Genomic DNA, 142,897 nt, shown 5'->3' on the forward strand with positions numbered 1-142,897 from the left:
AAAGGCAAATATTACATGAAAATTTTTCATATTGCACCTTTAAGATATTCCATTAAATGAATGTTACTCCATTAGTCAGTAAGAGGCCAGAGCAAGATTGTGAGCTAGTTAAATAATTATGTCAAATATAGTGTCTTTGTGTGAGTGTGTGTTGTCAAACTTGTTGAGGTCAGAACTCTCAGTTCAGTAGTTAACAAGTGTCAGCATGTTACGAGAAGGCACATGCTTCGCTCTAGTTTCTAAAGCATTGTTCAGAATCAGTTCTCATTAATCTGTTGACCATATTTTCAGACGTGTAAGAAGCAGGCGAAAGTGTGACAAAAATCAACAGCACTTAACATTACAACATCAAAATTCTGTCGATGTAGGACCTTCATGAGTTTTGAAACTGCACATTGACCAGTATCACAAGGTCCATTGCTCAATTCAGTGTTGTTTTGAGGATGCTAATGAAGGGATCCACTTTGCATTGTGGTCCTTATCATCCTGTCAAAGTTTATTTTGTGATTTGTACTTTATCCTGCTTATTACATGACTATGTACCAAAGAAATGATTTAAAATTACAATAAATATTTATTTGAGTAGAAATTATTTTATTATGTGCGAGGAAAGACAGGGTGGAGGGGTATGAGAAATGAAACTAGCACAGCTATTTAGCAAATCAGTTGCCCGGGATAATGGGTCAATTGTACAGTTTACATTTATTCATTTGGCAGATGCTTTTATCCAAAGCGACTTACAAAAGAGGAAGTTAAAAGCTAGCGTATGTTTAATTTTTTCCGCCTTTAATTTTTCAGCTATTCAAAGTATACTCTTTGGACCAAGCCTGTACAGATGAATTTGACGCACACGCACTACGATTGTTTTGTTAAACTCTTCTAGTACATGCGCATATGCAGCCGACGCAGACTGTCCATGTGTCTGAAAAAACTGGGGATCTGAGGGACTTTATGTCCGACTTCCAATTTGGAAACTCGTGCAGAAATCTTCAGCTCCGATTTCGATGAGATGCAGGTGTGTGGCGTCACGCAAACGTATCGGCACCCAGGGAGATTGACAGAGTCACTGATAAACATTCATTTTTTATTAAATAACATCCGTCAAAGATCATTACATGTTCATTAAAAGTTGTTTAGCAAACATTTGTAGAACAAACGCTCACATTGCAGCATCGTTTATCAGTTTGGTTGCCATGAGACTTCTCTTTTGACAATCAAGGTACTGCTGAAAATCACAACATAATCAATCTCAAAATTAAAAATAAGGCCCCTCTTTGACACTTGTGTATAGTTTTCTCTGGATTTTTAATGTAGTGAAAAGCCATATAACGCATGATCATTATCAATCATCATTTTCATGTTCGATCATTGCTGTCATTTCCGAGTACAGGAGTACTCATGTCCATCCCTAGTTTTCATGTCTATGCCAGGAACTCACAAGAAATGTCTGTGTGTTTTCGGCAACAGGCCTTATGGCCATAAAGAAGGAGGCCTGTCAGTGTGTGAGCCTCTCTATTTTGAATGATTTGTAACCTGATGCTTTTATTAGAGCTTGGCTGTCACAAGCCCTGTAACGTTTGCTGTCATGCGTAGGCTGTTTGTTTCATGACTCTGCATTAGTGTTGAATTTAGAAGGACAGCAGGAGGGTGGATGTCCCTGCCATCTGTCACAAAACCTGAGATTCTAGTCTGACTTTTACAAGCAAGATAGATGGGCCTGTTGTAGGACTGCCCAAATTAAAGTGTTAGTTCAGCAAAAAAATAAAATTTTTGTCATTTACTCACCCTCATGTTGTTCCAAACTCATATGACTTACTTTCTTCTATGGAACACAAAAGGAAATGTTTAGGCCTCAGTCACTATTCACTTCCATTGCATTTTGTTTTCCATACAATTTTTTTCTCTTCATTTTAATATCATATTAAACATCAAATATGTTCTGATTGGGTATGATTTTCACATCATTAAGCGTTTTAACTTTCGTTGTGGAATGTACAAGCAAATTTTTTTTTGTTGCTAGAAATTTGTCCCATCACGCCTGGTAGGAAAGGACATTGCATAAAGATGGAATAAATGTGATTAACTAACTCCACCTTGATCTGGTTTGTCGCAGTTTGGTACAAAACCCCGGCATGTGACTTTCTCTCCCTCATCGCCTTTATATACTGTATTTATTTTCCATTTGGGAATGTCGGAGCTGTGCTGTCACAGTTACCATAAACTTGATTCTTCTGACATTATTCCACACTGGACAGCCATTGTCTGTGTATATTAATGGATGGTATATGCTTTTGTTGAAGCCATCATTCTGCGTTATTTCAACTTCATTTAAAAAATAAAAAAAAAGAAAAGAAATAAACAAACCTGATTAATAGAGTGCAACAGTCTGGTTCCGGAAGTAAAAATCCCATTCATTTATTGCATAGACAAATTGATTTTCAATAACAACTTATAAATCTTTAGAGGCAGACCTACTGTGAGCTTTGAGATTGTTCATCCATGGTATATGCTTCTGTTGAAACCAAACATCTGTGTTATTTCAAATTCATTGTTTAAAAACCATGTTTTATAGCAGAATTCATGGTAAACAACTACATTACCCATGATCCAGCAGAGAAAGTTTCACCAATTAGAGAATCGCGGCCAATGAAGCCCGTAAAACCCACCTCAGAGCAACCGCCCACTCCCTTGAGGCACTGTGAATGACGTAATCGTGTCGGTGTCTCTTCACCCTTAAAATGCTTATCTATTTGTACACATCGGAATATTTAGCAATAAACGTAAAATATATTGTTTTTATACTTATAATCAACAACCTAAAATTATTAGTTTTCTATATTCACATCGTTTTTTTTATTCAAGTACATCATTTGCAGTGCTTCATGGGATTGTAGTCTGTGGCCTCACGATAGACGGTAAGTACACATCCTTGTCTCTTTGTCTTTTTGTCTGATTTTCAAAAACTTTTTTGCCTCAAAACAAAGTTTGTAATGTTGTGTTTCACCTTAAAGTTGGTTGGTTTGGTTCATTGCTCAGAACTCTTTTATGAAGGATTTTGAAGTCCATAAAAACATAAAAAATAAAAATGGGAAAAACACTTCTGGAATCAAGTTGGCTGAAAAAGTGTGCTGGCACTGTTGCGCTCTATTCCTTGAAGTTGTTTCACCCACATATATGTTGCAAGGCCATTGTCTTAGAAAGGTAATAGCACATGATTTGAGGTATACTATACATATCATTCATGTCTGTAACACAGACATTTAATACTTAGGATAAGGGGTTTGTTTTAAATCCCTAACCCTAAGTATGAGCAATAGTAGTACTGATCCATGCCTTAGCAAACACCACTATTTCATTAGATCTCTCCATTTCATCAAGCCAATTTTACATCATTGAAAGATTAAGTATTTGAAGTACACACCACTAGCTCAGAAGTTTACACTCTGTTTCCTAGAGAAGAACTTGGTGCATTTGTTACATTTTGTCATAGAGAGACAGCTTGAACCAGCTAAACTCTGTTTATTGTCAAGCCTTTTCATGGCTGATGTCACTGAAGGAGGAACATAGATGTGTTTGTGTTGGGCCAACGGCAGCAGGCCAGAGCACTGTGCGTGTTGTGTTAAAAAGAAGTCTTGGTGGTCTTTGGATCTTTTAATGTGGAGATCAGTTTTCAGTTACACTTACTAAAAAGCTTGTATACTATTACATAAGTCACACTTTACATACTATTGTCTCCACTGAGAAGTGTGTGTGTGGGTGTATGGAGGAAAGGCAGATTTGTTATTCAGCTGTGGCTCATGTTGTTTTTTTTCCTCACGTATTCTCTGATACATTGCCTGTCCTGAGCCAGTTTATCCTGTCTAAAACCGTTTTCTTTAGTTTCTGAAGAAGCAGCCTGATTGTTTGTTTTTGTGGCATGTGTCTTTTCAATCTTTAAATATGACAACTCTTCAGTTAATCACTTCCAACAATCTGTTCAGCTTCAAACTTCTCAATGACAACTAAGACCCTGTTTCCACCTGGTATTAAAATGCATTTTGGGTGATCTGATTACATGTGGTCAGTAGGGTTGCAGCGGTATACCGGTTTCACGGTATACCATGGTATGAAAATTGACGGTTATCATACCATGTACATTTGCTTATCTACGGTATTGAGAAAAAAATGCAACCGGACGGAGAATCTCACCTGCGGATGCGCATCTCCTTTCCTCCTCGTCTGCCTGTCAGACTCGTCAACTTGCCTCACACACACACATGCAGTGGAGAAAATGTCAGAGAGAAGCGAGGCGAGGGGGTCTGACATAAGTGAGTGTGTGAGTTAAAGCAGTGTTTCTCAACTGGTGGGTCGCAGGTCTATTCAGACTGGGTCGCGGACAGCAGGGAAAGAACAATGCCATGGTTCTCCCATTGAAGATATTTCGGTGGCCGCCCAAGTGATAGCCTATTTAGGACTGCCGAGGCAGATTTAATAATAATCTCGCGATCAGCTAAAGGTATATCATGATATACTCTGTCCTCTGGCGCGCGCGTACAACAACCGGGCTTCCCTCGATATTGCGGAGCGCAGACCTCAAAACTGATGTGACCAATTTCAATTCTAGTGAGAATTTTCTAGTTTAAAGCGTTACGGAGGAAGTCAAGTCAAACCTCTCAAACAGTAGGCAGCCCTGACATGCCAAACAGCACTGAGGAGGAAAAGAGCAACACTGTGTTATGTGCTATTTTTTTTTTTTTAATTGTACATCATCACCTTTACAAAATTGTTTCACTATTTTACATGAGTTATATTTTGACAAAATGTTAGTTTCATATGAAATAATCTAAAGGTAGAATCTATTAGACCTCATTTTATATCAACAGTGGCATTTTTCAAGATGTGTTTCAGCTAGTATTTATTTTTTCATAAATACTATAATTTGTTATTATTATTACTATTATTTAAGACTAGCTACACTGACCTAACCATGGTAATGAGGAGCCTTTCCTCCTGTGTAATATGTATGATCTGTTTGAATTATGTTTGAAATTAGGAAACAAACGGGATAATGAGTTCATATAAGTAAATATGCTCTTCAATTTTTAAAAGAGGGAGAGAAAACTTCCTGTCACTTTTGTTGTTGACGTCAACAACAAAAATAATGTCACTTGATGCATGTCCTTGTACTTGAAAACTACGAACAAAACTGTGCCACATAAAAGGAAATGCGACCCAGAATACCTTAAATACAGGTTACGTTTTTAATATGGTGGGTCGCCACTTGATTTCTAATGTAAAATCTGCGTCCTGAAGCAAAACCAGTTGAGAACCATTGAGTTAAAGGTACAGACAGGAGCAGTCCATATTAAAGTTTGCTGCCATTAGCAATAGGGATGCACCGATACCACTTTTTCTCTTCCAATCTCAGTATCGGCCGATACCGATCCTGATCCGATACCAGTGTTGGTTTTTTTGCATAATCAGTGTAGAATATCTTTACATTATTGTGTGGAACTAATTGGGATACTCTTTAATATGTAAAGAAACACAAACCTCTAACTGCACATTATTTCAATATAAACGTATTTCTTATTAAGGAAAACTTTATTGTTAACTAGTATACTGGATAATGTAGCAGCAAAATTAAGAATAATTCCAGTATAATTCATCGGTAGAAAAGAAGCCGTTTTTTTTTTTTTTTTTTTCTCAACTTGTATCTGGACTTTAAAGGATTCAGATCTCTTTTTTCTTCAGTTTAGTTGTAAGATATCAGCTCACTTTTTATTCAGTTATTTTTTGGAACCCATTCAACTTAAATATTATTATAATTTGTAAACAAATGATGATAATAATAATAATAATAATAATATTATAATAGTAATATCTCAGTCGTGCGCCTTTAACTTTTAAACCCTCATGCTTTTATTATGACATTCTGAACTCTCCAGGAAGTCCTGTATGTGTCTGTTTGTGGGCAAGTTCACAGTAGTTTAATTAGCTTCTTATTCAAATTCTGGTAAAAAAGCACCTCCAGTGCCATTTTAAATGCATATTATAAGTGAACCGAACTATTGAGCATCTATATCTGAGATGTTGTTCGTGAATATATTATGGTGCATTGCGTGAAGGCTAAAAATAGCCGCGAGTGTGTGTGTAAACGGAGCAGCGCCATACACTGACGCGCTGGAGCTGTGCATGCATTTTATATATTTACTTACAAAACACAGCCTTTTGTACTCACAGAGCTATTGCACGTCTTCAAGTGGCTTTGAATAAAATGCACAAGTCGTATGAACTACTTTAATGGTGTTTATATGGTTCTTTTATGTCATTTTTTGAGCTTGACAGTAACAAACATGACTAGCACACAGTATCGGATTTGGATTGGGCTCGTCTACTAATGCACTACTAATGCTTGATTTTCATGCAATGTGTCCAACAGTATCCATCCACAGAGCCACAGAGCAGTGTGTTTAGTGTATAAATGGCTGTGAACTCAAATGACCTTTTTCATCATTGCAGCTCCGAGATTTCAGCTTGCGAGTCCTTCATAAACAGGAAGATAAATAAAAGTCCCGCTGAAATAAGAGCTCTGTTCAACCGGATGCGTGAAATTGAGACATTACGACATTAATAATGTAATATTCAAAGTAGTCGCAATAATACTCATAGTAACAATAATATATTATTAAACGGTTATATTATTAGTATTATTATCTGTAAGCAAGTGTACTGAATATCAGCATGTTGTGATTCAGCCATGGCAGCCTTTTGCCTCAGGTAATCAGATTGTTTTCATTAATACTGTAAAGCTATGTTGTGCATCTTTTCTGTTTTTACCAGAAATAATATATATATATATATATATATATATATATATATATATATATATATATATATATATATATATATTGTTGAAATAATATTATTGGCTCTATATTGTTGAAAATGATTGTATTTTCATTTGATTAAAGCTGTACATTTATGTATTTGATTAAACACAATTTGATCATAACATTTAATTAAAACATTTTAACATGGAATCCAGAAAAATTAAAAAAGAAAAGGCATAATTTGTATCTATAAGACATTATGCAGTTCTTTTAGTCAAGTCATTTTCGATGTAATTTCATCAAAAAGCTTTTTTATTTTTTTTGCCTAAGTATCGAGTTAGTATTGATACCGAGGTACCAAGTCTGGTATCATACTGAAGCCAACATTTTTAGTATTGGAGCAACCCTGGAATATGGTCAAAAATGCATCTGAATACACCACATTTGAAGTGTAAACGCTAACCCGTCCTGTATGCGTCCTGGCAGCATCGAAACACCTCACCTGTCAGTCAACCGCTGCGTTAAAACAAGAGTTTAATCTTTGTCAGTTATGAGCAGTTTAAAAGGAAATATCCATCCGATCTGAAAATTTAAAAAAAGCGGATACAAACACAAACATGAGAATTTAACGGATCTTCTTCAGTGTGTCTGATATCAACATGTACGGACACTTATGAGAAGCACGAGCATCTACAGCTCAGTTTAACACAGGTAATCAACTAAAATAACATTTCTTCTCGAAATGTTGCTTTTGTGTTTAGATTAAATTTCAGCTGCATCAGGGAGAAATAGCGCTTTTTTTTTTTTTTTCGCACTTTCTCTTTCTGACTTTGTTACGGTTTATTATCTTGCAGTAACACACTGACATAGTGATTGATGTATTTCATCATGAAACAGAGTCCCTCCCCACCAAATCCGATCACAAGTGGTCACAGAAGACGCATTTAAAAGACCAGGTGTAAACAGTGATGTGTCTCACCTGACCACATGTGATTGGATCACCCGAGACCAGATGGAATTGGGGTCTAAATGATATGCCAGTTCTTAAGAAAGCCTTGGAGTTTTAAATGTTAAAGCAGGTAATTAGCTTTGAAGAAGCTAAAATATAAGAGTTTTGATTTGTTTAACATCTTTTGGTCACTACATAATTCCCATACTTCCATTGTTTCATAGTTCTATTGACTTTACTATTATTCTAAAATGTGGAAAATGGTAATAAAGGATAAGCAGGTGTATCCAAACTTATCCCTGGTAGTGTGCACTTGACAAGAAGTCATTTGGACCCTTCAGTAGCTTTGTTTCAATGCTATAATCTGTCTGTTGTCTGTTAGCAGGTGGAGCTTCAGGATGCTGCAGTGCTAAGGATGCTAGTTGTCGTAGCTCTGCTCACGATGGCTGGGATGGGTGAAGCTGAGGTCTGCACAGACCTGGAGAACTGCTCCAGCACCAATAATACCAAGGACTGGTGCTACACGGGCCGGATCCGCAGCACCGTGCTCCAGGGCCTGCCCTTCGGAGGAGTGCCCACCGTTCTCGCCCTCGACTTTATGTTCTTCTTGGTGCGCTGGGCGTAGCTTACAGTAGTTTAACTTTATGTTTGTTTGTCATACATGTTTCAAAATTTGTCATTTAAAGTCAACATGAAATCAAAATTGACCTTATTTACTTTCTTAAAGTCCATGTGAACTGCCTTGACAAGTGCAGTTTTCTTTGGTGTGTTTACGTAGTTCATAGTGAAACATGAAGTTGGGATGGGACATGTCGAACAGCTTGTCCCTTTTTTACAAATAGCCAATAGGCTTTAGTTTACCATCTGAAAAACTCAGCCACTTTCTTTGCATCCAGCTCACACGTTCCATTCTGAAGTGATCATCCCTATGCCCTGTTCCCTTCAAAAACAATTAGCCTCCACTGTGAGAGCTTATGAGTGCCATAAGGTGACAACAGTCATTCGGATATCACTTTTTAAGTGATTATTATTAGAAATTCTGTTGGGAACGACCCTAGAGCGTGGGTTGTTCTCCCTTCGAAGTGCTCTGCGAAGGTATCATCGGCACCAGTTAAAACACAGAAAGGCATGCTGCCAAGTGTAAGGGGTGGGTGCATTCTCGTTCTAGAAAGCTTTTGATTGGACAATTTCTCAGAAACGTTGTGATGTCATGAAATTTCCTTGGTCTTTTTAGCCGGAAGATAGAGACTGCAAAATTGTAATAAAAATTGTCAATGTTTTGAAGTACTGCATACTATCATATAGATGACCTTAACTTCGGGCAACCCCATGTCCTTCTGCAGGGACATTGTGTTTTGGCTTCACTATGCGCAACGGATAATTTAAATTCGTTTTCAACGAGTCGTGACAAAACATGCCGCCAATCACTGCAGAGTTTGTCTTTGGGAGAAACACAAACAAACACTATATCTGGTAAGAAACCTAATACATTTTTTACATTGAAACCTGTCTGAGTCAAAAGAGTCTCTAGTTTCATAATTTTAAAATCGAAGCGATTTACCGCGAAACGGCACGCTGTTAAACACAATGACCACTATAGTGGACAATAGCGCTAGTTTTTCATTAGAAATCCTATATTTACTATGCATTTTCACACTGAGAATAAAAAAAGTTGCTTTCAGAGGCTTTTTATGGAGTTAGGATGAAAATAAGATTTTCGAACTGTTGAACATTTTCGAACATTTCGAACTGTTCTAAGACCAGCGCAAACAGACAGCACACTGAAGGTTAAGTCATTCACTAAATGGGGAGCAAGGGAGCATCCTATAGATTTCCTATGCAGCTAAAGGCCAAAGTATTTTTTCGGGTGTCCGCGTTGCGGATCGCTCCACGCACAGCATGTGTGACACAAATTGCAACATCATCACAGCCGCGCGGCTTGACTGCATGCTGCCTAGATTTTCTTGACCCACGCACACAGCCCTCGCAGTCAGAAGAGTATACTCACAAAGGCAACGCAGACGACCAGGTGTGAGATGGTCCGGAACACACGAAAACAAAGTATACCTGTGCCTTAATTACATTCACTCCTAACGTCTGACTAAAAGTTTCAGGCTGCAGATGATGTTTGGATCACTCAACATGTTTGGCAGACATGGGACAATGATAATCAGTACATAGATTCACAATTTATAATGTCTAATTTTATTTTAACATGTATGGCGGTGATTGGATGATGCTGGCCATTACTTTGAATCAGAATTATTTATGCTAATTTCTGATTGGTAAAATGCTTCAGCACTGGCTATTACTTGTTTGTTTTGACAGCGCAAAGAGAGAACATTGAGATTTTGTTGCCAAAGTAGGAAACAAAAAACTTTGGAACATAAAAGTCAAATCAAGTCAAATAATTTTTATTTGTGCAGTTTTTCATTTGTGCTTTTCTCAATACACGTTGTTCAAAAGCAGCTTTCCAGAAAATCAGCTGGAATGTCTGTAACGTCTCAACGTGAATAACCAACACTCCTGGAAACATAAACAATTTGGTGAAACAAATCTGACTTTCTATAGCTTGGTATTATATACATTTTCACAACTTAGTCCTGCTGTCCACATATGAGGACATCAATTTGTAGGAAATCTAGATTATTATTATTATTTTTTTGCATTTTAGGTGCTACTAGTTACAAATCAAAAAGGGAAATGGAAAATGCAGATGGCACATGCTCGGGTTTCAGGAGGTTAATTTTTTCCCCATTAAAAAAGATTTACTCAAAGAAATTAATTGTAATTTTGAAACATATGTATAAAATCATGACTACTCACAAGATGAGGACTCTAGTCAGATCAGTAACCTTATAAAAGCTGACTTATTCTACATGGGGCAGGGGCGCCCTCATGGGGGCTGCCATTTTGGAATCACATGACCAACTGAATACTACTCCTCTTATTGAACACTTTCACTCTTGGATTAAATGAATCATGGCAGATTGTGAATAGTGAATTTCTACAATGGCAACTGTAACTGAAAACTATTGATTTTGAATGATGCTGCATCCACACCACTAGGTGCCACTGTAATAGATACTGACTAATAGTAACAAAACTTTAATTTTGATTTCATGGGGTCTTCAATACACATTCCTTGCCTTGTTGTACACAATTCATCAGTGCATTTTATTCCAAAGGAAAAATAATTGTCTTTCATCAAAACCTGAACAACTTTTCTTTTTGGCTGACGTCACCAAAGCTGTGTGGCCAGTCTGGCTCCATTTTGCTATGAAACACCAACTTTTAAACATTCAATCAATTCCAGATTGATAAAATCCAAGTCCTGCACGCTTTTTTATCTTCTCATTGAATATCTTGTTGTATTCGAAAATGTCATATTAGAGACGAAAAATGAGTTGCGAGTGCTGATTCCTGTTAACTTTATAAGCAAACACACAAGTGGCCTGGAATGTGTAGAACTTTGTGAGTGACAGGCATTCAAATTCTGTGGAAATATGCTGATGTTTGTGGAATTATGCTGGCTTGGCTATAGTATGCCACATACTTTTTTTTTTTCTGATAATATGGGGCCTAATAGGAAAAATTAGGTTGCACTCTTAAAATCTGTGATGGTTTGGGTTGCCCCCAAGATTCTTAATTTTGGCATGTTAGGAATGTGTTTAATAGTTTTGCTTGATTTTGATGTTTGGTATGTGTCACATATCGGGGAGAGTGTGTGTGTGTGTGTGTGTGTGTGTGTGTGTGTGTGTGTGTTTTGAAAGCATGTCTGAAATGAGATGAATTTAGTTGTGTAATGTGTATGTTCTGTGTGCTGTGCTCTTTAGGCGCTGCTGTGTATATTCTCAGTCTTGCGGAAAGTGGCGTGGGATTATGGCCGTCTCGCATTGGTATCGGATGCTGACAGGTAAAATTATTATTCCATGCAATAACTTTCATTAATACCTAATAATTTAAAAACAAAAAAGGTTTTTAAAACTTAACATTTGGCCCATATTCCTGTCTTTTGTTTTGAATTCTGCAAATTTATTTCAGCGCAGCCATAATAAAGAAGACTATGTTAAAGTAATATATATTATTTTTTTCCCTTTTTTTTTATTTATTTTTGCATTGTGGCATTTTTTTCAAGATAGTTAAGCACATTTCGTTCCCAAATTATTATTACTGTAATGCGCATATTTTTTAATTAAAATATTAAAATAAGCATAAATTAAATTCAGTACAAGAAATACTACTATGATGCATACTTGCAATTGTACTTTACAATTTAAATAGTTTTTACGATCATCATTATTTTAATAATAATCATTTTACAGTAAAAAACACAATTATAATTAGGTGGGCTTTTTTTGTGTGTGTGTTTTTGTTTGGTTTTACAGATATTATGACAGTTTGATAGGAAAATTTGCTTAATTGTTATGACAATTGTCTCACAATTCCTCAAACTCTTAAGGGTCCTAAAGACAGGCTTCATTTTCTTTATGCCAAATTTGATTTCTGTATTTATTTACTTATAATTATTTTGGGCTGAAATCTGACTCTGACATTTCTTTGTGAGTTTTTCATGAGATTCACTGAAATCAGTTGTTCCTTTACAAACAAGCAAGATTTTGCTAATGTTCTTAAATGCATCGTGTTGGAGTGTTTCAATAGCACCGTTACATCCCAGTTCCCAATATCTCATATCTCATACTGCAGCCTCAGCTGACCTTGATCTGACCCTAAACAATCACTCATCTTTGCTCTGGGTTTATCACAATCGTCAGACTAGATATATGGACACTCAATGCATCAGTCAGCTCTGATTTGGCCAGATAGAAGAGAAAATGGCTGATCCTACAGAAACATTTCTTGCATTGAATGCCGCAAGATTGCAGCATGCTCTGGTAAGAGCCTTGTAATGGATTCAGTGAATGGATTGGTTTTTCTGAAGCTTGTACTTTCCCCAAATGCTCAGCCTGTGAGTTTGATTCGATTAGTAATCTGACCTCACCCTCCAATCACACATCATGCGATTTGGAAACTGGTTTGAGCGGCATGTAAGTGCATGACAGAGTGTATATGTGTAGAGATTATACAGATGTACTGTCATGTCACATAGGTCATGTATCTAATACTTCTCAGCTGTCAGAGGCAGTTCTAATTTCAGGCCGTCACTACTGGTTTAACAAATTCGGCTTGACAACTCAGCTTACTCAGTGTACTTCTGACGGTGCCGTTGAGATGAATAGGAATGTTAATATATAGCTCTCCAGGTATCTGAAAATGTAAATAAAGACAAGTGTTTAATTTGACCATTTATATAGTCAATTTGTGACGAGGAGGAGGGCGGGGCCGGGCCGTGACTACCCACGCCCGGCCCCCAGTTGGGCTGATCAGCCAAGGAGAGGGATAAGTGCAGCTGCGTGTGGCTCTCTCTCTCCTGAACTGCTGCATTCCGCTGCACTTATCCCTCTCCTTGGCTGATTAGCCCAACTGGGGGCCGGGCATACGTAGTCATGTCCCAGCCCCGCCCTCCTCCTCGTCACACAGTTATATAACATTTTCACACAAAAAAATGAATTTACATATTTTGCTGGATAAGATTTCAGTAATCAACAAGCTATTTGTTAAGAATTCTAATCAGATGCCAAATTGCCTATAACAGACTAAAATGCTTTTTCAACTGCTTAAAGTTCACCCAGAAATTAAAATTATTTCATCATTTGCTCACCCTCATGTTGTTCCAAACCTGTATGACTTCGTTGTGATGACAGAACTTTTATTTTAGGGTTAACTTTCACTTAAACATAATGTGGTGGTATCCAAGGGCAAGAACTTCCTCTGAATAAATGACAGATATTTGACAAATTAATTATCGACGAAGGTAAGCTCATCAAACGCATCATGTTTTTCTTTAGTAGGCGGAATCAGCAGTATCAACGTCTGGACGAGCAGGAATAGTATGTGGTGTTTATACACTTCTGCTCTTTCCCTTCCAAGGACGTCTTGTTCCTTGTCTGCTTTTGAATTTACCCTCTGGCGTTTCCTCTGCTTTGTGCTCTCTCGGGTGGATTTGGGGTGGATTTGTTCACTGTGGATCTGTTTTCTAATTACAGATTTTACCCCTTTCTATTGTCTTTATCTGTCACATTTCTTTCCCAGAGAGTCTTTTTATATATTTTTTTTAAATACTCATTATGTCTCATAAATTTGTGTCTTTTAAAGGTGATGTGTCATTTCTCACAACTAGCGGACAAGAATAATTACAAAAATAATGATTTCCAAACAGATTTTTCAAACATTCCTACCACCCCTTGCCATTGTTTTAAGCATGACATGGTTGAGCCAGAAGTTGACATGTCGGGCTGCTCAAACAAACAGAGCAATGTTTCGTTATAGAGACAGTGTTTACACCTGGGCTGTACAGTGCAACTGTTTTACTTGCATTTGCAGTTAAAAGTTATTATATAGCTGCAAGCAGCAACTACGGGACCAAGCACAGAAATGACAAGCACTGCACCAAGCAATGGCAACTAAGCACAACAAAATAAACACCTAGACTGAATATGACATGCAGATCAAGCCCACACTAGGGCTGGGCGATATGTAAAAAAATATTTTATCAATAATCGCCTTAAAAAGATTGCAATATGCGATTATATCATTAACCCCCCTTCCGAGGGTCAGTGACATTTTTTTTTTCTTTATTATTTTGCTTTAGAAATGTAATTCATTTATTTAATCATGAAAAAAATAAACAAAATACATTTCTTAATTCAAATTGCACTTTAAACGAAACGAAAAAAGCAGTTAAAATAATGAAGTGATCAAAAAATCTTATATATAAACACCTCCCCAAATCCAAACCTTCACTGTCTCCAATGGCCGCATTTTACATCATTCAAGTATCCATCAATGACAACAGGTGGAAAATTACTAATATCCTACAGATTAAGAACTGAAGACAATTTTAATGTAAAGACAAATAATCTTAATAATAAAGCCTTATAAATTACCTCGTGTTCCCAAAATATTGCTGCTAAATGTGTGTTCTTATCGAATTTGTGTTTGTATTGTGATTTGGTAATGCAGTTAATGCTGCTTAAAGAAAAGACAATAGAACTCAATTTTAGGTTCAAGGTGAATGTGTCTTGTATTATTTAATGATTTAATAACTTTTGTCTTTGTTTCTTTAATACAAAGATATATATTACTGAACCTGCAGAGTTGCGTTCACAATGCATGTCAACTGCAAACTGGTCCGTGGAAATAAAGCGAACTAAATTCAGCACATCCTGAGATGATTGGAGATAATTTGCAGCATTCTTGGTGCGGGTGCTAGTTTCACACCCTGGGCTACTGTTTAAAATATTTGCTAACTTCCCAGATCCATGGTTTTGCCATTTCCCGATATTGTCGATCATCGTATGTCATTTGAGTGTTGCATTCGGCATCGGGTTCTTTGTAAGATGTCGTCGATATACGATTACATCGCCCTATTGCCCAGCCCTAGACCACACCTCTTCACAAGTCGATGCAGTGCAGGATAGAACCTGTACCTTTTTGCACTATAAACTGCACCACACTGCCACAAGGTTGACAGCTAAGCTGGGAGTCAGCACAGCCAAGCACAGATGTCACTATTTAACTTCGTATTGGCGTAACTTTTCAACAGCGATGAAATCATTTCAGTGTGGCTTGTTCTGAAGATCATCTGAGCCATTTTTTGTTGGAGTAGCAGCTAAAAAACAATGTCACAATCCAAAATCACAGCCACGTAATAGGTGAATCTTATATATATATATATCATCAAATATGATAATGTTCCAATGTATGGTCCGTAGTGCTGCCTTAAACTCCCATTGTAGAGAAAAAGGAAGAATAATGATAAGAATAGCTGAAAGAAGATATAATTAGGGACAAGCCCTGCAACTATTCAGTAAGCACAATACAAAAAAAGAAAATGCAACTGTAAGACTCGTCTAGGTGGGGATCAAACCCTCAACTTTTAGATCTGTAGTCCACAGCTTTACACTCAGTTGACAAATCTCAACAATGTCAAAAGTTTTGGTTAGTTATGTTTTGAATAAGGTGGCGCTGTCTCCAAATTGCTCAGGTACCCTCAGGACATGATGTTGATGATGCATACCCATTTCTTTTGAAATCCGACAAAGCATTCAAGAGATACATAACTATTAAATAAAATAAAAAAATGGCGGCAAGGCAATATGGCCAATCACGGAAAAAATGGTATTGTTGAAATCCTCATGACCTAAGGGATCCATAGACACCAACCTTATGATCAGGACATATGGTGCAAAAGTTACAGGCAAGAATCGCCATTTTTGACATTTTTTTTGACCCAAAGTAGGGGCTGTCATCAAACTTTGCATGTACCTTCAGATTATGGTCCTAAAGAAGCACACCAACTTTTGTTTCGAATAAACATAGCGTTGCCGAGAAATATCCTCACTCCCTGTTTCACGTTGACCTACTGTATAAGAAGTGGCTACTCATAGACTATGCACCTCTTCAACTGTTAGGTAAATGTATTTCAACAATAAACAAGGCACACTTCACCTTTAAATAATATCTATGTCTTCACTTCTTCAAGATTGCACATTCTGGCTAGTGTCTTAGCACCCTATAGGTCCCACAGAGAAGAGGCTTACAGGGAGAGGTAAAACATCCTGTGGTGGCATAGAAATGTGATCCGTCCAGTTGTTTCATAGTTTTAGTCATTGTTAAGTGAGCAGGATTGTTCTTAAACTAGAGTGCAAACCATTATCCATTATAAAGTGCCCCATTATCTAGTGTCCTAAGAACCAAGTTCCTATTGAATCAGTCCAAATGTTTGTGGCCAGTGTAGCTATGTACTGATTAAGCTCTTGCAGAGAATCACCCATACCATACAGCTGTTATGTAAAGGTAGTATTTTGTCTCTCGGCCTCTTTCCCAAGAATTCTCTCCTTAACTATGTCTTTCATTCTGCCTCTAATCAACTCTATAAACTTCTTGTCTTTGTGTATTCATCACCTTTTTAGGTCCACTGCAATCACCTTGTGTACAATCTGTGTGTAACTTGCCTCTAAGTCACTGATGCTAACTCTGTGTGTGTTTAAGTGTGTATGCGCAGTCACTTGCTGCATGCCCAACATCTCATTCAAGCTTGGAGGGCCTAGCAGTGGCCATAACTTTTTCATTTTAATTTGCAACAAATTTATCCTGAGAAGTTTTTCCATACAATGACAGTGAATGGGGACGGTTGCTGTCAAGCTCCAAAAAAGCACCATAAAAGTAGCCCAAACTATTCATGCACCATATTCCAAGTCTTCTGAAGTCCTCTGAACACTTGGAATATCATGCATGAGTCTTACTGACTACTTTATGATTCCATACTGCATATTACATGACCCCAGTTATCAACACCTACAAGCTACAATCCTGATTTTCAAATACTTGACGTGGCATGCAATTCAGTGACTGTACAATCATACATTAACTTGAGTGCCGTGCTGTGAGAGGTAGTTAATAATGTGTGTTTGTGTTCAGTGTGGCCTCCGCCATGCAGACGCCTGCTGACTCCCGATATGAGCGGCTCACCTCTGTGTCCAGCTCGGTCGACTTTGACCAAAGAGACAATGTAAGTAGCTTGCACATTCATTAGTGTGGAGGCTATGTTCGGAAAAGAATACTAGCTTACTGCAAGTATATACTGTATATTGCCAATGGCTACTGTTTAAAACTGGTATGTGAAACAGTGTGCACTATTTGAAACTGTAGCATGCTGAAGCATAAAAAAGGAGCATTTGGAGTCCAATTATAATCTTGGGAAATAAAAGCAATTTAAAACATTTTTAGTCCAGTTGTCATAATTTTCTCTGCGGTCCAATTAAATAATTATATGAAAAGGAGCAATTGAAATCCAGGAAATAAAAGCTAATTAAAACTTTTATGAAAATTGGATTATAAAATTTTCATGGCAGTCTGATTATATGAGTAAAAAATGAGCAATTAAAGGCACATCCTGTTATAATTGCAAAAATCATAAAACATTTTTTACCCAATTGGTCCAAAAGGAGCAATTGATGTCCAGTTGCAATCTTGGAAAGAAAATCTAATTAAAGTTTTTGTGAAAATTTGATGAAAAAAAAATAAAATGTCCTGGTGGTCTGATTAAATAATGAGTCACAAATGAGCAATTGTTGTCCAGTTATAATCTCTGAATTAAAAAATGTATTAATTTTTTTAATCCAATTTTGATATTCTCTCAGCGGTCCAATTTAATAATAATGAGTAAAATAGGAGCGATTGGAGTCCAGTTATATTCTTGGAAATAAAAATGTTTTAATCCAATTTTTAAAAAATTATCTTGGTGGTCCAATTAAATAATGACTCAAAAAGAAGCAATTGAAGTCCTGTTAAAATTTTGGAAATACAGCATAAACTAATACAAAAAATTATAAAAATTGAATTAAATCATTTTCATGGCAGTCTGATTAAATAATGAGTCAAACATTTGCAATTAAAGTCCAGTTATAATCTCCGAAATAATAAAAATTAATCCAAATTTTTTTTTATTCATTTTCTTGGTGGTCCAATTAAGGAATGAGTCAAACTAGATGCTAAAAAATGGAGATAATATTACCTTCGGTTCATTCATCACTGACGGTAAGGGCAAGTCGGCTGCATAACATTATGAAATAAAGTATTCCATGTGTACTCTGGTAAACTGTTCGTAAACTGCACATTTTGACGAATGAAAGAGGCCATCCATGTATTCCATGCATACAGAAAAATCTGCATACTGTGCACATAATGCATACTGCAAAAGTAGTGCAAGAAGTATGGCATTCCAAATATACTGTATGTCTTTTTCCCCGCACATATTTGTTCTCTATTGTTCTCCCTTTATCATGTTCACAGTTAGAAATGCACACACCCAGGCACTCTCACTTGTCGTCTGCCATAGCTCCATCTCACTTAAAACGTGCACACCTGTGGATTTCACAACGACACACACTAAGCCTTTTGACAGCCATTTGTTTGTGTCTGCCTGTCCTGCTGTAGAATATCTGCACTTAAGTTAACTTGCGTCACATGCACCCACACAGCCTCTAATGGCTCCTGAAACTACATTAGAGACTGTGATCCTCTCAATGTGGAGGTGATTGACAGGTGATAGTTAGAGTGCTGTGAATGTGATGATCTCTATCTCTGTTGCAGGGCTTCTGTTCCTGGCTAACGGCCATCTTCAGGATAAAGTGAGTCTTCCGTTTTTATACTTGACATTCGAAAGCCTGATTGAGTCATTGTTAATGGGACCTGAAGTGCATACTAATGTTACTTAAGTTATGTTGGATTGATTATATTATTGAGATGAAGGAAGATGAACGCCCTCATAATGTCTGCTCTCAAATCAATGTTGGAGCTCAAACGAACAAAACAATGTTACGAATGCTGTCCGCATATTAGGATGGGATAGGAAAAAGTATTTTAACCTTGAATCATCTTAAAGATGAGCTGTCGATCTATAACAAAATACTCTATTATAGTCTCTGACACAAACCAGAGCAGAGGTTGAATTCAGCAGTTTCTAGTGATTCTGCAGTCTCTTTCTTATAACATAATTTAAATGCAAATCAGTATTTCATGTCCATTTATTCAGTAAGTAGCTATTTATTAAGCAGGATATTCAGCCACTCTTTTTTGAAAAATAAACTGATACGGTGCAAACACTGAGCGCAGTTGATAAAACCCGCTGTGTTTTAGACCACGCAGTACATGTTGACGGTGTACTGATGCATCTCTCCCATCTCAGAGATGACGAGATCAGGGAGAAGTGTGGTGAAGACGCAGTACACTACCTCTCGTTCCAGCGGCACATCATTGGTCTGTTGGTGGTGGTGGGCGTGCTCTCCGTGGGCATCGTCCTGCCCGTCAACTTCTCAGGAGACCTATTAGGTGAGTCATGAAAGTTTGAGTGTGAGTCATCTATAATTACACCTCTGAATGCCAATTCACATGACTACAGGTGAGACTCACCTATGATGACCCACTTTTTCTTCCTGCAGAAAATAATGCCTACAGTTTTGGGCGAACTACAATAGCCAACTTGAAATCTGGGTAAGCTTGCGTCATGCCAAAGACTCTTGAGATGAACTCCTGAATGATTGTTGATTGATGAATGCATCATATCTAGATGTTTTGTTGTTTCCTTTCTTTCAGCAATAACCTGCTTTGGCTGCACACTACATTTGCCTTCTTATATCTGTTACTGACCGTGTACAGCATGAGGAGACACACTTCAAAGATGCACTACAAAGAAGACGACTTGGTGAGCGGAGACAACTTGCAGTTAAACTTCCTCAAAACAATTTAAAAGAACAGTTCACCCAAAAAATGTAAAATCTGTCATTAACCCTCATGTTGTTCCTAACCTGAATGACTTACTTTCTTCCATGGGACACAAATGGAGAAATTTTGACGAATGTTACAAAGAACACAAGCTATCAAGCTCTAAAAAGCAGAACCAAAAATTTGAGGACCATTTGATTTGTGCGCTTCATTCTTAGTCTTCTGAATTCATATGACAGCTTTGTGTGAGGAATGGACCAAACTTTAAATTGTTCTTAACTGATGATCTTGCCCTGGCTTTAGAAAACTACTTTCTGGTACTCATAAGACCCTGGTTATGTATGCTTTCATTGTATGGAAAAGAACAGCGTGAACATGCATCAAAACGTCTTGTTTTATGGATGAAAGTATGTCATGGGTTTGAAATGACATGAGTGTAAGTGATGACAGTGAACTGTTTCTTTTTCTTCAGATTTTATTTTTAAAAATCACTTAATAACAAAGGAATATTCCAGGTTCAATAGAAGCTCTAATAATACACAAAGTTTTAACAGAAAAATGAATGTAAGTATTTTGATAAAATTATAAGCTTCACATTTCTGTTTAAACCATCCAAAAATTGGCCCCATTCATATTATTTTATTTATTTTTTTAAGAAAAGGAAGGATAGGGGGCCTGGGTAGCTCAGTGAGTATTGACGCTGACTACCACCCCTGGAGTCGCCAGTTCGAATCCAGGGTGTGCTGAGTGACTCCAGCCAGGTCTCCTAAGCAACCAAATTGGCCCGGTTGCTAGGGAGGGTAGAGTCACATGGGGTAACCTCCTCGTGGTCGTTATAATGTGTGGTTCTTGCTCTCGGCGGGGTGCGTGGTGAGTTGTGCGTGGATGCCGCGGAGAATAGCGTTAACACGCTCAACAAGCCATGTGAAAAGATGTGTGGATTGACGGTCTCAGACACGGAGGCAACTGAGATTCGTCCTCCACCACCCAGATTGAGGCGAGTCACTACGCCACCACGAGGACCTAGAGCGCATTGGGAATTGGGAATTCCAAATTGCGGAGAAAAAAAGAAAAGGAAGGATAAGTTGAAAAAAATCATCAACATTATGCAGCAAATTCTGTCAATTTAGCTTAACTTCTATTGAACTTGGAATTTTCCTTAAATGTAAATGAAACGCGCACTCATATCTTCTCTTTTAATCTATTCACAGGTGAAACGCACTTTATTCATAAATGGGATTGCAAAATATGCAGAAGACAGTCAAATAAAGCAGCATTTTGTGTAAGTTGTTTTTGGTGAAACTCTATTTTGTGTCACAGACCAAAACTCTACTTAAAATCTCCCTTCTCATCATCCTTAAAGCTGAAGCATATAATGTCTGTGCTACCTGCATCACCCAACAGAATTGCAAATATAACGTATGTATCCAAACAGGTTTTGCAAATACTGCTAGCTCCCATTTCACCCTACCCCCAACTTCCATTGGTTGGAATAGTTATAGTTGTCTCTGTACATTAAACTGCATATTTTAACAAAAATAAATAAAAAATTACACACGCTACCTTTAAATGCCATCAAGCCTCAAAGTTTAAATTGAAACATGAGGACTTGCCCAAGCTTAGTATAAGTCCATGTCCAAGGAAGACAGTGGCAACCTTAACTGTTTTAATTGGTCTGAGGTGGTCACGTGGCGCAGTCATGTTTATCTAATTTCATTTAATGCTGAAAAATGTATGGGGACAGTGAACGTCTTTAGACTTATTCTCTGGCAAAGAATTCCAGTATGAGACCAACTGTGGTGCCCGAGTGACCATCAGACAGATTGAGAGAGAGAGGGCATGGTGTACTTTGATGAAGATGGGGAAGGTCCCATAGGCATCTCAGATCAAAAAGCAATCTCTCTTACTGCAGCCAATTGGGAAAAGACACATCAGCCCTGTAGACTCGAGATGGCATGCCCACAGATCATGTGGAAAAAATCAGTAAGACTTCTTGGTTGAAATATTTCAACTCGTGCGACTAGATCGTATGCGACCGCCTGACCGGAAGTTATGTGTTCATGCAAAACTATCAGCGCGAAGTGAGAAATATCAATGGATTTTTACCTAAACTTTATACTAAACGCCTGCTGATTAAACTCAGGATTCAATTACAGATAAAGCTACAGTATACTATTAAATATACTATTCTTTAAGTAACTGTTACGATCACAAGCCGGATGAGAAATCTTTAAAAAAAGATTCCTGTCTTGACTTCCTGTCAAAGTGAGCTACAGTGTACGCCAGACATTATGCCAATAGTGAAGTCTGGCTCCTGCAAGACTCTCAGCCTTGTGTTCTAAAGCCAGGTTAAATGAGAAAAAATGTTTTAACATGTCCTGTAGCAAACAATGCTTATACGTGATTTATGTATACATCTCTCACTGTTTTTCTCAATCTCTGTTTTCAATACAGGCAAGCTTATGAAAACTGCGTAGTGCTGGATGCTCGAATTTGTTACGATGTCGCCAGGCTGATGTCCCTGGAGTCGGAAAGGTAAAGTTTTGACAAATCAAGCAGGGCTGAGACAAAGGACTGTATATTAAATTACATTTATGGCTATTTTTTCCAATTAATCACGATCTTCATTTGAACAATCCCAATATTGATCTTTTACTCCATGTGAAGTTTGGCACCAAGATCTTTACACTGCGTGTTGAGAGTGAAAGTTTGGTTTGACTCGTCTCATGTAATGTGTGTCCAAAGACGAGAACCACGTAATCAATTTGTCTGTGAATAATGCCTTGTTTAATAACTCTTTTATAACCTTTTAATAAACTTTTTTTAGTTTTTTAAATTTTTTTTTATCAAAAACAACAAAAAAGAAGCATGAGTTCTAATCACACATAGCACGCATGCAGTAAGGAAACCTTGCACGTTCTCTCTCGTTAATATGCCCTCACTGGCTGATCTGCTGCAGGTAGTCTTAAAGAGACAGTACCGTTTTAGCTCTTGGATTGCAATTCCAAGACATCATATTTATTGATGGAATACATGTGAAAATTGTGGAAATGTGAAAATACATGAATTTTTTTTTTTTTTAAGTGTGACCGAAATTATAAAAAAACTAATTATAAAAGAAAATTTCTAAAGTTAATATTTCGTAACGTACCTAGTTAGAAGGTCCCCTGTATATTTAACAGCATTAGCTGAGAGACCATTTCTTTCCTATTTAAGCAAAATGGACATTATAACTACAATATACCTGAAATACAATTGATTAGTATCATTAATAATTATCAATATTAATAAAATTATTATTAAAGGAATAGTTCACCCAACAATGAAAATTCTCTCATTATTTACTCACCTTTATGCCATCCCAGATGTGTATGACTTTCTATCATCTGCTGAACTCAAATGAAGATTTTTAGAAGAATTTCTCAGCTCTGTAGGTCCATACAATGCAAGTGAATGGGTGCCAACATTTTGAAATAAGTCAGCATAAAAATAATCCATAAGACTTCAGTGGTTAAATCTATATTTTAAGATGCAATATGAGAGGTGTGGGTGAGAACAGATCACTTTCACATTCTTCTTCTTGTGTTATTGGTGATTCACATTCTATATGCATACCAACCCCTACTGGGCAGGGAGAAGTATTTCAAGCATAAAAGGACTTAAATATTGATCTGGTTCTCATCCACACCTATTATATCACTTCTAAAAAATATGGATTAAAACACTGGAGTCATATGGATTACTTTTACTTTTATTGATTCCATTTTTCCCAGGGAACACACAAACTGCTAAAAATGTCACTTTGAATAAAAGTGTCTGCCTAACTCGTGAGAGTAATCTTTTATCAAAGTGTTGATAAAATGTCCTACATTTTTGGTTTCTTGTTTATTTTCCTGTTTCACTTAGAGAAATGTCCGTTTACAGAACTAAAATGGGTTTCGAATGCTGTTTCATGTTGTCTTCGAAGGACTGTACACTTATAGTTTCATGAAGTGGACTTTCGACGTGAAGTTCAATGAAGTGTTCTGCTGGACTTTTTCTTACAGGAAAAAGGCAGAACGCAGCAAAAAGTTCTACACAGATCTGATGGCCAAAGAGCATGTACCCACTATGATAAACCCCAAACCCTGTGGACACCTGTGCTGCTGTATCATCAAGGGCTGTGAGCAGGTTAGAAACAAACAGATGCATAACAGGGTTGGGCAAAATTCAGAATTTAAGAATTGGCTGAATTGGGATGATCATTTGGAATTAAGAGGAATTTACTGAATTGCAATTCAAACAAACTCAACTAATTATTTAAAACAAATAATTACATTGTTTCTTTACTTTATTTAGACTATATCTATACGCTAAGTTGTTTTTTTTTTTTTTTTTTTTTTTTTTTTTTAACCGTAAGTTATCACGGTGAAAACAGTTAACACAACCATCAAAACATGTATGTGTATAAATACAGTTGAAGTCAGAAGTTTAGCTACACCTTAGCCAAATACATTTAAACATTTTCACAATTCCTGACATTTAATCGTAGAAAACATTCCCTGTCTTGGGTCAGTTAGGATCACTACTGTATTTCAAGAATGTGAAATGTCAGAATAAAAGTAGAGAGAATGATTTATTTCAGCTTTTATTTCTTTCATCACATTCACAGTGGGTCAGAAGTTTACATACACTTTGTTAGTATTTGGTAGCTTTGCCTTTAAAATGTTTAACTTGGGTCAAACGTTTTGGGTAGCCTTCCACATGCTTCTCACAATAAGTTGCTGGAATTTTGGCCCATTCCTCCGGACAAAACTGGTGTAACTGAGTCAGGTTTGTAGGCCTCCTTGCTCGCACATGCTTTTTCAGATCGGATTGAGGTCAGGGCTTTGTGATGGCCACCCCAGTAACTTGACTTTGTTGTCCTTAAGCCATTTTGCCACAACTTAAGAGGTATGCTTAGGGTCATTGTCCATTTGGAAGACCCATTTGCGACTGAGCTTTAACTTCATGGCTGATGTCTTGAGAAGTTGCTTCAATATATCCACATAATTTTCCTTCCTCATGATGCCATCTACTTTGTGAAGTGCACCAGTCCCTCCTGCAGCAAAGCACCCCCACAACATGATGCTGCCACCCCCATGCTTCACGGTTGGGATGGTGTTCTTCGGCTTGCAAGCCTCACCCTTTTTCCTCCAAACATAAGGATGGTCATTATGGCCAAAAAGTTACATTTTTGTTTCATTAGACCAGACGAAATTTCGCCAAAAAGTAAGATCTTTGTCGCCACGTGCACTTGCAAACTGTAGTCTGGCTTTTTTATGGTGGTTTTGGAGCAGTGGTTTCTTCCTTGCTGAGCAGCCTTTCAGGTTATGTCGATATAGGACTCATTTTACTGTTGATATAGATACTTGTCTACATGTTTCCTCCAACATCTTCACAAGGTCCTTTGCTGTTGTTCTGGTATTGATTTTCACTTTTCGCACCAAACTACGTTCATCTCTAGGAGACAGAATGCGTCTCCTTCCTGAGCGTTACAATGGCTGCGTGGTCCCATGGTGTTTATACTTGCGTACTATTGTTTGTACAGATGAACGTGGTACCTTCAGGCATTTGGAAATTGCTCCCAAAGATGAACCAGACTTGTGGAGGTCCACAATTTTTTTTCTGAGGTCTTGGCTGATTTCTTTTTATTTTCCTATGATGTCAAGCAAAGAGGCACTGAGTTTGAAGGTAGGCCTTAAAATACATCCACAGGTATACCTCCAATTCAGTACACCTCCTATCACAAGCTAATTGTCTAAAGGCTTTACATAATTTTCTGGAATTTTCCAAGCTGCTTAAAGACAGTTAACTTAGTGTATGTAAACTTCTGACCCACTGGAATTGTGATATAGTCAACTAAAAGTGAAAATCTGTCTGTAAACAATTGTTGGAAAATTTACTCGTGTCAACGACTTGACAAAACTATAGTTTGCTAATATTAAATCTGTGGAGTGGTTAAAAAACGAGTTTTAATGACATCAACCTAAGTGTATGTAAACTTCTGACTTCAAATATATATATATATATATATATATATATATATATATATATATATATATATATATATATATATATATATATATATATATATAAATTATAAATAATACATCGTGTGAAATGTCAAATGCATTATTAACTGGATAGTTCACCCAAAAATGTAAATTCTCATTCTCTCATCCTTATGCCATCCCAGATTTGTATTTTCTTTTGCAGAACAAAAATGAAGATTTTCAGAAGAATGTCTTACCACTGTGGGTCCTCACAATGCAAGTGAATTGTGACCAGAACTTTGAAGCTAAAAAACCCCCCACAAAGGCAGCATAAAAGTAATCAATACAGCGCTCTTTAATTCATGTCTTCAGAATTTATATGATAGGTGTGGATCAATATTGAAGTCCTTTTTTACTCCTACCTGGCCTGTAGGTGGCGATATGCACAAAGTATGCAAATCGCCAAAAACGAAAGAAAAAGAATGTGAAAGTGAAACTGGAGATTTGTATTAAAAATTTTGATCTGTTTCTCACTCACACCTATCATATCGCTTCTGAAGACATGGATTTAACCACTGGAGTCTTATGGATTACTTTTATGCTGCCTTTTATGTGCTTTTTTTTTTTTAGCTTCAAAGTTCTGGCCACCATTCTCTTGCATTGTACGGAGCTACAAAGCTGAGATATTCTTCTAAAATCGTTGTTTGTGTTCTGCAGAATAAAGAAAGTCATACACATCTGGGATGGCATGAGGGTGAGTAAATGATGAGAGAATTTTCGTTTTTGGGTGAACTATTCCTTTAAGTACACTTACAGTGATTTCTTTAAGTTTTATTCCATTTTCCTTAGTTCAAATGCGATTTTTATAATTCTTTATTATAGTCCTGCTTGTTACCTCTGTTCAAATTCAGGAATTGAATTGTAATGTAAAAGGCATTCTCAATTCAGTACTGAATGGCACACAACCCTGATGCATACACAAAAACTCATTAGTGTGTTGCCATGCATTTAAAATGTATATTCAAATGTAAATCATCATACAGTAAATGCAAAACCTTTCCTCATCCGACACTCCCTGCAGACACTGTCAGTTTGTCACATCGCATATCTGGCGTGCTGCCTGCAGATATGCTCTGTTAATTTTCTTGCTGTATTGTTCAGGGATGCTGTAAGACATGTTCAACAGTAGCAGCAGCTCCCAAGCCACCTCATTAAATAAACTCACTTCTCATTTGTCCCAAGAGTAGTTCTTCTATAACACACACTCCCCCTGCTGGAGAGTGACTGTAATACTGAAATCAGAAAAACAAGCTGCTAATGTGCATGTGTCCAAAGCATTAAAGGGATAGTTTACCCAAAAATGTCTTATTTTCTCACCTTCATTCCAAACCATGTGACTTTCTTCTGTGGAACACAAATGGAGATTTTAGGCAGAATGTTCATGCTGCTCTTTTCCATACAACACAATTTCTGACATTTCTGTAGCTTTTGCATAGGCATACTCTAATATTATGATGGATAAAATAGGCTTGACTTGAAAGTGTCTAATTAAAGCCCTTATAAAATGGTTTGACGAACTCTGTTTTCTTTCCTGGCATTCCTGCATTCACATATTTCCAGTTGTAATTGGCCGGGACACATTGTGAAAGGCTCATCATATTTTTAAACAGTAGCTTTTCATTTAAGTCACTGCATTTTGTTGGTCAAAAATGTGTGCATCAATTTGTATGCACATTGTCCCAGAATCAAAAGGCTGTATATTTTAAATGCATATACAGGTGCATCTCAATAAATTAGAATGTAGTGGAAAAGTTCATTTATTTCAGTAATTCAACTCAAATTGTGAAACTCGTGTATTAAATAAATTCAATGCACACAGACTGAAGTTGTTTAAGTCTTTGGTTCTTTTAATTGTGATGATTTTGGCTCACATTTAACAAAAACCCACCAATTCACTATCTCAAAAAATTAGAATATGGTGACATGCCAATCAGCTAATCAACTCAAAACACCTGCAAAGGTTTCCTGAGCCTTCAAAATGGTCTCTCAGTTTGGTTCACTAGGCTACACAATCATGGGGAAGACTGCTGATCTGACAGTTGTCCAGAAGACAATAATTGACACCCTTCACAAGGAGGGTAAGCCACAAACATTCATTGCCAAAGAAGCTGGCTGTTCACAGAGTGCTGTATCCAAGCATGTTAACAGAAAGTTGAGTGGAAGGAAAAAGTGTGGAAGAAAAAGATGCACAACCAACCGAGAGAACCGCAGCCTTATGATTGTCAAGCAAAATCGATTCAAGAATTTGGGTGAACTTCACAAGGAATGGACTGAGGCTGGGGTCAAGGCATCAAGAGCCACCACATACAGACGTGTAAAGGAATTTGGCTACAGTTGTCGTATTCCTCTTGTTAAGCCACTCCTGAACCACAGACAACGTCAGAGGCGTCTTACCTGGGCTAAGGAGAAGAAGAACTGGACTGTTGCCCAGTGGTCCAAAGTCCTCTTTTCAGATGAGAGCAAGTTTTGTATTTCATTTGGAAACCAAGGTCCTAGAGTCTGGAAGAAGGGTGGAGAAGCTCATAGCCCAAGTTGCTTGAAGTCCAGTGTTAAGTTTCCACAGTCTGTGATGATTTGGGATGCAATGTCATCTGCTGGTTTTGGTCCATTGTGTTTTTTGAAAACCAAAGTCACTGCACCCGTTTACCAAGACATTTTGGAGCACTTCATGCTTCCTTCTGCTGACCAGCTTTTTAAAGATGCTGATTTCATTTTCCAGCAGGATTTGGCACCTGCCCACACTGCCAAAAGCACCAAAAGTTGGTTAAATGACCATGGTGTTGGTGTGCTTGACTGGCCAGCAAACTCACCAGACCTGAACCCCATAGAGAATCTATGGGGTATTGTCAAGAGGAAAATGAGAAACAAGAGACCAAAAAATGCAGATGAGCTGAAGGCCACTGTCAAAGAAACCTGGGCTTCCATACCACCTCAGCAGTGCCACAAACTGATCACCTCCATGCCACGCCGAATTGAGGCAGTAATTAAAGCAAAAGGAGCCCCTACCAAGTATTGAGTACATATACAGTAAATGAACATACTTTCCAGAAGGCCAACAATTCACTAAAAATGTTTTTTTTATTGGTCTTATGATGTATTCTAATTTTTTGAGATAGTGAATTGGTGGGTTTTTGTTAAATGTGAGCCAAAATCATCACAATTAAAAGAACCAAAGACTTAAACTACTTCAGTCTGTGTGCATTGAATTTATTTAATACACGAGTTTCACAATTTGAGTTGAATTACTGAAATAAATGAACTTTTCCACGACATTCTAATTTATTGAGATGCACCTGTATATAGGTATCTGCTGTAATTTTGTCAAGTTGACATTTTGTACACTAGCACACAAAGACCTCAAACAAAGCAAACAGACATGGATGGACTAAAAGCTGCAAAACCTCTATTTTGATTTCATGGGGTCTTTAAAGCAAAATGCATGACTGTGACTGATTCTAATATTTTTATCCATCTCTGCAGGAAGAGGCGGTGAATTACTACACTAAACTTGAGGCCAACCTGAAGGAAGAATACAGAAAAGAAAGAGAGAAAGTCAACACAAAACCTCTTGGGATGGCGTTTGTGACGTTCCAGAATGAAGCAATGACAGCACTGTAAGTCTAAAAGACACGTGAGTGCGTGTGAGTGCGTGCGGAAAACCTGGAAATACCCAGTAATTTTAAAATTGTGTTTTCAAGTCCTGGAAATAAAGACAATCTTAAATGTCCAAGAAATTTCTATGGTTATTATTATACAGTTTTCTGGTTTTGCTCTGCTGTTATGGTGGATGAACCTTGCAAAAAAAATACATAAATGAAAAAATAAATACACATATTCTTCCCTAAATAAATATACAAATAATTAAATACATTATATATAAATAAATGCACCCATTAATGCAAAAAATAATACAATATAAAACAATTAAATGGTTGGGAAATGCAAAAATTGAAAGTAAATTTTTATATCTGTATTTCTTTAAACATTCATTTATTTCTGTATGTAGTTCCATATAAATTTTTTCCTTTGCACAACATGCTATTGAGAGGATGTCAACAACTGTTTAGGCATCACAGTCAAACTATCGAGTGATCCTTGTCAAATGTGGCTGCTAACTGCCCTAAATTGTCTATGCATGCATCCACACCGAAGAGTATATAATCAGCAGATAACTTAGTTCTATTTTCAACCGTGTCGGTGAGCCTCCGAGTTTGCAGGTCTCTGGCTATTGCTAGTGTGACTCTGTATCTTCTCTCTTTACATTTTAGGATCTTAATGCACAGGTGCACACAAACATAGTCAAGAGCACCACTTTTACAATGATCTGATTTACAATAATTGGTATTCTCGCATTAGCATATTGTGCATATTATATAGGAGTGGTGGTGGCGTAGTGGGCTAAAGCACATAACTGGAAGGTTGCTGGTTCAATCCCCACAGCCATCACCATTGTGTCCTTGAGCAAGGCACTTAACTCCAGGTTGCTCCAGGGGGATTGTCCCTGTAATAAGTACACTGTAAGTCACTTTGGATAAAAGTATTTCCTTTAATATTTTTGTATTTCTCCAACCATGTGTTTGTGTTATATTGTATAATTTTTGCATTGATGGGTGCATTTATTTATTTGTATATCTCCTCGTAAATGTTAATATTTATATATGTTTTTATGCATGAATATGTGGATTTTTTTATTTATGTATTTGTTTATTTATTAATTTTTGCAGGTTTAGTCCTTCATATGATGTGCTCTTGTGCAGAGTAAAACGAGCCATAGTGATGTCTGATTTGTGAATTAATTTTTTTTTTTTTTTAGTCAGTTCTTAATAATGAATCAATTAAAAAGATTTGTAAATTAAAAAGATTCATTTATTGCTCTTAAAGGGATAGTTCACCCAAAAATAAAGATTTTCTCATTTACTCACCCTCATGCCACCCCAGATGTGTATGACTTTCCTTCTTCTGAAGAACACAAAGAAAGATAAAACAACAATTCAGGTCTGTAGGTCCATATAATGCAAGTGAATGGTGACCAGAACTTTAAAGGTCCAAAAGGGACATAAAAGCAGTATAAAAGTAATCAATAAAACTCCAGTGGTTTAATCCATGTCTTCTGAAGCGATATGGTAGGTGTGGGTGAAAAACAGATCAATATTTAAGTCCTTTTTTACTGAAAATCTACACTTTCACTTTCCCATTCAGCCACCTACTGGTTGAGACTTGTCAAAGGTGGAGATTAATAGTGTAAAAATGACTTAAATATTTATCTGTTTCTCACCATCATCTATTATATCGCTTTTGAAAATAGGATTTAACCACTGGAGTCATTTGGATTACTTTTATGCTGCCTTTATGAGCTTTTTGGACCTTCCGAGTTCTGGTCACCATTCACTTGCTTTGTATGGACCTACAGAGCTGAGATATTCTTCTAAAAATCTTGATTTGTGTTCTGCAGAAGAAAGTCTTACACATCTGGGAAGGCATGAGGGTGAGAAAATGATGAGAGAATTTTCAATTTTGGGTGAACACATTTAATTTGAATGGTTTTTAAAAATCCTTTATCTAGTAGTCACCAACAACTGGAAAGGACTTGGATGTTCATTGGTCAAAAGTGTGGGAACCCTGGTTGTAACACTAACAAAAAAAGTCCCCAAAATTACTGTTAGAATCATGATTTTTGAATATGATACCATGGTAATAAGGTGTGTTTTCGTTGTTGTCTTGAAATACAATATTACCATGGTATGCTTCAAACTGCTTTCACTTAACCCAAAAGTACCATGGTACTACCTTCTTGGAATTACCTTGGAGCACACAATGTAAATACCATGGTATATGCATTTCAGTACCATGCTGTACACTGATCAGCCACAACATTAAAACCACTGACAGGTGAAGTGAATAACACTTATTATCTCATTTCAATGGCACCTGTCAAGGGGTGGGATATATTAGGCAGCAAGTGAACAGTCAGTTCTTGAATTTCATGTGTTGGAAGCAGGAAAAATGGGCAAGCGTAAGGATCTGAACAACTCTGACAAGGGCCAAATTGTGATGGCTAGACCACTGGGTCAGAGCATCTCCAAATCGGCAGGTCTTGTTGGGTGTTTCTGATATGCAGTGGTTAGTACCTACCAAAAGGGGTCCAAGGAAGGACAACCGGTGAACCGGCTACAGGGTCATGGCTCACTGATGCATGTAGGTGCGAAGGTTAGCCCATCTGGTCCAATCCCATAGAAGAGCTGCTGTAGCACATATTGCTGAAAACTTAATGCTGGCCATGATAGAAAGGTGTCAGAACACACAGTGCATCACAGCTTGCTGCGTATTGAGCTGCGTAGCCGCAGACTGGTCAGAGTGCCCATGCTGACCCCTGTCCACCACCGAAAGTGCCTACAATGGACACGTGAGCATCAGAACTGGACCATGGAGCTTTGGAAGAAGGTGGCATGGTGGCCACATTTTCTTTTAGATCATGTGGATGGCCGAGTGCGTGTGCGTCGTTTACCTGGGGAAGAGATGGCAGCAGGATGCACTATGGGAAGAAGGCAGGCTGGGAAACCTTGGGTCCTGGCATTCATGTGGATGTTACTTTGACACATACCACCTACCTAAAGATTGTTACAGACCACGTACACCCCTTCATGGCAACGGTATTCCCTGATGGCAGTGGCCTCTTTCAGAAGGATAATGTGCCCTGCCACACTGCAAAAAGAGTTCAGGAATGGTTTGAGGAACATGACAAAGAGTTCAAGGTGTTGACTTGGCCTCCAAATTCCCCAGATCTCAATCCATTTGAGTATCTATGGGATGTGCTGGCCCAACAAGTCCGATCCATAGAGGCCCCACCTCGCAACTTACAGGACTTAAAGGATCTGCTGCTAACGTCTTGGTGCCAGATACCTTGTGGAGTCCATGCCGAGGGGGACCTACACGATATTAGGCAGGTGGATTTAATGTTGTGGCTGATCAGTGTGTATCAAAGCACCATATAATTACCATCTGATATGTCACTGTACCATTGGTACTGCTGCAATACTTTTCAGTAATATCAGTGTTGGTTTCCCTTCCCAGCATTTTGAAGGACTTTAACGCGTGTCAGTGTCATGGCTGTCACTGTCGAAGAGAGCCCAAGTCCTCTCCATACAGCTGCATCCTCAACACTTATAACTGGACAGTCACGTACGCTCCAGACCCACAGAACGTCTACTGGTAACAGAACTTGTTTCTAAAATCTCATTAATTCTTTTCACACGTTTCATTGACTGAAAGTCTATGGCATAATGTTGATTTTTCACAGACAATGATTTAATTAAAACAAAGGAAAATCGCTATAATAAGGCACAATTACAGTACAATAGAAATCTATGAGGCAAGACAATCGCATGGATGAAACCTTAAAATGCACAGTTTCGAAAGTAGGGTCACAATACTTATGAACCAGTGATAAAATCGCATACTGACCTTTTCGTTTGTTGAAGGTTATATCCAATCTTTCTACTCATGTCATGACTGTGTAAAGCCAGGAAGTCCAGTAACTTTGGAAGTTTACATGCAAGAGAGACTGATTACATGGAGCAAACTCCACTCAAAGGAATTATGTCTGTAATGCATATATAAAGTCTGTTTAGAAAAGTAGTACAACCTCTAAAAAACTATTAGGACAAGTTTACAGCTTAAATAACACTTTTGTACAGAAAAATTTATGTGATCGCTTTAACAAAAATATGAGCTTCACATTTCGGCTTTCAAACCCTCCAGAATGTCTTGCCACACAAAATTACTTTGTCAGTTCATTACAGCAAACATCATTTTTGTTTGTTTTTACAAACTGCGGGATAACTGAGGGAAAACGGTTATTTATTTATTTAATAAATCTTTTACAATATTTTTCTGTGGTAATTGACAGCATGTCATAAATGCTGTCCATAGAGCTTAAAGAACTGTTTTGGATTCAATACAAGTTAAGGGTCAATTGACAGCATTTGTGGCATAATGTTGTTTACCACCCAAAATTATTTTGACTCGTCTCTTATTTTTTGTTTCGTTTAAAAAAAAAAAAAAAAAGGCTAAAATCATGTTACAGTAGACTCTTACAATGGACGTGAATGGCGCCAGTCCATAAACATTAAAAGACACGCTGTTTCAAAAGTATAGTCACAAGACGTAAACAATATACATGTTAACATAATTTTTGTGCAATTAAAATCAGGGATTTGTCAGCATTACTGTGTTTACCAGATTACATGGTTTACCTGCATTGTCATCATGACAACAAAGTTATTATATTGGGTATAACTTGACACAGAAATGGTTAGCCTCTTCAACTCTGCGGACTCTGGGGCGGGTCACAAAGGGGGCGCTATATCGCAATATATATATATAAGACGTATATATGTCAAGCATAATCTGAACTTTTCAAAGATTTAAATGACAAAATAAGGCCTTAAAACGTCTGTGTCGCAAATAAGCACCACCTAGTGGTCGTGGTAGAAGTATTAATATGAATATAAAAGTCTTCAAAATAGCACTTAAATAGTCAAATTATTTTGTTGCCCTAATACCACAGGTTAAAATATTTTTCAAAAGAATCAAAAAGTAAAAAATGAAATTTGTGAAACATCAAATACAAACGTCTCTTTTATGCGGCGATAACTGCTGCTGTAAGCCCCAAATAGCTAAAACTTTATATCTTTGGCAGTTACCTAAAAAATAGGTAATGAGTGTCTATGGACGAGCACATCTGCAAAGGCTAAAATGCATTATAGCGCCACCTACATTTCAGATCAGCATTTTGTGATGGAAGTTGATAGAGGAGTTGATAAGCAATTTAATCACACTAAAATCATGTTAACACATATAATGTTTACATTTTATGGCTGTACTTTAGAAAAGTGTGTGTTTTAACATTTACTGATTGGCCCCATTCACTACCATTTGTAAGTGCCTCACTGTAACCGCGATTTTTGCTTTATTTTAAATAAACAAGGGATGATTCAAAATTATTATCTGTCTTAGAAAAACATTATGCCACAAATGCTGTCAATTCAGCTTAACTTGTATTTTTCAGGTTCCTGACACTCTGGTCAAGTTTTTATAAAGTGTCTGGACCCTGTCACCTAATTTTCTGTTTTGGTTTTCCTGTCTAGCACATGGCTTTTGTTTATTTCTTGTCACCATGTTCTCTGTCTCGTTTCTGGACCCCGCCCCCTTGTTTTGTCTCATTATTGATGAATCTGTTTCACCTTTTCTCCTTGTTTGCCATTCTGATTTTCCTTCCTCTATATTTTTTTCTGTTCCCTATTGTGTTTGTCAGTTTTTTTTTTTCGTCAATACTCATGTGGATTTTCCCTTCGGTTTCTAGTGTTTGTTCTTGTACCTGCCATTACCTTTTCCTGTTTTGATTTTTTTTTCCCTGCCCTGCCTGCGTTTCCAGCGGCCAATATTTCGATTTTTTTATATTTTCTGATTATTGACCTGTTTGGACTTTTTGTATTTTTGGAGTAAACCTTATTTTGACCTGTTCCTGACTGCAATTGAATCCTATTACTCCCCCGAACCCTGACAGTATTGAACACGGAACATTCCTTTAAGTTGCATTAACTACAGAACAGTCCTTCAGTTGTCCTCTTGTTCTTCACAGGGAGCATTTGTCCATTGGTGGCCTCAACTGGTGGCTCCGCTGCTTTGTCATCAACTGCCTGCTCTTCCTCCTGCTCTTCTTCCTCACGACCCCCGCCATTATCATCTCCACCATGGACAAGTTCAACGTCACCAAACCCGTGGAGTACCTTAACGTAAGTGCTCAGAGGTAGCATACTTTTCTGAATAGCAGAAAAGCCATATAAACTGGCTTTAATTGAACAGTATTAAGGAACATCACATTTAAATGCATTGTGGCTATTTTGTCACGATCCTGTCACTCATCACCCCTCTGTCCTTTCCTCTGTGTCTGTTCCTCCAGAACCCCATCGTCACCCAGTTCTTCCCAACCCTGCTGTTGTGGTGCTTCTCAGCTCTTCTCCCTACTATCGTCTACTACTCTGCCTTTTTTGAGGCCCACTGGACACGGTATCTGACCAATCTCTGTTATTTTTTTTATTTTTTTTTTTACTGTTTTTGAATGTCAAATGACCAGTTCTTTATACAGTACATATAATAGCGTGATTGTTATTAAGCTCCAAGTTGTTTTCTTGTGGACGCATTGACTTAGTGCCCTTTAAAGATAGTAGTTCACCCAAAAATGAAAATTCTGTCATTATTTACTCACCCACATGTCGTCATTTTTATTTGTATAGTGCTTTTCACAACACATCGTTTCAAAGCAGCTTTACAGAAAATCATGCTTTAACAAACAATGAAACTGTAATATCTATAAAGTCTTAGTCATCATTGTGTAATTTGATTAAATATGATTGTAAATTGTGTATAAAAAGAAATCATTGAATGATAATTGTATTTAGAACCCCAGTGAGCAAGCCGAAGGCGACTGTGGCAAGGAACACAAAACTCCATAAGATGTTGGTTAATGGAGAAAAATAACCTTGGGAGAAACCAGGCTCACTGTGGGGGCCAGTTCCCCTCTGGCTAACATCATGAATATAATGCCAATATTAGTTATTTATGTGCAGTACAAGTCATGGTTTAAAATTAGTAAACTAAGTAAGTGTTAAGGGTCAGTGTTTAAACAAAGATTTTGTATAAACTGTAAGATTAATGACTAATGTCTTTGAAGTCCATCCTGGATTAACTGCAGAAGTTCACATAGATGCAATTGTCCTTTGTTAGTTGGCTGATGAAGGCTTTTGTTGGTAATTAATTGATAGACTATGTATCCCATTTCAAGAGTGTAGTTCATCATTAGGCCAAGGTGATGCAGGCAGAGATCAGTGACGTGCATCGCACTTCAACCGGCAGGTCATTTCGGTGAGGTCTATCGTAAGTCCAAGGTTCAGGCAGTGGCATATGAAGTATCCAATGTCTTACAGTTGGAGTTGGCATCAGTTCATCCTCTGAAGTCCATCGTAAAAGACCAAAGTGATGTCTGGTTAGCACCAGCTGTAGTTTGTCATCATCACTCAGCGACACAAAGCAATGGAGTCCGACACCAAGCAGGAACGGAGCTGGATCTGACAGGATATGAATCCCGAGGTTGAAACAGGGAAACAATTAGAATAATATTAGCGTAGATGCCATTCAATTTATTGCAGAGTTATAGATTATGATAAATGTTTCTGGTTACAGCAGACATAACTAAAGTAGGGATGTGCGAGACTAGTCGACACTGGAATTACTAGTCGGTTAATATTTCCCTCCATTAAACTGTTCATCATTTTTACACATTTACATTTGGCTTTATATTTTTTACTGAGGCTGCACTTAAATTACTGTCATATTAATGTTACATATTTTAAATAGAATTAATAATACAAAATACAATTATTAAAAAAAAAAAAAAAGAGGATATCTGGAGCAGATACAGAGTTTAATTTCACCTCAGGCTGCGCGTGCTTCTTCCCTCTCTCACTCGCGGTGCGTGCAGGAAAATGTCCTCTCGCTAGACAAGCAAACTCTGCAAAGTAGTTATGAAATCACTTTGGTGGTGCGGGAATGAGATTTCCAAACGTTTGGAAGTCCCTATGGATGTTTTCACATTTGAGACGTCTTTAAATCTGTGCATGCTGGGGGCCTGGGTAGCTCAGCGAGTAAAGACGCTGACTACCACCCCTGGAGTCACGAGTTCGAATCCAGGGCGTGCTGAGTGACTCCAGCCAGGTCTCCCAAGCAACCAAATTGGCCCGGTTGCTAGGGAGGATAGAGTCACATGGGGTAACCTCCTCGTGGTTGCGATTAGTGGTTCTCGCTCTCAATGTGGTGCGTGGTAAGTTGTGTGTGGATTTCGGAGAGTAGCATGAGCCTCCACATGCTGTGAGTGTCCGCAGTGTCATGCACAACGAGCCACGTGATAAGCGGATTGGTGGTCTCAGAAGCGGAGGCAGCTGAGACTTGTCCTCTGCCACCCGGATTGAGGTGAGTAACCACGCCACCATGAGGAGCTACTAAGTAGTGGGAATTGGGCATTCCAAATTGGGAAAGAAAGAAAATAAAAAATTGGTTTGTACATCACTTAAAAGGAATCTTCCGGGTTCAATACAAGTTATGCTCAATCTACAGCATTTGTGGCATAATGTTGATAACCACAAAAATGTATTTTGACTCGTCTGTCCTATTCTTTAAAGAAAGCAAAAATCGAGGTTACAGTGAGGCACTTACAATAGAAGTGAATGGGGCCAATTTTTAGAGGGTTTAAAGGCAGAAATATGAAGCTTAAAATTGTATAAAAGCAATTGCATTACTTATTCTGTTAAAACTCACGTATTATTTGAGCTGTAAAGTTGTTTAAAACATCATTTTTACAGTCATTTTAGAGTTTATTTACATGACATCGTCATGGCAACGAAGTTGTAAAATTGGCTATAACTTTACACAGAAGTGGTTAGTAATTAAACTTTTTCACACGCATGTTAACACGCATATTGTTTAGGTCTTGTGGCTATTATTTTTTTAAACCGTGAGTATTTTAATGTTTACGGATTGGACTCATTCACTTCCATTGTAAGTGCCTCACTGCAACCCAGATGTTTGCTTTTTTTAAAGGAGGGGCAAGTCAAAAAAGATTTTTGTGGTAATCAATATTATGCCACACATTCTGTCGATTGAGCTTAACCTGTACTGAACCCACAATTATTCCTTTAAAGCTATTGAATAGCTTCTGCAAACTTGGAAAATAGTGCTTTTGTAGTGCTTTTTTTTTTTTTTTGTCCTTTTGCTTTTGTGTTCCACTGAAGAAAGTCATAGAGGTTTTGAACAACATGAGGTTAAGTAAATGGCATAATTTTTTGTTTTGATTGAACTAAGCTCAGATTGTATGTGACCTTTGCCCTTCAGATCTGGAGAGAACAGAACCACCATGCACAAGTGCTACACATTCCTCATCTTTATGGTTTTGCTGCTGCCATCTCTTGGACTCAGCAGGTATGTTCTCTCACCTGGCTTAAGTTGAGAAGAAGAGGCACTTTGAATTTGAACTAAAGGGGTTCCGCTAGAAATAATATAGTTGACTCAGCTTCTTAATATTACCGATTTTTTTTCAGATGCCTGCACATGATCGAGATCAAATAGAACTGATTACAAACAGCCTATTTTTCTCAATTTAGACCTGTTTCTATTTGCGCTAATTGTTCCACATTGCTTTTTTTTTTTTTTTTCCTATATGCAGTTTGGATCTTTTCTTCCGCTGGCTCTTTGACAAGAAATTCCTTGACGAGGCAAAAGTACGGTTTGAGTAAGTCTACGAGAGATCTACCAGCACTGAGGTCCAATTATACAGTGAAAGAGACTATTGGTTAATAACGATCAAGTTGCTAATAGACACTTGTAGCTGCATTTTATATATGCATAATTCATTTTGTGTCCTTTAGGTGTGTGTTCCTGCCAGATAATGGAGCCTTCTTTGTGAATTATGTCATCGCATCTGCCTTCATCGGTAACGCCATGGACCTGTTACGCATACCGTATTTTCTCATGTATATGATCCGCCTATGTTTGGCGCGCTCCGCCGCAGAGAGGCGCAACGTGAAGAAGGTGTGTTTTATTTATAGTAGTCATTGCACACTCTATTTACAAATGCATTTGCTTCTTTTGGCCAAAGATTCTCATTGTAATGATTCTTGTAGTGAGTCTTATTCTGATGTGGTTGTTTTGCGTTACAGCATCAAGCATACGAGTTCCAGTTTGGAGCTGCTTACGCCTGGATGATGAATGTCTTCACTGTGGTCATGACATACAGCATCACCTGTCCTATTATTGTACCATTTGGTTAGCGACACATATTTCCCTCTTAAATGAATAGTTCACCCAAAAATGAAAATTCTCTCATCATTTACTCACCCTTATGCCATCCCAGATGTGTATGACTTTCTTTTTTCTGCAGAATACAAATGAAAATTTTTAGAAGACTTTCTCCGCTGTTTTGGTCCATACAATGCAAGTGAATGGGTGCCAAAATTTGAAGCTCCAAAAATCACATAAGTCAGCAGAATTTATTTTTTTTTTTTTAATTTTATTTATTTATCACACATTATACATTTGCACATATACAGTGAAATTCTTTTTTTTTTCCACATATCCCAGCTAAGCTGGGGTCAGAGTGCAGGGTCATAAAAGTTATCCATAAGACTCCAGTGGTTAAATCAATGTTTTCAGAAGCGATATGAGAGGGTGAAAAACACATTTTTAAGTCCTATTTTTACTATAAATTCTCCTACCTGCTTAGTCAATCTCCACTTTCACTTTCACATTCTTCTTCTTTCTTTTTTTTCGGTGATTCATATTCGTCATGCATATCGCCCCCTACTGGGCAGGGAGAAGTATTTCTAGCAAAAAAGGACCTAAACATTTATCTGTTTCTCACCCACACCTATCATATCACTTCGATAGCTTCAGAAGACCACTGGATTAAACCACTGGAGTCGTATGGATTACTTTTATGCTGCCTTTATGTGCCTTTTGGAGCGTCAACATTTTGGCACCCATTCACTTGATTTGTATAAACCTACAGAGAGGAAATATTCTTCTAAAAATCATAATTTGTGTTCTGCTGAAGACAGAAAGTCATAAACATCTGGGATGGCAAGAGGGTGAGTAAATGATGAGAGAATTTTCATTTTTGGGTGAACTATCCCTTTAAGAGTCGCTTTACTTTAGAAATTAAACAGGACTCCTAGATCAGAAAATTATAGTGTGTTTTTAAGAAGTAATGAATGAATTGTACATTGTGAATGTTATCTGCAGGTCTAATGTACATGCTGCTCAAGCACCTTGTGGACAGGTATAATATGTATTATGCCTACCTGCCCTCTAAGCTGGATAAAAAGATTCACTCTGGAGCTGTTAACCAGGTGGTGGCAGCACCGATCCTCTGCCTCTTCTGGCTGCTTTTTTTCTCCACTGTCCGCACAAGTAAGACACCAACAAACAGTGATTATGTTCTAAACCCTAGGGAGGTGCCTACCTAGATGGCGTTTTCAGGCACAAAAGACAGCACATTCCATAATCGGAGGCTGTTCCAGACAGCACACAGCAAAACGACACTGATTTATATAATGCCGTGTTTTGTCCAAATTCTTAAGCAGCAGCGCATGTATCCTTCACAGATAAGCCAATCCCGGAAAGGATTGTAATAAACTTGGTGAAAATTTGGTCGATGGAGGGAATTGGCAATTATGTAAATATAATTTTCCAATTTAAATAGTGTATTAAACTTGCACTACAGATAAATTCTCAATGTAATTTTCCTTTAGAAATGAACAATATGCCATTTATTGAGCCAGTACATAAAAATCCCAAGTCATAACGGTAAGCCTACGCTAAAAAAAAAAAAAAAAAAAAAAAGGATTTTTGCTGCTTGTTCAATTGACTTAATTAAAATAAACTAAAGCAACACAATTCTAGAACATTTTCTCACAAGTTGATTTCATTGCGTTCTATTCATTTAAATTTGTAAAATGGACGTTTACTTAATCCATTTTAGTTGGGACTGCATGAATACTTTTTGTGGTGTTAATGTAGCATTGATGAAACTGGGCTGGGGATTTCCTTTTCCCAGCATGCTTTGCATGGGACTGGATACAGAGAACAAGTGTTGAAAATAAGTGTTATTTTATGCATTTTTTTTTTTTTTGAGCAAACTGAGATTCGGTGTAGGAATAGTTCACCCAAAATTGAAAATTCTCATCATTTACTCGCCCTAACCATGTGTATGACTTTCTTCTGCAGAACACAAATGAAGATTTTAAGAATATCTCAGCTCTGTAGGTACTCACAATGCAAATGAATGGTGACTAGAACTTTGAAGCTCCAAAAAGCACATATAGGCAGCATAAAAGTAATCCATACGACTATAGTGGTTTAATCCATGTCTTCTGAAACAATCAAATCGGCTTTGGTTGAGAACAGACCAAAATATAACTCCCTTTTTCACTATAAATCTTAAAATCAGCAGTCTCTTTGGTGATCATGACTTCAAGCTCGATTACACTTCCTAGCACCATCTAGCGCTCTGCACATCCATCAAGAACTAGGAAATGTAATCGAGCTTGAAAACATGATTTTTCACTATAAATCTTGAAATCTGCAGCCTCTAGGCACGATCATGTTTTCAAGCTCGATTACATTTCCTAGTTCTTGATGCATGTGCAGAGCGCTAGATGGTGCTAGAAAGTGTAATCGAGCTTGAAGTCATGATCACCAAAGAGACTGCTGATGTTAAGATTTACAGTGAAAAAGGGGGTTATATATTGGTTTGTTCTCAACCAAAACCAATTCAATAGCTTAAGACCACTGGATTAAACCACTGTAGTTGTATGGATTAATTTTATGCTGCCTTTATGTGCTTTTTGGAGCTTCAGAGTTCTGGTCACCATTCACTAACATTGTATGGACCAACAGAGCTGGGATACTCTTCTAAAAATCTTAATTTGTGTTCAGCAGAAGAAAGAAAGTCATTCACTTCTGGGATGGCATGAGGGTGTGTAAATGATGAGAGAATTTTCATTTTATGTGAACTATTCCTTTAAACTGAAAGAAAGGCATTCAAATGTAAAGTCTTGTAAAATCTTTCTACAATTCAATTAAGTAGGGGTAATGACTTATTTTTGAGTGTACAATAGTGGTTTTACAGTCAGAGCTGTCAGGTTCAATTTGGCTGAAAATTTCAATCTTCCGTCTTTCATCCTTGTGTATTTGTCATATCCGAGGACAAAAAAAAAAAAGAGGAGGAGGAGGTCCGGTAGCAGATATGCTACATGTTTTTGGGATGTACAGTACTGTGCAGAAGTCTAAGTCACATTAGATGTTTCACAAAAACAATTGTCCGAAGATGGTTATTTTATATCTTCAGCTTTAGTGTGTCAATAGTAAATATCCATTTTAAATTTCCAAACATTACTTTTACAAATAGAATAGAACAGAAGTAGAACAATGAGTCCTGCAACATAGTATGGTCCCCACAGAGTCAGGCTGAGATTACATGACGAGACGGAAGCAATTGAGACAGCCAAAATACATAGAAGAAGTTTGACAAGTTCTCAGAGGATCTTGAAGCAACCTTGGTGCTGTTTTAAAGGCATGGGGTGCTCACACCGAATTATTTCAACTTTAGATGTGAAATAAGAAGAGAGAGCCCAGTATTCTGTAGCGGACCTTTAATTACTGAAAAATAATTAAATGCACAATTTTATCCAATATCACTCTGTGCTATGTATCTTTGTGCATTTTAGAGTATCAGGTCTTTAGCTTAGCAACATACAAATGTCAGACCAGCAACATGCTAGTTTCTTGTGTGCTATTTGTGTAGCACGTGTGAGTGATCATTAATGAAATAATTGTTGTATATTGAGAATGTGTCAAATCAAACACTTAAAAGTTATCATTTTGGTTAGGATGCTCCCTTAGAAGATAGCTGCCTATGTAAATAGTAGACAGCAGAGTTTGCAACAGAGCTTTTGTTACTCTTCAATATCGTTCTTTCCGGTTGTCATTTCTCTTATATGATTTTTCTCCCCTACTCTCTGTCTCCCTGCCAGGTTTTGTTGCTCCGACATCAATGTTTACCTTTGTGGTTCTGGTCATCACCATCATCATCTGCCTCTCCCATGTCGTCTTCGGTCATTTTAAATACCTCAGCGCACACAATTACAAGGTCAGAACTGGTCCTGTCTGCCTGAACATTGGCTTTTAACACAGTCCATCCCAGAATTATCGCTCTGAGAGATAATTAATTAAATAGATAAAGTATTTTATCTCTGACGTTCTGTACAGATCGACATGGATGGTGTGGACAACGGAAGACCACCAGACTCATCCCCACCTGTCAAGTCTATGGCAAGTTCTCACTTTAAAGGCATAGTTCAGTCAAAAATGAAAAAGTTGCCACCATGTACATTATTTATGTTATATTTTCTGTGGAACACAAAAAGAAACATTTCTAAGAATGTTCACACTGTGACCAGAGGCTGCAACTCCGAAACTCTTAAAAAGAACAAATAATACCATATAAGTGCCATGAAAGTATTCTATAAAACTCAAGCACTATATTCCATGTCTTCTGAAACAATACAATAGCTTTGTGAGACCAAAATTCAATGAAAGTGAAAGTGATATTGACTGAGAAATTTCATCACCGCCAGAGCTCTCAGATCTCATTCGCTTTTGCACTCAAATGGCACTGGTTCTCGCTAGAGATGCACCGATACTACTTTTCTCTCCCAATCCGATTTCGATACCTGAAATCTCAGTATCGCCCGATACTGATCCGATACCAGTGTTGTTGTTTTTTTCTCAGTCAGTTTAGAATGTCTTAACCTCACTGTGTGGAACTGATTGTGGGTACTCTTATATATGTATAAAAAAGTACAAAATAAAAAATAAAAACACAAACCTCTAACAACACATTTTTTCAATATAAATGTGTAACATATTAAAAAGAATTTACTTGTTAACTAGTCTACTACTGGATAATGCTTTAGAAAAATTAATAGTAATTCATGTGAAAGTCTTCAGGGGGAAAGAAACCAGTCAACTTAAGTATTGTTGTAATTTGTAAACAAATAACAATAATAATATTTATTAACTTTTTGAAATGTATTATACAGTAGTAATATATATTCAGTCGTGCCTTCTTTAAAGCCCTCTGGCTTTTATTTTGATGGTCGAAGCACTCCAAGAAGTCCTTTTGAGTGCGTGTATGTAGCCTAGTTCATAGTATTTTAATACGATTCATATTCAGATCGTGGTGAAATGCTCCTCCTGTGCCATTTTCGATACATGCTATAGGCAAACTGAACTATCGAGCATCTCCATCTGAGATGAAGTTTGTGTGGAGTGCTCGCGTATTGCAGAACACCAGCGCCTTATTAAACGCAGCCTTTTGCAATTCACAAAGCTACTTAAATGGTGCTTTTATGGTTCTTTTATGTCATTTTTGGAGCTGCACAGTAACAACCATTACTAACAAACAGTATCGGATTTGGATCGGGCTCTTCCGATCCAGGTATCAGATCGGTCTGTTCCTCACATAAAGCTATTGCATCAGTAATTGCTTGTGTGTTCTATGAGATAAACCTATTGTAACGCCCTCAGCTTGTGCTCTTTTGTTATTGGTTTGTTTTTCCCTTCCTCAGCAGACGTACGTCGCTCAAGTGCTGCAGGACCCGAACTCAGACGAGACGGGCTGCGGCGAGGACGAAGGTCAGGGGTCCTCGCAGGACGAGGAAGCGGTAAACGAGGGTGATTTTCAGTCAGGAGAAGACAGCCTTATTGAGAATGAGGTGCACCAGTGACCAAGACAGAGGTCACATTGTGTGCTGAACTATATGAAGCTAGCAGGACTCCAAGCCCACCGAACAAAGATCCACCACACCACACTGCACTGTTTGGGTGTGAGAATCCGTTGCAGTAGATACACTCCATTATCACTGGGTCTTAGAGGCCCGATAGACAACTTGCAAGAATCTGGTGTGGCTCTCGATTGATTGTGACAGCCGGTCACATTCTCTCCACGTATATCAGAAATTGGTTCATCATAGTGTCATAATTTACCCTGTTCTTACAGAGGTTGGTAGGCACCGAATTTCTTCACGTCACAAGCCCTTGTCTCATAAATAAGCAACAAAACGATTATGGGAAAATTGCGTTTCACATTTAAATATTCCTATTATGATGAACTAAAAACAGTTATAGTGCTATTTCAGGTGGGTTTCAGATGGACAGTAAAGTTCTGTATTATTCCAGACAGCAAGTAAATGTACAGTCAGCTGGTCATTAAGGCAAAATCAAGCTAGAAAGGTTGATCAGGACCCAAACGTGAATATCCTACTTAAAGGGATAGTTCACCCAAAAATGAAAATTCTCTCATCATTTACTCACCCTCATACCATCCCAGTTGTATATGACTTTCTGTATGAATATGAATATGAATATCTCAGCTCTGTAGGTCCATATAATGCAAGTGAATGGTGGCCAGAACTTTGAAGCTCCAAAAAGCACATAAAGGCAGTATAAAAGTAATCCATAAGACTAAATCCATATTTTCAGAAGTGATATGATAGGTGTGAGTGAGTTAAGTCCTTTTTTTTTACTATCATTCTCTATTTTTACATTCTTTTGTTTTTGGCCATTTGCATTCTTCATGCATATCACCACCTACTGGCCAGGGAGGAGAATTTATAGTAAAAAAGGAATTAAATATTGATCCATTTCTCACTCACACCTATCATATCGCTTCTGAAGACACGGATTAAACCACTGGAGATTTATGTATTACCTTTATGTTCTTTTTGGTGCTTCAAAGTTCTGGTCACCATTCACTTGCATTGTATGGACCTACAGAGCTGAAATATTCTTTTAAAAATCTTAAATTGTGTTCAACAGAAGACAGTCATACACATCTGGGATGGCATGAGGGTGAGCAAATGATGAGAGAATTTTCATTTTTGGGTGAACTATTCCTTTAAACCTGTCAAGAAAATGTCTTAGTCCTATTTTACTCCAAAATTAGGAGTAAAAGAAAATGAAGCCTGTTTTAGGATTAAGAATAACACATTTTTTTACCACCCAGTTCTAATTACCACATTGCGAAAAAGATGATCATTATGAAATTCACAACATTACTTTTTTTTTATTTATTTTTTTATCTTGTTTAAAGTATATATACATCATAATTGTACATCCTTGGTGCTGCCTTTTATTTTTGCTGCTCTTAATTTAAAAAGTCATTGTACAACCACTTTGTTTTACTGTAATATAGTAAAAATAAAAAATAAAATAAAAAGATGCCTGTGTAACGGTAATTAGTTTCATCATTAAAAACAATGGGAATATTAAAAGTAAAATGACCGTTTGCATTACAGTAATGAGAATTGGGAGGTAGTGTCCTAAAAAAGTCTTAATTTTCCTAAATGTAGGTTTTTTTTACTTTTATGCTAAATGCTATTTCATATTTTTTGTATTGATTTGGGATCAAATATAACCAGGAAATTTCCTTGACAGGTTTTTGTGAGAATCGCCTGTCTACTTTACAGGAATAAATATATGGACATGAAATATTGATTTGATCTTCAATATATTTTTCAAATGAGAAGAATACCAAAATATTGGTTGCCACTAAACAATCAGTATCAAGTATTCGAGGGAGCCGTGTAATTATTAGCAATCATTTGTTTTTTGAACTTCAGTGACACCATTTCTCCAAAAAAAAAATATATATTATTATTATTATTTTTTTATTTTTATTTATTTATTTTTTAAAGGTACCCTGGAAATAAATGTGTTGAATGGAGTTTTGAGTTTGGCTAGAGAACTGTTTGAGTATTGATTTGGCCCAGCTGAAATGGCACTATAGCACAATTATATTTAGGATTAACAAATTCATTTATACAGCTTTTCATAATTTTTTACCAAAGTAAATGTCTTAAAATGAAGGTCATTAATAGTTCCCCTTGTATTAGTAAAATGTTAGATAAAACAGCATCGAAATACTCACTCCATTCTGCTGAGGTAACTAGTCCTTTTAGAAAACAGCCGGTGAACACTAACTCTATACTTGAACTGGTAAAGCCACTCAAGACTGTCCTACAGACTCAAAGGTGATTTCGCTATCCCTGGAACCGCTGTCCAACATCATGGTCTAATGCTTCTTTTGTCCATCTGCTGAGCTCTTTTGCACCTCCAGTGTTTCAAGAGTTTAAATGGAAACTCTCGCACTACTAATGCATTGTTTTGCTAAGCATAGGAGTAAGATACTACGTCCTGAATCAGGCATCATATGGACCAAGATTGAATTGTGTTGCGCTACTGTGGAATGTTCTTTGGACTGTGGCAAAATGAGTTTAAACACGCATCAAGTTCTCTCTTTGGACATTAATGCAGGAATTTACCTAAGTGAATATGTTTTTCTTTTTGTTATGCATGGATATGAAATTACGAGTCTTTTTTTAGTCGGGTTTTTATTGAATTTTATTATTATTTTTTGTTATTTTATAGTGCTAACAAGTGATGTAGACATTAACAACCGTTCATAAAAACACAAACTGTTAAATGCATGGAACACATACCTGGAAATGTCTGTGCATCTTAATAATTTGGTTTCTAATGGCAAGATAGCAAGAATGATGACACTTTTATTGGATCAAACAGTCAGTCTTTGCATCCTTATTATGGCCTTGCGGTTGTGTTCTTTTGCTCTACATTTCTGCAAGAGAACTTAAAAATGACAGACACTGCTATCGTTTTTCTTGATGACCTGTGTGCATTACAAGTTGCTCACTGGCACTTTCTTGCAGTGTGTTTGGTTTGTTTGGGTGTTTGCATTTACTGGTTGAAGTCTGAAAAAATGCAGAAACTAGTAAATTCATAAAGTGTTACCATGAATGAGGTTAAAACATTTTTGTGTTTGGTTTGTAGTCTGCAACAGATACATCCTTTATACTGTCCAAAATAAGAAATATATTATCCATATTTCATATATTTCTATTATTCATCCAATACCGTTAGTTAGTTAATAAATGATATTTTGAAAAAAGAAAAATAGGCTTATTTTGTAATTTATTTGCATTTTATTTTTAAGATAATCAGGATATTTTCCTCACAAATTTATTTCCGTTGTGTTTTTTTTTTTTAATCTCATTCTCATTACTGTAATACAGTAATGAAAATCATTCTGTCTAGACACAATGATTTCTTTTTTCTTTTTTATTATTATTATTATAATCCGTTTAAATAAAATACTAAAGCCATATATTACCATGCTGTATAAATGTTTTACAAATTAAATACACCTTTTTTATGCAACACAAAATGAGAAATATATTTCACCCCAAAATTAAAAAAAATACAAAAGAGAGAGAGAGAGAAAAAGACAATATATTATATTGGGGGGGGTGGTAATCTTATTTTAAGGACTGCATTTTCATTATAATAAGGATATTTTCCCCACAAATGTTCATTACTGTAATGCAAAAAAAAAAAAACATTCTCATTACATCATATCAGTAATGAAACTCATCCTTTCTGGACACGTTGATTTCTTTTATCATTATTATAACCGGCTTAAATACAATACTTTAACCATATATTACTGTGATGTATCAATGCTTTACAATTTAAATATACCTTTTTTTTTAGTGCATTACAGTAATGAGAATGAGAGATGGCCAGGTTATATTTCATCCCAAAATCAAAAAAAGAAAAAGAAAAAACAAGCTTATCTTTAGGACCGTTATGATTTTTTGCATTGCATTTTCATTATAATAAGGATTATTTTTGCCACAAATTTTCATTACCGTAATGCCACAAAAAATCTCATCATCATGACAGCAATACAGTAATGAAAATCATCTTGTCTGGACCCAGTTGTTTATCATTATTAAAATCATCTTAAAATATTTCAAACATATGTTACCATGATGTATAAATGCTTTACAATCTACATAATATACTTTTTTTTTTTGCACATTACAATAATGAGAATGAGTTTTTTGTTTTTGCATCAAATGTGCTTATTTGTCATGGAAATATCACAATGCAATGTAGTTACATTGCAAAAAATCACAATGGGCATAAAATAGGCTTCATTTTAATTTTCTCATTTTTGATTTTGATTTTGGGGTGAAATACAACTGGACGTTCTTGACCAGTTTCATGAGATTCACTCTTTTAGAGCAAGGCAACTTCATGTTGAAATGACACTAGTAAACCCATACTACTATGAGCAGACGACGACTGTGCCCGAGTACTTACTGTAAACTCCTATTGACTGAAAATTCCTGCTAGCTGACCTTGTTTATAGTCCTTATTGTACCATTTACTGTTTACAGGGTTAACAATACAGTGTTTAAACTGTCATTTTCTGCGACAAATGTTGACTTGAACAGTTGTCAGGTGTAAGCCTGTGAATTTACATTAGGAAGCAAATCAGTTAATGTGTGTAAATCACACTATTCTACCAATCACTTGAGTAGCTTTGTTATTTTTAAATGCAAGTACACACTGTAAACACTGTAGGCTATGCACTTCATGTGAAATGTATGTAACATTATCATGGTGTTTGTAACTGTATCAAGCCATTCAGTGGATAACATGGTCAAAAACCAATGCTTTATATGCCTAAAGCTTAGTATATAGTGTAGGTGATGACCGTATGACAGCATTCTGGATTTATTTAAGGAAAAAACTCTGTTCTTAGGCATGATGAGATGGCAATTTATTTATGCATCTTTATCATTTGTTACAGATATTGTCTGCAATATTTATTTTATTTGTCTGTGATCTCATCTCCTGATTTAATCATCTTTTTTTGCCTGGTGTGCAGCGGTTAAAACTGTGTAATATTTATGTAAATAAAATAAGCATTGCAATGCTCTTGAAACACTAAACTGTATTTACAGCATTATTTGTACAGCATAGCCAGCAAAACCATGAATTTTCTTTTTGCTTTTGTCCTTTCAGATTTTTCTGTATTTCAGGAAGATCTAATACACTTGCGATTGCGATTTTTAACAGTTTTGTATCTCAACCTCCCTTCAAAATGATCTTTTGTATGATGTCATCATCAAACTGTTTCATGTCTTTCAAGAATAAAATAGGCAATTACTGACAAAACCATATAAAATGTCAATTATTTGCTGCCTCTGTGGGCCCATGTTATTTATAAATGATGCAAAGAAAGAAAACAGACCATTTTATAAACCGCTTTTCACTTCAGCGAGGTCATATGGGCTCTGTTGTATTCAATTCGAGTTTTATTTTCTGTAATGAGATGGGATTCGTTGGTTATCAAGGCAAGAAACATGTTTTTATGCACATTTGAAGGCCAACATGGGAGCATATTTTGAAGTATTTAAATACCATAAAGTCCATTTCAAAAATCTGTATGTGCTTCCTTAATGTGCTTTAGATCATTAAAATACATATAATGTGTAATAACAATTAAACATTTTGGCTTCCAAATAGTTTAGGAATGTATAAATGACAATGGACCTTCAAATATGGAATATAAATGGAATATTTAGTGCATAGACACAATCTGTAACTTATGTGAATATATTTAAATATTGTATTTAATATATTTGTTCTCCTATAGATAAAAATGACTTGATTATATTCTGTGTTTGTCCAAGTGCTTTTTTTTTAAATCATTTTTATAAATTATGTTGATGAACCTAATGAATCAATTAATAAAATGTAATTGTCATATATCAATGACTGAACAAAGCTAAAAAACACTCATTTATCATTAAATATTTTACCATTTATAGTCCATTGTCATGTAGAAATGATCTAATATAAATGTTACATTAAAAGTTATATATCACAAACAAAAGAAATAAATAGGGTATGTAGTAAAAAAAATGATTGAGTAAATATATCATTTTAATATAATAATTATATGTTAATATATGTTATAATATTTTATATATTATTTATTCATTTATTTTTACCTGTTATTTTATTTATATTTGTAATATTTTAAACTTTGGATATGTTGTTAAAAAAAATTATTTAATATATACACATTTATTTTTATATATGTATACATAATTTGTGTATAATTAGTATATATTATATGGAGGAGGAAACCTGCAAAAAACAGTAAATAAATACACAAATAAATCTGCATATTCATGCATAAATAAATATATAAATAATTAAATGTGTGAGAACATATACAAATAAATAAATAAATAAATGCACCAATCAATGCAAAAATTAATACAATATAAAACATAAATAAATGGTTGGTTGAAAGTTGATTTTTATTCCACATTTTAATATTTCTTTAATCATACATTTATTTCTGTATGCTGTTCCGTATTTATTTTTCCTTCATACAACATGCTAATGAGACGATGTCAACAGCTGTTCAGGCATCACAGTCAAACAATCGATACCAGGTGCAATGTTTTTTGACGGGAGTTTGCCGTTTCACAACGGTGAAGAGAAGGTCGACAGCAGAGTTGCTCTGCGAAGCAGCGAATAGTTTGTACAAGCGAGATCCTTTGCTTAACTTTTTTAATTGATTGATTATGAAATTCGGTATTGTACTTATTAATGTCATATTCAAGTAAAGCACTTTTACAATGATCAGCCAATCGGGTCATAAAGTCCGCCCACTGATGTTTGATTGACTTCCACTCATTAGCATATTGCACGAAGGACAAATAAATATAGAAAAAAAGAATGATTAAAGAAATATAGAATTAAAATTCAACTTTCAATTTTGCATTTCCTTTAACATTTTTGCATTTCCTCAACTGTGTAATATTTGTAGTATTGTAATATTTTGCTTTAATGGGTGCATTTATTTATTTATGTATTTATTTCATTATCTCCTCACACATTTAACTATATATTTCTTTATTTATGCACAAATATATGGATTTATTTACTTATTTATATATGTAATTGTGTATTGATTTATTAATTTTGCAGGTTTTGTCCTCCATATTAACATAATTAATTATACCTATACTTTATTCATTTATTTTTAGCTTTTCTTTATTTTATTTATATTTTTACAAATGTTTTTTATTTGAAATTTTTTACACTTTAGGTATGTAGTTTTTTTTTATTATATATATTATATATTAATATAATATTAATATTTATAATATAAATATTTACATGTTTATTTATTTTATTAATATATTTTTATTCATTTTAACTTTGTCTATAAAAGTTTCAAGCTTGTTAATCTTTTTAAGGAGTCATGATGTAATTTTATATTTTTACAAATGTTTTTTATTTATTTTTTTTACTTTGGGTATGTAGGTTTTTTAAATTATATATATGATAATTATTATATATTAATATAATATTTATATTTATAATATGAATATTTACATGTTTATCTATTTTAGTAATATATTTTTATTTATTTTAACTTTGTTGTCTATAAAAGTTTCAAGCTTGTTAATCTTTTTAAGGAGTCATGATGTCATTTTATGGCAGCTTTCTGCCCTCCCTGCCATGAAAGAATGAACATGATCTTTGACCTTTCTCAGTCTTATGATGGAGTCTTGTGATATGTCTCCGGGGGGTGGGGGATCAATCACATTCAGTCATAAGCACATTTCAGCTTAACCTGCATTAGTGATGTCCATTTCGCGAATTAACCGTTCTATTGATCCGACTTCTTTTAATGATTTGGACGAACCGATTTGCAAAGCATTTGTCGATCACATGACTCGAATTACTGTTTGTCAGTTTTACTGTATGTGAATATTAGGAACAAGGGGTAGCCGGGAAATTACTTTTGGGTGGGTTCAATTAAAATGGATGGGCCAAGTTTTCGCCCACTTTTGTTTTTACCACATTTTCCTTACAAACGAGAAGTGGCTTATTTCTTTCAGAAATAAGAATGTATTCATTTTTGTAACTATTTTTTAAATATATATTTGAAGTCAAAGAATGAGCTCTAATATTCTAGGTGGGCCCAGCCCACCCCGGCCCACCCCGGCCCATCCTTGGCTACGCCACTGATTAGGACTCTCTGCGCGTTTAGGCTCATGTAATTCCCGTCGTCAGACTTTAGGGGTGTTGTTTAGGGATGTAGATGGTAATGGAGGGTGTTGAGACGTGGAGCGCTTCACTATGATACTTGTGTGTTTTAGGGTGCTTGTTACATGTGATGTAGCCTGAATGTGTTTGAAGACTTTCAACAGCGTGACTGAACAACAACAGAAGTCATGGACGGAGCTTTGGTGGTTATTCTCATATCTGTGGCTATGTTCGTGGGATGTTTCGTGCTCGGGATAATCCCTTTATTAATCAATTTATCAGAGGTAAGAGAGTGTTAATGTATATTCAGTATGTGTTTATATTCTTTAAAGAGCTCTAAACTATCTATATATGTTGTTTTGATGCTATTCAGTACTCTGACTTGTTTATGTGAGTTCAATCACGTAGCTGCTTTAAACTTTAAACCTGCTAATCCTTTAGCAAACAGAATGTAACTATTGAGGCAGGATTATATGTCCATTTACAAAAAAGTACTGTGTGGGGTCCATGGTATATTAATGGTATCAGATACCATGGTACTTTGATGTATAGCATGGTATTAAAATCATTTTGGTATGTTTATATTAGATTTAATATCAAGGTCCTTGTTTATCAGTAGACTCAACATGGTTATAAAGAGCTATGGCAGAAACTGTGCATTAAGGCATTGTGAAAAAAGTTTTAAGCTACTTTAAAATATTTTCTCTTCATCCTAACAGCAGAAGCTGCAGCTGATAACTGTGCTGGGGGCGGGGCTTCTATGTGGCACTGCTCTGTCAATCATCATCCCAGAGGGGGTGGAGTTAGTACAGGAGTCGTGGAAAGGTAAGAGTCATTCAGCTCCTGCTTTGTTTTTCACTTACCTGTCTGGAAATAAATATGCCAAATTATGCACACTTTGGGCTGTATTTATCCATTTAACAAGCACTGATTTTATACTAAGCGAAAAGAAATACTACAATGGCAATGTGGCATATTGGCTATATATATATATATATATATACACAGTTGTGCTCAAAAGTGTGCATACCCTTGGAGAATTGGTAATATGTGTACCATTTTTAAAGAAAGCATGAGTGAGCAGGCAAAACACATTTCTTTTATTTCTTATGGGATTCATATTCAACTGTAGGTTATAACAGAATGGCACAATCATAAAACAAAACATGGTAACAAAGAAAAAAATGAAATGACCCCTGTTCAAAAGTCTGCATACCCTTAGTTCTTAATACTGTGTATTGCCCCCTTTAGCATCAATGACAGCGTGCAGTCTTTTGTAATAGTTGTCTATGAGGCCCCAAATTCTTGCAGGTGGTATAGCTGCCCATTCGTCTTGGCAAAATGCCTCCAGGTCATGCAGAGTCTTTGGTCGTCTTGCATGAACCGCACGTTTGAGATCTCCCCAGAGTGGCTCGATGATGTTAAGGTCAGGAGACTGTGATGGCCACTCCACAAACTTCACCTTTTTCTGCTGTAACCACTGGAGGGTCAACTTGGCCTTGTGCTTAGGGTCATTGTCGTGCTGGAAAGTCCAAGAGCATCCCATGTGCAGCTTTCCTGCAGACGAATGCAAATTGTCTGCCAGTATTTTCTAATAACATGCTGCATTCATCTTGCCATCAATTTTCACAAGATTCCCCGTGCCTTTAGAGCTCACACACCCCCAAAACATCAGTGAGTCACCACCATGCTTCACAGTGGGGATGATATTCTTTTCACTATAGGCCTTGTTGACCCCTCTCCAAACATAAAAGTGCTTTATATCAAATAAATAATGTCAATTCCTCAAAGTTCCACTTACAAAATGACTCTGTGTCATTGTTTTATGTCAGATACTTCAATTGAATAAATTCAGTCTGAATTATGAGATACTGTAGCTTTTTACCAACAAAATTAAATCTACATGCAGTTATATTTGTAGGGCTGGGTGTTGGCATTGATTTCCCTAAATTAGTTTATTCAAATAGATTCCAATTTTGATGTGATTTAGTATCGATTCATTTGGGAATATTTCAGTTACAATATCAACAGGCCTGTTTCAACAATTACATATTGCCTGACCTGTACAATGAAAAATATGCATTGTGACTGGGTTCACTTTTTCTTCTCATTCACCTATTTCCGAACATTTTCACTTGTTGACTGAAAAAAGCATTGATTAAAAGGTTGATCTTTGTATTTTAATCTTTTTAATCTATATCGATCGAAGATCGACATATATGCATTTGTAACTAAGCCTAGAATCACATTTCGAGGACTATGTCAGATGTTGTTTTAAAAAAAAAAACAGGAATGTAAATTTAATTTCAGGCGAATTTTTTGACAATTCTGTGGCATTTTTGCGCCCATTCATTTTGTCCCGTCAATTTCTGACCCTGTTCTAGTAAAGCTGTTGTGGCAAAAACATCCAACTTCTGCAGTGTAATTGTTCAGAGAACTTTTTAAGGCCCCAGCACACTCACGGCAAAGTGCTTCTTTGTTCAGAGCCAAAAAGAAGCTCGAAATAGTTGAGTGACAACATACTGTTTGCGCACATTTAGACACCCGCCATGCCGCTGTGGGAGGCGTTTAGAGGTTCCTTTAAATATGAGGACAACATGTAAAACATCAACTTAAATTACATTAAAATGTGTTATCAACGACTTCATGCCTTATTCTATGAGTAGAATTCATATGAGATCAGTAAAAGAAGCTGCATTAACTATTTGATTTAAAGTAAAATATATGCAGCATTTAATGTGTAATTTGTTATATTTACCATGTGCGTTCATGGTGCTAATATGCTATACGTGGCCATAATATGCACAGATTACATTCTGTGATTGTCATTTATGATGACACTGATACTACTGCAAAGATGAGTGTATAAAAGAGTGTTAATGGGCAGAATACAGACAAAAGAATGATGATAGTCATATCTTACTTTGGGCAGATGTGTGAATGGCGTTTGGCTAAAAACGGCACATGAGTGAAGCAGCATAATACACAACAGAGTGAATGGGCACTTAAGAGTGTTTGAGTAGATTTTAATCCTTTTGTAGACTAATTAAACAGAAACAAAAAAATCACATGACATGTTTTTGAAAAATGTCTCTACGGGAACGATCATAAAGATGTAGGTAAATTTGCTCCAGTTCGCTAATAACCGTACAGTACTACTTGCCAGTGTGTTCATGTTGACTGATCTTAACTGACTGAATGAGGCAAGAGACAAGGCTGCTTTTTATATTGAGATATTTTCCTTCAGTGAATAATAATGTTTGCCAATAAACATGTTTCTCATTCTCTTCTAGAGTGGTATTGCTCTACTTTGAGTGGGAGTCAAAATATTTCCGAACTGAATTCAACTCTTCTTCCGGCCACAGAGAAAAGTGTGCGCCCTCATTTCTTCATCGGAGTTTCTCTGGTTTTGGGTTTTACACTCATGTTTGTGGTAGACCAGATTGCCAACTACTGCTCCATACATGGTAAAATAGTGTGCTTCTTATCAATTTGAACACAATTCCATATTTTATCCGGTCACTTCTGCCAGAACACAGAAGCTGTGTTCAGAATGGAATAATAGCATACTGTGCCGTATATACTGTAAATAATGTATACTATACAGTATATATTGTATAGCCATAATAAACATTTCAAACTCTATGATGCACGTTCAGTTCAGTGAGTGCCATCCAGTTGTTTAGGGATTTAAAATTATGGCTTTACAATGACTATGTTCAGACAGTATACACAGTGTAGCTACTGCTAACTAGAAATAGTAGATGAAACAGTATGCATTATGCAATGATAAACATTTCAAACTGTAGTGTGCTACATTGATGTCACATGACCTCATTACATCACATGTTTAATTCAACGAGTGCCATTCAGTTGTCATCTTGGAAATAAAAACCTCCTGCATTTCTGTATCCAATTTTGTGTGTAAAGACAAAAGAAAATTTCCCGTACACTACCATAGCTTAAAAAAGACTATCAAAATTGAATACAACATTTCAGCCACACAATCTTCATTAGGCATTTATATCAACATTTTTTTTTTATTGTTTGTATCCAGTTTTGTGTAAAAATGTCTTTACATTTAACTCTTTAATCAAATATTGAATGCAAACAATTGCAGTTGAAATGGTTTCCGATTCTTTAATCACACTGGAAATGTAATGTAAATCTAGTATGCATTGTTGTATACTGCCCATCTTGGCAAAAAAATGTGTACTGTACAATATACATTATGTATATACCAGTGTCCTTTTTTCCTAACCATTTATAACAAACTGTGTCTCATCCATTTGTGTCAAATACTTTATTAAAGAATTGAATATCTCTTACACTAAGAATTAAAACAACATCAATTCATATTGTATGCCATAATATGTATAACTATAATAGAATATTTCATATAAGTATATCAGATATTAAAAAACAGAACAATTAAATACAAGGGCATTTTTTGCCCCCACATAAAAATCAGGCATTTAAAAACAAATGGGGGGCATTTTTAAATTTCTGACCCTGGTATGTACTGTATATACATTATACTGCATGCTACAAAAATAGTACAAGTAGTATGCTTTTTCCAAATATAGTCACAGCCTATAACCAGTGCTGGGTGTAATCTGATTACAAAGTATTAAGGTGTAATACATTACAATTTGAATTCTCGTAATCAGATTACAGTTACTGACTTTCAATCAAGTTATTTACTTAAAAGTACATAACTTGGGTTACACATATTTCTAAAAAAATACTATTTATGTAGAATACATTTAAAACATGAATTATGTTCATGTGTACGTGTCTGTTTCTGACAGCTGAAAGGACTGAGATAATGAACAAGGGGGAAATATTAATATTAATTTGAATTCATTGAGCGGAAAAACAAACAAAAACAGTTTCTGTGAAAATTCAGAAAGTGTAAGTCAAATTTGTAATGTGATTACTCACTAAAGTAATCTGATTACAATTTTTAGAGATGTAATTAGTTATTCTTTGTTGATTACTATTTTGAATAACTTAGAATAATAACCATTACTGTCAATAACTATGTACTCTATCAAAACCACATCTAGACAGAAACAGGTACGTTTGTGGAAAAACAGCCAGGTGTCAAAAGCTCTCTTGAGAACATTTCTGTTTGTTTTATTCTCTAGAAACCCGAGCACGCATGTCCAATAGCAACAGTGTTACCACCACCCTGGGTCTCCTTATTCACGCTGCAGGTAACACGCTCTTCACTTCCTCTGTTTTGTTACCAACACACCTGTATTTTCCAGAATGCCCAGATAAAACCGATTCATGCCAGTAGCGCTCTTTTGAGTTTGATTATTCAAGTCAGTGATTAATGGGCTTGCTATTCAGCAAAATGATAATCTGCGGTTGTGTTTATCATAGCGTCTGACAAAAAGGGACACAATCTGGCACTAAAAACAGACTAAAGTCATTGTCTGAGACGGTCTCGTCAGTTTGATGTTTCTTATGGCTAGTGTCTTTCATGTTTTTTGTTTAGATGTTTTTAACCCTTGTGTTGTGTTCGTTTTGTGCTAACACTTTTTGTGTTCCCCGGTCAAAATGGCCGGCCCACTAAGATTGTTTATAAATCTCTCATATTGCATATATTACCAAAAGATATTGGATTAGATCTTTTTATCAACTTCTTTTTTTAGTAATTACAGTAGTGTGAAAAAGTGTTTGCCCCCTTCCTGATTTCTTATTTTTTTGCATGTTTGTCACACTTAAATGTTTCAGATCATCAAACAAGTTTAAATATTAGTCAAAGATAACACAAGTAAACACAAAATGCAGTTTTTAAATGAAGGTTGTTATTATTAAGGGAAAACAAAATCCAAACCTACATGGCCCTGTGTGAAAAAGTGTTTGCCCCACCTGTTAAAACATAACTTAACTGTGGTTTATCACACCTGAGTTCAATTTCTCTAGCCACACCCAGGCCTGATTACTGCCACACCTGTTCTTAATCAAGAAATCACTTAAATAGGACCTGCCTGACAAAGTGAAGTAGACCAAAAGATCTTCAAAAGCTAGACATCATGCCGAGATCCAAAGAAATTCAGGAACAAATGAGAAAGAAAGTAATTGAGATCTATCAGTCTGGAAAAGGTTATAAAGCCATTTCTAAAGCTTTGGGACTCCAGAGAACCACAGTGAGAGCCATTATCCACAAATGGCGAAAACATGGAACAGTGGTGAACCTTCCCAGGAGTGGCCGGCCGACCAAAATTACCCCAAGAGGGCAGCGACGACTCATCCAAGAGGTCACAAAAGACCCCACAACAACATCCAAAGAACTGCAGGCCTCACTTGCCTCAGTTAAGGTCAGTGTTCATGACTCCACCATAAGAAAGAGACTGGGCAAAAATGGCCTGCATGGCAGAGTTCCAAGACGAAAACCACTACTGAGCAAAAAGAACATTAAGGCTCATCTCATTTTTGCCAGAAAACATCTTGATGATCCCCAAGACTTTTGGGAAAATACTCTGTGGACTGACGAGACAAAAGTTGAACTTTGTGGAAGGTGTGTGTCCCATTACATCTGGCGTAAAAGTAACACCGCATTTCAGAAAAAGAACATCATACCAACAGTAAAATATGGTGGTGGTAGTGTGATGGTCTGGGGCTGTTTTGCTGCTTCAGGACCTGGAAGACTTGCTGTGATAAATGGAACCATGAATTCTGCTGTCTACCAAAAAATCCTGAAGGAGAATGTCTAGCCATCTGTTCGTGACCTCAAGCTGAAGCAAACTTGGGTTCTGCAGCAGGACAATGATCCAAAACACACCAGCAAGTCCACCTCTGAATGGCTGAAGAAAAACAAAATGAAGACTTTGGAGTGGCCTAGTCAAAGTCCTGACCTGAATCCTATTGAGATGCTGTGGCATGACCTTAAAAAGGCAGTTCATGCTCGAAAACCCTCCAATGTGTCTGAATTACAACAATTCTGCAAAGATGAGTGGGCCAAAATTCCTCCACAGCGCTGTAAAAGACTCATTGCAAGTTATCGCAAATGCTTGATTGCAGTTGTTGCTGCTAAGGGTGGCCCAACCAGTTATTAGGTTTAGGGGGCAATCACTTTTTCACACAGGGCCATGTAGGTTTGGAATTTGGTTTCCTTTAATAATAACAACCTTCATTTAAAAACTGCATTTTGTGTTTACTTGACTAATATTTAAACTTGTTTGATGATCTGAAACATTTAAGTGTGACAAACATGCAAAAAAATAAGAAATCAGGAAGGGGGCAAACACTTTTTCACACCACTGTATATAAGGTTTTGTGCTCCTTTTTTGAAGATAATCCAAAAGAGAGAAGCGATTGTGCTAAAAATTACTGCAGGAATTCTGAAAAAAAAAAAAAAAAAAAACCTATTTTAAATGTGCAATTATATTTAATTTAGTCTGCAAAAGCTATATCCACATCGAGATGATGAATCAGAGTGAATATAATGATGTACTGGCCTACAGGTATGCTCATGGTTTTTATAGGTATATTGTTTGTTTTGTTGGTCTGTTGGTTCGGATTGCATTCTCACTACAAGCGAACCGCTCCAGAGTTCGTTTGCAATCTGACAGAGGCTACCTCGTCCAGGAGGTCTAAGACCTATTGTTTTGGTGTGGATCCGGGTGCAATTGCAGTGTTCAAATATGCCTAAACTAACTAAATTAAGAGAGAAAACGCACCAGGTTCTGAAACAAATGCTCTAAAAGAGCCAGGTGTAAAAACGCCCTTAAAAATCATTCTGTTTCCTATACAAAGCTAATGTGTGGCTTTAGAAGACTCGAATATAGTCACTAAATACGTGGTCACTGTATGCTTTCATTGTGTGGGAAAGAGCAGCTTGAACATTCTTCAAAATATCACTTTTTGTATTCCATGAAAAAAGAAAATCATATGGGTGTAGAACAGCATGAGGATGAGAAAATGATGGTAGACTTTTTCATTTTTCTGTGAACTATTCCTGTAATGATAGGACTTCATAAATACAGTTTTGGTTGCTTTTTTGTTTTTTTTAGCGTAACATGTGTTTGTGAGAAACTTGCTTTATGTACATTGTCTCTCTCTTTTCTAATTTCTCTTCAGCTGATGGTGTCGCTCTGGGTGCAGCCGCAGCATCATCACAGGTATCTGTTCAGGTCGTCGTGTTCTTCGCTGTCATTTTGCACAAGGTTAGACTTCTCAAATTTCACTCCTTTAAAACTGACCTGTATTACCACTGCTGGCTCATGCTTGATTAATTTCACTAAAGGCACACCTTTAATTTTGAGGTGCAAGTTACTGCAAACAATGCAGCTGCACAACTTAAATGCAAGCTATTTAATAAAGCATGTCCTAACAATTTCACATTTATAAGTGTGTGTATATACCGATAAGCCACAACATTAAAACCACCTGCCTAATATTGTGTAAGTCCCCCACACGCCACCAAAACAGCACCAACCCGCATCTCAGAATAGCATTCTGAGATGATATTCTTCTCACTACAATTATACGGAGTGGTTATCTGAGTTACCGTAGACTTTGTCAGTTCGAACCAGTCTGGCCATTCTCCATTGACCTCTCTCATCAACAAGGCATTTCCGTCCACAAAACTGCCACTCACTGGATGTATTTTGTTTTTGGCAATGTAGTAGGTGTGGTCAGTATGGGAAGGAGGAAGCGAGGTTCAAGTATGTTCAACTCTTTATTCACACACACTGCTGTGCGTCACTCTCTCGCTCCCTGGGCTCTGGTGTGGGCTCCTCTTATTGCTTTTCCTGGATTACTGCAACTAGAGACAGCTGTTAGACCTAATTGTCACCCAGGGATGAATCCTTGCCGCTTCCCCTCTCGCTGGACGGACTCAACCACGCCCTCGCCACAGGCACCATTCGTAGAAAATTCTAGAGACTGTTGTGTGTGAAAATCCCAGGAGATCAGCAGTTACAGGAATACTCAAACCAGCCCGTCAATTATTTCTCTTGATATTGTCATTTCGATTAATTTTGATTAATAGAATTGACATTAAAATGTTTATTTTGTGCATGGCAACTGCATGGCATATTATTTATGTAAGATACATTTCCTAAACAAGCTGAGAAATGTGTTCCTGAAAGACTTCATTGGTGTTGTACACTTGAGTAAATAAAGACCTAAATGGTAAACTTTATTGAAAAAATAACCTTTATATTGGCCCTCTTAGCAGCGTATTTTTGAATAAATTATGCATGGAAAGCGAGCAACCTCAGTTAATGGATTATTTATTCGATTAAGTATGCAGCACTAACTCTTTTTACTATAGATTACTTCTAAGTAATAGTATATTTTATAAAATATTTTGTCTCAGTATTCAATGTATATGTCGTTACACAATAGATTGTGTGTCTTGAAAAATAACCTGTAAGAGCTTTTGATTTGATTTGAGATTTTGCAAATAGTCCAGAGCCTTAAAATCACGTGGTGGGGCTGATAGCTCTTGTAACTTTGAAAACTTAATATATGTCATGTTGTCTTTGGTGTTACTCATTTACAATACAAAGTAAATGAGTTTTTCATGAAAAATAGTAAATATTAGAAAATATCGTATTCCACCTGCTCTATAACAAAAGAGGAGGCTGTTCAAACTCAACTTTTGTTTGACAGTGTGTAACAGGTAGAAAGCAACTGTTCCATAGTTACAGTGGTGTGAAAAAGTGTTTGCCCCCTTCCTGATTTCTTATTTTTTTGCATGTTTGTCACACTTAAATGTTTCAGATCATCAAACAAGTTTAAATATTAGTCAAAGATAACACAAGTAAACACAAAATGCAGTTGTTAAATGAAGGTTGTTATTATTAAAGGAAAACAAAATCCAAACCTACATGGCCCTGTGTGAAAAAGTGATTGCCCCCTAAACCTAATAACTGGTTGGGCCACCCTTAGCAGCAACAACTGCAATCAAGCGTTTGCGATAACTTGCAATGAGTCTTTTACAGCACTGTGGAGGAATTTTGGCCCACTCATCTTTGCAGAATTGTTGTAATTCAGCCACATTGGAGGGTTTTCGAGCATGAACTGCCTTTTTAAGGTCATGCCACAGCATCTCAATAGGATTCAGGTCAGGACTTTGACTAGGCCACTCCAAAGTCTTCATTTTGTTTTTCTTCAGCCATTCAGAGGTGGACTTGCTGGTGTGTTTTGGATCATTGTCCTGCTGCAGAACCCAAGTTTGCTTCAGCTTGAGGTCACAAACAGATGGCCGGACATTCTCCTTCAGGATTTTTTGGTAGACAGCAGAATTCATGGTTCCATTTATCACAGCAAGTCTTCCAGGTCTTGAAGCAGCAAAACAGCCCCAGACCATCACACTACCACCACCATATTTTACTGTTGGTATGATGTTCTTTTTCTGAAATGCGGTGTTACTTTTATGCCAGATGTAATGGGGGACACACCTTCCACAAAGTTCAACTTTTGTCTCGTCAGTCCACAGAGTATTTTCCCAAAAGTCTTGGGGATCATCAAGATGTTTTCTGGCAAAAATGAGACGAGCCTTAATGTTCTTTTTGCTCAGCAGTGGTTTTCATCTTGGAACTCTGCCATGCAGGCCATTTTTGCCCAGTCTCTTTCTTATAGTGGAGTCATGAACACTGACCTTAACTGAGGCAAGTGAGGCCTGCAGTTCTTTGGATGTTGTTGTGGGGTCTTTTTTGACCTCTTGGATGAGTCGTCGCTGCGCTCTTGGGGTAATTTTGGTCGGCCGGCCACTCCTGGGAAGGTTCACCACTGTTCCATGTTTTCGCCATTTGTGGATAATGGCTCTCACTGTGGTTCTCTGGAGTCCCAAAGCTTTAGAAATGGCTTTATAACCTTTTCCAGACTGATAGATCTCAATTACTTTCTTTCTCATTTGTTCCTGAATTTCTTTGGATCTCGGCATGATGTCTAGCTTTTGAAGATCTTTTGGTCTACTTCACTTTGTCAGGCAGGTCCTATTTAAGTGATTTCTTGATTGAGAACAGGTGTGGCAGTAATCAGGCCTGGGTGTGGCTAGAGAAATTGAACTCAGGTGTGATAAACCACAGTTAAGTTATGTTTTAACAGGTGGGGCAAACACTTTTTCACACAGGGCCATGTAGGTTTGGATTTTGTTTTCCCTTAATAATAACAACCTTCATTTAAAAACTGCATTTTGTGTTTACTTGTGTTATCTTTGACTAATATTTAAACTTGTTTGATGATCTGAAACATTTAAGTGTGACAAACATGCAAAAAAAAAAGAAATCAGGAAGGGGGCAAACACTTTTTCACACTACTGTATATGTTTTTCTTTCTGTCTCTTCAGGCTCCAGCTGCGTTCGGTCTGGTCTCCTTCCTCATGCACGCTGGTCTGGAGAGGAGGGCGATTCAGAAGCATTTACTGGCGTTTTCTGCTGCTGCGCCGCTGTTGGCCATCAGCACATATTTCATCCTGAGCGCGGTGAGACATCTCAGCTCTCTTTATCTGTCCTTTGAGACTTTAGTTAGTTTGCCAAGCAACAAATGCTCTCACAGAGCGACCAACATGTTATTAAAGGGGCCGTATCATGCTAACACTTTTGTAGCATTTTAATTTTTAAGTCAATTTATTAGTGAAGTCAGTGTTTATTGCACCAAAAGCAAATCAGTACAATTAAATATTTAATAAATGTAAAATATGTGTAATTAATATTTAAATATAAAAAAATAAATTGTTTTGTGAACCTGTCATAATGTGATGCAGACTTTGCAAAGAGACCTGCCAGTAGTAAACCTACAGACCCTTTAACGAAACACTGAAACACACTATTTTATTCCTGTTTTGTAGTTATGTTATTTTAGTATATAAATAACATTATTTTTCCTCTTTGCAGACCAATGGCTCTTCGCAGAACCGCCTCAGTGCTACAGGAATTGGCATGTTGTTTTCCGCTGGGACTTTCTTGTATGTGGCCACAGTTCATGTTCTTCCTGAAATTAACAGCAGGGGGCAGCAGTGCTCCACTCACCTCCACCATCATGCAGGAACAGGGGGCCACCAGCAGGGGGGTCTGGGAGTTATAGAGAGCCTCACTTTCATACTGGGAGCGGGACTTCCTGTGCTGTTGGCCCTCGGACTGCCAGATGATTAAGCCATAAGAACAAGCCATTTTTCTTCAAAATTCCAAACTTGACTGGCCATTTGTATAATGTTGTTCTGACATTAAAACGCTCTCTGAGAGCTAATGTTTTATGTTTTGTCTTTGTTAAAGTTAAGAAACTCACCAAAAGTGTTATATATATATATTTCAATATAATTATTTTATATTTGCTTTTGGAAGTGATTTATTTTAAAAGTGCACATTGTACAACATTTAAGTGCAATACAGTGCTTGTTTTTGAAAAAATAATAATTATTCTTTTTTACATTTTTGTGGCTTTGCTTGAACCAAAAATGCCCGTTTATTTGTAGCATGCAAGTATTAACATTTGGAGAATGACAGTGCAATGAAGACAGGAACAATTTAGACTTTGATTTATCTAAAATATATGCAGTTGAAAATGGCACGATAATCTTTCAGGTACTGGATGTCTATTAAAAGTCTTTAAAGCTGCTTTTTTTTGTGTGTAAATGTTTGGGGTTTTGAGGTTCAGGTGTGTGAATATGAAAATCATTCGACTTTGAGAAGATGTACTGCTAACAAAATGGAAACAAAAAAAGGCTTTTATAAGCTAAAAGAATCAACAAATAAGTGAGAAATATTCCAAAACTTTATTAATAATACAAATTCTTTTAAAAGTCACATTATTTGTCTTTTAACACTATTCACAAATACTCTTCTGCACTGTTTGAACATTCTTCAAGCTTGTGTGTCATGCTTTAAACATGTTTTTGGTCTTTTTTGATGCAGACTAAAAGCTTTCTGGTTGTCAGGCTTAGTAATACCTATAGAAACACTTGTAAACATCATATATAAAATACTAAATACCCTGCTTTTTCTTTATAATAAAAACTGACACTGGTTCTTCATTGTCTAATACTTCTGAAATGATATGAGATGGAAAAGTATGCATTTAAATATTAATATTCATTCCTTGTGAGCTAGGATCCTAGTGAGCTATTCTCTACTAAGAAGTATTCGCTCTTATTGTCCTACATATAATAGATCATATGAAAAATTTTATTTTGAGATAAACATTGTTCATAAATACTCTTCTGCACTATTAGAACATTCTTTAAGCTTGTGTGTCATGCTTTAAACATGTTTTTAATGCAGTCCAAAAGTTTTTTAAATCTTATAGAAACACTGTAAACATACACAAATATGAAAAATACCCTGCATTGTAAAACTGACTTTGGTTCTCTATTGTCCAGTACTTCAGAAATTATACAATGAGATAGAGCAGTAAAGCTGCATTTAGATGCAATACAAGTTGAGCTCAGTCGACAGCATTTGTGGCATAATGTTGATTACCACAAAAATTGATTTCTACTCATCCCTCCTAAAACAAAATCAAGGTTACAGTGAGGCACTTACAATGGAAGTGAATGGGGCCAATTTTTAGAGGGTTTAAAGGCAGAAATGTGAAGCTTATAATTTTATAAAAGCGCTTACATTAATTCTTCTGTTAAAATGTGTGCATTATTTGGGCTGTAAAATTGTTTTAATTGTCATTTTTACGGTCGTTTTAGGATTTGCTAGGATTACATTTTTAGGATGTTACATCGTCATGGCAACAAAGTCGTAAAATCGGCTATAACTTTACACAGAATAGGTTAGTAAGCAATAAATCACACTAAAATCATGTTACTCATATGGTTTACGACTTGTAGCTATACTTTTGAAAGTGAGTACTTTTACGTTTACAGATTGACCCCATTCACTTCCATTGTAAATGACTCACTGTAACCCAGATTTTTGCTTTTTTATTTATTTTTTTTTAAAGAAAAGGAGTCAAAAAAAAATATGTGTGATAATCAACATTATGCCACAAATGCTGACGACTGAGCTTAACTTGAATGGAACGCAAAATATTCCTTATCCTCTGATACAAGCAAGCTTATCTCCGTCTCTCTTGAGCTATTCCTTTAAAACAAAGAATCAGAGTTGCTTTTGCTGTTTCCACTCAGGCTTTTAGAAGGTCCACGGGAGGATGTGGTGGATTTTTTTTTCATTGCATTCATAGTTTAAAGCGGCCCAGGTGAGCAGTCAACTCGGCTTCTCGTGCCATCTGGTCAAAGGTGCGACGGCAGGTCTGCTCCCTCACCTTCTCCCTCATGTAGCTGGACGCATGCCCCACCATCCGGCCCCTCTCCTGCGCCTCCGCCCTCTCTTTCAACAGCTTCTCCCTGCGCTGTTCCTTTCGCGCCACAGCTTTGCACCTCTGCTCCCATTGCGCTTTCTCCTCTTTCAGGACTCTTTCTCTAAGCCTGCGATGGCTGAACTCCTTTTCCTGGTTCTCCTGCCTGGCACGTTGAGCCCTGTCGTGGCACTGCTCCTGAGCCAGCAGCGCAGCGCGTTGCATCCGCATCTGGCACCGTTGCACCAATGTCTGTTTTTGTTCCAACCAATCTCTAATCTCCTGCCCCACTCGCTGCCGCACCATCCGCATCTGTTCCTCCTCTCTTGCAGCACGATCTCGCATGTCCTGCACCCGCGCCTCCACCACCAACGCATGGTTCACCTTGGAGCGTCGGAGCTTCTGTTCCAGCCCTTTACGCTTTAGTTCCTTCTCTGCGCGCTCCTGCTCCTCCACCTCCTTTTTTAGGAGGAGGTGCTTGAGTAGCTCCCTCTGGTTCTCTTGCTTGAGCCTCCTCCTATCTCGTTTTTCCTTTCTGCGCTTACTCCTCAGCGCAAGCTGCTCCTTTTCATGCGCCACTTGCACCTCCTTCTGTTTCTGCGCCTCCTCTCCGCTCTCCTTCTCCTTCAGAAGCCTCTCCTGGTAGCGTTTGCGCTCTTTGGCCTCCCTGCTCGCCGCTTCTCGCTTGCTCCGCCGTTGAGCTTGTTGCTCCTCCGCGAGTCTCCTCCAGCGCTCCTCCTGCTGACGTGTCTCGCACTCGCGCTCCTCGGCAAGCGCCGCCTGCTCCTCCTCGCGCTGCCTCCTCCGCGCTTCAAAGTCCTCCTGCCAGCGGCGAATTCGTCGCAGAAGTTCTCTTCTCCTCTTTTGCTCCACTTGAGCTCGCCATACCTCCTCTTGCCTCTGCTCCTCCTCACGATGTTGCTCCTCAAACAAACTCTGGCGTAAACGAAACTGCTCCTCTTCGTACTTGGCTAGCATCAGTGCGGCGATCTTGCGATCTTTTTCGGGGATGGCGATGCTCAGTTTGCGACTCACTTCTTGCGAAAGTTTCTTCAGTTTTTGCTCCGTTGCAGGACCCCTGAGGTCGCCAAGACTAAAGCTAAAGGGACATTTTGTACCACATTTGGTTTTAACCTCATTGGACGGGCTTTGAAACGCGTCAATAACCGAAATCGCAGATTTCGAATGAATACGGTCACCGCTGAACTGAGTCTTTCCTGTTCTTTGACTCTCATCCATTTGTTCTAGAACAGTTTCCAGGGTTGTGAATGGTTTTATGGATGATTTTATAGCCCTTCCCTCTTGAATGATTCTCTGTCTTTCATCTCGACATAAACTCAGTCGATCTCTTCTGCCTTTCTCATATTCCTCGTATAAATCGGTCACTACTTCCAAAGAGGAGCCTTGGTTTTCATCGATGAACTCTGTTAATGATTTGAACAGCAAATCAACAGGTTTCACTCCCAATCTTGCACAGGATTCAAGTGATCGTGGACTTGTCAAAACATATCTGCTGTCTTCAGCCTCTGGAGAGTTTAAATTATTTAAATCCAAATGCAGAATTGGTGAAAAGGGTCTAACATGCTCCATTTATATCTGTGTCCAATATATTTGGTGTTGATTTGAAAATCCCGCTTTACTATTTAGAGCTCGTTTTTAACCATAAATAATACCATACACACTACATAATTGGTATTTAAATACATTTTAATTCCAAATTTTCGATTATGTACTTGTATAAATGTGCTACAATACGTATTCACGCCTGAATCGGTGCATTTATAAACACTGCAACTTCACATCGGACGCTTCGCCGGACGCCATGGCAGCGCACTGACGTCACAGGAACTGAGGGTTTATATTCTGAGCGCGGGAATTCTGACAGCGGCCTCTACCGGGAGTCAGGAAGAGAACGATAGCGCATGCGCACCTGTCATGCGAAATATTTCTCAAAATAAGTTTGTTGGTTTGGATAAAACAATAGACACATTGGTCATAAATGAAGTTTTTTACGCTTCTTGGTCGAATGTTAGTGGAACATGTTTATAGTTACTAGCAGTGGCGTAGCCAAGGGTGGGCCAAATTAGACCCAGGCCCACCCAGAATATTAGAGATTATTCTTTGACTTCAAATATATATTTATAAAATAGTTTTTTTTTTAAATGCCTTATTTCCAAAAGCGTGACAGAACTGTTTGAATACGCCACTTTTCGTTTGTTAAGGAAAATTTGATAAAAACAAAGTTGGCCGTTTTTGAGGGATTACAGTGTTATGTCATGTAGAATTGGATGTAACTTTACACAGAAAAGTGTGATTTTATCACACTACACACATATCGTTTGTCTTGTGGCTATACTTTTGAAACCGCAAGTATTTTATCGTTTATGGAATGGTCCCTTTCACCTAACCTAGATTTTTTATTTTATTTTTTTAAGAGACAAATCAAAATACATTTTTGTGGCAATCAACTTTATGCCACAAATGCTGTCCATTACGCTTAACTTGCACTCAATGCAGAATATTCCTTTAAGACCTTTAATGCACACCTTGGGTCTTTAGTGACCTGGGACCTCATTCCACCCCCTATACCGTATACCCCTATATGCGTATACCTCATTCCACCCCCTATACCTCATTAATTTTTTCTTTTCTTTTCTTTTTTTAATGCCCGCACTCTTATCAGTATTCCTCAAACTTTCTTTTCTGAATATTGTAAAAAAAAAAAAGAAAAAAAAAAAGGCAAAATTGCAAAAGTATATATATATATATATATATATTTAACAGCTGATTACTTACCAAATGTGCACAGGGTCATTAAAGACCCTATGTAATAGTCTTACTTTTTTTGCACTTCCATAAATCATATTTGTATGATTTTGTCATATCTATATAAGTTACTATCACAGGATATATATTTCTTATTTTATTACAAGGTAAATGAGTACTATATTCATACAAATAACTACAATATCACATTGATTTTCTGTGCAACAATGGTGAATTATCAGTATTTCATATGTGTGTACATATAGCGTACATATTATACATGCTATTTCTTACTCAAGGTGGCACTGATGTTTCAGTGATTGACTTGATTTACATTTGACATTGCTATTTGATGAAGCAACGTGGAAGTAAACTATAGCAAGTGTAACACATGAACAGTGTGATTTGGATATTGACATTTGGGTGTAATACTGAAATGTGTGCCTATTAAGACTCAAAAAGTGCCTGAGAAAATGCATGTGTGTAACTTATGCGTAGGTTATGTGCTACAGTAAGTGTCGCTTAATATTTAGTTTTCATGGGTGGAGAATATATAGCATAATATTTCATTCATAAAGATCCATTTAGCAACGATGAGTAGAGATTTTCTTGGGATTGCCACAATTACAGACCATAGCTGCTTGAACGCTGCATTAAAACACACATGCAGCTGTATGACTGATGCAGCGCAGGATGACCCCCTGCAAACAACACAGTACAAATACAAATACAAATGTTTATTTCTACCCCCTTCAAACCCCCAACCCACCCACACATTTCCATTTTGCCTTTTTAAAAAAACATCCCATTCAAAAGCCGCCAAAACAAGTTGTTAGAATTTAGGCACATCATACATGTGACACACTGAATTAAAAATACATCATACAAAAAGCTGTTATAAAACAAAGATACTGTATAAACAATATTATAATGTCAAATGTAATACTGTAAGGCCTTCACTCATGACTTAAAATCACCGATTGCGGTCAAAATGAAGGCACATCAATAAAGATAAACAATTATCAAACCTCATTCATGCATTGACATACATATGGATTGATTTTACGATTAAAAATTACACGAGTCGTCATGAAGTTAAACTAGGGCCCTTCTTGTTATGATACAGTACAGTTTATCTAGAATTACTGGCCTAACTATCTCTTTTGCCATCACTAAACGAAAAACATGACAAATAAAACGGTTAAAGGAATATATGTTAAGCTCAATCGACAGCATTTGTGGCATAACGTTGATTACCACAAAAATGATTCAGACTCGTCCCTCCTTTTGTTTAAAAAAAAAGAAAGAACAAAAATCTGGGTTATAGTGAGACACTTTCAATAGAAGTTAATGGGCCCAATGTTTGAAGGGTTTAAAGGCAGAAGCGTGAAGCTTATAACTCCATAAAAGCACTTAAATGCTGTTAAAACTTGAGTATTATTTGAGCTGTAAAGTTGTTTAAATAGTTGTTTTTTTTTGGTCATTTAAGGGTTTACAGCATTACTCGTGCCGTGTATTGGGCACTAAACAGTGCAAGCAAATAACCGGCGCGTTTCCCTGGCACAATTCATTCTTAGAGAAAAGGTTAACGGCCTGTAACCCAGATTTTTGTTTTTAAAGAAAAAGACGGACGAGTCAAAATTAATTTAAACTTTGTATTGAAGCCGGAATATTCCTTTAAGGGCAACTAATTCATTTTCTAAAAATACAAATAAAACACAAAGCCTCGTTGGGTCTACTTGAACTTTACAGCTTTGCTTAATACTGAATTGGCACAATATACAAAAACTATACACCTACAAAATGTAAAAAATCTTCTGATAGATTTTGGCTTGTTCATAGTGCCTCAGGCGGCCCGTTTTAACAGCAAAAAGAGGTACATGTAGGACAAAAACTTTTTCTCTCTGGCTCTGTGGTTCAATACAATAATGAATCCATTTCAGTTTTAACTAGGATGAGATCAAGTTGGTCTTCTTCATCGTTCCAGGAACTAGGTCGGGGTTTTATATCATGGCACGAAAACCGAAGGATAATGCAGCTCCCAGAGCTAAACCGAGAGAGAGGAAGAAGGCCATGATGGCCCCTGCGGTTTCCGCTTCATGCTGGGCTACTTTCCTGTGGGACAAAAAAAATCAAACATTAGAAGACATGGAGAAATGGAGTAAACTGTGGGCCAAACGTTATCAGGCCAATAATCACAAAGTCATTCGACAATTAAGTTATTCAATATCTTAAATATCAAATCTAGCTTCAACTATGGGGACTTTTGGCCATATTTAACTCCCTAAATATTAGAATTTTACAAATTAAACTCCCTCAAAACTAGGGATGTCCCGATAGGGCTGAAACGATTAGTTGACGTTATCGACAACGTCAACAATAAAAAATTGTCTACAAACATTTTCGTTGCCGAATAGTCGTTTGATCTCATTTAACGTAACATGAGATCATATTAAACCCTAATGAGGGCGCAGGAGAGGAGCACCAACCGCAGCTTGCACCTGATTGAGGAGAGGAAAAAAACACAACTCACAGTCCAGATACACTCTAAACTTTCCAAACAGCTTCAGCTAATGTAGATCGCAAAGTATGAGGGAATTATAAAAAAATGACAAACTAAGAAAAATACAGAAACACACTCACTGTGGAATAAGCGGAGCCAGAGCTGCCGTTCTGCTTATGCATAAAAACTTGTATGTCAGAGCATCTTTAAAGGAAACACATGCCGTTATATCTTTAATGCATCCTTTATTAAAGTTATAATAATAAGGAAGCAGGTCATGTAAATAACTACAAACTCCAAAACTGGCATTTCTCTGTGCGGTCAGCGACTCTTCTATGAGTCTCGTGAAGTCACCCGATCAATCTCACCCAGGGAGATATTGAAACTGCACCCTGCTGATGCACAGTCTGGCGTGGGGACGCTTGTCCCTCGCGCGTGTTTGATGCAGCTAGATTATTATTACGTGATTGTGCACGACGTAGTGAACCATAACACGTGTTGCGGTGTGTATCTTATCGGGAAGAAAATCTGCGATATCAAGCTCTTTTAAGAAGAGTTCGTTTTTTGTGAGTTAAAGATGGATCGAAATCATGTGAACAAAAAGGTGAGAGAGGGTAGTCTTCACCCATTATACACCGCAAAAAAATATGTTTTTGATTTGTTTTTTGTTTTGGCTTGTTTTCCAATATAAATATCTAAAACATTATATATTTTAAAATATCTAAAAATACTTAAAACAAGATGCATTTACCTGAAAAAAACATAAAGATATTTAGACTTGCTTTCAGAGAATAGATCTTGAATATAAGTATATTTTGACTTTACAGCACTGGCAGAGGTAAGATCAAGTGAAAAAAATACACTTACGTACAAAATACACTTACAGTATATTCAAAATACATTCCCTAAAGTCTAAATATTTTATATGTTGCTTCTCAAGTAAATGTATCTTGTTTTAAGGATTTTTAGACATTTTTAAATGGAAAACAAGACAAAAACACTTGATAACAATATCATTTTTTCGCAGTGAATTTTTTACTGAATTAAACGTAATATTTTTTTCCCCCTTTAATTCAGTGAATATCACTTAGAGGTATTTTTAAAGATGATTTTGTCCTCTTTATTGTTAGCAAGCACATTTAAACTTACAACCTTTTATGTCAAGGCACAAGCTGAATAATCGGTTAAAAGCTAATGATTAATCGTTGCAATAATCGCCGAATAGTCGAATAATCGTTCTAATAATCGTAAGATTAGTCAATTATCAAAATAATCACTAGCTGCAGCCCTATGTCCCGATACCGATATCAGAATCGAGTCCAATACCGCGCTTGTGTACTTGTAAAAAATTATACCATCTGACGTACGAATGTCATTGTAATGATGAGTCAACGGAGTTGAGATCCATGTGCAGCTTTAATAACAATAAACGTAGTAATACAGACAGGCAGGGGTCAACCACCAGCAACAGTAATAGGTAATCCAGAGAGGTAGTCAATAAACAGGCAAGAGGTCAGGTTAGGCGGCAGACAATCACAGGTTATATCCAGGTAAACAAGGCAGTAATAGTAGGCAGGCAGCAACGGGTCAAAACAGGGTAAACAGTCCAGGATCAAACACAGGAAATGCAATAAACTCAGAGAACACTCAAAAATGTCAGCCAGGGCAAAACAAGATTTCGCAATGACAGCGAGTGAGACTTAAATAACTGAGTGAATTGGAAACAGGTGAACAGGTAATCATTGACAGGTACGGGGATTATGGGAAATGGAGTCCAGAGAGTTAAAGTCAAACCCCAGGTAATGGAGCCCTCTGGTGGTGAGCGGGAGGAACAACAAAGGTGGGATTCATGACAGTCATTCCATAAACATTCAGCGCACGATTTAAAATCACATTATGTCATAGTGTGATTATTAAACTGTAAATGCTGCAATTTAATGAGATAAATATACAGTTTGCATGTGAAAAACCATCACGAGCATTGCATGCTCTGTTTGTAGTAGATGACAGGGAGCAGAGTGCTAATTCACTTTATAGTCACATACAGACTACATATATATTTAATTAAACAGCAGCCTTTTGCAGTTTAATAATCTCTTTGGGTCACGTAGCGACCTGTTTTTCCAGTAATGAGGAGCTACCATCAAAAACACACCGAAACAGAAAGAGCTTCACTCCAAAATAAAAGCTCAATTTAAATAGGAGAAAGTACGACAGAAATATATCACTACTGCAATACTACTACTACTACTACCATTACTAATATTAATAATTATAAACTGACAGTAATTGCATTATATTTAAGCAATACTTCACACCTTTAATGCTCTGTTATGCAGCACTTTATTTAACAAAAAACCCTCCGATGTTGTATTTGGATTGTGCTGTGAGGTTCTGTATAAAAGCACTTCATTTGATAAAAATATACAATATTATGCTGAAAGTTAATTGTTCTATATTCAGTTGATTAAAGTATATTCTGTTGTGGAAATGACGTTATGTTGGGTGTGCTGTCTGAGGCTGAGACTAGACTATCTAGAAAGGCATATTTTGACACTGGCCGTTGATGTAGGCTAGTTATGTTGTTCTTACTTGGGTCCGAAGCACATGCAGAGGCTAGCCAGATATCCGTTACTGAAGGAGAAAAGAATCATGAAGATGATGTACCAGGCATCGTGAGCAAAAACACAGGCAGGTAGTTTCTGGGCTGTACGTTGCAGAAGATGAAGAGAGGCACAAACACGACACGAGCGATCACCAGGATGGGCAGCCAGATGCTGTCTTTACCAGGCTGAACAGAAAGAGAAAAGAGATCAGACACAGATGTATCTGCAGACCGGAACCATACCACTTGTTACCATTTGTTCTGCATCAATGTTGAATTTATATAAGCAATGTATTAGTGATAGAGACCAATATATCCATCAGGTTGATTTCTCTGATGATATTTGTCCATTTTGAATCATCAGCATTGGCTGACATGACCACTATTTAACAGAACAATACATTTTGGAATTTACACATCGAACACATGGACAGCTTTGTCAATGGATAATGTGCATTTTGCTTTTCAGTATTTTTGAGTAAATATTGTGTATATGTTTAATTTCAACAATGATTTTTTCAATAGCTGATGCTATTATCTAGAGAGCAGCGTGGCCAAAATAATTCTGATGTATACATACATAAGCAAATGACATTTTCTCCTCTTCCCCAACATTCTCCAAATGAACACTCATTTGAATAGACGAACACAAATGGACACTAACAAGCATTACATTGACTGTTGTAAATAGCTGAATCATACGTGACCGACGGGCCTGTAAACTAGTCACATGAGCGCGAGACAGCTGACTGCATGTATGAGACAGGATTTCTGTGGTCCATTATTTGTAAAGCAGCTTTGGAACACTCTTTATTGTAGAAAGTTCTATACAAATAAACTGAATTTAATTTAATTCTTTCAACATCAAGATTTAAAGTTAACATATTTAGGTTCGTACCTCGGTTTTGGGGTCGTGGTTCGCTACTCGTTGCCCAGTATTACAGTAGTTTACTTGGAAACCATAATGCTCCCAAACTACAGATTTTAGAGATGGTGGCGAGTCTTCAAAATCTGGCTTATTTAAAGTCCGACATATTTTTATTTTGTTTAGTTCCATCACAGTTGGGAACAATAGCGAGCTAGCTAGTATAATTCACATGCATTTATCTGATCTGCAGTTTCTAGTGCACCGTCTGGTGTTCTGTTCTGTTAAATTTCGGTTCCGTGCGGTCCCCGTCTTTTTTCATTTTAGTTCTATGCAGTTTCTGTTCATTAAATGTTGTTTTAATATTGGTTTCACGCATGCTAAGATATGTAATCATTCATTTGACTGCGTGTACCATACCGTACCGAAGGCCCTGCATCCGTTAGGTTCGGCGCGGATACATATACCATTGCAGCCCTAATGTAAGTGTCGATTTTAGGTGCAGTGGTCAGTATGGAAAAGGTCCAATGAAAGTGTAAGGCCTAACATTATCTTTTGTGTTCTACAGAAGAAAGTCATACAGGTTTGGAACAACAAGAGAGTGAGTAAATCATGACACACTTTTCATTTTCCATCCCTTTAAACAATGTTTTCATCCTGTTCCTCTCTTTGTCCTTCAGAAAGAACACATTTTATCAGTAATTCCATGAAAAGCCCAGGAGGTACAGTCAAATACACTAAGCAGATGTTCTGTCTGATTCATCCCGTAATAAAGCATTCAGACGAGATGCTTCAGGAGTCCTTTTTAACATACCCACATGCACACAGCGGTGAGGCTTCTACCGGCCCAGTCCATTACGTTAAAGAGGAGGAAACAGGACACAGGAATAAAGTATTCTTCTGTGGAAACAACCAGCAGGCCAGTTGTTACATGTCTGTATGACTATTACAACATGCTATTTCAGATCATTTCTGTCTATTTGGACTATTGTTCTCAGAGTAGAAATGTAGATGTGGTGAAACCTCACACATCCAAACACACTTACCCCAAGCACCCCCGTCAGCCACAGTAGATTTGACGTCAACAGTGACAGCTGGAAATGTGCCAATAGTGATTGTGAAGACAATGCACACGGAAAGAGCCATCACCCAGATCTTCGGTGGGGGGGGAGAAAAATATTATTATTGGTAAGAAATACAGTGGCTCTGTATTAAAAATATATTTGGACCGTTATGCCACACTTAAAAATGTCTGAATGTCATTGCATTAGAAAATGGCTTTTCTGAACCATTCTTGCAATGACTTATAATCAACTGGTGTCTATGTGTTTTAGACAATATATGACGTTAGTTCATGGGAATGACAGATATTAGATTTGCTGGAGCTGTTACCTGTTTAAAGATGGCAAACACTGACACTGTGGGTCTGGTATCTTCATTTGTCAGACTGACCACTGGTCTCTTCTCTGCTTCACTTTCTACAAGACAAACATGTATCAACACTGAGGGTTTCTGTTCAAGAGCCATTTTTATTTTGTTGTGTAACAGCAATAGAGACTGCAAACATCATACTGACAAACTGCATATGACACATGAAGACAATACTCAGCAACTCTGAAACTGATTAAATGTGTTTATGCCCACATTTGTTTAGGGGCACAGTTACAACAATTAGGGCACTAGTACTGGCACGAGTTAATTAATGTAACTATAATGAGGGGCCTGGGTAGCACAGCGAGTACTGACGCTAACTACCACCCCTGGAGTCGCGAGTTCGAATCCAGGGTGTGCTGAGTGACTCCAGCCAGGTCTCCTAAGCAACCAAATTGGCCCGGTTGCTAGGGAGGGTAGAATCACATGGAGTAACATCCTCGTGGTCACGATTAGGGGTTCTCGCTCTAAATGGGGCGCGTGGTAAGTTGCGTGTGGATCGCGGAGAGTAGCATGAGCCTCCACATGCTGTGAGTCTTTGCATGTTGACATGCACAACGAGACACGTGATAAGATGCGCAGATTGACGGTCTCAGAAGTGGAGGCAACTGAGACTTGTCCTCCACCACCCAGATTGAGGTGAGTAACCGCACCACCACGAGGACCTACTAAGTAGTGGGAATTGGGCATTCCAAATTGGGAGAAAAGGGGAGAAAATAAAAGAAAAAAAGAAAATGTAACTATAATGATAGCTTGCCAATCGCAGTGTCAAATGTACTGTAGCTTGCATACACTTTGATGCATTAGTCATCTTTATTTAAATGGTTTTACAGAAGTTCATGTGTTTTAATTGGGAGGTCACTCGCACCGCTGCGGCTTACTAGTTCACATTTGCACAAAGTGGTGTTTATTAAATACAAGCAAAAAAAGGACAAATTTTTGTGTTTTAATTGTTTGCAAAACCATTTAATGCAATGTGACATTTAACGCAGGAATGTTTTTTATGCACAATTAACACAAATGAGGCCCAGTAATTTTAGTTCAATCTGTACATTACAAAAAGTCATGTTTGTCTTGTTTTCCAGTAAAAATATCGAAATATCCTTAAAACAAGATTTACTTGTGAAGCAAAATGGCGTGAGACATTGAGTCTTGTTTTCAGAGAAATCTCACTAAACATTGAAGTTTTTGCTGAAAGTCAAGACAACACTTTCTTTTTTTGGGGGGGATTTTTCCCCTTTTTCTCCCAATTTGGAATGCCCAATTCCCAATGTGCTTTTAAGTCCTCGTGGTGGCGTAGCGATTTGCCTCAGTCTGGGTGGTGGAGGATGAATCCCAGTTGCCTCCGCGTCTGAGATCGTCAATCCGCACTTCTTATCACATGGCTTGTTGAGCACGTTGTCACGGAGACATAGCGCGTGGAGGCTTCACGCCATCCACCGCGGCAACCACGCTCAACTCACCACACAGCCCACTGAGAACAAACCACATTATAGCGACCACGAGGAGGTTACACCATGTGACTCTACCCTCCCTAGCAACCGGGCCAATTTGGTTGCTTAGGAGACCTGGCTGGAGTCACTCAGGGTTTCGAACTAGCGAACTTCAGGGGTGGTAGCCAGCGTCTTTACCACTGAGCTACCCAGGCCTCCAAGACAACACTTTCTTTACCAATGAGGTAAAGTCAGGTCAAATCATTTTTATCTGTATAGTGCGTATCACGATGAATATTGTTTCTAAGCAGCTTTACAGAAAATCACACTATAATCTCTTAAACGTTTGAAAGCTCTGAAACAGCTTTGTAGAAATCATGTATTTAAGAAAATAAACTCCTTTTCCCTTTCAAAAACCAGTACGTTTATTTTTCGTACACCATTGGCAAAACGTTTTTTTCTTGTTTCAAAGAAATATTCCAGGTTCAATTCAAGTTAAGCTCAGTCGACAGCATTTGTGGCAGAATCTTGATTACCACAAAAATGTATTGCGACTCGTCGCTCCTTTAAAAAAAAAAAGCAAAAATGGAGGTTACAGTGAGGCACTTACAATGCAAGTGAATGGGGTCAGTTTTTGGAGGGTTTAAAGGCAGAAATGTGAAGATTACAATTTTATAAAAGCACACATTCATTCTTCTGTTAAATCTCATGTATTATTTGACCTGTACAGTTGTTTAAATCATCGTTTTTGTGGTTGTTTTAGGGTTACAGCATTACGTTGTAATGGCAATGAAGTTGTAAAATTGTATATAACTTTACATCAAAAAGGCTAGCAAGTGATTTTATTCGCACTATAATCATGTTAACACACATATTGTTTATGTCTTACATCTATACTATTGAAACAGTGAGTATTTTAATGTTTTCGGATTGGCCCCATTCACTTCCATTCTAAGTGCCTCACTGGAGCCCAGATTTTTGCTTCTTTATTTAAAAGAAAGGAGGGATAAGTCGAAATTGTGCCACAAACGCAGTCGAACTTTTTGCAACTTGGTAATTACCAGGTTTCAGCAAGTCCATCTTGTTTTCCTCGTCGCTGACATTTCTTAAGCCATTGCTTTCAGAATAATACTGGAAAAATTCCTGCAGAACAAACAGTTCCAGTTCTCAACAAGTACACATAAAAACACATTCAACACATTGAATCACATCTGACTTTTATTTCAACTAATCAGAGAGATTACATCATACCATTCTGGGCAGGGCAAGGTATGAAACGATGGCAAGGAGAATAACAACACAGGCTGTAATGAAGTAGCCGAAGGTGCTGTCCTGTGACGCAGAGCCCTCTGGAAAAGAGAATGTTCATGGATGACACCTGGAAGCAACTTGTTAGTATTTTGCACTTGTGCAGGGTATTTTGTGAGCATGACTCTGTTTAGAACTGCCAAATGTGTGCAATGCATACTTGCAAGTGCACAGATCATGGAGAAGGCCGCAAACGTTCCAGCAAACCCTTGGCCGCTCATGATGGGTGTAGTGTAGGACGCTGGGAGCAGACCAGCCAGACCAAATAGACTTCCCTGAAGAACAGCACCAAACACTACAGAAAGAGAGGAAGAGTGTTAAGATGGTTAAGATCTTAGATAAACGCACGTAGAAACAAGATAAACAAAGATTTCCCGAGAAGTGGTTGTGACAACATGGGACTTCATGAATCATTTCAAAGCGTTTACTCCCCCTATGATCTTCTCTTTCAAGTAGTACTCTTCCCAGTTTGATTTTCAAAACAAAATGTGTTATAATATTAGCATCAAAGGCAGTCTGAGGAGTCAAGCCATCTTCATCTCATTAAGAACTCCAAACATAAACAGAACCGTGTGACCTAACACAGAGGAGAGAACCAGAATGCAGAAGACCCCTGAAGCTGACATGAGAAAAGCCAAAGGCCCCTGTAATAGACATGGTGTAGTTACAATGATGATGAAAAGGCCTGGAGGGGGTACTCACAGTTGATGCAAATGATTTTGATCATGGTGAAAGCAAAGAATGGCAGGGGAGCCATCTTCACCTTTACCAACACTGCTGTGATGAGAAAAAGTACGAGAATGACAGAGAGACTGCCCGAGATCCTCAACTTCTGAGGAATCCTGAGAGAGCGAGAGAAAGAAGTAGAAAATAACAGAAGATCAACTTTCCTGAAATGCTGTTTGAAGAGGGGCTTTCAGGGAAATTCCTGGTAATCCTCAACTTTAATTTAAACAAACAGTCTCAAAAAGTAATACAATACACCTGGTATATTATACATACAGGAGGTATTGTATAACTTGTGAAAATGTTTGTTTTGATTAATGGGAAAGATATACTATATCTAACATATTCTATATAGTATGAGATATTCTACTAAATTAAAAGTGTATTATTTCCATTAATACTACAAAAGTACTAATTAATAATTCTATTAATACAAAATATTGTTTTATTATTATGTTATTAATACTAAATTGATTAAAATGGTATTATAACCATTAATAATACAATTATTAATTGCCGCCTTCCCCTCACACCTGCCACAGGCCTGGAAGACAGGCCACTAACGTCGCAGCCCCACGGATCCAGGAGGGGAGCGCATGTGGCCGTCGGACCCCGCTCATGCCTGGGCCATTCCACGGACACTTCCCCGCCCTTAACGGAGCCCCGTCTCATCGTGAGGATGCCAGATTACCCCTTTATTTTGAACACTATTCCCCCTGGACACTTTATTGTCTCCTTTTATGGACATTTTATGTTTATTATTATTCTCAATAAAGAGGCCAGGCCACTTTCCCCTCACACCTGCCATGAGCCTGGGAAGACAGGCCACTAACGCTCATGCCTGGGCCATTAAACGGACACTTCCCCGCCCTTAACGGAACCCATCTCACTGCGAGGATGCCAGATTCACCTTTTTTTAAACACCATTCCCCACAGACACTTTATTTTCTCCTTTTCTCTCCTATTATTATTTTCAATAAACGCCTCTCCAAGGCTTGACGCCACACCCACTCTGTCTCTTGCTCACCCCGCCACAGAAAACTCTGTAGAAATTTTGCAGAAAGATTTTGGCATCCGTCATTCATAAAAGTTAAATGCATTCCCCATCTCTTGTATGTTTGTTTATGGAATATTTTGGCTTTGAAGCTTTTACCATTCTATAAGAATGTAGTAGCCTACTGTTAGGTCCATTTAATACATTTTGATATGTTTGCTCCATCTGAGCCTGCTCATAGATGATATTTCATACTGGGTGACTGGATAATTAAATTCAGCAAAAAAAATTTAAATGACTGTAAATAAGGTCTTTATCCATAATATGCTGAACTCTGGCAGAAATAATGCATGCATGTTCCTATCCCTCATACGTATGCAGTTTCATTTTTAGCGCCCACACTGAAGCCGTCTCACCTCTGGTGAATGAATGAGTTAAGGCAGGTGAATATAAGCAGTGGCACCATGGCGCACAACGTCATCATATTGTTGAACTTTGACTCTAGGACGTTACGCGTGTCACCCTCTTTCACCGCTGTTTGATTATGTTCTTCATTCAAATAAGGGTCCTTCAAACGTCCTGTGAAGTACTGCAGACCAATGAGAAGACAGATGTAGAAGCATGGTTCTCACTTTAAAAACACTCATCTGTAAATCAATCTGCACTTGCAATTTAAAATGTGAAAAGTCATAAAGCATTAGAAGAAAACATAAGGTAGTACGGTGACCCATTCCATTGTAGTAAATAACCTACTGTACGCACAGGCGAACACTATCCATGATTAATTTGTGTGTAATAAATGGATCATGCCAACTTTAAATTTTGATAAAATTTGCGGAAAAAAAATAGACTTAGTGCAACTAATAGAACAAAATGTGTCTCGAGACATGTTTAACTTGACACGGCATCTAGAAAACACACCGCTCCTGCACAATTCAAAAACAGCACAGATGGACGGAAATATGCGTTGGTCTGAACACCCCCTAATGCGCCAAATTGCTACGTTAGCTTGGCAACCGTAAATTCCTATAGTTATTATAATGAACTATATTAATTGGCGGAACAGTAATAATTTATTATGATTTTTGGGGGGGATTTTTCCCCTTTTTCTCCCAATTTGGAATGCACAATTCCCAATGTGCTTTTAAATCCTCGTGGTTACGTAGTGATTCGTCTCAGTCCGGGTGGCGGAGGACGAATCCCAGTTGCCTCTGCGTCTGAGACCGTCAACCCGTGCATCTTATCATGTGGCTTGTTGAACGCGTAGCGCGTGTGTAGGCTTCACGCCTTCACGGCAATCATGCTCAACTCACCACGCGCCCCACTGAGAACGAACCACATTACAGTGACCACAAGGAGTTTACCCCATGTGACTCTACCCTTCCTAGCAACCGGGCCAATTTGGTTGCTTAGGAGACCTGGCTGGAGTCACTCAGCACGCCCTGGGATTCGAACTAGTGAACTCCAGGGGTGGTAGCCAGCGTATTTTACCACTGAGCTACCCAGGCCCCCCAGTTTGTTATACATTTAGCTCTTTAACCAACTGCTGTTGTCACTGTTTTCTAAAAACAATAAGCCACAATACAAGAGTCCAAGTTTTACAGGGATTTTACCACAGTTAAGATGGTTTTAGGCACTCCACTTCATACCAGCCCTAAGAATGGCCCTTTCCTGTGGTAAAAATCACTGTAAGGCACAGCCTCTTATGGCATATTTCATTAAGATTAGATTCAACTTTATTGTCATTGTGCAGAGTACAGGTACAGAGCCAATGAAATTAAGACACACAATGCAAGGATTGTTACTATGGTAGCAGTCATAAAGAAATTCCATGGCAGCAGAGTTCCCAGACCAAGAATGAAGAATATGATCCATACTGCATTGTACCTGAAAGACACAATGTTAACCACACAGTTTTACCATTGAGCCATCATGTGAGGAGAGTCACACACTCTGTTTTTTACCTGTCTCGCGGTGCATTCACTGCAGTCATTGTGTCAGTCGGTGGATTTGTCTCTGTTTTGTTTCAAAATCTGGCATCAAATCTGAAATCACAATCACATGGAATACAACCACTATCAGTAATGCATATTCCACAATAACACAGTCAAGTCATTCACTTCTACATATGAAACACATACAGTGAAAAAACTTATTCAGACATTTTAACCACACTTAAAAATGTATGTGTCATTGCATTAGATAAATTAAACTTTACTTTTCTAAGCCATTTTTGCAATGAATTTAAACCAGCTGGTCTCAAATAGATTTTTAGTGGCAGTAATGTTATCTAATGCAAGTAACCAAATACTTTTTGGGGCCATTATAAATTTCAAAATTTAGCTAGTGTATAAACTTCTGTCGATATGAAATTCCGTTCAATTATATAATCCTCTTAATTGACATTCTGGCAGCACCAACACAAACACATTATCCAAACAAATCTTTTCATTTGGGTTTCATTTCTGCATGCATTTGCATTAAACAAATATCTCTAAACCAATATTTTGATTATATCTCCTATAACACTTGAGTATTGAGTTCATGAAACAATTAAAAATTAATTTCCTGAGCTAGAGTACCAGCAAATCCATGCATTTAGAGAACGAATCAATTCACAAGCTAAATCTAAAGGCTTATGTAGAAATATACACAGATAAAGCACTGGCAAAAATTAATTTCACTCAGGAAACTGTGATATATTGATTCATTTTGCAATCCTTTGAGAACAAACAAATGCATGGAATTATGAGTTACCTCTAACACTCGGTGGATTTTTCCTTTAATATTAATATTTGAAACTAGTCATTACACTGATGCATTACAGAGCACACCTGTGCACATATTTATTTATTTTTTTACAATCCTGAGTAAATCACTGATAAATAGAAATATTGTTTGAATACATTATTAATTCATTTTGTTCCAAGGAGATCGAACTCATGACCTTCCCGTTGTTTGCACTATACCCTACTGATTAAAATAGAGGGCACAACACATACAACACAGACAGCTTAGTTTAGAACTTCATTCTGGTGGACAAGCTCAAACGGCTTGTATTAACGTAATGTATTAACGCTTTTGTGGGGGTTTTTTAGTCCTTATGAAGAGAAAACATTTTAAAAAAGAATTCAAGTTGCATATTTTTGATATTGCAGAATTTTCAAGAAACAATGCCCTCGGGGGCCTGGGTAGCTCAGCGAGTATTGACGCTGACTACCAGCCCTGGATTCGCAAGTTCAAATCCAGGGCATGCTGAGTGACTCCAGCCAGGTCTCCTGAGCAACCAAATTGGCCCGGTTGCTAGGGAGGGTAGAGTCACATGGGGTAACCTCCTCATGGTCGCTATAATGTGGTTCTCACTCTCGGTGGGGCGCATGGTGAGTTGTGCGTGGATGCGTGGAGAATAGCGTGAAGCCTCCACATGTACTACGTCTCCAAGGTAACACGCTCAACAAGCCACGTGATAAGATGTGCGGATTGATGGTCTGAGACAACTGAGATTCGTCCTCCACCACCCAGATTGAGGCGCGTCACTACGCCGCCACCACAAGGACTTAGAGCGCATTGGGAATTGGGCATGCCAAATTGGGGAGAATTTGTTTTGGGGTTTTTTAAATCTGTTGCATTTGAATGATGCTGTCTGCTAGGTGACATTGTAAGTCTAAGACAACTTCTTCAAAATATTGCTGAGTGTACCTTTCAGACAGCTTTTTTCCAGTAATAAAAACATTGGGGTTTACAGTGTATACTTATAATCAACAACTTAAAATCTATAGCTTTATCAATTAAAATTACACCGTTTTTAATTCAATCATGTCATTCACAATGCTTCATGGGATTGTACTTCATTCCCTCATAAAGACTTTTAGTAAACAGTCTTGTACCTTCATATATTTGTTCAAATGGTTGGTTTAGTTCAGAGCTTAGGACTCTTTTATGAAGGATTTTATGACATCCCTAAGGACAAAAATACTTTCTGGAACCAAGTTGTCGGATACTGTTATGCTCTATTCTTGTCCTAATATAGTTCAGTAGACTAACAACGGGTTATAGTCCGAGTTTCACAATAAAGTTTTAACGACACCAGAACCTTAGATTGTATTTAAATGACTTATAAACAAAAAAGCCTTTATAGCCTTGCTGAAATATCCTTCGTGCTACAGAGAAAACAGTGCAATAACATTTTTCAAGCCCATGTCAATACCTCCCTCTGATTTACAATGTACAATCACTCCCAGATCTCATGGGCCAAATCTGAGGGTGTCATCCAAAACCCTCTCACTTCGTCCAACCCTTTATTTCTGCAGTGTACACGAGCCAGGGTGCACACGGTCACCGCCACACTGCACACATTAGTTCCGACCACCTACAATTACTCAGACGCCCAATTTAACACGAGTCCCAGGTCCTGAACGCCACCTTGGCCGGTCTCCCGATCTGTCCTCTGATATTACTTCTTGGGACTCGGCTTGCAAAAGCTCCCTCGGTGGCTCAACATTTCACAACAAAGCTGTGGGGGTCCAAAACAGTCTGTCCTCGCAAACCTAGCAAGGACTGTAAACTGAGAACATCCCTGGTACATCAGAGAACAAGTATGGAACAGATTACTATACTAAGGGTACAGCCAGTAAAATCAGGCTTACCTCACCACAGGCCCCTTTAAAACTGCTGACTGTCATTTCTTCACCACTAATGGCACCAAACGAAATTGCAAAAATAAACATTTTTACCAAACAACTTTCCTAAACACTCTCCTGCCTGCATTGTTCAAAAGGGTAGTCTTGCCCCTAACATACCCCATTAGTGACTTACTTATAGCCGACTCTGCATATTAAGCTGGGTTTGAAGAAAGTATTTTTTTAAATAAAAATTACACATAAAAATAAATACATTAAACGGCAATTTAATTTAATTCACTACCATGCACCGTGAATATCCCTAATTTCAAACGAAGCCCCTTCTTTAGCCACACAACTCCGCCTGTGTGGAACAATGCATGTATTTTAACACTGAGAAACCTGTGGACATATGACCCGTGACCCTGTCAATACTTTAGCAGAACAAGATTACGTGCCTTATGACATCTTTCACTGCAGTTTCCCAGTGAAATGTCCAGCAGGGGGCGCCAAAAGCAAGTGAAATTATGTCATAATCAGACAAGGTTTTTAAGGTGAATATTAGATGGAGGTTTTAATGAGTAAAATGTACCTCCCTAACCTAAAACGTGATCTAAAATCAAATGAGAGGTCAAAACAGACATACCCTAAACCAACACCTAAACCTAACCAATAGTGACCTAAAAGCAGATGAGAGGTAGATAAAACAGACATCCTTACCTTAAACCAACACCTAAACCTAACCCATAGTGTCAAAAAACAAAGTGAGAACTGAAAACCACTTTTTTTGAAGCAACCACGTCATTTCATGTCGCTTCAATGACACTTTCGTCTCACGTGTCAGCTTGCGTGATTGGCTGGGCTTGAACCGCGATCTTCCAAGTCCAAAGTCCAACACTCTATGAGGTGAACTACTGCGGAAGCTAATCACATTGGAATAAGTGTGTAAATGTTGACAAGTCTGTAATACAAACACTAAAATGTAATGATTTTAAAATTATGCATTTAGTAAAAGTGTTGCAATATCATAACATAGCAGTGTTTGGGTAATAGTGCGAAAATTCAGCCACTGTAGTCATGATTTTTGTCAAAGTGAATACAACGCAAAGTTGTAGCACCTCTAGTGTTCATTTCACCAGGGAACTACAGCTAAACTTAGAACGCGGCACGTAAAATTCAGTTTGCAAAAATTTTGTTATAGTAAGTATCGCTCATTCTATGAGACTAGGTTGGATAATAATTGAGGACGCAACTTTATTTTATCCTTCGGGAATTTATTAGATTGTAAAAAAGTGGGCATTACATAGGTGTTTGGAGGGGTGGGGTTTAAACTTGTAGCCTTTGTGATGTCATCCACACAAAATAAACGTTTTTTCAGAGGAGCAGCAAGATATTGCATTTTTTTAATAAGATTATGAAAACAAACATTTGATCACCTTGGAATAATATGAACTAATGAATTAAGCAAAGTAAGAGCAAAAACATGAATGAAGAAATTAGAGTTCATTTTGATTTCATGTTGACTAAGAAAATCGAGGTACAACAACAGGTTTAGTTTCAGATTCTGTACTGAATCCATACAGATTGTATTTGCAGACTACTACACAAGTGAATAGCTTATCATCGATTTATAATGTGTTACAAGGATGGAGATTCCTCGCACAGTCAGATGCCACTTGTGATACCAATCTATAGGTTTTGACCTTTATAATGAAAGCATGTGGCCGGAGACCTCATGCACAGCACATGCTTAAAAGTTAAACACAAGAACATTTGCCTGAGAGCTCTCTGTGTTCATGATAAAGCTCACATGAATCTCATCTACAGTCCATGAGATGAACTCCAAACCATGAGGACATACAGTTGTGCTCAAAAGTTTGCATACCCTGCAGAAATTGTGACATTTTGGCACTGATTTTGAAAATATGACTGATCATGCAAAAAACTGTCTTTTATTTAAGGATAGTGATCATATGAAGCCATTTATTATCGCATAGTTGTCTGGCTCCTTTTTAAATCATAATGATAACAGAAATCACCCAAATGGCCCTGATCAAAAGTTTACACACCCTTGAATGTTTGGCATTGTTGCAGACACACAAGGTGACACACACAGGTTTAAATGGCAATTAAAGGTTAATTTCCCACACCTGTGGCTTTTTAAATTGCAATTAATGTCTGTGTATAAACAGTCAATGAGTTTGTTAGCTCTCACGTGGATGCACTGAGCAGGCTAGATACTGAGCCATGGGGAGCAGAAAAGAACTGTCAAAAGACCTGCGTAACAAGGTTATGGAACTTTATAAAGATGGAAAAGGATATAAAAAGATATCCAAAGCCTTGAAAATGCCAGTCAGTACTGTTCAATTACTTATTAAGAAGTGGAAAATTCGGGGATCTCTTGATACCAAGCCAAGGTCAGGTAGACCCAGAAAGATTTCAGCCACAACTGCCAGAAGAATTGTTCGGGATACAAAGAAAAACCCACAGGTAACCCCAGGAGAAATACAGGCTGCTCTGGAAAAAGACAGTGTGGTTGTTTCAAGGAGCACAATACGAAGATACTTGAACAAAAATGAGCTGCATGGTCGAGTTGCCAGAAAGAAGCCTTTACTGCGCCAATGCCACAAAAAAGCCCGGTTACAATATGCCCGACAACACCTTGACATGCCTCACAGCTTCTGGCACACTGTAATTTGGAGTGACGAGACCAAAATAGAGCTTTATGCTCACAACCATAAGCGCTATGTTTGGAGAGGGGTCAACAAGGCCTATAGTGAAAAGAATACCATCCCCACTGTGAAGCATGATGGTGGCTCACTGATGTTTTGGGGGTGTGTGAGCTCTAAAGGCACGGGGAATCTTGTGAAAATTGATGGCAAGATGAATGCAGCATGTTATCAGAAAATACTGGCAGACAATTTGCATTATTCTGCGCATGGGACGCTCTTGGACTTTCCACCACGACAATGACACTAAGCACAAGGCCAAGTTGACCCTCCAGTGGTTACAGCAGAAAAAGGTGAAGGTTCTGGAGTGGCCATCACAGTCTCCTGACCTTAATATCATCGAGACACTCTGGGGAGATCTCAAACGTGCGGTTCATGCAAGACGACCAAAGACTCTGCATGACCTGGAGGCATTTTGCCAAGACGAATGGGCAGCTGCAAGAATTTGGGGCCTCATAGACAACTATTACAAAAGACTGCACGCTGTCATTGATGCTAAAGGGGGCAATACACAGTATTAAGAACTAAGGGTATGCAGACTTTTGAACAGGGGTCATTTCATTTTTTCTTTGTTGCCATGTTTTGTTTTATGATTGTGCCATTCTGTTTTAACCTACAGTTGAATATGAATCCCATAAGAGATAAAAGAAATGTGTTTTGCCTGCTCACTCATGCTTTCTTTAAAAATGGTACATATATTACCAATTCTCCAAGGGTATGCACACTTTGAGCACAACTGTACATCACCACAGTGACACGAGAAGGAAACTCCTCAGAAAATATCACCATAAACACCAAAGGCAACATTTTCTTAGAATAATAATAACACAGATTCATAAATGGATAATTTGGTAAAATCATTTTAAAGAGATTGCCGGGAGGGATTTCCATTTGTACGTCAGGTACCAATACATTTAATTGAATATACTTATCAGTGTACAAATGTCTCTATTTAAAGCCCTCAACAGACAGAACGATGTTTCACGCCAGCTTGCAAGCAAATTTTGCTCTTCACAAGCACTAGCAAAAACCAATGTATAGCAAAACTAGTAAAAAAAAATCACATTCACTAAGATTTCCATAATCTCAACCTGACTTTTAAGTAGTGATAGACCGATATCTCGGCCAGGCCGATAAATCAGTAGATATTTTAGTAAATGTTGCATAAAAAAAGTGTATGTTTTACTGTTGTTAAATTGTAGAGTTTATCAACATTTATGTCGGCCATCTGCAATCCTGCTTTCTAGATATTGTATGCGTATCGGCCATTGAAAAACCCATGTTGGTCGACCACTACTTTTAATATTTACTTTTTCATGACTTTTTCCAGGCCAGGGAATCACAATTTTAAAATTCCCTGATATTTCTAGGTTTTCCATGACCACCACAAAAGTTTCAATATGCTCATTAGACACTGCAAAAATGTGTATGCAGGTATCCAGCTCTTTAATATTTTATATGATGCAATTACATTTAGAGAATTTTAAGTGTGAACTTTCCACCTAATAATGAAAACACAGTTATTAAAGGTATAGTTCACCCAAAAATCAGTCACATGCCAACTTTCCTCTGCAGAACACAAATGAAGATTTTTAGAAGAATATCTCAGCTTTGTAGGTCCATACAATGCAAATGAATGGGTACCAAAATATTAAAGCTCCAAAAGCACATAAAGGCAGCATAAAAGTACTCCACACGACTCCTGTGGTTAAATCCATGTCTGCAGGAGTGATATGATAGGTGTGGATGACAAACAGATCAATATTAAAATTTTCCTCCCTACCCAGTAGGTGGTGATATGCACGAAGAATGCAAATCGTCAAAAACAAAAGAAAAAGAATGTGCAAGTAAAAAAAGAACTTACATATTGATCCCTTTCTCACCCACACCTATCATATTACTTCTGAAGACATGGATTTAACCACTGGAGTCTTATAGAGCTTTTATGCTTTTATGCTGTCTTTTTGTGCTTTTGGAGCTCCAAAATTTTGATCACCATTCACTTGCATTGTGAGGAACTACAGAGCTGAAATATTCATCTAAAAATCTTCACTTGTGTTCAGCAGAAGTAAGAAAATCATACACATATGGGATGGCATGAGGGTGAGTACATTTTTAGGTGAACTATTTATTTAATTCCTTGCCCTCATGTTCGGGTTTGTTGCAGAAATATATTGTAGGTTTTTTTCCTGCCTGAAGTTTCTTCCACGGAAAAAATAACAGCGTACATGTTTTGAGCGATATGAAGGTGAATACATAATGACAGAATTTCCTTTTTTTCCTGGGTGAACAAAAACATTGAAGTGGCTAAATACTTCTGGTGCTTCGTCTCTCCTCAAAAACCGGCTCCAGACTAAATAAGCTTCCCTGAAGACAAAGTAATAAATAATTAAAAACAAATCCATGCGCACGTGAGGGTGCTGACGTCAAAGCGTACAATGCTTTTGAAACAATATGTATGGCGCCAAATGGAATCCGCACTGTTGTGATCAGACGGGTTGATCCACAGCTAAACAAGTACACATCAAACCATTTGATCATTTAACTCAGTGGATCTTCTACAAGCAGAACAACATTCGTGTCCTCTGTAACTCCACATATTCACACATAATTCGTAAGTTCTTCAATATGTATATTTTGCGAATGACTCATTCAAAATTAAAGCCGCATGGCTTGGAAGACAACGACTTCAACAAACAGAACAATTATGCATTGTTACATTTATAAACAAACTTAAAGGGCGCGTACTAAGATAAAAACGCTCTTAACTTACAGACTGTCGGTGTTACTCTAAATATATGTTTCAGAAGCTTCTGTCACCAAGACAAATTCCTTGTATGTGTAAGCATACATGGCAATAAAGCTCATTGTGATTCTGAGAAGTGATCGAATCACGTTCGTCACAATGCAATAAACAAGCAAAAAAAGTCTACGTCATATATACATCTATCTGATGTGAGATTGTAATGCATTAAAGTTGAGCCCTACCTTCATGTGTGTGGATAGCAACGCAGCTCGGGATGCCAGTAGAGTTGTGATGAGTGTGAGGAGTCAAGAAAATCCCAAATGAAAGAGGAATGGCCCCTACACACACACACACACAAACCATAAAATGACTAGTGGACTACTTAGAGGTGGAGGGCTGGTAAACGGGGTAATCAGAGGCCTAGATTCCAGGGGGGATGGGGGGAGGTAACCCCCCTAATAATCAAAACAAGCAAGTACAACCCCCACCCCATTTTTATACCATGATCAGTGGAAACATGTAAATGCTTCACGTTGCAACCCCCTCAAAGTTCAAGCCAAATCTACGTCCTTGGGTGTAATACTTGATTATTAGCTTTCACTAAATATTAACAAATACTACTGCATTATATGATGTTTATCATATCAAAAAAATAATAATAATAAGATTAATTAAAAAAAAAATATATATATATATATATATATATATATATATATATATATATATATATATATATATATATGTTTTATTAAATACATTTTGTTAAACATTACACAAATTTTGTCATGAAATCAAAATGTGTAAATCTTAAAAATAGCCTAAAATATTATTTTTGTTTTGAGTTTTGTCAAAGCTTAATTATAAGATAGGTTTGATTTGTTTTGTTTGTATTTTTAGTCAATAAATAATTTGCATACTTCCATTTGTGTTAAATCATATAGTTTCCATGACTTTACTATTATTCTAAAAGATGCGAAATGGTAATAGTACAGAATGAATGTTCAAACTGTTTGTATAGCAGAAAGTATCATTTAGCTTTTAAATATTTAGAATTTCTTTCTTTTTTTTTTTTTTTTTTTTTTTTTGAGCACAAATATTCCATGTTGTCTCTAAATTAATATGAGGTCATAAACTGCATGCATAGTACAATAATTAAAATAATGTTGTTTATAATTGTTTTAGATGAATATAGCAACAGGTACCTGGACTATTTTTATTTTTTATTTTTTTCGTTTTAGTAATATGTGTTTTGGAACAACATGAGGGTGTGTAGATAATGACAGAATTTCTATTTAACATCAGTTTCCTAGGATGTGACAACACAAACATTGCACTTTGCCTCGCATGTTGACAAAGACGAATATCAGCTATTTTGTTTTAGTGAGGGATGGATGCACACCTTCCAAGTAAGATTCCACACCAAGGGTCTGCTGTTTGTTAATGACCAGACGTTAGCCAAAAACTCCCATTGGAACACAGCTGCACTTTGAAAATCTCTTCCTGACAGAGTTTTTGCAAAGAAGTACAGTTTGTCTCTGTAATCTTTCATCAAAATGTAAAAACTTGCTCCAGCCCTGAAATGACTTTCCTTTTTGTATGATCTCACCAATCCCTCTTTTTTTTTCCTCCAGCGTCCTGTCATATAGAGGCCGCTTTTCACATTCCAGTCCCATTGGATAAACTTAAGTCCCCCCTACATTTTTTACTCGTTGACTGTCCTGTGTCACAGAATAATGTCACAATACAAAAATAAATTGGGTTTTGAATGCTGTTAACTTTAAGGCCACATCCTCACTAATACGTTTTCATCTGGAAACGCATACATTTTGTTATGTTTACGCCTCTCATCCACACTAGAAAGGCGTTTTCCTTTACCAAAAATGTAGCATTTCGAAAAATGTCTCTACATTACTTTATCTACTATATATCTAATGCAAAGATTTCAAACAAACTTCTTTCACGTTGTCATTATGGGGTATTGTTTGTAGAATTTTGAGGAAAATAATGAATTTAATCCATTTTGGAATAAGGCTGTAACATAACAAAATGTGGAAAAAGTGAAGCGCTGTGAATACTTTCCGGATGCACTGTATAATGTTTATGTCTAATTGCTAAACTTTTGTAACAATGTGTATTTTAACATTTATGGACTGGCCCCATTCACTTCCATTGTAAGTGCCTTACTGCATCCACTTCTTTTTTAACTAAAGAGAGACGAGGCAAAATACATTTTTGTGGTAATCAATATTATGTCACAAATGCTGTCGACTGAGCTTAACTTGTATTGAATCCGTAGCATTCCTTTATGTAAATTGATTTTGTTTTTAAAGATGTTTAGTTATTTTTAATGGAGTGTAACGCCAAATGTATCTCTCATTAGGGAGAAAGTGGGTTAGAATGGAAAAGTACACAAACATAGACCTGACAATAATACCAGAGCATTTCTACATCCCTGATTGCAATCTGCAGGCATTAAAAGTGTCTTCCTGCTGAACCTTGTGAGGGAGGGGTTTCCTGATGTTCACTCCAAAACATCAGTGTTCCATTGTGCTCATCTAACTATTACCTGAGACACAGCAGCCAAAGATAACAAGAGGAAACTGGGTTCAAACGTACAAGTGACCCATGATGAATTTGATGTTTTGCTGTTGATACATTAATCGTTTTTCAATTTGTAGTTCTAAACCCGGAACAAAATTATAATTAGCCAGGGCTTCTCAGAAATATCTAATGCTTTTTCGGAATAGCCATTTTCAATGAATGAGTATCTGTTATTAAAGGGATAGATCACCCAAAAATAAATTTCTGTCATCAATTACTTAAGCTCATTTTGCTACAAACCCATATCTATTTCTTTCTTCCATAGAACACAAAAGAAGATGTTAGAAAAAACATTCAGTCTCAGTTACCATTCACTTTCACTGTATTAGAAAAAACAGCATCAACATTCTTCAGAATTTCTCGTCTTGTGTTCCACTAAAGTCAAATGGGTTTGAAACAACATGAGGGTGATTAAATGATGAATTTCATTTCGGACTGTAGTCCAGAGTAGATATATCACATGATTTTTGCCCTTTACAGCTGCTTAACTCTTCAAAGGTTAGTCTTATAACCTTCCATTTAAACCTAACAGATCTCGAGATGTCAGATATGATCAAACATCATGGCACATTTGCGCAGCACATAGAAACGGACCTTAGAAAACAGCACAGCAAAAATAAGACTGTGATTCCAACCAGACCATTTACAGAAACGTACAAGGAAACGTACATAAAAAAGAACAGCGAAAACACAATTCCATGAAAACAAGCAGCCAACATTAAGTTAAATGGACAGTAAACACAGGTCCTATGTGCACCATGTTACGTTCCTTATCTGAAATTGTGTGTGTTTGAATGCTGGCTCTAATGTCGTAGTGTTATGGCTCTCACATCATTCGTACTGGCACAGTGAAGATGTCTCTAACGTTACACACTGAGTGTGTGCTGTAAACGTGCCAACTCGAACCAATAATGATCCAGTCTCTGGGGTGAAAGCCAGATGCAGAGAATGTTGGAAGGTCTTTCAAAGGAGAATTTATGCCCAAAACCTCAAGGTTAAAGGAATAGTTTTTCACCTAAAAATAAAAATAAAAAACTCACCCTCATGTATGTACCCATATGACTTGACTTTCTTTCGTGGAAGGCATGAGGAGAAATTAAACTTTTTTTTTTTAAAGTATTTTAGTATTTAGTATTTTAATCCATATTTTCAGAAGTCATATGATAGGTGTGGGTGAGAAACAGATCAATATTTAAGTCCTTTTTTTAACTAGAAATTCTTCTCCATAACCAGTAGGGGGCGATATAAGTATGTGAATCATCAAAAACACAAGAAGAAGAGTGTGAAAGTGAAAGTTAAAGTGGAGATTGACTGAGCAGGCAGGAGAATTTATAGTAAAAAAGGACTTAAATATTGATATGTTTCTCACTCACACCTATCATATCGCTTCTGAAGACATGGATTAAACCACTGGAGTCGTATGGATTACTTTAATGCTGACTTATGTGATTTTTGGAGCTTCAAAGTTTTGGTCACCATTCACTTGCATTTTATGGACCAAAAGAGCTGAGAAATTCATCTAAAAATCTTTGTGTTCAGCAGAAGAAAAAAGTCATGCACATCTGGGATGGCAATGAGTAATGATGAGAGAATTTCATTTTTGGGTGAACTATCCCTTTAACATCCTCTATTGTGTTTCACACAATGAAAAAATGACTAGTAAGATTTACCATAGATTTTTCTTTTACAAATTCTTGTACACAGTGAGTAAATTTTAATAACTCAATGAGATAATATTGAATAAACTGAGTAAATCTAACTGAAACATTTCAGTTAACAAAGTAACTTTTACTTGCAAATCCAATGTGAAAGTACTTAAAATAATTTAGTAACATTTAAATAACCATTATGTGCAAACGTTGAAATGTTTCACAATTAAAACTGTCCTTTAAAGAATATTTTTAGTGACGTGCTATGCTGAATGCATGATTGAGCAATTTAGAGTAGAAAATTAACTTCAGATGTCACAAAACAACAAGTTACTAAACTTGACGACAAAATCAACAATAACAACAATGTAAATAAAACTGGTAAACAGTAAATACAAGCAAGCTCATTAATTATTCAATCCTGGTGCATGCTAACACTTTCATTGTGAAGTTAAGTAGAATTTACTTATTTTTTTAACAGTAAAATTTACTCAAAATCTGAAAATAAATAGTATAATGTTTTTTCTATGTTTTCTATATCAATCATTTAGGACTCATTGTAAATATAACAAACAATCTTTAATAAAATTTACTAGGGCTATAAATTGATTAAAATCAATTGGGGGGGGGGGGGGTTCACCCAATTTGGAATGCCCAATTCCCAGTGCACTTTTAAGTCCTCATGGTCACGTAGTGATTCGCCTCAATCCGGGTGGCAGAAGACAAATCTCAGTTGCCTCTGTGTCTGAGACCATCAATCCACACATCTTATCACGTGGCTTGTTGAGCGCGTTGCCATGGAGACATAGCGCGTGTGGAGGATTCACGCCATCCACCGCGGCATCCACACTCAACTCACCACGCACCCCACTGAGAACGAACCACATTATAGTGACCACGAGGAGGTTACCCCATGTGACTCTACCCTCCCTAGCAACCGGGCCAATTTGGTTGCTTAGGAGACCTGGCTGGAGTCACTCAGCATGCCCTGGGATTTGAACTAGCGAACTAGTGAACTCCAGGGGTGGTAACCAGTGTCTTTTACCACTGAGATACCCAGGCCCCAATCGATTAAATTTTTAATTAAATTAATTAAATGATGTGCCGATTAATTAACCGGATTAATCGCAATTAATTGCATATCAATATTTCCTGAGAAAGGCCTCCAAATAAAGGTAATTTAGAAAATAATAATCATAAATATAACATATAATAAATATTAGAATTCAATTCATTTCAACCTGGTCTCTTGAAATTTACGTGAGCATTGCAACGTTTTTGCAAAACTGAAATTATGTGCTTCATTACACGTTTAGCTGCAGTTTTCAAGTGAAATGACCAGCGAGGGGTGCCAAAATCCAGCGAAATGAGATTGTAATCAGATGAGATTTTTAAGGTGAATTTTAGATGGAGGTTTTAATAACTAAACGTACCTCCCTTACCTAAAACTTTACCCTGAAACTAACCAATAGTGTCCAAAAAGATAGTCAGTCAAGGCCAAATCCAACGCTTTATTGAGTGAGCTACCAAGCAAGCTAATGACACAGGAATAAGTGTGTATATGTAGGTGGGTCTGCAATACAAGTGTTAAAATCTTTCATTTTTTCAAATCATTTGTTAAAGTAAAAGTATTTTGATATCATAAGATAGCGGGGGATGAGTAATAGAGCAAAAAATACATTTTAATAAGATCAAAATCAGCAAGTGTACTTGTGATTTGTGTAACAATGATTAAACCACACAGTTGTTGTAGCACCTCTAGTGTTCGTTTCACCAGGAAACTGCAACGAAATGAGAAAGGGGCACGTACAAGTCAGTTTGCAAAAATGTATATAGAGTAACATTCAGTCTATGAGACCAGGTTGGTTAATGAATGTGGCGGCAGGGACATGGTCGACCATTTGTCCGGGGAGAAAGCGGTAAGAGTGCACACACCTGAGCGATATAATGTCTAACACCTGTTTCTGATTGCAGTAAGCACTGGGGAGAGCGATAAAAAGGGACCACACAAGAGACGAGGGAGAGAGAGCTACCCATCTGAAAGAGACTGTGTTGTGTTTAGCTAAAGGGTGTACTGCTGAAAAGCCCTTTGAGTTGTTTATTAAAATTTATACCTTTGAGTTGAAGCCCATGTTTCCTGTATCTTCCTTTCCCTCACTCCCTTGAACGTTACAATGTAAATACATTATTGTACACCGATCAGCCACAACATTAAAACCACCTGCCTAATATTATGTAGGTGCCCCTCGTGCCGCCAAAACAGCACCAACCCGCATCTCAGAATAGCATTCAGAGATGATATTCTTCTCACCACAATTGTACAGAGTGGTTATCTGAACTACCGTAGACTTTGTCAGTTCGAACCAGTCTGGCCATTCTCTGTTGACCTCTCTCATCAACAAGGCATTTCCGTCACAGAACTGCCCCTCACTGGATGTTTTTTGTTTTTGGCACCATTCCACTCAAACCAGCCCATCTGGCACCAACAATCACCCATGCGATTATCTAATCAGCCAATCATGTGGCAGCAGTGCAGTGCATAAAATCATGCATATATGGTTCAGGAGCTTCAGTTAATGTTCACATCAACCATCAGAATGGGAAAAAATTTTGATCTCAGTGATTTGGACTGTGGTATGATTGTTGGTGCCAGACGGGCTGGTTTGAGTATTTCTGTAACTGCTGATCTCCTGGGATTTTCACACACAACAGTCTCTAGAATTTACTCCAAATGGTGCCAGAAAACGCTGTCGTTTTCTGCATATCGCTGCCCCCTTCGGCATATCGCGGTGCCGTTTTGTGGCCCGTTCTGCATAACGCGGTGGCTCATTTCAGCTTATCACGCCCCATTCACTCCGTTTCGTGGCCGGCCCACCGACCCTCCCGGTTCTCCCAATGGCCAGTCCGCTCCTGATAGGCCCCAAAGTGCGTCGGCCCACCCGGAAAATGCCTAATATGCCAGATTACCAATCCAGCCCTGGTGGCAACAGACAAGTAAGCATTTAGACAATTCAAACTTTGCTTTAAAGCAAAAATATTTTTGTTTTATTTCCGTAATATTAAACATAACCCTATTGGCCTACTCCCCTCTGCTCTAAGTTTAATTATTGGTCTATGTACTCATGCGTCAGATGGATGCTTTTGGAGCATCTCACTTTAGTTGCGTTCTTCTCGAGATGCCTGAATTCTGTTGTGCTCAGTCCAGCTGTCCTTGAGCGCAAAAGCGCATCTGTGTGGAAGACTGTGTGCTGCCTGCTCGTTGGTTTGACGAGGCGCATTGCCTGTACAGCTGGAACGCTGACTGCCCCCTACTGCATCAGGTGGTACATTAAGATTAGATAATGACAGAATTTTTATTTTTGGGTGAACTATCCCATTAAGACCAAAAGGCTTTGACAGTAATTAAGTGTAATATCTCAAAATAGGTTTCATGGAATTTGCCAGTAAACGTGGGTGATCACCGGTTATGAATAACATAAGATAAAGCCAAAAAGTGTTAATGGGATTATCAGAAAAACATATTCTTTGAAATAACATCTCTGCTGAACAATATACACAAAAAATAATAAATAAAATAAAATATATTTTTTGGTGAAATCCAGGTCATTCTTCATTGCACTACATTGCATAAACTGTTGCATTGGTTATGTCTATATTTCTGATTCTTCTGGTGCACAAGTTTTTGTCTTATTGTGAGGTTTTCCTGATTCTGTAGTAATAAAAGGGACGATAATGTTTTTACATCTGTTCTTCAGTTGCTCTCTGCCTATACTCTGAAGTCTCCACTGGACCAGTCAATTGTTTTGACAAAGATACAGTTGTGGAATCCACAGTTTTCTGTTTTTCCTTTTCATGCTAGCCTTTCTTGCCCCTGAACTCAAAGCAGGCCTGTGGATTTCCCTCTCTGTCACGTAGTGTTTTGATGACCTCTCGCTTATGCCCCAGTAGGTGATGGGAATCAAACAGTAGGTCTTCTGTAAACATGGATGCACAGAGGTTCCTTTTTCATACTGGGCAATCCTATTTTTTACATTAAAATTCCTCCCATGTGAAGGAAACTTCTTTGTCTACTTGGTGATGTGTTTCGTAACTGCATATAGTTCATGGGCTTTGACTTTTTCCTTTGTGCAGGTTTCAAAATTATTGCTTGCCATTGCCAATGGCCAAATTATGCAACCTGGTGTTAGAATCATGTTGCAATACCTACATTTTTGCAGAATGATTTTTAAGTGGCTCGTTGTATGTATCGCAGTAGTTTCCCTTTCACACAAATCATGAGTAAAACGGCAGATTATCACTTCATAAACACTTACTTTTCACCCAGTTCCTCACATAATGATACCTTATGACATCGAAACACTATCGCGCATGACTTGTATGGCGATATGTTTTAACATTTGCATTACATAACAAAATTTCAAGCTTGTTTAAAGTGTGATTACATTGCACATTAGCTCAAATAATAGAGTGTCACACTTGTGATGTGAAGTACCTGGGGATGAGTCCTGAAGAGCATGTAAGCTGAAAGTGTTGAAGAAGTGCCACAAAATGATGTGGTTGCTTCAGCAATTCCATTTTTTTTTTTTTTTTTTTTTTTTTTGTCACATTTGCTTTTTAGACTATCTGTTAGGTTTGGTTTTAAGTTTTGTTGATTTAAATTTAGATAGAGCATTAAAGGGATAGTTCATCCAAAACAAGAATTCTCTCATCATTTACTCACCCTCATGCTATCCCAGATGTGTATGACTTTTTTTCTTAAGCAGAACACAAATGAAGGATTTTAGAAAACATCTCAGCTCTGAAGGTCCATACAATGCAAGTGAATGGTGACCAGAAATTTGAAGCTCCAAAAAGCACATAAAGGCATCATAAATGTAATCCATATGACTCTAGTGGTTTAATCCATGTCTTCTGAAGCGATATGATAGGTGTGGGTGAGAAACAGACAAATATTTAAGTCCTTTTTTTACTGTAAATCTCCACTTTTACTTTGTATTCGTATTCTTCTTGCATATCGCCACCTGCTGGTTATGTCTGGTCAAAGGTGGATATAGCAAAAAAAGGACTTAAATATTGATTATATCACTTCTGAAGACATTGATTAAACCACTGGATTCTTATGGATTACTTTTCTGCTGCTTGTATGTGTTTTTTGGAGCTTCAAAGTTCTGGTAACTATTCATTTGCATTGCATGGACCTACAGAGCAGAAATATTTTTCTAAAAATCTTTGTTTGTGTTCTGCAGAAGAAAGAAATTAATACACATCTGAGATGGCATGAGGGTGAGTAAATGATGAGAGAATTTTCATTTTGGGTGAACTATTTCTTTAACCTTAAAAATCTCACCTGTATGAGAGAACATTTAACTCGCTTTCGGCGCCACACAGTGGACATTTCATTTTGGAACGGCTGTGATACATGTAAGGAACCACTTCATGACATTTTGAAAAAATGTTGCCACAGTGAGATACATGTCTATCCTGGGAATCAGTCCCACAACCTTTCCATTACAAGTGCCATGCACAACCATTTGAGCCACAGCATGCAATTCAATGCTTTCTTTTACTTTCTGAAATAGTTTTGCGTTTCCTAACAAAAAGTTTTGAGTGCCCTTGCAAATATTTTGGGTTGCCTTACAATAGCTCCCATTATGAAAATTAACCATGGTTTTACAATAGTAACCATGGCTGAACTATGGTAAAAAAAAAAAAAAAAAAAAAAAAAACATTACATTTATACAGATGTACTGTAGTAACAGCATGATTAATATGTAGTAAAAAAAAAATAATAATAATCATGGTTTCACTATAGTAAACCTGCAGTAACCATGTTTGTGGTGATAACAACCATGACTTTAAACCATGCTATGTTCCACAAATTTACCATATTTACTATAGTAAAACTAACCATGTTTTTGGCAGAATGAGTATGATTTTTCTTACCATAGTTTTGGTTTACCTCTATTATTACTATGGTTTTACCTCAAATATCATTGTTAAAATATGCTTACTGTAGGAAAACAGTGGTTGATTTTCATAAGGGATGGATAAAGCTATTGTGTAATTAATCAAGATATGTTCAGTGAAAACAAATCTTATTGTCTTACACAAGTTTGCTTCTCAAGTAAATTTCTATTGTTTTAAGGATGTTTGGATATTTTATTTTTTACTGGAAAACAAGACAATTATGATTAGTGGTTTACCGGTGCAAAAAACCCCCAAAAAACACCACCACAATGCTAGGATGTTTTGGGTTGCTACCAGGGCATTGTTATGTGGTTGCTAAGGTGTTCAGAGTGATTCTGTACCTTTACCAGCAAATAAAAAAGAACAAGCCACCCAATACAACAGTCTCTTGCAGGGCTGTAGCTTGTGCGGTGAAAAGTGGTAACGATTCTAGGGGCCCACAGGTCCAGGGGGCCCCACAACAAATTCTAAACAGTATTTTTAATAGGAAATGGGCCCAGAGCAACATAGAGTCAGGGGGCCAAGAAAACCCTGCTACGGCCCGGGTTTCTTGCATGAACTTTCCACTACCAAACCCTTTTGCAAAGCTGAGCATGCACTTTCATTCCTTTATTTATATTAACCTAATTTTTCACAGGGCTCATTTATATCCATCAAAACATATCTGTGCTTGTTATTCTACGAAGAACTAATGAAAATACATTGCATTGTCGTCAGTCAAATATTTGCATGGTTTAACCTTGTTTTACCTTGTTTTTGCACCGATGGAAAGACTAATTTCTTCAAGTGATTAATTCCTCAGATCTCTCTTTTACTTAACAATCCAGGCCATGAGGTCTTCTGGCTTGTTCCCAGAGAGGACATGACATGTGGGGTCTTCTCAACACTCTTTAGTAAGGGAATTGGGTGGAGCGGTGTAACCATGAGGTCAGAGGAGGTTAAGAATGCATTTCTAGCTTTTTAAGCCATTGTCTATGGATGGCCTGGGTCAGTCCTTCTAAGGTGAGAGGCCCACCCAAACAGTAAATCCAGCCTATACTCCTAAATCAGAGTATCTTAACCTCTGATTTAGGAGTATAGGCTGGATTTACTGTTTGGGTGGGCCTCCAAAAATATGGATGGATGAATTTCAAGGTGAAGTGTGTAATTTTTCCTGCACTTATTTCTGGAATCGCAAGAAGAATGCGCATCTTTCATTATTTGGGCAAACAGATAGTCCCGCCCCACATTGTTTGAAGCAGTTAGTCACATTAAGGAATACTGGTTTTGGCACAGACAATTAGGATACCCATCTCATGCCAGGAGGGCACCAGAGTATCTGAGGTCACTTTATCTGGCATCAGCAACACTTCCATGCTAATTTCAGCAAATTCTTATTTGGTTACGTTGCATTTGAACTCACTGAGTCGAACGGAGCTTCTCAGTAAGGCCTTTAAGAGAGCATTAATGCAACAAGAATGATTTATTTTTAAAAACATTAACTAGTATAACTGTAAGTAACATTTAATTTTAATTGTATATTATTTTTATTTACTATTTATTATTTTTTGTATTAATATTATTATTATTGTTTATATATAATATATAATACAAAATATTGAAAATAATATTTTTAAAATGTAAAATAATAATATTTATAATATTATAGTATTCATATTATAATAATATTAATAATTTATTATTGTTTATAATATTAAATATTGTAAGTAATGTTTTTACATTTTAAAATAATAACCATAAATATTTGTATTAGTAAAATCATAATATTGTTAATTAAATATTATTATGTATAATGTATAATCTAAACTATTCTAAATAAGATTTTAAAAATAATAATAATAAATATTATTTTACAGTGCCATTATTTTTTTGTTTATTTATATATTTAATAATAATATTTTAATATTTAAAATAATAAGAAGACATCATTATTTATAAGTATATATTATTGTTTATTTATAATACAGTATAGGTGTATTGTCATTATGTATAATCAACTTATACTGTTTCTAAAAGATAACTTTTCCTGCATTTTTAAATAACTTAGCATGCTAATGTTGACAATTACAAGGAAAACATATTAATATGCATGTAATGAGATCATATGACAACAGTGTAGCATAATATGCCTTGAAATGTTTATCGTTGCATATACGTAAAAAAATACAAGGTTATATTTTCATTTTTTTCTCAGATTTTTTTTCTTCTTTGTGTTTATGTGTGTGCGCCTCGGGCTTTGACCACAGTGATGTCTGTTGGGAGGTTGGGATTGGGGAGTTAATGGGGGATAATGTTTGAATCTGTGCAGATATATTGTGTTTTGTTTTGTGTTATATTTAAGAATCAATTAAAAAAAAACGTTAATCACAAAACAATTATAAAAAATACAACGTAGTATACACTGTGTGGTATGTAGTAAACAGTACGCTTGTATTCCAGTCCCAAACATACAGCCCACAACATAGATGTCGAAAGTTTGAATGGAATGCAAGTTTAATGTTACTTATTCATCACACTGAATATGGAAGTCAAGCACATTTCATTGTGGCATACAGTATGCAGTGTGCCGGTTGTATACTGCACATTTTGGCACATTTGGCAAATCATCAAGGTATTCCATGCATACAGAAAATTAGCAAACTGCAGACAGGATACATAGTCCTGAAATAGTATGCGTAGTATGGTAGTACACTATTCCGTAACTATCCTTACAGGAGAGTATGTGAATTTTCATTGAGAAAGATTTGCGCCTGGGTAGATCAGCGAGTACTGACGCTGACTACCATTCCTGGAGTCACGAGTTCGAATCCAGGTCATGCTGAGTGACTCCAGCCAGGTCTCCTAAGCAACCAAATTAGCCCGGTTGCTAGGGAGGGTAGAGTCACATGGGGTAACCTCCTCGTGGTCGCTATAATGTGGTTCTCGCTCTCGGTGGGGCACGTGGTGAGTTGTGCATGGATGCCGTGGAGAATAGCGTGAGCCTCCACACGCACTGCGTCTCTGCGGTAACGCGCTCAACAAGCCACATGATAAGATGCACAGACTGACGGTCTCAGACGTGGAGGCAACTGAGATTCATCCTCCACCACCTGGATTGAGGCGAGTCACTACGCCACCGTGAGGACCTAGAGTGCATTGGGAATTGGGCATGCTAAAAGATTTGCTTCAGTGTTGCAGTTTACTTACATGCTTGATCTCAGCGGGCAGTTTCTTCGCATTTTCTCAAATGGTTTGAATGTAATTGTTTACAGCTTGCAGCTAGTTTTCTGTGTTTTTGTTGGATGGCTGTCACAGCACTGTCCTCATTCATGGTCAATGTGATGGCTGTGCTATTACACAGTGTGAATTTGCTCCAAATTCCACCACTCTCAGTGAATGGCTCTCTTTGTATCGATTTCGCCCTGGTTAAGCACCCCATGCTTTGCACCATTATACCCACCATGTCATCAAAACTGACACATATATGGTTTCTAAAAGAGATAAACAAACTTTACAAATGGGGCCAGTCCATAAACATTAAATTACACACTGTTTCAAAAGTATAGCAACAAGATGTAAACTTTAAATGTGTTAACAAGTTTGTAAGGAGACCTTCACCTAACCTAATGACATTCACAGGTTTGGGTTTCCCCTTCAACTCGTTTAAATATCAGAGCTCTGGCCCTAAATATTCTCCACCCAAATGCATACTTGAAGTCCCTGTTCAGCTTGAAGTTCGGCTTGTGACTTTGTGGTTAAAAGTTACGTATATTCACCCCAAATAAGCGCCTTTGATCATTGAAGCATGTCACATGACCCATATAGTTCAAACCCTTGTAATTCCACTAAATAAACTGCATGACTTTACAGAGGATTAGCCCTCTTTTCATAACCTCTTTCCCCTGTCCTGTGGGGCACGGTGCCAAAGAATGTCAAATCTCATCTAAGTACAGCCAATAATAGACTCAAGCAGGATTTAATTAGGAGTTACAATACCTATAGGGTATAATATTGAGATAAGAGCTTGGATATCAGCAAAGACCTATTTAATGAATGGAAAGATAAAACAATTTGTGACAAAATACTGATTTAATATTTTGCTGAGCGGAATAAACATTACATCACCCACATTTCTGTACTAACTTTTACTGAGTGTGTATGTGTGTGTGTGTGTGTGTGTGTGTGTGTGTGTGTGTGTGTGTGTGTGTGTGTGAGTGTGTGTGTGTGAGTGAGTGGGTGAGTGTGTGTATGTGTGTGAATGTTTGAGTGTGTGTGTGTGTGTGTGTGTGTGTGAGTGAGTGAGTGTGTGTGAGTGTGTGTGTGTGTGAGTGAGTGAGTGTGTGTGAGTGAGTGTGTGTGTGTGAGTGAGCGAGTGAGTGTGTGTGAGTGTATGTGTGTGTGTGTGTGTGTGTGAGTGTGTGTGTGTGTGTGTGTGTGTGTGTGTGTGTGAGTGAGTGGGTGAGTGTGTGTATGTGTGTGAATGTTTGAGTGTGTGTGTGTGTGTGTGTGTGAGTGAGTGAGTGTGTGTGTGCGTGTGTGTGTGTGAGTGAGTGAGTGTGTGTGAGTGTATGTGTGTGTGTGTGTGTGTGTGTGTGTGTGTGTGTGTGTGTGCGTGTGCGCGCGCGCGTGAGTGTGTGAGTGAGTGTGTGTGTGTGTGTGTGTGTGAGAGTGAGTGTGTGCGAGTGAGTGTGTGTGTGTGTGTGTGTGTGTGTGTGTGTGTGTGTGTGCGTGTGCGCGCGCGTGTGCGTGTGTGTTCTTTTCCATTGTAGAACTTTTTACAATAAATAAAAATAACATAAAAGATAAATCTTGCATATTTCCAGCACGGTATTTCAGAGCTCCTTGGGTTGTAATGTAATTGATACGAATGGGGTGACTTTTATTTTGAAGAATATTTCACCCGGAAAAGGAGAAGGGTACAGTTTCTGCAGATGAGGTGCATGTGGAGATTGTGGTTATTGTTTGCACCCCTACAGTTGTTCTGGTAGGAAACCTTTTCACCTTTAAGTGGCCACTTGAAATACTTGACTCGAGTTCAGATGGCTGTCGTTTGCTTTTGTAAGACTCTCAGGACAATCACAACACATGCAAGTGTCAGCACTGGATCAGTATGCAGACAGTTCTTTAAGAGTCCAGCCATTCACAGGACTGTTAACAGCACATTGCAACAGCTTGAAAGTGCAAATCAAAGAGTCTTTCATACATCCCAGTCTGTGATGGTCACAAAGATTCTGTCTGTGGAAGAGATCTTCAACAAGAAATCTTTACTTGACTATTTAAAGAAGATGGAAATGGAATATAACACATGTGTACAAGCCATCAATACTGATAAGCAAAGAGTGGATGACATAAACAGGACTAACCTGTCTGTACTAGGGCATTTAGTCCAAAAAATAAAAGAGTTAGAAGGAAAACAGAAAGAGTTGGAGGACACACAAGAGTTGTTGAAAGGTAATAAACTGAAAGTGTTTACTGAAAAGACTTCATGTATTCTTTTGTTTACTTTATATGCATGTATCTCTCTTTTCAGATGATGATCCAGACTTGCGTGAACTGGCTGAGACAGAGAGGGAAGCCTGTCAGGCAGCCATTCATGATCTGAAACAAAAGGTGATGTGTCAATGGCTTTATTAACATTTAAATGTCCTTTATTGACTAATTTACCTATATTGATGCTCATGCATACAGACAGACATGGCACAAAGATCATTGTAAAGAGGAAAAAAAGACTTAAAATATAAAGACTTTTTTTATTGCAAGAATGTCAGATATACAGAAAATTACAAGGAGAAGAAAATGAATGTCTAATAATAATGAGAAGAGTTACATTGATGAAATTAAAAAAGGATTACAAATAATTTAAAGCATGTTTAATAATTCGTCATGGAGTTTAACACTTTTTTGTTGTTGTTCAGTGTTCTGGGGGCCAATATTAAGTAAAGTTATGCATAAATATTTCAAACTTGGGTATATCTGATAAGAATGTACAGTTATTAATAATATATTAAATTAAAAATAATAAATTATATTTTGCATGAAGAAAAAAAAACGGCTAGATATTTTTTTTACATTGTGGCATTATTTTAATGACAGTTACATTTCTTCCCAAATTCCTGTTTTTCCCATTTTTCCTAATGATGATTCTCATTACTGTTATACAGTAGTTATTATCATATATTATCATATTTATTATGATTTTTGGGGGGATGAAATATGACCTAAACATGTTCTTGACTGGTTTTAAAGATATCTATTTAAAGACATAATTCACCCCAAAATGAAAATTCTCTTATCATTTACTCACCCTCATGCCATCCCAGATATGTATGATTTTCTTTCTTCTGCTGAACACAAATTAAGATTTTTAGAAGAATATCTCAGCTCTGTTGGTCCTCACAATGCAAGTAAATAGTGTCCAGAACTCAGAAGGTCCAAAAAGCACATAAAGTCAGCATAAAAGTAATCTGTAAGACTCGAGTGTTTAAATCCATGTCTTCTGAAGTGATATGATAGGTGTACGTGAAAAAGAGATCAATATTTAAGTCCCTTTTTACTGTAAATCTACACTTTCACTTTCAGCCACCTACAGGTTGGGCTGTTCAATGGTGGAGGGCTTATAATGAAAAAGGACTTAAATATTGATCTGTTTCTCACCCTCATCTATCATATCACTTCAGAAGACATGGATTTAACTTCTGGTGTCATGTGGATTACTTTTATGCCGCCTTTAAGTGCTTTTAACACCTTCTGAGTTCTGGTCACTATTCACTTGCATTATGTGGACCAACTGAGCTGAGATATTCCTCTAAAAATCTTCGTTTGTGTTGAGGGTGAGTAAATGATGAGAGAATTTTAATTTCTGGGGTAACTATCCCTTTAAAGGTGACTCTTCAACTCACCCTTATGTAGATATAAAGTCTGAAGCTGTGTTCCAAATGATGCACTTTATACACTATGCACTCAGCCATGTAGTGTGTGCATTTTAAAAGAGTAGTATCGGCCCAAATGAAACACTTCATGTTTTCTTTACTACAGGAAATCATTTGACGTTTACTAGCTGTTGGAAGTGACGTTTCAAGCGCATGCGATGTGTTGCCACTAGCTTTAGCACATTAGCCACCCTCAGTTCAACACTTGTATCTCAAATAACGTTCATACTCACACAGCGTGGGGTGATTAGTAAAGCATTCAACTCACTTTTGTAAAGTGCTGTCTCCACTGAAGTTTCACTAGTTGCAACATTCTCCGTTATTTTCAATTGTTTTGTCATACCAGCAATGCAGCCAAAGAATCTCTGACTCCACCCCTTCCGCTACATACGGCAAGCTGTGAGCGCTGAGTGCGTGAAGTGTCCAACATTTCACACTCCAATGAAAAAAACGAATCAAAATGCGAATCATATTTTCAATGTTTCAGATTTTATCTCTTCTGATCCCAGAGGAGGAATCGGACATGAGTGACCTGGTCCTAGAGGTGACTGCAGGGGTCGGAGGTCAAGAGGCTATGCTCTTTTCCGCAGAAATCTTTGACATGTATCAAAAGTTCGCTGCTTTCCACGGCTGGGGCTTTGAAATCTTGGAGGTCATGTCTAGTGAACTAGGTTGATATATATTTATCTGCTACTTAATTTGCACACATCAGTATTTCATATTCTGAATTATAACATTATTCTGGGTAGTTATTCTCATTGTTCCCAGAATATTACATTACCCCTTTACCCGTTAAAGTACATCAACTTATTTTTTGTGTGTATACTGTATATATCTAGACTCAGAATAGACTATTAAGAACTATATCAGATGTTATAAAAACAAAACAAAACAGAGGAATTAATTACAGGGGCATGTGTTTCCCTCACATTTGAAATTTTGGGGGCAAAACTGTCACTTTTAGTGGCATTTTTGCCCCGAGCCCTAGTTAATTTCTGACCCTGGTAGATATTTCTTAGAATTTTTCCTTATTTGCAGTGTTGTATTTGTTTTGTTTGCTTTAGGGGGTGTCAGGCATGCAACGGCCAGCATCAGTGGTCCACTGAGCTATAAAAAGTTAAAGTTTGAAGCTGGCGTCCATCGCGTCCAGAGGGTCCCGAAAACAGAAAAGCAAGGTCGCATGCACACCAGCACGATGACAGTGGCGATACTTCCCCAGCCCACTGAGGTACACATAAAACTTCAGTTAAAAACAAATGAATGGATAAATTAACAGTTTATATGTACAGTGTATTAGAGGCCTGCATTCCTGCGGGACCCGATCAGATTTCTTGCGGCGCGGGATTAAAGATTAAATTCCCCAGGTGAAGGCGGTAACGGATGGTACGTCCATGAGTTGTGTGCGGGAGCGGGCATTCAGAGAAGAGCATAAAAATCCGATGTGGATATCTATTTTTAGATTATTCATTTATGAATGCAAAAAAAAATAATGTATATATATTATTTTATTTTACAGTTCATTTTATTTTTGGTAAAAATAAACCGAAAATCCAATGTAAAAATGTGCACACAACACGTGCTTCAAATTATCCAATATTAGAGCAGGCTATAGAGCAGGCTATAGTCAATGGCGCTATACAAGAATGGCAGAGCAAAGCGTGGACACATTGTGTCTTCAAAGGAAGTGGAACTGGGACAGGAAAATGGTAAATTTAAGTGTTAAGAATACAACCTCAAGCAAGTCACATGGGCATCATCTGATGATAGTCATAACAGAAAAAATACAACTTTATTTGTGTACACTTGTTATCTATTTGTATGGCTTTTGCCCTACAGTATGTGGAAAACAAATGCGGGGTTGTGGGAACGGGAGCGGTCGGGAAGAATATCACTGCGGGCTGAGTGCAGGTGAACGTGGAGTAAAATTCAGCGAGAGCATTCGGTGCGGGGTAGAAACTTGTGGAAGAGGGATGGAAAAACACAACCTACACAATGCTGTGCAGGTATATGTTATTTTTTATCTCTGTTACTTGTAATTCATAGATCTCATTCACTATTAACCCCAAAGATCTGAGGATAGAGACGAAAAGAGCGAGTGGTGCAGGTGGACAACATGTCAACACTACTGACAGTGCAGTGAGGATCGTTCATCTACCTACAGGTCTACAAAATATTACAGTGCACGTAGTAGTTATTATATGAAAATCTATCCCATCCATCTATCCATCCATCCATCTATCTTTCTATCTATCACTCTTTCTGTCTTATCCGTCCGTCTGTCTGTCTGTCTATCACATTTTCCATCCATCCATCCATTTGTCCCTCCACCCATTCTATCTATCTATCTATCTATCTATCTATCTATCTATCTACAGTATCTGTCTATCTGTCTGTCTGTCTGTCTGTCACTTTTTCCATCCATCCATTTATCCATCCACCCATTCTATTTATCTATCTGTCTATCTGTCTGTCTGTCACTTTTTCTATCCATCCATTTATCCATCCACCCATTCTGTCTATCTATCTGTCTGTCTGTCACTTTTTCTATCCATCCATTTATCCATCCACCCATTCTGTCTATCTATCTGTCTGTCTGTCACTTTTTCCATCCACCCATTCTATCTGTCTGTCTATCTATCTATCTATCTATCTATCTATCTATCTATCTGTCTGACTATCTGTCTGTCTGTCTGTCTGTCTGTCACTTTTTCCATCCATCCATTTATCCACCCATTCTATCTATCTGTCTGTCTGTCACTTTTTCCATCCACCCATTCTTTCTATCTGTCTGTCTGTCTGTCTGTCTGTCTATCTGTCTGTCTGTCTATCTATCTGTATGTCTGTCTGTCTGTCACTTTTTCCATCCATCCATTTATCCATCCACCCATTCTATCTATCTATCTATCTGTCTGTCATTTTTCCAGCCATCCATTTATCCATCCACCCATTCTATCTATCTATCTATCTATCTATCTATGTCTGTCTGTCTGTCTGTCTGTCTGTCTGTCACTTTTTCCATCCATCCATTTATCCATCCACCCATTCTATCTATCTGTCTGTCTGTCTGTCTGTCTGTCTGTCTGTCACTTTTTCCATCCATCCATTTATCCATCCACCCTATCTATCTGTCTGTCTGTCTGTCTGTCTGTCACTTTTTCCATCATCTATTTATCCATCCACCCATTCTATCTATCTATCTATCTATCTATCTATCTGTCTGTCACTTTTTCCATCCATCCATTTATCCATCCACCCATTCTGTCTGTCTATCTATCTATCTATCTATCTATCTATCTGTCTGTCTGTCTGTCTGTCACTTTTTCCATCCATCCATTTGTCCATCCACCCATTCTAACTAACTATCTATCTATCTATCTGTCTGTCTGTCTGTCTGTCTGTCTGTCTGTCTATCTGTCTGTCTGTCTGTCACTTTTTCCATCCATCCATTTGTCCATCCACCCATTCTAACTATCTGTCTGTCTGTCTGTCTGTCTGTCACTTTTTCCATCCATCCATTTATCCATCCACCCATTCTGTCTATCTGTCTATCTATGTGTCTGTCTGTCTGTCACTTTTCCATCCATCCATTTATCCATCCACCCATTCTATCTATCTGTCTATCTATCTGTCTGTCTGTCTGTCTGTCTGTCTGTCTGTCACTTTTTCCATCCATCCATTTATCCATCCACCCATTCTATCTATCTGTCTATCTATGTGTCTGTCTGTCTGTCTGTCTGTCTGTCACTTTTCCATCCATCCATTTATCCATCCACCCATTCTATCTATCTGTCTATCTATCTGTCTGTCTGTCTGTCTGTCTGTCACTTTTTCCATCCATCCATTTATCCATCCACCCATTCTATCTATCTGTCTGTCTATCTGTCTGTCTGTCTGTCTGTCTTTTATGGACTTTTTTGCATAGTGCTTGTGTTAGTGCCTCTGGCATGCATGGCATTGGGAGTGAAAGCGATTAATCACTTGTTGGAATTTCAGGCATAGTGTCTGAATGCCAGCAGGAGCGTTCCCAGATAAAAAACAAAGAGAAAGCCATGACGTTACTGCGAGCCAAACTCTACAGCGCCAGGTTGGAGGAGGAAACCAGTAAGAGATACCAGGCTCGAAAACTCCAGGTACATGCCTTTACATATCAGCAAATCAATTTCTATTAACTTGGATTCATAAACCAACAGTTTCAGTCTTTTGCAGAATTGTCTATATTGATATATACAAGTCATATACAGTATGTAAGGGATAATGTAAAGTTAGACGGTTGTTATCGCACAATAAACCCCGACAGGGTGATCGGGTCTTGTATCACCCTGAAGAGGTTTATTTTGCAATAACAACTGGTTGACTGTACATTATCTCGCTTATTACATGGCTACTAACCAAATAATTAAATATTGATTTGCGTTGAGATTATGTCATTTGAGAAGAAAGGAATTGCTGAACAGCTGTAATCAGCCTTTGGTTTGCATCAGAGTTCTGTTGGTGTTTATTTGGTAAATAATCACCGCCTGACTGCTCATTATCCAGCTTATTACAAGACTACTTGCCAAATAAATAAATGGACATGAAACATTGATTTGAGTTGAAATTATTTTATTAGCTTACTTGTAGGGATCGCACAGTGATCCGAAAAGCAGGAGACAGGGTTCGCAGAACCCGGATGAGCGGTCTGATACGTCTTAATCCGTGGATTTGCGGTTGTTACAGAGCAATATCTGACCACTGGATGGCGCCATTGACCAATCAGAATCCAGTTTTCCAGAGAGGCGTGTTATAAATAATTGATAATGTACAGCCAGCCAGTCAATATCACAAAAAAGGGGTTTATTTTTTGATAATGATTGGCTGACTGTATATTCTCCTGCTTATTACATAGCTAGTTGTAAAATTAAGTAAATAGACAGAAAATGTTGATTTAAGTTGAAATTGTTTTATTATGTAAGAAGATAGAGTGATTTGAGAGACATGCAAGTCGGTTACGTGGTCAGTTAAACTGTTTACTAGCGATAATACCAAAATATTTGACCGACCAATCAGAATCTAGTATTAAAAGATTATAATTTGTTGATGCGGAAGTAAAGGACTGTTATAAACTGCAATTTCACGTTTGGTGTTACAGATTGGCACCAAAGGCCGATCGGAGAAGATCAGGACATATAATTTTTCCCAGGACCGAATCACCGATCACAGGATTGGAAAAACCATTCATGATGTTCATGGATTTTTACAAGGAGAAGAACTGCTGGAGGAGATGGTTGTGTTTTTGCAGCAGTTTTCCGAACAAGAATCCCTCATGGATATTCTCAAAGACAATGATCACTGTCAGTAGTTATTTGTAGCAATAAAGAAATGTGTAAAAACTTTGCTTTGTCTGTGTCGAATTTAATTATAATCCCAGCCATCAGTTTCTAGAGGAAGACCACTGAATATCTCAGTATGTTTCTGAGTGGTTTCACAAACACACTTTGCTTTCTCTAGAACTTTCCATCACAGTGTGAAATGCTTTGGTGGGGTGCCTGGATTTTTAAACAGCCCAGAGGATTTTAAGAAATGTGCAGTTTCACTGTGGAGTATATTTTAGTTTATTAACAATTAATTGTAGTGTATACTATTTAAAATAAAAAGAATGCATTTTATAAAGCTGTATATATATATATATATATATATATATATATATATATATACATATAAGTGATAATGTGTTTTATAATAATAATTTAATATATATAATCAATTTAACTAATATATACAGTGGGGTCCAAAAATCTGATACCACATTAAAACCTTTTTTTAGACATGGAAATAATTGTTATGCTGATCATTAAATTTAATAAAAAAAATAGAAGCATTTTCATTAGTGGTTACAGAATATGTATTCAACTGTATATATATTTAAAAAAAGTACGCGGGGATAAAAGAGAATAACAAAATATGTATCTTTTATATTTATTGATAAACTTCAAAAAGGCGCTTTTTTTCCCCCCAGAGACGCGCCTCTCATTGGATGGCGCTCTTTACAACTCTGGTGACGTATCGGTTTTACTGAATCATGACGTCACTGCAGTCTTCAGCGCGAGAGGCAACATCGAGTTTAAAGGAATTCTACTGCGCTCTGATTGGTCGGAAGGTTTTGTCGCCAAATTTCAAATGCATTTGCAGTGGCGCTTTTTCTCTCGAGCTCAGAAACAATTGGTGATGAGTGTTTGCCGCTTAAATGATTATACTGCTACTGCAATAGAGACAAGGAAGCGTTTTTAAGGATATATGAAGACTGTCTAAAAGAGTGCTTTTAGCTTTACGAGGTAAGAGACGACTTTGTTATTATAGTAAAATCGAGAAACTAGATGTTTTATAATCTAATAGATGTCCGAGCATGTTTAGAGCTCACTCTATGTAATGACTAAAATATCTTATTACTGTTATTTTGTTGACATTTTAACTGCATATTGTACTGATGGCATTTCAGAATCAATATAACGTGTAAATTTAATAATAAAAAAAAGGTTTAAACTCCTTGTAAGTCACTTTGAAGCTTCTATAGCAAGCATCATGGAGCCACGTCAAAACTGCATGCACTTAGGCGCGCAAAATGTAAAGTACAAATAAATCACATGCATACAAATAAAAACCGCTTTATAATATTTGAATATATGTATTATTATGCAATAAAACATTTGTATTCTGACATGCACGCTCAGTGTATTTTAATACTGATATGCAATGTCTTAAACTAGAAACCAGACTAATGCATTTAAGTTTTGAGTATAAAAATGGGGGAGAATTGACCTGAATTATGTTGATTTTATGTTAGTATGTTAGGCAATGTGTGCATATTGCTGTGTTAGATATAACACATCAATAGGATCAGCAATTTGTTTAACAAAGATAAAAACTGAACATGTCTTATTTATTGTTTCCATGCATGTTGGTATGTTATGTAATACATGTATGTTTATGATTAGAAATAATTTATTCAAGTTATTTGAGGCTTACTGAGACTTAACTGGAGGAGTATCATGTAAGCAACACCAAAGTCATGGGTTCGACTCCCAGGGAACACACAGATGATCAAATGCTGTTAAAATGTATATTTTGAAAGCACTGTATTACACTTTGGATAAAAGTGTAAATAATAAAAGGATGCCCAGTTTGTCTAACATGCTTTGAAAGACAAAGATTAAAGGTTTAACATGTCTTATTTCTCATTTCCTTCGGTTTGGCCAGTTGCTGTGTCTGGATAGGCCTCAGATATGAAGTGTCCAATCTACAGTGACGATTGTACAGTTTTATGCCACATGGAGAATCCTGAAACAGACCTCAGTGAGGTGAAGGGTCGCCCCATTTCACAGCGGAAAACAGCCAGCCCGTGCTCCCCCGCAAAGGCCAACATCTCCACCCTGCTGGAGACCAAAAACAAAGGCCCTCACAATAAAGAAAACTACAAGGGAAAGCGCCTTTCCCTGGAGGTGGCATCAGATGATGAGGTGATTCTAAGTGGTGGCAGTCTAACCGAGGACAGTGGGTATCTTTCCCTCCAAAACAGCCAGCTGGATCACAGGGATGTGGATGACGTGGACTTATGCGAGAGGAGTGAAGAAAAAAGTGTGTCCACTCAATCCTTGGACGTGGAGTGTCATTCCACTTCCTGTCTCCCCGTGCTGAAGTTCCAAGAGGAGGTGTGCCGAGAACTGGCGAAAAGCTTTAAAAAGAGTAAAAGTTATGACTGGTCGGTCGTCGACAAGGTGGCTGAGAAATACAGGCTCCATAATGTGATTGGTGGGAAAATGGGACTGGAGTTTGTGGACATCCTTAGTGGCCTGTTAAGGAAAGACATGCGGCACGTTCTTGCCAGGATATTGGGCCTGTTGAAGGATTGTGACTTAGTAAGGTAAGTTCTCATTCAATTCTCCACATGATATAATCCTGTCCATCATCTGAAATACTGCTTATGTGCAATACATTGACTGTTTGGTTGATTTTACATTGCAGCTGTAAGAAAGTGAGTCGGACGTGGCAAAGGGTCATTTGCCAAGACCAGATGGCCCTCCAGAGGTGCCAAGAAGCAGAGAGAACCCTTAGGGTAAGATGCCTTTTTTTTTTTTTTTTTTTTTTTTACAGCAGAATTGGACTATTTTAAAGGAATAGTTCACCCAAAAATGAAAATTCTCTCATCATTTTCTCACTCTCATGCCATCCCAGATGTGTATGACTTTCTTTCTTCAGCAGAACACAAATGAAGATTTTTTGAAGAATTTCTCAGCTCTGTAGATTCATACAACACAAGTGAATGGTGATCAGACCTTTTGTAGCTCCAAAAATCACATAAAGGAAACATAAATGCAATCATACGACTCCAGTGGTTTAATCCATGTCTTCAGAAGTGATATGATATGTGTTGGTGAGAAACAGATCAATATTTAAGTCCTTTTTACAATAAATCTCCAGAAGGTGGCGATATGCACGAAGAATGGGAATCGCCAAAAAGCAGTGGCGATTTATGTGGAAAAAAGGATGTAAATATTGATCTGTTTCTCACCCACACCTATTATATTGCTTCTGAATATATCTATTTAACCACTGGAGTCATATGGATTACTATTATGCAGTTGTTATGTGTTTTTGGAGCTTCAAAGTCTGATCACCATTCACTTGCATTGTATGGACCAACATATGAGCTGAAATATTATTCCCATGAGGCATGAGGGTGAGTAAATGATGAGAGAATTTTCATTTTTGGTTGAACTATCCCTTTAATTCAGGATATTTTCCCGTTTAATTTGCCTTCTTGATTGTGTAATTTTCTAACCCCATAAAAAACATGGCATGTCTTTTCCTATGTTTTAATTTAAATTCTCCAGATGAATAATTAAAATATTGTTCACTAGACCAGGAGTTTAAACTTTCCAGGCTTGAAAAAGTCATGAAAATGAATTAAATCTTAGTCATTGTAATTTCTATAGTGAATACAACTTTTCCAGATATGTGCTTCAAAGCATTGGGCTAGATTGCTGTTTGTAAATGCAATATCTAGAAAATGTTTTTTAAATCCCAATCCAGTACTCTAGTAATGTTCAAAAGATACGCAAATGCTTACACTTTGTATGGTTTTTCTCATTGTGTTTTTGTATTTTGATTGCAGGACTCTGGGCGGCCCGTAGGATCATGGACGCGAGATTTCACCTCGAGTAGGGTGGTGTTTTCCTGTGTGCAGGCCGTAGCTTCTACACCCGTTCACAGAGCTGTTAAGAAGCTGCAGAGCCAGACGGGTGGGGTGCAAAACACGCCCCAGTCAAGTCGCTTCCAGCAGTTTCATGAGGTAAAAATGCAAATCATTATGTATGGGAAGGGAAAGGTTTCTCACCGGGGTCTGTAATTAAAGGGAGCTCAGAGCAAAAATGCCACAAAAAATGGCAAAGAAATGAAAAAAGGGGAGGGGGCAAAAAATGCCCTCGTAATTATTATTTATTTATTTATTTGTCAAATCTGATATAGTTCTTAATATTCTATCATAGTCCTTATAGTCTCAATCTTGAGAATTTGTATTAATAAATCAAATATATTTAAGTATTTGACATAAACGTGTGAGACGCAGTATGTGTTTTAAATGATTAGAGAAGTATGCTCTCATAAATGTAAAAAAAGTGCCCCTAAAAATCAAAATCTAGGGGGCAAATAACGCCCCTTAATGTAAAAGTTAATTTGTGACACTGGTTCCCGTGATCACTGGAAAACCTGGAAGTATCAGGCATCTTAAACAGCATTTTGCTAATTCTTCTAGAAGTTTTATGTGTGCAGCTTTTTAAAACTAAAAAAAAAATGCTGTTGGCCAATTTAAAATGATCTAGTGAAGGCAAACGCTATAGGGTGATTCTCAAGAAACATGTCAAGAAAATGATCTTGGCCCTGTTTTACACCAAAATCAAAAGAAATTCAATATTTGAATAAAGAACGTGAAGTTATGCCAACTCTCCAAAATTATTATCTATAGTACTCAAAAAATGTCCATCCAATCAATTTCCATGACTTTTCCAAAAATAGTGGGAACCCTGTAAAAGAAGACTTTTGAAAATGTAGTTACGATGGTTTGTGTAACTGTTGTATCTGCTGTTTAAACAGATTTTAATGCTGTTCTTTTCTTCTCCTAGGCTGCCAAATCGCTTAAACAGCACGAATCACTACGAGCATGCATTCTCTGCGGTTCTCCGGCGCGGTTTGACGCAGCCATGCAGCGGGCAGTGTGTACTCGCCTCAGCTGTGCATTCGAGTTTTGCACACAGTGTCAATCAGCGTTCCACAGCTCCGCCCCCTGTCGCAGCGCCACCCGTATGTTCTCTGCTCCCCAAAACACACTTATCCCAGGCTCTGCTCGAAGCAAAAGAAACGTGCGTCGCCTATGATGTCATCCGATGGGAAACAATGTTACAAAGAACTTTTAAAAGAACTGCCTCTTGTTTTGAAAAGACTTTTAGAAAATGAATCTTTTATGCTTAATGTGATGTGAATTTGACCAGGTTTGTGGTCGTTGCACAAAGTGAGAAATTACAATCATTTTTTATTGCCAAAAAAAAAAAAAAAGGATTCAAAAGGGGGTTAAGCAGCCTCCATAAATTGTATATTTGAATGTTTTATAAGATTTTATAGATGTTTTATTAATGAAATGACTCAATTCCTGTCTGTCTTTCACTGAAAAGTTGTAAATATTTAAGTGGTTCAATAAAGTCTTGTATATTTTTAAACTTTGGTCCTTTATTGACTGGAAATATGATCCAGTTTGTGTTTTGAGTAGAACTGACTTTTAATTTATTTATTTTAGGCCAGTTGTGTGTTATTGGCTTGTTCTGAATGACATACTAGTCTACTGCATACTGTGCAGTGTATTGCCTACTAAAGCAGTATTCAACAATTGGTGCTTCTGAACAGTATTATGCTACGTTTTCACATTTAATTCAGTGGGTGTTATTTACATTACTATTTAGTAATTTAGCAATCCCTGTTATCCAAAATGACGTGCAAATGAGGAATAGAACAATCAATTTGTTAAGTTAATAGCTGCAGTAATGCATTTACCTAATAGTAGTAATTTGATCTTTACAACTGTAGTTATTTTAATTTTACAGTGAAAAATATCTTAATTTTTGGCAGTCCAATTAAATGAGTGAAAAAAGAGATGTGAAAAACTTAATTTGTCTCGCTAGTGTGCAATTTGTCATTTGTTTAGCTAGCACATTGCACATTTTACCAAATTGAATGGGTCACTTAGTGTAAAAAAAATTAATAAAAAAACAGCACAGCATCAACACGATATTCTATATAGTATGGTAATCTATTTTGAGCATAGCCAATGTCTACTGTATGTCAATGACATTATTGTGGTCCAGTAACTTTAATAGGCACATTAGAATGTAAATGTACTTTGACTTGTATTCAGACAAAAACAGTAAGCATATAAAGACAAGGTACTTCATGTTTTACCTAATTATTACTGTAACTGCATTGCTTTTTCAAGATAGGGTACAACAGGACTAAAGGCACCCCTTAAGGAAATGTCACTTTCTTCATGCAAAAAAACATTGCGGAAAGATAACGGAAGGTTGTTTCGATTAAAATTCAGTTTTTTAAAAAAGGTGTTGAGGGAGTCTTTTACCTCACACTTGGGGTAAAAGGCCCCTAGGGGGGTTTAAAGTGATATCGTGTAGATACCAGGGCAATAGGTATAGGGCACAATTTGTCAACTAATGCAAATAATTTTGAGACACCAAGATGCTTTTTTGAGTAACAAATTAAAATGATGCTTACTCAAAATAACTACTTCAGATAAAAGTCAACCATTCCTGTTCATTTTAAACACATTTGGCATTTTATTACATCTCAAGTATTCTGTAAACAAACTAATCTCTATTATGATTGGAAGAGTCATTGTGAGCCCACTTTGAACGTTTTTCATAACAAATATATTTGCCCCACTTTTAAAAAAAAAAACCAATGTGTTTAATAGGGGTCTTTAGCCCCTGCATCAGCAAAAATACTATCCTTTTGCTTATTGGACAATTATTGAAAAATATTTGACTTTGTGACCTTAAACAAAACTGAAAATGATAAATTAGTATTTTGTCTCTATGTTTTAATGTGTTAATTTGAGGGATTTTCAATAGCTTCATCAATTTACAACATTTTAAAAAATATAAAACATTAGATGAAATTGCCTCAAAATCAACCTTTGAACATTACATGCAAAGATCTCATGGAACAGGAAAAATGTGCAGTGTATAGTGACAAACAGGTGTTTAGGAAAGTCCTGTGGTAGTTTTTGTTGCTATTTAGTGTTTTGGGAGAAAATAAAATCAATAATGGAGCCTTTTACCCCACAGAGCCTTTAGCCCCGTTGTATCCTATACATTTGTTCTGAAATTGATGCCTGCAACATATTCTAAAATAGTTTAGAGAAGGCCAATTTTGGACTAATAACAATCTGATAAATTGAAATAGCAAGGTGACGGTAAACATGAGAGGCAATTGTGTTATAGTATATAAGGAGCTTCCAAAAATTCTAGTCCTTCAAGAGCAAGGATGGGTCAAGGCTCACCAATTTGCCAACAGATGCATCAGTAAATAACCCAGCACTTTTAGAACAATGTTCCCTAAAGACAAATTGGAAGGATTTGGGGATTTCACTCTCTAGAGTGCACAAAATAGTTCAAAGATTCAAGGAATCTGGTCAAATCTAGGTGAGTAAAGGGCAAGGCCGAAAAAGACTTCTGAATGTGCGTGATCACTGATCACTCACACGTCACTATCTTAAAAACCGTCATGCGTCTGTAATGGATATCAAGACACGGGCTTGGGAATACTTCGGTTAATCTTTGTTAGTCAACACCATTCACCACTGCATCCGAAGATGCAAGATAAGGCTTTATTATGCAAAGGAGAAGCCATACATCAACACTGACCAAAAGCACAGCTGATTTCTCTGGGCTCGGACTCATCTGAGATGGAAAGTAGAACAGTGTAATCATGTTTTGTAGCTTGACGAGCCCACATTTCAAATAGTTTTGGGAAAAAACAGCCATCATGTTCTTTGGCCAAAGAGGAAAAGGGCCATCCAAGCTGTTATCAGCATCAGATCTAAAAGCCAGTGTCTGTCATGTTATGGGAGTGTGTCAGTGCCCATGGCATGGGTAACTTGCACATTTGTGAGGGCAACATTAATGCAAAAAGATATGTAAAAACTGTGGATCAACATATGCTGCATAATGGATGAATGGAGGAAAAATTATTAGAAGTTATTAGAAGAACTGTTGATGTTACACAGTGGTAAACACTCGACTGTCCCAACTTGTTTGGAGTGTGTTATGTGATTTGAAATGAATGTGTTTTTTAAAAACTCAATAAACTCTTAAATTCACAAGGTAAAGCATCAAATATGTGTTGTGTTTTCAATAAAACACAGGTGAATAGAATTTACAAATCACTACTTTTTGTTTTTATTAGCATTTTCCATACTGTCTCAACTTTTTTAGAATTGGGGTTGTGGGGTAATGAAGACAATGGTCACCACACACTTTTCTGATGCTCTCCTTGTTTCTTGTGACTAGATGGCACCAGAGTGCTTTCTAAAAAAAAAAAAAAAAAAAAAAATCAACTCTTGTTTCTTTGCCATTTCAAACACATTAATGGTTCTGAGAATGAGTCCATATTTTTGTTTCCCTCAGAATTTGGCGCCAAAAGCATGACAAGAGGGAATCCACTAATACTACTTCATTTAATGTGATTTACAGTCAGAAAACGTACACACTAAACAGAATGACTTCGCTACATTCTGGAATTTGAATTAGCGTCAGTCTTGAGAAATTAACCATTTATGGCAGACGTTTAAATAACGTGTTCAGTCTTCTAATTTCCACTGAGATTCCACCATGCCTCATAATGGTGTTTTTGCACCTCTAGTGTTCATTTGACCAGAATACTGCCGACGTCCAAGGAGCAGTGTTGGGTAAGTTACTCATTAATTACTAATTAACTACTAATTACATCTTCTACAGTATAATTAGATTACTATACTAATTACTCTATCTGAAAAGTAATTGCATTACTTATTACTAATGACTTTCTAAAACCCTGATCAACCTCGACCATATGAAAAATACAAGGATAAACATGAAACTGTTCTTTTAATTCTTTCAAATAAATTATACAAAATTCTAATCAATTATTCATGAACTGGCCAAAGAATTTAAGGGGGCAGCGTTAAATTAGGAAACATATTTTAACATTAGACATTACATTTTTATTTAAAATTCACTATTGTTTTATATAGAATTGTTCTATAGTCGATAAAGTATTTAACACAATTACATCAAAAGTAACTGTAATTAAATTACTGAAAAATTAAGAGTAATCCCGTACTTGTTTTTTTTTTCAATTAAAAAGTAATTTAATTACAGTAATTAATTACTTAGTAATGCATTACACACAACACTCCCAAGGAACCACTTAAAAAATAATTTTGCAAAAATGTAGGAATAGTAACACGTTTAAAAGAAACCAGGTTGTTTTTCGAGATACAAAATAAACAAAAAATATGGTTAGTGTCAATGAAAAAGAGGTGTGTTTTGCTCATCTTTGGTCCTAGCAATCCAAACGGACAGTTCTTTATGCATCTTCTGTGACTTGATAGACAATAAATCAGACATTTCAACCATAATGATTTGAAATGTAATAATTCTGCTTTCTACTTGAGGAACGTAATAGCCATTGTGGTCAGTCCCTAATATAGGCTAATCCATGTTGCAAATTTTAACCATACTGTATAACAGCCATTAAAAATAAAGGATTGCTTGCAGTGATTCCTGAATATTGTTTTAAATTGTATTGGAGGATGTAATGGCATTTTATATTTAATTGAAAGATGATGAACATAAGTTATACTGCATGCTTGCAGCAAAAATATCAATTTATTAAATTGAATTAACTTAAAACTGATTTAAATTGATTGTTTTTTCATACCGATCACAAAAAAAAAAAAAAAATATATATATATATATATGATTTATACATTTCAATTTCATAACAAAATTCCATCAAATTGAAATGAGTAATCTTTAATAAAACAAAATTAAAAAAACTAAATATTTTACGTTTTATTTATAATCAGTCTTGAATGAAACTTTGAGAGTTAAAAGGCTGTTCACCTTTACAAAAAATAAAAAGTACTTTGGCAATACAGTGATGGTATCAGATGGTAATACCAAATTATTTTGCTTATCATGCACCAAGGCATTTACATGGTACTACTCCAAGGTTCTTCAAAGAGTAGAATTTGATATCTTGAATACCTTGGTACCTTTTGCAAGGAAAAAAAAAAAATCCTTAAAGGGATAGTTCACCCAAAAATGAAAATTCTCTCATCTTTTTCTCATCCTCATACCACCATGTGTGTGACTTTCTTTCTTCTGCAGAACACAAATGAAGATTTTTAGAAGAATATCTCAGCTCTGTAGGTCCATACAATGCAAGTGAATGGTGGCCAAAACTTTGAAGCTCTAAAAAGCACATAAAGGCAGCACAAAATTAATCCATACACCTCCAGTGGTTCAATCCAAGTCTTCTAAAGCTATTTAAAGTCATTTTGGGTGAGAACAGCCCAAAAAATAACTCCTTTTTCATTATAAATCATGTCATCAGCAGTCTCCTTGGCGATCATGATTTCAAGCTCGATTACACTTGGCACATGCCTCAAGCACTAGGAAGTGTAATCGAGCTTGAAATCATGATCGTGCCTAGAGACTGCAATGGCAAGATATAGAGTAAAAAGCAGTTACATTTTGGTCTGTTTTAATCACACAAAACTGATTGGATCGGTTCAGAAGACACTGATTAAACCACTAGAGTCATATGGATTACTTTTATGCTGCCATTATGTACTTTTTGGAGCTTCAAAGTTGTGGTCACTATTCACTTACATTGTATGGACCTACAAAGCTGAAATATTCTCCTAAAAATCTACATTTGTGTTCTGCAGAAAAAAGAAAGTTACACACATCTGGGATGGCATGAGGTGAGTAAATGATGCGAGTATTTTTCATTTATGGGTGAACTATTTCTTTGAAGTCAACATGAAATGGTATCCGCAATCCATTTTGCTTGCGTAATATGAAGTATTTCCGTGTGAAACAGGATGGGAAAAAAATATAAGGCAGGATTGATTATGGGATCAGGCAAAAAGGAAAGTAGTTTCAGAGTCTGAGTTAATTAATATACTTTGATGGAAGATTATAAAGATAAAACATGATCTTGTTCTTCTGGAATAGCATGCACTTATGATTCATGCACAATAAGGCCAGGAATATGAATTAAGACAGTAAATAGGGTGGGTTTATGTTGATTACAGGTTGACTTCAGTGTTTTTGTTTAGCAAAATTGAGCACTGATGGTTTGTTTCATTCATATTTGCAACTGACTGCAAAACGTCAAACAGATCTAGTCTTGAACTTTTCACTCTCCTGCTGAAATGTCAACATGCAGTTGATGATTCTGTCACTGTCCTAGAGTCCTGATTGGCCGTCTCCTGACATGCAGTCATTTCCTGCGACTTCCCTGCAGCACTCGCAGCCAGTCTGTGGAACAAAGGCTAAATGGAGCACAAAAACACACATTCTTCATTACTTTTATCTGTAAACATGCACATTTAAAGCGATAGTTCACCAAAAAAATTCTATCATCATTTACTCACCCTCATGTTTTTTCAGCGGAACACAAAAGATGTTTGGCAGAACGTTAGCCTCAGACCCCATTCACTTTCATTGAAAAAAAAAAAAGATGCAATGAAAGTGAACGGTGACTGAGGCGGACACACTGCCTAAAACATCTCCTTTTGTGTTTCACTAAAAGTCATAAAGATTTGGACTAACATGAGGGTGAGTAAATGATGACAGAATGTCCACTTTTGGTCAAACGATCCCTTTTATTTCACTATAGGGTTTGCAGTCGCTGCATGTGGAAAAATAAAGTACACTATACAATTGAAAAGGACAAATTTGGAGTGAATTAGGATTGGGATAGTACAAGTAGAGTTGAAAAATATTCCATCATTAAGGCCATTCGTGCAGTATAATTAATCTCAGGACTGACCTTTCAGGACAACGAAAGCTCTGGGGCCGTGTACTTTCATTTGATTTATTAAAGCACGGCCACTACAATTGAAGCTCCAAATCATTCGAGGATATTCAGAGCAAAACAGGTGTTTACACGCCTTGTCCAAAACACACATGCACACACACAAAATGTCCCTTATTATGAGTCATTCTGCTTGGGCATAGAAATCTAATTTGTCTATTGAGAGATATTTGCTGTGATTAACCTTTTACATTGCATGCAAACCTTTCTGATTGTGAGTGTGCATGTGATATTTTAATGTGAACAAAATATTCTCAGTATTTTGTACACACATTGATGAATATTTGATAGATATGTGAGTATTTTGAAAAGCTATGTAGGTTATGGGCACTAAAGAAATGCATTATTGTGAAATTTGTCATACAAAATGGACAGTTCTGAATGTAATTTCTGGATGAGCCATATCTGAAGTCATAAAATACAGATAAACACAAACATGTAACTGCATTTTCCATTTTAATGTGCTAAGTTGCTATGTTGCTCATCAGACATAAACACCCAACAGTTAAAGGAATATTCCAGAATCAATGCAAGTTAAGCTTAATTGACAGAATTTGTGGCATAGTCTTGATTACCACAAAAATAATTGTCCCTCCTTTAAAAGGAAGAAGAAAAACATCGAGGTTACAGTGAGGCACTTACAATGGAAGTGAATGGGGCCAATTTTTGGAGGATTTAAAGGCAGAAATGTGAAGCTTATAATTTCATTCTTCTGTTAAATTTGTGTATAATTTCGCCATTTTCATGGTCATTTTAAGGTTTACGCCATTATGTCATCATGGCAACGGAGTTGTAAAATTGTATATAACTTAATTCAGTAAAGACAAAGTCTTTCTAGCAAGTCAGTCCACTGTCGGCCATCTTTGGAACGCTCTCGGGAGGCTATTTCCAGTCATGCCAGTGCAGCTCCTATTTACTTGAATAGAGAAAAACATAAATCTCCAAAAAGGGTTGGTCAAGATTATGATCAAAGAACATATTTCAAAGCAGAAATCAAATCTGACAATACTAGAATCATAAATTGTGATTCTTAACCTCAGATTATGCTAAAAAACGCAACTTTCCCAGCTTGTATTGCTAATGTGCATACGCGTTTTAGAGTTGATTGACAGGTGATGTCTGTATCTAAAAGGTGATTGGCTCTTTTAACTTTAAGGCGGGACTTCCTTTCTACATCCGCTGAACATTGTACGCTCAGAGCTCCTTGGTTGGGCGTTCCAATTTCTGCCATTCATTTTAATAGAAGTGACCCATCTCTACTAAATGATCTCTGGTAAATGTTAGTAAGTGATTTTATCACACTGAAATCATGTTAGAACGCCTATTGTCAGGGGCGTAGATTCCAGGGGGGATGGGGGGAGGTAACCCCTCCAATAATCAAAACAAGCAAGTATAGCCCCCCCCCAATATTTATACAATGATCAATGGAAACTTCATATGGATTGCTTTTATGCTGCATTTATGTGCTTTTTTTGGACATTAAAAGTTTTGGTCAGCATTAATTTGCATTGTATGGGCCTTCAGAGATGAGATATTCTTCTAAAAATCTTCATTTGTGTTCTGCAGATGAAAGTCATACACATCTGGGATCGTATGAGGGTGTGTAAATGATGAGAGAATTTTCATTTTTAGGTGAACTATCCCTGAAATGAAGTCTTCCTCCAGGAAGTAACATCATTTTGATGGGAAAACAACAGTGCAAACCTCAGTAAGTATCAGCTGTGGGTTTGATGTTTTTTGACATTAGTTGGTTTGTCTCTCTTTAAAACACTCAATTCTGCTGATAGAATTATAAAACTTAGTATAATAATATCAAAAGATGGTTAGGAAAATATCAAAATTAACTTAAAGTTGATACAAGCATGAAAGCTAACTCTCAATGTCCCTCACTGAGGAATGGCTAACTTTAGCTTTACCACTTCCTTAAATTACACTCAAATATATTTATTTTTAAAAGTTACAGAGTTCAAAAGGTACTGCTTAACGGAAATTACCCAGAAAGCCTTGTGTCTCTGCATTTTTTAAGATCCAGATTATTCTCTTACTCTTTTTCTGCTCTTAATCTTTCAAAATAGGCACATGCCCCATTCAAGCAATTCCCCCACAAAGGAGGATTCACATCTTTGATGTTTATTGTTTAAGACTGGCATCTGTCATATGACTGTCTGTATATCAGGCTTCTAAAGGTTCCTGCTGTCATGACTACAGTCTTTAACTCCAGTTGGCCCGAGGACAGCAGACAGGAAATCCTGCCATATATACTACATCTCGTCTTCAGCTCACACTCAGCCAATCACGTTCACCAGAGTGTGAGCGTGATTTGGTGTTGCAGTAAAACATTAGAAGGGTATACAGGACAGATGTTGAGGTGTGTTATGAGTCATTTTCCATATGAAATGATGATTGTCCTACATTAACAGCTGTTGTGATCCACAGGTGTAAATGCCATTGCTACAGTCCTTTCCTCCCCCATTGCATGTGTGTATTAGCATAAAATGATTAGCAGAACATGTAGAGTTGAAGCTTTCTCCAATTCTAGCTCCAAACCTTCTATGTGGAGACTTAATATGTGCGACATCATTGCTCCAATCCTCACCTGCTTCTACAGGTATGATGTTCAAAACATTCTGATTGGCTACCAGTAATAGAAGCGAGTAACATGGTATTACCATGGGTTTTTAGATATGCAACAATGATAATGCCATCCCCAGGATTGGGAGGGTTACTTTTATGTAATTTGTAACATATTCAGTTAGATTACTCAAGGTCAGTAACGTATTCTAAATACTTTGGATTACTTCTTCAGCACCGGTAGATTTTTTCACTTGTTTTGACTATAAAAACTCTGCCAGTACAGTAAGACAAAATACACATGTTAAAAATACATTCTCTGAAAAACCGAAATATCTTATGCAGTGTTGTTTCTAAAACAAGATTAATCAAATAGATCTTGTTTTAAGGATTTTTAGATATTTTTACAGGAAAACAATACAAAAATTATTATCAAGAATATGATTTTTGCCCTAATATCAAAGGTCTTACTAGAAAAAAGAAATTATGATCCAACGTGAATTTTCTTGATAAAAAAATATGATCGTGCCTGGTAACGTGCATGTAAAATGGCTAGAAATAGTATTTTAGCTTAGCGTAAAGCTGACACTTTACACAAGTTTTATTTCTATTTCTTCTGCTCCAAACTTACTTCAAACTTACTCCTCTGTCTGCTCGTATGAATGTAACACATCATAAGAAAGTGTTTCACCGCTGTTCAAATGCACTTTGGATCACATCATTTATATGTAGAAATGTTTTCCATCTGAAAGGACTAAATATTAAATGAAACAAATGACAATAAAATGCAAAGTAATCTCTTCAGTAATCAAAATACTTTTTGAATGTAACTGTATTCTAATTACCAATGATTTAAATTGTAACTGTAGTGGAATACAGTTACTTATATTTAGTATTTTAAATACGTAATCCCGCTACATGTATTTCGTTACTCCCCAACACTGGTCATCCCATACACCAAAGTACCCTTGCAGTGCAAAAATACCATGGTAGTACCATATTTTTTTCCTTAAAAAACCCTTTACAGTAAAATATATACCATGGATATATACCATGGGACAATCACAATTTTTCCCTTACCAAAAAACAAAAAATACCTTCACTGTTTAAAAAACAAAACAAAAATCAAAACATGGTACTAACAAGTTTTTTTTTTTCATTTGATAAAAGTATCATCACAGTACACAAATACCATGGTGATGCTATGTTTTTGGAGATGTATCATGGTAGTACCATGTTTTTTTGGACATGTATGTACCATAATATTTTTGGTACTTTGAGTTTTTTTTTTTGTTTTATGTTATGTTTTATGGACAAGTACCATAGCAGTTTCATGGTATTCTTTGATGTACCTTGGGCTACCATGTACATGTATATCACTTCTTTTAAAAAGGTGTCCTCACAGTCACTAAAAAAAAAAAAATAAATAAAAAGAATTATAACAAAATTCCATCAAAATTAATTGAATAATCTTTAATAAAATAAAATGTAAATGCTTAAACCTTAAAAATAGGCTAAATAATTTTTTGAGTATACAAAAATATAAATGCAAATAAATAAATACATTGGTAGTACCATGTTTCTGGACATGTTCCATGGTTTCATCATGAGGTTTTATATATAGACTGGCGGCCAAAAGTTTGGAATAATGTACAGATTTTGCTGTTTCGGAAGGAAATTGGTATTTTATTTCACCAAAGTGGCATTCAACTGATCACAAAGTATAGTCAGGACGTTACTGGTGTAAAAAAACAGCACCATCACTATTTGGAAAAAGTCATTTTTGATCAAATCTAGACAGCAGCCATCACTCCAACACCTTATCCTTGAGTAATCATGCTAAATTGCTCATTTGGTACTAGAAAATCACTTGCCATTATATCAAACACAGTTGAAAGATATTTGGTTTGTTAAATGAAGCTTAACATTGTCTTTGTGTTTGTTTTTGAGTTGCCACAGTATGCAATAGACTGGCATGTCTTAAGGTCAATATTAGGTCAAAAATGGTAAAAAAGAAACAGCTTTCTCTAGAAACTCATCAGTCAATCATTGTTTTGAGGAATGAAGGCTATACAATGATTGAAATTGCCAAAAAACTGATTTCATACAAAGGTGTACACTACGGTCTTCAAAGACAAAGAACAACTGACTCTAACAAGGACAGAAAGAGATGTGGAAGACCAGATGTACAACTAAACAAGAGGATAAGTACATCAGAGTCTCTAGTTTGAGAAATAGACATCTCACATGTCCTCAGCTGACAGCTTCATTGAATTCTACCCGCTCAACACCAGTTTCATGTACAACAGTAAAGAGAAGACTCAGGGGTGCAGGCCTTATGGGAAGAATTGTAAAGAAAAAGCCACTTTTGAGACAGAAAAACAAAAAGAAAAGGTTGGAGTGGGCAAAGAAACACAGACACTGGACAACAGATAATTGGAAAAGAGTGTTATGGATCTTAACTCCATTGAGCTTTTGTGGGATCAGCTAGACTGTAAGGTGCGTGAGAAGTGCCCGACAAGACAGACACATCTATGGCAAGTGCTACAGGAAGTGTGGGGTGAAATGTCACCTGAGTATCTGGACAAACTGACAGCTAGAATAACAAGGATCTGCAAAGCTTTCATTGCTGCACGTGGAGGATTTTTTGATGAGAACTCTTTGAAGTAGTTTAAGAAGTTCTGAACATTTTGTTTTTCAAATTGTAATAGTAATTTTTCACGTTATTAATGTCCTGACTATACATTGTGATCAGCTGAATGCCACTTTGGTGAATAAAAGTACCAATGTCTTTCCATAAGAGCAAAATCTGTACATTATTCCAAACGTTTGGCTGCCAGTGTATATATATATATACACACACAAACACACACACACACACACACACACACACACACACACACACACACACACACACACACACACATATATATATATATATATATATATATATATATATATATATATATATATTACAATAGTTGTAATATATTTTAGGTTACACAAACACACATACTCACACTGAGTTTAAAGCCAGAGAGACCGTCAGCTGACCTTTGTTTCTGTCTAAGGTTCATGCTCCCTCGTGGAATTTACATTTTCAAGGAAATCCAGCATGAAATCTCTGTTTATCCAGTCGGCCCTTTTGGAATGTTACGCACGTCCATATGAGTGTTCCCATTTAACCTGTCACATGCAAATAGTTAGGACGTTCAGAATTCTAAGCATGTTTATTTAGTAATTCATGGTTTCTATGGCTTGAAGGGAAACATATTGACCATTTCATCTGTAGGTTTGGGAATATAATTGTTTAATGAGATCCAGCTGGTATAGCTGGAAGAGTTTAAAAATGCCATAAAAGTGTATGCACTGTAAAATTAATAATGTAGTAATTATCAGAAAATTAGTCAATGTGACAAGAAATGTAATTTTACTGTAAAATATTGGAAACATGTTTTATAAGTAAAAATAATACATTTTCGTATAATTTATGGTGTTAATGTGCATTTTATTAATAAAATAATATTTTAAGGTAAAATGTAGACCTATTTATGATTATGAAATGTAAAATGCTTTGTGATGTCCGAAATATTATAACTGTAATATTTATTATTATTTCTGACATTTCTGGCAACCACAGCTACCAGGTTTTTTTGTTTTGTTTTTTTCTGTAAACTTAAAAATAATTTTTACAATGTGGGCTTTTGAAAAGTGTTAATAATCTCCAGGAAAGTGTTAGAATGTTTTTAAGCACCTGAAATAGACGTGCATTGAAAACAAAAAAGCAAATTACCTGCACAGACAGACAAGAGTATGTATCCAAGATGCAGAAATGCAATTATCAATGCAAACTGTGTCAAATCAGTTATGACTATTTACTAAAAGACGGTTGAATCAAACCAAAAATTTGGTTTGAAATGAAACAAGATGAAATGAGTTTCTGGTCAGAGAAATGAATGTAGACAGTAAATAAAATAGATGAGCAAACATCTGACAATCCTTCTCGGTAAGATCCTGCAATCAGCTCTTGACCTGGAGCAGGGCCGCGGCCTCAAGCCAAGCTTCATTTGTTACAGTCAGCCAATGAACTGAAATGAAATTATATAAAATATCATACAAAAAATGTAACTGACAAAAACCTACCCTAACAGTCCCAAAAACAAAAACATGGCACTACAAGAGAATTTGTTTACTTTGAAGGTATTTCTTTCTGATATTTTTTCTTATACAACCTCTCTCTCTCTCTCTCTCTCTCTCTCTCTCACACACACACACACACACACACACACACACACACCTAAACCCACCCACCCACCCACCCACACACACACCTAAACCCACCCACCCACCCCCACACACACACACACACACACACACACACACACACACACACTCACACACACACCTAAACCCACCCACCCACACACACACACCTAAAACCCACCCACCCACACACACACACTTAAACCCACCCACCCACACACACACACACTTAAACCCACCCACCCACACACACACACACACACACACACACACACACCTATACCCATCCACACACGCACACACACCTAAACCCACCCACCCACACACACACACACACACACGCACACACACCTAAACCCACCCACCCACACACACACACACACACACACACACACACACACAGACACACACACACCTAAACCCACACACACATACACACACACACACACCTAAACCCACCCACCCACACACACACACACACACACACACACACAGACACACACACACCTAAACCCACACACACATACACACACACACACACCTAAACCCACCCACCCACACACACACACACACACACACACACACACACACACACACACACATGTTGGTGCAGCTATCATTATGAGGACTCTCCATACACATAATAATTTTTATACTGTACAAACTATAGATTCTATCCCCTAAACCTAACCCTACCCCTCAACCTAACTCTCACAAAAAACTTTCTGCATTTTTACATTTTCAAAAAAACATCTTTAGTATGTTTTTTAAGCGATTTGAATTATGGGGACACTAGAAATGTCCTCATAAACCACATTTATAGCATAATACCCTTGTAATTACCAGTTTGTAGCCTAAAAAATGTCCTTGTAAACCACTTAAACCTGCCCACAAACACACACACGCACACACACACACACGTGTGTGTGTGTGTGTGTGTGTGTGTGAGAGAGAGGTTGTATAAGAAAAAATATCAGAAAGAAATACCTTCAAAGTAAAACAATTCTCTAGTAGTGCCATGTTTTTTGGGACTGTCAGTTACATTTTTTGTACATGCACCATACCAATACCATTATATTCTTTGAAGTAGCTTGTATGAAGTAAATACTATGGCATAGGAATATAACTTTCCTTACAAAAAAGTATCCTTACATTACAAAAATACCATGGTAGTTCAACATTATTTGGACATGGTATTTTTGCTACTTTGCAGGGTACTTTTTTTGCAAGTGCCATGCAAAGTACCAGGTGTTTCTATCTGATACCATGGTCATGCCAAAGCACTTTTTTCCACAAGAGTTGTCACACTCTTGTACAGAAACCTGTTTTGCATGCAACAGACTGTAACATTTTATTTTCCCTTCATTTTATTTATTGTTAGCTGTGCTGGTGTCTGATCCGAGATCATTGGGAGAACCACATTTTATTCTATTACTTATTTCTATTTCTATTTCTCACCGAAACAAATTGACAACTTTTTTCATTTTCAAAGTCAATATAAATGCTGTTCATGACCCATTTTTCTTCCATAATCAGACATATTTCCAAGTGCAAAAGGACATTCAACAAGAAAAAGAAATGTAGGGTACGACTTCTACATTAATGTAAAATAAATGTAGCCTATACCTTCAGCATTTCAATTCTGATTCTAGTACAGATGCTGAGTTTCAATGCAATGAAACGGACCAAAATATTACATTTATTTCCTGTGTAATATTAGCATGAAACCAAAATAAATAGGCTCAGGTTCTTCCTCACTAATTCCAAATGTGTACTTCTGTGGTGATGCAAAGCACAGAAAGGCACAAACACACGCACACTAATGCTCAGAATGAGCGGTTCCCAATCTGCTGTAAGTGGTAATGCAGCCATTATCAGAGCAGAGATGGTCAGTGTAGAGCCTATCCATCTATTTTTACCTTCTGTGGTCAGCGGGCCCATTTAGCTGTCCAGTAATAATATCTAATGAGCTGGCCCTCTCCATACGGCCCTGGACAAATCACATCACATTTGATTTGCACCACAACAATTCAATAGACAAAGATTAAGCATGGTCACCAAGGACAGTATTCTCACATCATACCTGCTGAACCGTGGAATCGATGACATCAGACCGCAAGAAATGTATATTTTGCCTTTTTGAAAATCATGGTTGTGCTGAATGCCTTTTACATTTTAATTCAATTCCTAAATTTGAATTGAGATAGCAAACAGGATGAAGAATTTCAATTCAGATTTGAATTTAAAAGTTTAGTTCATTATTTATTCACCTTAATGTTGTTCTAACCAGCCCACCTGGCACCAACACTCATGCCACGGTCCAAATCACTGAGATCACATTTTCCCCCCATTCTGATGGTTAATGTGAACATTAACTGAAGCTCCTGACCCGTATCTGCATGATTTTATGCACTGCACTGCTGCCACACGATTGGCTGATTAGATAATCGCATGGATGATTGTTGGTGCCATATGGGCTGGTTTGAGTATTTCTGTAACTGCTGATTCTCCTGGGATTTTCACACACAACAGTCTCTAGAATTTACTCAGAATGGTGCCAAAAACAAAAAACATCCAGTGAGCGGCAGTTCTGCAGATGGAAACACCTTGTTAATGAGAGAGGTCAACAGAGAATGGCCAGACTGGTTTGAACTGACAAAGTCTACAGTAAACAGGACAACAGCTCTGTACAATTGTGGGGAGAAGTATAGGTTGGTGCTGTTTTGGCGACACAAGGGGACCTACACAATATTAGGCAGGTGGTTTTAATGTTGTGGCTGATCAGTGTATATACTGTATATATACAGTATATACACTGATATATAATGAAAATATACATTTATATAAGAAATATATATTTTTTATATATTTGTGACTGCATTGTAATTAGTAGTTACAAAAATGAACAGTAATCATGTGGCTTTAGATAATCCATTTATGAACATGTATGAAATGTATTCTCGTTTTTACTAATTTCATCCTGTATGTGGTTTAAACTAATAATAAGCAGTAGTTTTTATAGTACATCCTGCAAATACTATTTTTGGTGCATGAGTGATTTTTGATTAGTCATCTCAGTTTTTGCACATCCTCTCCGTTCAGCCCTTAGTGCTGTAACGATACAAATTCAATATGACAAATGAAGACCAAACACAAAGTATTCAGTGCTTTCTTCGTTCTTACTTTATTGTTTGCTATTTTTCTATTCTGGATGATTTCTGACATTTCTTCGAAGATGTGCAACTGGCATTAAATATGACAGGCCAAAATGACACATGATGCATTAAAAGAATAAGGGGGTGCTCCTCCTTTTTTAATTTCACTTGGGTTGGTGCCCCTTGATCTTCTTTTGTCATCACGTTGGTCTGGGGGGTGTCAGAAGTTTCAGGAGGGGCACAAGGAAACCCCCCCCCCCCCAAAAGGGCTAAAACTCTATTCTTAATCATATCTTTATATTGGATTTTTTATAAAAATGTCTTTACTATCTAACCTTAAAACAAGATACATTTACATGGGAAGCAACATTTCTATTACAACTTACTTTCAGAGAATATTGGACATCTAAATAAAGTATATAATGTATATGTTTGGACAAAGTTTTGACCAAAAGTGGTGACATACAGTAATTGGGTCATTCTCACAAAACCTGTCTAGAAAATATCTTGGTAATATTTAACCCCAAATCAATTCAAAACAATTAGGAAATTATATTATGCCATTATATTATACATATACCATTAACATTTTTTTGCATTGTGACATTATGTCAGAGCACATTTTGCCCCCCAATTCTGATAGCTGTAACACATCCAGACTTTTTACTTTTACTGTTTACTTTGTTTTCAATGATTATTGTCCCCTTAACTCAGAAATCATTTGTTACTGTATAATATGAAAGTGTATGGTTTTTTAATTAATATCAATGAGAATGAAAGGCAGTACCAAGGGAGTACCATTATGATGTATAAATACTTTTCAATTTAAATAGTAAATTATTTTTTCAAGTTACGGTAATGAGATTTGGGGGTAAAATGTGCATGACAATAAGGTCACAGTGTAAAAAATCTTAATAGCTCTTAAAATATGCTTCATTTTGTATATGCAAAATATAATTTAAAATAAAATATTAAAGTAAAATGCATCCAGGACATTTTCTTGACAGGCTTTGGGAGAATCACCCAATTATGGTTAAGTGAATATCAGCATAAGACATGCTTGGTTAAATTGATCTCAAACCTATCAGATCATACTGAGTGATCAGCTGATATAATAATAAGCCGCACCAAGTTTAACATTTCCTATTTTCTAACAGCCATTTTATGCAGTGTCGCTCCATTCCAGTATTAGCAGTGTCTTTATTTATCCCCGTTTAATAAAACCCTAACCTAAATAATATTCCTACTGTCAGCAATTCTTTACCAGTCAACATGCAGTCTCTTTTCAGATATTAATATCAGTTATGGGTTATTTGTGTGAACCAAAGAGATTTTCCAGGCCAAACGACTCACAATAAATGTAATTTGACAGACAAGCCTAATTTTGGCAGCCAGAATCCCATCTTACAGTCAGTCTTGTCTTATATAACGCCTTCTCTGGCATTCCATATCCTCTGACATTTATGATTCAAATTTCCAGGGCTGCTCTACACGTCGTCAATACGCTGAGTCACATGCCAGCTAATGAATGCCAATGACCATTTCCTTCAGAAGTTCTCAAACAAGGTTCTAATGCTTGCAAAATGAGTCTGTTAACATTAGAGGAATGAATTTGCGCATGGATTGAATCACACACCTTTTTATGTTTGATTTAGTTGACAAATTTCAAATATGGTGCGGAAATAAATTCTCAAATGAAAACACACCGTCAGTATTTGGATTGCATTTTACTTTATGCACCATCCTATAACACTCACTTTGAACACCATTACTCACAATGTCCTTCTATATATTTCCCGTATGCTTCAACAAAGTGAGAACAGCACAGCCTTTATTAAGTTTCACTTTTATCTTACTCTGCACCTCTGCTTCTTAGGTCCAATTTATCTGTATTTTCTGAGATGAAAAACAACCGGCAGTCATAAGTCATGGAAATATAATTGAGACAGTTTGAGCATTACTCAAAGTAATGGCCAACAACATGTGACCTCTTGGCGCAGTCGTCACTGTGGAACCAAAGAAAATGGGTGGAAGATGGGAAACTGTAAAGTAACTATATATCATATAGTATCAGTTCTGGTTAAAATGTGTTTCTGTTGCAGCTGCAATGTTATAAATGTGCAAATCACTTAGTGCCTCTTGTTTGTGCTGGATCAAGAGTGACATTGAAATTGAGTGCAGTCAAGAATTGTATGGCTCTTCAAACTTTTATTATACTTTGAATGGCAAAAATAAAGATTTCCAATGCCCCGGTCCTTCCCAGCCCAAATGGTCCCTTTAGATTTAGAATTAACATAGAAGCAACATCAATGTTGTTACAAAATAATTCAATTTACAAAATGCACGGAGATAATGTTACATCATATTGTCAGTCTTCGGGTCCGAACATGCGGTTCTCTTACTGTACCAGTCCAGGACTTGTTTCAATGCATTTATTGATCTACAATTTACAAGAAACATGTCATAGCGAAAGTGTCTTTTCCAAGGCCAAATCACACTATGTACATTTTCAATCTAACAGCTCTCATCAAAGTTTATTTTCTATGTACAGTGCAAACATTTACGTCATAGGTAACATTTTTTTTTGGTCGACACATTGTTTTAGTTTTATGCTGATGTCCTAGGCTACTGTGTAAATGGAAAACCTATGATGGCCACGGATAGTTGTGTTTTCGTGCCGCCAAACCACCCTCAGAGATGCTAGAAGAGAAAAGATTACAATGTATAAATGAACAGAGCTAACTGTTATTAGTACAAAGCCATGCACACTGTTCTACTTCAGCCTTGCTTTTTAATTGAAGTAGACAGTCATCTCCATCCAACTTACCAGTGGTATGTGATTCATAAGTTGGTCTACAGTGACGTCATCATAGCTCTCCCGAAACGAGGTCTCTCCGCCAGTCGATTCTTCCTGCACGCTGGGTGGTTCTTCTTGACTGAAAGACAAAAAGCTGAACATTACACACAGCGAACGTGTCCTTTTATAAGACGACAGATGTTCTGAGAATATTTCAGTATATTGGCAGCATGTGTGACTTATTAATGAACAATGTGGCTATACCTTCTCTTTCCCGTGAGAACGGAGTTGAGATATTTCTTCACCGCCATCTGCTTGCGAAAGCGACTGTAGTTGTCTGTGAATATTGCGTCTGAATGACGCTTCGTTGGCGCCTGGTCTTCCATCAGATCATCACTAAAATCATATAAGGAAACGTGTCAGATATGCATTTCATTCTGAAGACACAAGTAACAATGAGCAGTTCTTTCTTTGATTCATAATTGTTAACCGAGATCACCAACTAAATGTTTTCTCATATGGCAGATGCTTTTATTCAAAGTGACTAACAATGCAGGTTATTGCAAGGTATAGTTTGCAATAACATAGCAATTTTTCAAGTAATATGCAATTCTATGATAATTTTGGGATTGATCAGAATTTGCAAGGATATATATAAACCATTATGCAAATAGTATTCGGAATGCTAGACTTATAGACTGATTATAAATGCTAACGATCTTAATTAATATACTATAAGATTCATTCATCAAAATAGTATGCATTTATTTACTGTAATACAGCAACATACCTGTCTAAATGCACCAATGTTTATTCATAATGCCTTATCGAATCTCTCCCAAGCGTGACATGTTCTGTTTTCTCCCTGTGCTGCTAAATTAAACAGCTTACAATATCTTGAAATAGTTTGCTGATCTTGGCTGGCCACCAAGCTGATTTCCACTGGTCAAGTTGGTCTGGTTTGATGATTTTTGGTTTGAGGTTTGGGGTATTTTTCAGCTGGTCAGTCTGGGAGACCTAAACCAGCTGAACCAGCTTAGCAAACCATCTTAGGCTGTTGTTTTTTTGTTTTTGTTTTTTCTGCAGGACCATCATCATGTTATAGATTTCTCCTCTAACATGTTCATTGCAGAAAGGGATGATGTACCTGACTCGCTTCCCGATCAATGACTCCAGGTACCGTCTGGCAGATAACTGTCCTAGAAGTTTACTGTATCCGCTTGTGAAGAGACCATCTGCGTGTCTTGTATCTCTGCACATTGAACCAGAAACAGCTTTTTTACAACTGCTGTGACTAACTACAATTTTCGCACAAACATACACCATGACAACCACAGTTTTAAACAACATACAAAAGTAACTACAGTAAATTCCACAATAAAACTGTGTTAACTCTGTCTTTGCCACAACTGTTTAAGAAAAATGACAGAAGGATGTTGAGAGCTTTTGAAAGACATTCCAATTCTATTTATTATCATTTTACAGTAACAAAGTAATTTTGGCGGGAACTATGATCACCATAGTAAACATTGTTTTTTTTTTTTTTTAGGGCTTGCATCAATAAAGTACATGGAAGTGTTTTAAAATAACTTAAGCAAACTTGAAATTGAGATGATTCAAAATGCTTTAACAGAAGATATTTGGCTGCTTTCAAAAAAGGATTTATGTATGAATTGACGATTTTCCATACTTAGTTTTAGAGTTCAAAACAGCGTGGTAACTTTTCAATCCAATCGTCTACAATGAACTTTCTGTCCTTTTTTTCTCTATTAATGTTTTGTCGTTTTTATTCCATCTTTCTCAACAGCGAGTCACCTGAGCTCGCGCGCATCTCAAATGCGGGACTGACACGCGCTCATATTCCGTCATATAAAGTAGCTTTAAAACATCACGAAAATGTAAAATAGTTTGTCTTTTTCTTGTGTTTTAAACAGAATAGAGTTCTTACCTCATGGAGGCGTAGGGTAAACTTAAGGTCCGGGCATATAAAACACTGCAGAGGGTTATCACGAGCAGAAGCTGAGAGCCGTTCCTCGCGCGCATTGCTTTAAACCTGTGCATGTGCATGGATACAGGTGTTATTTCACACTGAATATTGATACTACATAAATGCATTTTAAAAACCTGAATGCAATATTATTAATATTTGAATGCATTTGCAAAACACAAGAATTATATTTGTGCATTCAAAAAATGTCAAATGCATTACAACTATTGGAGCTTCTTTATAGAAGACGTTTCTATTTCATTAATTAAAGAGTTTTTGCATTGCTTTAAACAACATTTTAACATTACATTGATTGTTCAGAGACAATTCTGTACTATTTAGTTATAATGTAGTGACGTTTTATTATAATACATTTTTATTCAAATAATAACTTTATCAAAAGAATTGGAAATACAGTATGAATGTAATCGTTATGTATATATGACTATATGTTATAAATGCTATATGCATATAATTAAAAAGAGACTATAGTAAATTTTCTTTTTAGTAAATACATTTGCTGAAACTTACATGTGCTATAGAGATGTGATCCGTGCCGCTGACCGTGGTCCTGAAACACTTCCAGTCAAATCTCCCAAAGTTACCAGGTGATGTTTTAAGTTCCTTTGGCCGGTCTTGCGTCTCTTTGAATAGCCTCACCCCTCGCCTCGTTTTATATGTCTGAATACTTTCCATCAGACAAGAGGACAATCAGATTTGATATGCGTTAATACGTCACGAAGAAAGTCCCATAGGGATGGATGTGTTCGTCATTGGTCGGCTGCATGCTCGGTTCATGCACACACACTGGTAAAATTAAGTTTGAGGTTGCACAAAATGTTTTGTGTCATTGCTGGTGATTCATTGTGTGGTTATTTATTGGCATGGATGCACTTTTTGGTTAAAGAAGTTTTGAGTCGTATAGGAGAACATCTATCTATCTATCTATCTATCTATCTATCTATCTATCTATCTATCTATCTATCTATCTATCTATCTATCTATCTATCTGTCTGTCTGTCTGTCTGTC

At 37.0% G+C, this 142,897-nt stretch overlaps 7 protein-coding genes across 11 annotated transcripts in view; 4 read left to right on the top strand and 3 right to left on the bottom strand.

Moving 5' to 3' along the window:
• The window catches only part of LOC127413526 (CSC1-like protein 2), a 51,326-nt gene extending 5,181 nt beyond the window's left edge, over window positions 1-46,145 (top strand). The window contains exons 2-24 of one of the 4 annotated variants that reach the window (XM_051650739.1): window positions 8,144-8,371; window positions 11,598-11,677; window positions 13,671-13,712; window positions 17,305-17,395; window positions 18,979-19,016; window positions 19,574-19,716; window positions 19,827-19,878; window positions 19,981-20,089; window positions 21,321-21,391; window positions 22,564-22,644; window positions 24,156-24,279; window positions 29,664-29,797; window positions 33,255-33,392; window positions 35,824-35,977; window positions 36,145-36,251; window positions 39,129-39,215; window positions 39,460-39,525; window positions 39,662-39,824; window positions 39,953-40,058; window positions 41,034-41,201; window positions 43,826-43,941; window positions 44,061-44,123; window positions 45,422-46,145. In XM_051650739.1, the coding sequence (XP_051506699.1) occupies window positions 8,177-8,371; window positions 11,598-11,677; window positions 13,671-13,712; window positions 17,305-17,395; window positions 18,979-19,016; window positions 19,574-19,716; window positions 19,827-19,878; window positions 19,981-20,089; window positions 21,321-21,391; window positions 22,564-22,644; window positions 24,156-24,279; window positions 29,664-29,797; window positions 33,255-33,392; window positions 35,824-35,977; window positions 36,145-36,251; window positions 39,129-39,215; window positions 39,460-39,525; window positions 39,662-39,824; window positions 39,953-40,058; window positions 41,034-41,201; window positions 43,826-43,941; window positions 44,061-44,123; window positions 45,422-45,580 (2,487 nt within the window). In that variant the 5' untranslated portion in view covers window positions 8,144-8,176 and the 3' untranslated portion in view covers window positions 45,581-46,145. The remainder of the gene's footprint in view (window positions 1-8,143; window positions 8,372-11,597; window positions 11,678-13,670; window positions 13,713-17,304; window positions 17,396-18,978; window positions 19,017-19,573; window positions 19,717-19,826; window positions 19,879-19,980; window positions 20,090-21,320; window positions 21,392-22,563; window positions 22,645-24,155; window positions 24,280-29,663; window positions 29,798-33,254; window positions 33,393-35,823; window positions 35,978-36,144; window positions 36,252-39,128; window positions 39,216-39,459; window positions 39,526-39,661; window positions 39,825-39,952; window positions 40,059-41,033; window positions 41,202-43,825; window positions 43,942-44,060; window positions 44,124-45,421) is intronic. The other 3 variants (XM_051650741.1, XM_051650740.1, XM_051650742.1) reach the window with 3 other exon arrangements.
• Window positions 46,146-53,834: 7,689 nt separating this feature from the next.
• On the top strand, window positions 53,835-67,692 carry LOC127413548 (zinc transporter ZIP9-like). Of its 2 annotated transcripts, none has more exons than XM_051650787.1 (7): window positions 53,835-54,079; window positions 54,518-54,620; window positions 57,089-57,262; window positions 58,946-59,014; window positions 61,890-61,975; window positions 65,110-65,244; window positions 65,657-67,692. In XM_051650787.1, exons 1-7 carry the CDS (start codon window positions 53,984-53,986, stop codon window positions 65,912-65,914), a joined length of 921 nt encoding a protein of 306 aa, XP_051506747.1. In that variant the 5' UTR covers window positions 53,835-53,983; the 3' UTR covers window positions 65,915-67,692. The 2 variants fall into 2 exon arrangements, with proteins under 2 accessions (XP_051506747.1, XP_051506746.1); XM_051650786.1 differs by having other exon boundaries at window positions 54,515-54,620; window positions 65,657-67,690.
• Window positions 66,521-69,877, bottom strand: LOC127413535 (coiled-coil domain-containing protein 177). The gene has a single exon (XM_051650763.1). It carries the CDS (start codon window positions 69,651-69,653, stop codon window positions 67,944-67,946), a length of 1,710 nt encoding a protein of 569 aa, XP_051506723.1. The 5' UTR covers window positions 69,654-69,877; the 3' UTR covers window positions 66,521-67,943.
• Window positions 69,878-71,008: 1,131 nt separating this feature from the next.
• On the bottom strand, window positions 71,009-93,143 carry slc29a1a (solute carrier family 29 member 1a). Its single transcript, XM_051650772.1, is given in 14 exon segments — window positions 71,009-72,944; window positions 75,925-76,024; window positions 76,027-76,123; window positions 77,617-77,702; window positions 77,849-77,957; window positions 78,195-78,280; window positions 80,728-80,809; window positions 80,918-81,015; window positions 81,135-81,269; window positions 81,677-81,816; window positions 83,111-83,283; window positions 84,500-84,581; window positions 84,659-84,739; window positions 93,031-93,143. Coding segments are annotated over 13 exon segments (1,329 nt in total). The 5' UTR covers window positions 84,688-84,739; window positions 93,031-93,143; the 3' UTR covers window positions 71,009-72,832.
• A 14,755-nt stretch (window positions 93,144-107,898) lies between these two features.
• On the top strand, window positions 107,899-115,283 carry mtrf1l (mitochondrial translational release factor 1-like). The gene is made up of 7 exons (XM_051650778.1): window positions 107,899-108,435; window positions 108,515-108,594; window positions 110,401-110,584; window positions 110,978-111,141; window positions 111,957-112,074; window positions 113,907-114,043; window positions 115,042-115,283. The coding sequence occupies exons 1-7, from the start codon at window positions 108,024-108,026 to the stop codon at window positions 115,249-115,251; spliced, it is 1,305 nt and encodes a 434-aa protein (XP_051506738.1). The 5' UTR covers window positions 107,899-108,023; the 3' UTR covers window positions 115,252-115,283.
• Window positions 115,284-116,057: 774 nt separating this feature from the next.
• Window positions 116,058-120,626, top strand: LOC127413545 (F-box only protein 5-like). The gene is made up of 5 exons (XM_051650784.1): window positions 116,058-116,224; window positions 117,147-117,810; window positions 117,912-118,002; window positions 119,062-119,238; window positions 120,068-120,626. The coding sequence occupies exons 2-5, from the start codon at window positions 117,173-117,175 to the stop codon at window positions 120,317-120,319; spliced, it is 1,158 nt and encodes a 385-aa protein (XP_051506744.1). The 5' UTR covers window positions 116,058-116,224; window positions 117,147-117,172; the 3' UTR covers window positions 120,320-120,626.
• Window positions 120,627-139,283: 18,657 nt separating this feature from the next.
• Window positions 139,284-142,535, bottom strand: LOC127413567 (VIP peptides-like). Its single transcript, XM_051650810.1, has 6 exons — window positions 142,399-142,535; window positions 141,829-141,933; window positions 141,028-141,132; window positions 140,145-140,276; window positions 139,911-140,019; window positions 139,284-139,783 (listed from the first exon to the last, which is right to left on the bottom strand). Coding segments are annotated over exons 1-6 (462 nt in total). The 5' UTR covers window positions 142,401-142,535; the 3' UTR covers window positions 139,284-139,774.
• Window positions 142,536-142,897: the final 362 nt, after the last annotated feature.

Source organism: Myxocyprinus asiaticus, chromosome 23 (assembly GCF_019703515.2).
Source record: "Myxocyprinus asiaticus isolate MX2 ecotype Aquarium Trade chromosome 23, UBuf_Myxa_2, whole genome shotgun sequence".
NCBI classification, from domain to species: Eukaryota; Metazoa; Chordata; class Actinopteri; order Cypriniformes; family Catostomidae; genus Myxocyprinus; species Myxocyprinus asiaticus.

Bases quoted from the DNA above. Each gene is read 5' to 3' on its own strand.
- LOC127413548 (XM_051650786.1), top strand. From the start codon at position 53,984: ATGGACGGAGCTTTGGTGGTTATTCTCATATCTGTGGCTATGTTCGTG. The intron at 54,621-57,088 runs GTAAGAGTCATT...ATTCTCTTCTAG, and splicing joins AGTACAGGAGTCGTGGAAAG to AGTGGTATTGCTCTACTTTG. The intron at 61,976-65,109 runs GTTAGACTTCTC...CTGTCTCTTCAG, and splicing joins TCGCTGTCATTTTGCACAAG to GCTCCAGCTGCGTTCGGTCT.
- LOC127413535 (XM_051650763.1), bottom strand. From the start codon at position 69,653: ATGGAGCATGTTAGACCCTTTTCACCAATTCTGCATTTGGATTTAAAT.
- LOC127413567 (XM_051650810.1), bottom strand. The intron at 141,133-141,828 runs GTAAGAACTCTA...TTCAATGTGCAG, and splicing joins TTACCCTACGCCTCCATGAG to AGATACAAGACACGCAGATG. The intron at 140,277-141,027 runs GTACATCATCCC...ATATGATTTTAG, and splicing joins TTGATCGGGAAGCGAGTCAG to TGATGATCTGATGGAAGACC.
- LOC127413545 (XM_051650784.1), top strand. From the start codon at position 117,173: ATGAAGTGTCCAATCTACAGTGACGATTGTACAGTTTTATGCCACATG. The intron at 117,811-117,911 runs GTAAGTTCTCAT...TTTACATTGCAG, and splicing joins AAGGATTGTGACTTAGTAAG to CTGTAAGAAAGTGAGTCGGA. The intron at 119,239-120,067 runs GTAAAAATGCAA...TTCTTCTCCTAG, and splicing joins GCTTCCAGCAGTTTCATGAG to GCTGCCAAATCGCTTAAACA.
- mtrf1l (XM_051650778.1), top strand. From the start codon at position 108,024: ATGGCTGTCGTTTGCTTTTGTAAGACTCTCAGGACAATCACAACACAT. The intron at 108,436-108,514 runs GTAATAAACTGA...CTCTCTTTTCAG, and splicing joins CACACAAGAGTTGTTGAAAG to ATGATGATCCAGACTTGCGT. The intron at 114,044-115,041 runs GTACATGCCTTT...TTGGTGTTACAG, and splicing joins ACCAGGCTCGAAAACTCCAG to ATTGGCACCAAAGGCCGATC.